Below are 144,179 nucleotides of genomic sequence, written 5' to 3'. Positions count from 1 at the left end.
AACTAACATAAATAACTGAAGAGGGTTCCTGAGAGTCCAACCATTTTAGACAGCTTGTTTCTGCAGTCCACATGCTTGCAGAGATATCAGATATTGTATCATTTCCAGATTCTGTAAATAAACCTAATGGGCCTATCGTATACAAGGGGGGAAGTCTAGCCCTGAGTTCATCAATTACAAGACGGTCGAGGTCCTCAAAGGTATTAAGTAATATCAAATCAGCTTCCAGAGCAGCCTGCCCCTGACTCCTCGCAAAATCCGCCATGTTCGCGCGTAGCAAAGAAAAGGGCAGATCTTTGATGCGCAAATGGGGCATTCCAGGGATACGGGGGATTATTTGTTCCATGTATCCATTTGTTAAACTCATCTCAGCTGCATCACAGTACAATGCCATACCATATAGACCAAGTAAGCTAGTTAATGTATAGGGAATTGGTACCAGAAAACTGCGCAGTGCTAAGACCATAGAAGAAATTCCAATGATTTTTTACCTTTGAGAGGAATGTAACCTTTCTCAATTGGAAGTGGCGCGAAGAAATAAGTAGAGAAGCCACGAGCACTGTGTGTCCAGAATGATACTCTCGGAACTCCGAGCTTTCTCGCTGTTTTCTGTGGAAATGAAACTTGCCCATCGGAGACAATACATGTTACTGGAGGAACACCGTCTGGTTGTGAATGTTTCAACTCCTCAGCTCAGCAGCAATGCTTGTCTCCCCCGATGCAGCTAACGAATCTTCCAGTGGAGTAAATACACAGAGAAAAAATAAGAAGACCGCCAAGAACAGCGAGCCTGAAACCAAATCCAGAGCGAGGGCAAGCGTTGCTCTGCCAGGGCAAGCGTTTGATCTGAGGTACAAACCCTGCTGGCCGGATGAAACTATTCGATCAAACGCCCAAACCGTTTGGGCAACCCCGATCAACGGCTAAAATGGTTGCAATCGTCTAACATATAATCCTGTGGCTTACAAGATGACAGGTAGGCAGAGAGGGGAGTTGATCTCAGAGGGAAACGCCTTACGGCGTAATTAAGAAAATTTGAAGTGTTAAAAATATAGACCAAAAAAAATGTATATTCTGAATCAACACTTTTCAAAATAAGATGGTTATTTGTTACCTCTAAAAAGTGAGAACTTGATCAAGTTTCCATTTGATTAATAACTTTGTTCTATTCAACATATGTGAAAATATCAATTTCTTTGTTGTGAAAATATCAATTTTACAAAGAAATAAGCTCTATAGCATAGACTACATCTGGTTTACACTAAAAACATATATTATTAAATGAGAAATGGCAAAATAACTAACCGATATATGTAATAGATTAAAAAAAGAATGTTGATTTTTGGAGGAATGCAATGATATCGTCTTCCCTTTCCTTTGTATGTGGAGATTTGTTAGCTTTAGACACACATGGAATGAATGATCCTAACTTTATCCTCTTCTTGTATAGATCATATAAGATCTATATTGTCACCAAACAATTATTCATTGTAATCAAATTCTTTAAACATTTAGTTAAAATAATTTTCATTCATTCGAACTTCAAGTTTCATATATATGTTTATGAAAAAAAGGAAATTTATGTCTTTCTTAAGAAAAGACTATTTGTTTTTAAGATTTCTATGGTGAAAATCTCGAAAATGAGAATTCGAAATATTAATCACAATAGTCATTGTCATTTTTATGTTGACTATTCGTTTTTCAAGAAATTAAAATATATTTTTTTGTGTGTTGTATATGTGATTATATTGGCAACAATGAAATGTGTTTGGAATATTATTCTTGCCATAATATCATGATGTTAAATTATAATATACATTATTAACAAAACAACATCTTAGATTGTATATCAAGTGATTACCTTTATAGTGATTCAACAACGAGATTTAGATATTAGACTTTCATGAAACCCTCAACAATTATAGACTTTCAATGCTGAAAGAAAAAACATTTTCTCACACGCTCGTAAGTAATAGAAAGATAAAGTTTATTAAGGAATTTGTAACCAAATAAGGATGAATATACAATATATAATGATAGGATGGATTAGGTGAAATATATATGACACGGAAGAACAAGACAAATAAATTATTACAAGCATTTTTCTGACAGTAGTTACAAGTTACAAACACATAATTCATCCCATTACTTCAAGTTGGAATCACTCGAAATCGCTTATGGTTCTTTCTTTTCTAGCATCCACACCAAATGCTCGAATAACACCATCACGCAAGCCACTGAGAAGTTGTCTTTGAAACTCTCAACAATCAATACCCTCAATAATGGGTGATTCACACAATGGGCACTTAGGATAAACTATCTTACATCCCTTGCGCACTTCATCCAATTTGTGATTATCTATGTTGATGAGGCGAAATGACCTTCTTTCTGCAAATGTTGGTGCAATAACTTTAACCCAGTCATGAGCATCATCACAAAGTAGATCATAAATGGAAGTGAGATGACTATGTGAACGTCCCACCCTCGAGATTTTGATGTTGTAAATGCAAATGGCAGACTCAGCAAGGAAGGCGCTACTATGGATGTAGTCAAATGGTAATCAATTAACTATAATTAGATAATGGAAAATTTGTTAACTGTCAGGTTAATAACATATGGGTGATGATTTAATTAAACCAATTATAAGAAAGAATAATAAATTTCTTGTAGATTTTGAAAGACGCTGCTCTGTAACCTGAGGGCCTCGGCTCCTTCCGCGAGATCCGCACTCTGCGGGCTCTGAAGCCTGCGGCCCTGCCCGCGCTTGGCGGCACCTCTTCACTGCGGGCCTGTCTGTAGAAGAACAGATCCAGATCTGAGACAGCCAGCAGACTCTCTGGCTAGGGTTTGGCCGTTGCTGCGTGGCTGCCCCTGTGGCGGCCGGCATCTGATCAGATCTCATGGAGTCGCTGGGCCACCACATGGATCCGCCCCCTGATCCTGCCTTCGATGCTTTCAATCAACTCCTGGCCGGCTTGCCTCCGAAGAAAAGAAGTGATGCATCAAAATTTGTTAAGAAGCTCGATGAAATTCCAGAGATCTCTTTGCCTCCTGAGACCTCCATTCAAGTAGCACTGTCTCTGGCGGATCGTGGACTCATTGGCCAATTCACGGGACCTCTCCAAAAACCACTGAGCAATGGGTTAATAAGAACTGGACGCCTCTAATTAATCAAAGTGTGACCTCATACTTTCTAGGGCGAGGGTATTTTCTCTTTAAGTTTACCTCCAAAGAAGACAAAGACCCGATCTTCCGAAATGGGTCGTATTTCATGGGGCCTCAGGGACTCTATTTGAACAAATGGACCCCAGACTTTGATTTGGTTGTCGATGTTCCCAAAGTTGTTCCAGTATGGGTTCGTCTCCCAAATCTGCCAGTTCATTGCTGGAATTGGGATTCCTTGAAGCACATTGGCAATTCCCTCGGAAAATTCCTAGATCGGGCAAGCAACAAGGATCAGTACGATTGTGCCAGGATTTGTGTAGAGGTAGATCTAGAGGTGGGACTACCAGAGGCAACCAAAATCAAAGTCGGCAGCTGGTCCATGTGCAGATCTTGGATTATGAACAGCTGCCATTCAAATGCAGGAAATGTCATGTTTATGGGCATTTTGCCAGAAATTGTCCCATAAATGCAGAGCCAGAGAAAGGGAACGAAGAGGGTTGGAACCCAGTCAAGCGAGCAAGAGCCAATCACAAGGGGCAGAAACAGGGTGGATCCTCTGGCAAAGGCAATCCCCAGGTTAATGTCCAGCGTCCCCCTCCCAAAAAGATGCAAGAAAATAAATTTGACCTTCTAAGTCAGCCGGTAGAAGACACACTAGAGGTAGAAACCCAAAAACCAATCTCTCCAAATAAAGGCACTCCATCAACTTCCCCCAAAGAAGCTGAAAACCCCAAAGGCATGGCCTTAGAGGATGAGGAAGATGAGCAGGAAACTGATGAGTCAGAAGAAGAAGGAGAAATAGGAGAGTCCCAAACCTCGGTAAGAAGATCTACAAGAGGCCGTAAAACAGACAAAGAAAAAAGAGAGCAGCAGACCTACAAAGACAAGCTTCAGGGCAGCGAGCCAACTTTGGAAAAATTGCTAGCCTCAAAGCCCAAGATGTTGAAAAATCAGCCCCAAGGCTCCAAGGGAGCCCACCAGAAATATAAATAATGAAGGTCATCTCTTGGAATTGCAGAGGTATGGGGAGTAAAGTTAAGGAAGAAGCAATAAGAAGCTTAATAAGAACAGAAGCTCCAGACATACTTCTAGTCTAGGAGACCAAGCTGGAAGACAAAATCTTCCTGCAAGCAAGCAAAAATCTGTGATCCAAAAGTGAAGCAAGAGCAATCTCTGCTAGGGGTGCCTCGGGAGGGATTGGTACACTATGGAACTCCAATAAATATGCAGTCATCTTTGAAGCGAGCAACATTCACTGGTTGCTGCTAAAAATGCAGAATCTGGACACAAAGGAAACCTTCAACCTTTTCAATGTTTACTCTCTAGTTAATATCTGGGAGAAAAAGGATTGTTGGGACACTATAAGACAACAGGCAGACTTGACAAACCTGGAAAATACAATCATTGCTGGAGATCTCAACCTCACTCTTCATTCGACTGAAAAAAGGGGAGGAAGTGCAGTCTGAGATCCGGCAAGAGAATGGGCGGAGGATCTTTTGCAAGATTGGGACTTACTGGACATCAAGCCCTCATCCGGTAAGTTTTCTTGGTCTAATAAAAGAGTAGGTCCTGGACATATTGCTGCCAGGCTAGATAGATTTTTCATTCAAAGCTCTTTCCTGTTACTTGGATTAGAACCCAGAATGCACATCCTCACTAGCAGCGTCTCGGATCATAAGCCTGTAAAGTTAGAGCTCCTTGCCCATCTAGATCTGGGACCTATCCCCTTTCGGTTTAGTCCCCTTTGGGTTAAGGAGCCTCTTTTCATGCAAACAGTCAAAGATTGTTGGAGCCAGCCTGTCAAAGGTTCACCCTTCTTCATCTGGGAGGAAAAGCTCAGAAGGGTAAAAAGAGTTCTGAAACGCTGGGCCAAAACCCTGTCCAATCCTACAACAGAAAGGAAAGCCATCAAAGACTCTCTTGCCTCTCATCAAACCCACATGGAGAGCGCTATTGTTACAGAGGAGATGATAGATCAAGAAACTCAGCTACAACAGAGATATCATAAGGCCTGCTTAGCTGAAGAAGAATATTGGAGATTAAAGTCACAAAACCTTTGGCTCAAAGCAGGGGACAGGAACACGGGTTTCTTTCACAAGCAGGCCCAGGCCAGGAAATGCTTCAACACCATTTCTGAGATCAAGGAAGATAACGACATGCACAAGGAATTCGCAAACATTAAGAAAGCAGCCTTCTCTCATTTCCAAAACTTGTACAGTGATGATCAGGGGTCACTTCATCACCAAGAACTGCTAGACATCATCCCTCAAGCTATCTCTCCTTGTATGAACGGGATTCTAGAGGCCAAAATTACTAAAGAGGAAGTTAAAAAGGCTCTCTTTGACATGGACCCGGACAAGGCCCCGGGGCCAAATGGCTTCTCTGCCCGGTTCCTCCAAATCTGTTGGCCGATTGTTGAAAAGGACCCTCTTAAAATGATACAGAAGTCAAAAAATACTCAGAAAATAGGAGGCAGCACAAATTCCGCCTTCTTAGCCCTCATACCAAAGGAAAAAGGCGCCAATAACTCTAGCAGATTCCGCCCGATTTCATTATGCAACACTGGGTACAAATTAATCACCAAAGTCATTGCAAATAGACTGAAGCCCATACTGCCCAGAATAATTCCGAAAAATCAAGGAGGCTTCATCCAGGGAAGGCAGATCGTGGACAACTTCACACTCGTCCAAGAGGCAATACATTCAAGTCTTCTCCGAAAGGAACAAGGTATGGTGATCAAACTCGATTTAGCAAATGCATTTGATCGAGTAAATCATAGTTTTCTTTTAAAATTCATGTGCAAATTTGGTTTTGGAGCAAACTTCAAAAAATGGATCAGGGCATGCATCTTAGAGCCATGGATTGCCCCCCTTGTAAATGGAAGAGCCACTAAATTTTTCAAAGCCTCGAGAGGACTTAGGCAGGGGTGTCCCCTCTCCCCCCTGCTATTTGTCATCCAAGCCTCAGTACTCAGCTTCCTGCTAGATAAAAAGATGCAAGACCAAGAAATTAATGGGCTGTGTATAGCTAGAAGGATTAAAAACATAAACCATGCCTTATTCGCAGATGATACCCTTCTATTAGGCACTGCCTCTCTTTCCTCTGCCTCCAAATTTAAAGTTGTGCTGGACAAATTCAGTGAGGCCTCAGGCAGCATGGTAAATAAGAATAAATGTCATATCTTCAGTTGGAACACCACACCCAGAACTCTTTCTGCTATTTCAAGATGCTTGGGCTTTGCAGCCTCCTCTTCATGGACCTCATTCAAATATTTGGGCCTTCTTGTTTTCCATAAGAGACACTCAATCAAAGATTTGCTTCCTCAGCTTGAGAAATTCAAATCCAAAATTCAAGCATGGGGCTTTTCCTGGCTCAACGCTGTTGGCAAAGCGATCCTAATAAAATTCGTGCTCTTCAGTCTTCCACTGTTTCAATTTACTGGGCTTCTTGCTCCGGCATTTATATTAAAAAAGATCGAAGAATTCATGCGCAGATTCTTCTGGAAGGGCGGAAAACAGAATGAAATAAAATTCCCCTTATCAGCTGGGGAACCATTTCCAAGACTCTGCGAGAGGGTGGTCTAAACTTCAAGAATCTCAGTCAGCAAAATGTGGCTATGGCAGCCAAGATCGTCTGGAGGATCATCGCGCCCAAGCCAGGCTGGGCCCAACTGGCTCTCTGGAAAAAGTACTTCAGAGGCCCATGCACTCACTGCTTAGAAAACGTGACTCAGCTGCCAAATTCGTCCTTCCTTAAATTGTATGCTAAAGCGGCTTCCTTGATCAATGAGCGCTCCTTTTGGATCCCAAGAAATGGGAAAAAAATCAACATATGGGCTGATAGAATTATGAACAAGGATCCAATTAAAGACAGAGCCTCCTTAAAAGATTTGCGCTGCTGGATGAACAGAGAAGGATTGAGCTCGTTGTGGGACATTTCCCAATGGAGCGACTTCATATGGGCAGGTTGGAAAAGAATCGAAATTCCGGCTCAGTTGATAACCGTCCACCACCACCGCCTTTTAACAAAGCAAAATGTGTTACTACTAAGTGAGGATTTTGTCTTAATTCATACCTTAATTTTAAATATTTTGAAGGAGAGAGTGAGCATAATATATTTTAACATTGGTATAATGAGTTTCACATAAACATTAATAAAACAAAAAAAGCTCATAAAATATTATTATTATTTTCAAATGTTTAAATTATAATTATAAAATTATTATTCAAAATAAATAGATGTGTTTTAATGTTTATATTATTATTTAAAATGTAAAAATTAGAAAAAAAAGAAAAATGACTTAACCTTATATCTCTTTAATTATAATTAAAATGAAGTTTTAGAATAATGTAAGATTTAATTATAATGAAACTGAAGTTTTAGAATATGGCTTACATTAATAGTAAATATTGTATAGATGGAGAATAAATAATAAATTTAAATATTGTTTTTTTAATAAAATATGAAAAAGGATTTTAAAATAGATATGTTAAAAATATTTTGATATATATAGAAAATGATATTTTTAATATAATATAATTATATGAATATATTATTAATAAAATTTTGTATTAATAATCAATATAATATTTATATATAATATTAAAAAGCATATTATTGATACAATTACATTTTGGATATATTTAGTGATTAAGTTTATTTTTGATATATTTAGTGATTAAGTTTATATATATGTGAAATATTTCAATCATGTTTTAAATTTTTTTATACGCTGTGATATTATGCTTGAGGTTATGGTTTCAATTTTTTGTTATGTCAACATGGAAATATTGAAATATAATGTTATGATGAGATTTCATGATATGATAGTATGAGGATAATGATGCACATGTGGTTCTTATTTATTTAGTTGTTATGATAATGGTGTATGCTCATGATGGATCTAATATGCATAGGGATTATGATATTATGATATGAGGTCTTATTGACATGTGGTTAATTTATTATGTAATGTCTGATATATCTTTGATGATGATATGTTGATGTTATAACTTATGAGGGTATTTTATGATGTGAAGCATGTGGAAATTGCATGCAAAATTTATGACATGCATGAGCATGCAATTTGTTATGTTCAATATATATGTGAAATGTTTCAATCATGTTTTAAATTTTTTAATACGCTGTAGGAATGCTCTGCAACCTGCGAGATCCGCATTTCGCGTGATCTGAAGCCTGCGTGCGCGTCCGCTTTCCGCGCGTTCTGAACCTGCGAGAACATCCGTCGAGGACTCTGCTGCAGGCTGCGGCCGGCCTGGCTGGATCTGCTGGCTCTTCATGGAGGAGCTGACTCCCCCATAGGGGTCTCCCTCTCCTCCTTCGCCTTCCGCCGCTGAGGCCTTCAAAACCTTGCTGGCCTCTCTGCCCAAGAAGAAATGCATGGAAGCAGCAAAGTTTGTGAAAAAACTTGAAGATATCCCTGAGATCGCCCTTCCGCCAGAAGGACCAATCCAAGTAGCCTTGTCTCTGGCAGATCGTGCATTGGTTGGTCAGTTTATAGGACTTTGGCCTTCCCCGAAATCAATTGAGAATTGGGTCACCAGGAACTGGGCACCTTTGATTAAAAAAACAAGGTAACCTCTTACTTCCTCGGGAGAGGATATTTTCTTTTTGAATTTTCTACAAAAGAGGACAAAGATCTCATTTTCAGGAATGGCCCCTACTTCATGGGCCCTCAAGGTCTGTATTTAAATAAATGGATGCCAGACTTCGATTCGGCGATGGATGTGCCTACAGCGGTCGCAGTGTGGGTGAGACTCCCCAATCTTCTAGTTCACTGCTGGAACTGGGACTCTTTGAAGCACATAGGAAATACCCTTGGAAAATTTATAGACAAGGCCAACAGCAAAGATCAGTATGACTGTGCCAGAATCTGTGTGGAGGTAGATCTGGAGGTCGGACTACCGGAGGCCATCAAAATAGTTGTAGGTCCCTGGACTCATGTACAGAAACTGGATTATGAGCAGCTGTCGTTCAAATGCCGGAAGTGTCACGTCTACGGACACTTTACCAGAGACTGTCTGTCCAAAGCGGTGGAAGAAAAAGGGAAGGAAGATGGATGGAACCAGGCAAAGCACTCCAAAACTTCTCACAAGAAGAATGCAAATGTAAATGCTAAAGCTCCTCAAGCGGGTCCTGCTCAGAAACCATCCATGGAAAGCCAAGGGAATAAATTTGAGATCCTTGGATCTGAAATCATGACCACCTAGGAGACAGAAATCCCAAAGGAGGCATCTCCATCTAAAGCCTCCCCCTCCACCAAAAGTGTACCAAAGAGATCCAAAGGGAGGATATCAGAAGAGGAGGAGGAAACCCAAGAGTTCGAGGAATCGGAGGAAGAAGGGGAAATAGGTGAATCCCAGTCTTCTCCTAGAAGATCTACAAGAGGACACAAGTCTGCAAAGGAAAAAAGAGAACAAGAAACTTATAAGGACAAGCTTCAGGGCAGCCAGCCCATGTTGGAGAAACTCCTATCAAAAACCCCAAAGATGACGAGGATTCAATCCCAAGGCTCCAAGGGAGCTCATCAAGGCAAAAATAAATGATGAAGATAGTCTCCTGGAATTGTAGGGGAATGGGCACCACAGCGAAGGAAGAAGCAATGAGTAGTTTAATAAGATTGGAAGCCCCGGATATCCTTCTCATCCAGGAGACTAAATTGGAGGACACGGCTTTCCTCCAAGCAAGCAGAAAATTTTGGAATAAAAGTGGAGCGCATGCAATTTCTGCCCGTGGAGCATCAGGAGGACTTGGGTCGCTCTGGAACACAAATAAGTTTTCATTAATCTCTGAGTCCCTGAATACCCATTGGATTTTTTTTTAAATGCAGCATTTAGAATCCAAGGAGATTATTTGTCTATTCAATGTGTATGCTCCTAACAATGCAGGTGAGAAAAAAACTGCTGGGACTCCATCAAAAGTCTGGCAGATCTAGAGAATCTGGAAAACATAATCATCGCTGGAGATCTAAATCTCACCCTCCTCTCAACAGAAAAAAGAGGAGGTAGCATAGTCAGAGATCCGGCAAGAGAATGGGCGGAAGATCTCATGCAAGACTCGGACCTGCTAGATATAAAGCCGGTTACTGGCACATTCACATGGTCAAATACGAGAGTTGGATTGGGTCACATAGCGACAAGACTTGATAGATTTTTTGTTCAAAGTTCCTTCCTGCTTCTTGGGTTAAAGACTAGAATGCGTATTCTCCATAGTAGTGTATCATATCACAAGCCCATTAGCTTAGAGCTGTTGACTGCTAAGGATCTGGGGCCTATCCCTTTCAAATTTAGCTCTCTATGGACTAAAGAGACAAACTTCATGCAAAAGGTTAGAGATTGTTGGAAAGATCCAGTCAAGGGTTCCCCTTTTTTTGTTTGGGAGGAAAAACTTCGAAGAGTAAAATCTATTCTGAAAGGCTGGGTTAAGACCTTGCCCAATCCCGTTGTTGACAAAAAAAAAAAAAATCCAAAGCGAACTAGAAAAGCAGCTCCTCCACCTAGAAGCTGCCAAAATCACCAAAGAAGAGTTGGACAAGGAATCTCAGTTACAGCAAAAATTCCATAAGGCTTGTCTGGCAGAAGAAGAATTCTTGAGGCTCAAGTCAAGGAATCTATGGCTCAAAGTTTGCGATCGAAACTCTTCATTTTTCCACAAGCAAGCTCAAGCCAGGAAATGCTGTAATTCTATCTCTGAAATTAAAAAAGAAAACTGCACCTTAAAGGACTTTGCCAGCTCCAAAAAGGCAGCTTCAAATCACTTTGAGAAGATGTATAGTGAAGACATGGAGACTAGCCAAAACGACAATCTGCTAGATGTTGTTCCCAACCTCATCACATCTAAAATGAACTAGGCCCTTGAAGGAAAAATCACCATAAATGAAGTTAGGGAAGCCCTCTTTGCAATGGAACCCGACAAAGCCCCGGGACCGGATGGTTTCACGCCCAGATTTCTTCAGACCTGTTGGCAGATAGTTGAGAAGGAGCTCTTTAAAATGATCCAGAAGTCTCAAGAGTGTCAGGAAATTGGAGGCTGCAGAAACTCAACTTTTCTGGCTCTCATCCCTAAATAAAAAGGTGCAAACTCATTTAATAGATTCCGCCCTATATCCTTATGTAACATTGGATATAAAGTGATTACCAAGGTAATAGCAAACAGGTTGAAGAAAATTCTCCCCAAAATCATCCCAGAGAATCAAGGTGGATTTATACATGGCAGACAGCTAGTAGATAATTTCATCCTGGTCCAAGAGGCGATTCATTCCAGCCTTCATCGAAAAGAAAAAGGTATGGTCATTAAACTAGATCTAGCTAATGCATTTGACCGTGTAAGACATAGATTTTTGTTTGTTGTTTTGCACAAGCTTGGATTTGGTCAAAATTTTATCAAGTGGATCAGAGCCTGTATTTCGGAACCCTGGATTGCGCCTTTAGTGAATGGCAGGGCTGCTGACTTCTTCAAAGCTTCTAGAGGGCCGAGGCAGGGGTGCCCCCTCTCACCCCTCCTCTTTGTGCTGCAGGCCTCTGTCCTCAGCTTCTATTTAAACAAGAAGCAACAAGACCAAGATATAGCTGGCCTGTGCATAGCAAGAGGGGTTAAGAGCATCAACCATGCCCTCTTCGCAAATGATACCTTGTTGCTGGGGGCTGCAACTCAACACTCTGCAATCAAATTTAAAGAAGTGCTGGAAGACTACTGTAAAGTATCGGGTAGTGAACTAAACAAGGGTAAATGTCATATATACTGCTGGAATATCTCAGCTGCTTCTGCAAGTTCCATAGCCAGATGTCTAGGCTTTGCAGCTTCAGCATCTTGGACCTCCTTTAAATACCTTGGGCTGCCCATCTTTCATAAGAGGGCTTTGAGCAAGGATTGGCATCCCCAGATAGAAAAATTCAAAACAAAAATGCAGGCCTGGGGATCCTCCTGGCTCAACATTGCTGGAAAATCAGTGCTCATCAAATCCGTGCTTAGCAGCCTACCACTATTTCAATTCTCTGTTCTTTTGGCGCCTGTGGGAATCATTAAGAAGATGGAGGAGCTAATCAGGAAATTTCTCTGGAAAGGAGGCAAACATAATGAGAAGAGAATTTCTCTGGTTAATTGGGAAATAGTCTCCAGACCGCTACAGGAGGGAGGATTAAACTTCAAAAATCTAAGTATACAAAATTTAGCAATGGGAGCCAAACTGATTTGGAAAATCATAGCTCCAAATCCAGGATGGGTTCAACTAGCGCTGTGGAGGAAATATTTCAGAGGACAGAGACTTCGGCGCCTAGAGCAGCCAAAAAACCAAAACAGAACCCCCTTCAGCGCTCTAATTATTAAAACTGGCCCGCTAATAAGAAACAACGCCTACTGGATACCAGGAAATGGCAAAAACATCAGGTTATGGGAGGATAGCATCATGAACAGGCCTCCGCTGGTGGACTCGAATCTCAGGATCGAGCTTAAGGCATGGATGGATGAAATAAATATAAAAACGCTCTGGGACATATCGAATTGGTGTGGAGACAACTGGTCTGGCTGGAAACAGATCACAGTCCCACCTGCGTTGCAATCAGATTATGCTACGCTGTTAAAGATGCTGCATGGGATGGCTCCGTTGCACGCAAGAAGAAAAGACACGAGAGGCTGGGGACCGAAGTAGATCAGCTATATGGTGGCTCAGGGCTATGCCAAATACATGGAGAGACCCCACGTGCCTCCTAATCTGGCGCCCTGGGTTGGTATTTGGAACTTCCCTACCATTCCAAAAATTGATCACTTCTGCTGGCTGCTATGCCATCAAAAAATTCTAACAGATGACAGGCTAGAGAAAAGGGGCATTCTAGGACCATCAAGATGCACATTATGCAAGGAAAGTTCGGAATCCGCTCTTCATCTCTCGCTGGAGTGCAAATACACAGGTCTAATCTGGCACGAGCTCCTTAGACCATCGAATTTTATGCCCACCTTCCCCCACTCTGTCCTGGACCTATTTGCTGGGTGGATGGCCAGGTATCCAGACCCAAGTCCAAAAAACAAGATAGTTAAAGCAGCATGGACTGCTCTTCCCAAATTCATTAGTTGGAAAATATGGTTGGAAAGGAACAGAAGGATTTTCAGAAATAAGGAACAGAACTTCATACTAGTAGCAAATACAGTGAAAGGTCAGTTAAATGAGTGGCTAAGAGACAAAAGCGATGACACAAATCTAAGCCAACAGGATATTGAGTTTGGAGCAGCCCTCAACCTCAATTCCAAAAATCGAAAACCTCACCTATATGTCTCAAAGATTGGAAAATCAGGAAAAACAAAGAAGAATTTCAATCTTGGTTGTCCAAACAAACACTCCCCTCTCTTTTCTTTGACGGGGCAGCCAAGGGAAATCCAAGAATGGTTGGAGCAGGAGGGCTCATTATAAATCCAGAAGAAGCATCTATACACAGTTTTGCATGGGGACTGGGCCACTCCTCAAGCATACAAGCTGAAGCCATGGCCCTGTTTCAAGGGATCAAACTGCTTAAAGAACTGGGACACATGGAAGCAGTTGTTTTCGGCGATTCCTAGGTCATCATCAAAGCAATGGTGGCCAACACAAATCCAGCAGATCTTCGACTTGCAAGGACAATTACAAGAATTAAAGGCATGACAAAGCTCCTAAACTTGAAATTCTTTCATATCCTGAGAAACAACAACAAAGAAGCAGACATAGAGGCAAATAAGGCAGTCCAGCTAGCTGCCGGAACTATTCTCAGAGATAATGAAATCTCTTGGGACCCAATTCCCTAAATTTTCTATGTTCTTCTGCCTTTTATTGAATCATTTTGTATGCATTCATAAGCTCGAGAAATCAGCAGCAAGAGTTCATTTGATAAATTGTAAAAAGAGGCGATTCATAAGCATATGCGCTATGTCCCGCTTGTTGGAGAGATGTCAAGAAACCAGCTTCACTTTTTGTAACTGGAATTATGGCTTTTTGCCAAATACTTAATCAAATCTCATAACCGTTTCTAAAAAAAAAAAAACAATGATGTTATGTTCTCATGATGACATGCAAGACTTGACATGTGGATCATTTTCTATGATAATATGATGTTATAGCTAATGCATTGGTTGCATGTTGAGATGTAGTGATTGACAGGGAATCCACGAATGGGTCGAGAGGGCATATTATTTGATGATCTCGTGGGAGCTCATACATGCGAGGGAGAATATGAAACACCATATGGGTTGGGGACATATTCAATCAACACTAAATATGTTAGTGGTTCATTTGTCTTGTATAACTCTTAGTGGATAGCTCTTGAGGGGCTATGGGACCATCTTGAGGAGGCCAAGTGCCTGATATTGGATTGGGATACCACAGTCTAGTGGGGGTGTAAGGACTTCGATACCTGGGGTTGTGCACCTTAGTGAGTGTGGAAGGAGTGGGCCAGCCTTTTGAGATGCCTGGAGTACTACTACTTGGATTACTGAGTCGATTCCCTCCCTTAGGGCAGATGAGGTTTGAGCCTTGGGGCTAGCCTTGGGCTGTGGTATGGATCAATGAGGCTTTATGCCTAGTTTTGAAGGTTAGGAAAACATACAAAGATTCCTTGGGATTTCCCTAGTGGTGTGAAAACTTTCGATGTCTGCTCGTTATACTAGTTCAACAAAGGGTGTAGGGCAAACGTGAAGTAATAAATAATTAAATAAAATAAAATGTTAAATGATTCAGCTTAATTTCGGGACAAAGTTCCTTAAAGAGGGGGAACATGTAATGCCCTCTAATAATAATAAAATAATAAAATAATATTAATATATTAATAAATAAATAAATAAATGAAAAATAATAATAATAATAATAAACAAATAAAACATTAAATAATAAATTGTAGTTCTAAATAATATATATAAGTAAACTATAAAAATAGCAAAAATAAGTAAAGTTAACAGAAAGTAAAAATAAATCAAATAAGTAAGTTAGTTAAATTAAGAGAAATATTGAATTAAGTAAAACCTAAAACAAAGAAATAAAAGTTTCATGTTGACACATTTATTGTGCGCATACAGATTCTTTTCCAATCTCTTTCCATTTTTGGAACCGTTTGTTCTATTTAATGAATTAGAGGGGATGACATTATTCATTCTTTTGGAGAAGAGTGTTGAGAGGCAAAGGAAACCTTGGCAGTAATAAGTTGATTGAGGACACGAGGGTGGCTAGTTGTAGAAAGATGATGTGCAACTAAGTCTATGGTTGGGTGGAGAGTCGTCCCCAAAACTTTTTTGTGGTTAGCGGGACTCAAATAGTGCTCAACTCGAAATCACAAGTAAGAGATATCATCGCTATAGGTAAGTTGCATTTGCTCATATTTTTTCGCAATTCTATGCTAATTAGTTGAATTGTTGTGTGTTGATTATTAATAGCATAAATTTATGTAATTAGTTGCATATCAAATTCTAGGTCGTCACACTTTGAAAAAAAAAAAAAAAAATCATTACAAAAAGGCATTGTAAGGAAAAATAAAAAGCACAAACTCGAAAAACCCTTAAAAAACAAACATCTTAGGAAGAAAAAAGAAGAAGAAGAAGACAACTTGAAAAATGGTTAAATAACCAACATCTAAAAAAATTGTGCATACTCAAGATATAAAAAATTTAAAGCATAAAAAATATGCCACAAAAAAAAGGTTTATGGTGCATCAACGCTTTTCAAAATCCGCATGAAAATCACCAACATTTAAAAAAAATATCCTTATTTAATATATCAGAAAATTTAAAATGTCAAAAATAAGCTCAAAAAAAAGGTTGATGTTGTATCATCGCTTTTCAAAATCAACATGAAAAGCACTAACATTTAAAAAAAAATCATTAAGAAAATTTGAAGTGTTAAAAATATAGACAAAAAAATGTGTACTCTGATTCAACACTTTTCAAAATCAGATGATTTTTTGTTACCTCTAAAAAATGACAACTCAGTCAAGTTTCCATTTGATTGGTAACTTTGTTTTATTAATATATGTGAAGATGTGTAAATACTGAAACTTTGTTCTATTCAACATGTGTGAAGATATCAATTTTACAAGGAAATAAGCTCTATATCATAGACTACATCTGGGTTACCGTAAAAACATATATTATTAAATTAGAAATTGCAAAATAACTAACCGATATATGTAATAGACTAAAGAAGAATGTTGATTTTTTGAGGAATGCAATGATATCTTCTTCCCTTTCCTTTGTATGTGGAGATTTGTTAACTTTGGACACGCATGGAATGAATGATCCTAACTTTATCCTCGTCTTGTATAGATCATATAAGATCTATATTGTTACCAAACAATTATTCATTGTAATCAAATTCTTTAAACATTTAGTTAAAATAATTCTCATTCAGTGGAACTTCAAGTTTCATATATATGTTTATGAAAAAAAGGAAATTTATGTCTTTCTTAATCAAAGACTATTTGTTTTTTAAGATTTCTGTGGTGAAAAACTATTTGTTTTTTAAGATTTCTGTGGTGAAAATCGCGAAAATGAGAATTCAAAATATTAATGACAATAGTCATTGTCATTTTTATGTTGACTATTTGTTTTTCAGGAAATTAAAATATATTTTTGTCCTGAAATTATTGTGTTGCATATGTGACTATATTGGCAACAACGAAATGTGTTTGGAATATTACTCTTGCCATAATATCATGATGTTAAATTATAATATACATGATTAACAAAACAACATCTTAGATTGTACATCAAGTGATTTCCCTATATTGATTTAATAACGAGATCTAGATATCAGACTTTCATGAAACTCTTAACAATTATAAACTTTCAATGCCGAAAGAAAAAATATTTTCTCACACGCTCATAAGTAATAGAAAGATAAAGTTTGTTCAGGAATTTGTAACCAAATAAGGATAATATACAATATATAATGATAGGATGGATTATGTGAAATATATATGACACGGAAGAACAAGACAAATAAATTATTACAACCATTTTTCTGACAATAATTACAAGTTACAAAAACATAATTCATCCAATCACTTCAAGTTGGAATTATAATTACAAGTTACAAAAATATAATTCATCCAATCACTTCAAGTTGGAATTATTCGAAATCGCTTATGGTTCTTTCTTTTCTAGCATCCACACCAAATGCTCGAATAACACCATCACGCACGCAACTGAGAAGTTGTCTTTGAAACTCTCAACAATCAATACCCTCAACAATGGGTGATTCACACAATGGGCACTTAAGAAATACCATTTCCAGGACTTCTTAGGATAAACTATCTTACATCCCTCGTGCATTTCATCCAATTTGTGATTATCTATGTTGATGAGGCGAAATGACCTGCTTTTTGCAAATGTTGATGCAATAACTTTAACCTAGTCATGAGCATCATCACAAAGTAGATCATAAATGGAAGTGAGATGACTATGTGAATGTCCCACTCTCGAGATTTTGATATTGTAAATGTAAATGGAAGATTCTGAGGGTTTTTGTTCTTGCAAGATGGTTTCAGTATTTCTGGATCTCTGTTCCAAGGCTGGGCCGACTGCTCCTATTTTCTTATGTGCTAATTGTATGTAATCTTTTAATAAGGTTGTTTCTTCAAATGATCGTATAATCTGTTAGCATCTTTGGTCAAGCGGGCTTTGTAGATGGGATGTATATGTTTTCCCTTTTTAGATATGGAAGATTCGGACTATCTGTATCCAATTTTTGCAAAGGTTGCTGGGCATTTGGCTCAATCCAACAGCTTATGTATTGAAGATCTTTATATTTTCTTAATATAAATCTATGATGGTTTTTTTCTCTGAAAAAATGCAAATGACAGACTCAGCAAGGAAGGCGCGCTACTATGGATGTAGTCAAATGGTAATCAATGTGTAACCAATTAACTATAATCATATAATGGAAAAATTGTAACTGTCCGGTTAATAACATATGGGTGATGATTTCGCATCCAAAAAACGCGTACATGTATTAATTTTTAGAAATTTGTTTAATCAAGTTACAAGATCCAAGCATAATCCTTGTGAAAAATGGCGAGGTTGCAGGGTCAGCGAATTTCATGGGTGACATGGAACAGATGTAAGGAACCCTGAAATACAACATACAAATTTCTTAGCCAATGAAATGCTAACAATTTTTTTTAATTAAAATAAAAAATACTTTAATTATTTATAAAGTTAAACATTAGAACTTGTATGGGTCAATGCTAAACTAATTGTGGTCAACGGGTAAATATGTTGCTAGAGTCTTGACTAGGCAAGGACTAATAAGATAATTTTATATCAACTTTTAAAATTATTTTAAAGTAATTAAAACAAAAAACAAATAAAGTTGATATTATTTATATTTACAAATTTCGATTGAATACGGAGATAAACCAATTTAATATCCATGTTAATTAAATTTTGTCAAGAGACACTTTCTAACGTAGTATGGAAGAGATGTTGGAGTGTCCTATCTTGTCCATTAAACATTTTGACTCAGTCAAATTACATAAAAATAAAAATAAAAATGTTGTAATTTTTAACATTTTAACTCGATCAAATTACATAAAAACAAAATTAAATTAAAATTTAATAAACAAAACAAAATTAAATTAAATTAAAAAATAATGATTATAATTATTAATAAAACATTTTGACTCAGTATAATTACATAAAAATAAAATAATAAAACAATAAATAATAATATAAAAAAATAAAATAGAATAAAAAATTATATTTTTTTGCAATTAAAATAAAATAGTCAATTTACTCTTATGAATCATTTTGACTCATGATTATATTCTTCTCTAATTTAACCTATATTAAAAAAAAATAGTGAGTTTATTGTTATGTAAACATTTTCATTCACAATTTTCACAATTCATGGTTTTTTCCATGGTATTCTTCTCTAATGTAGCCTATTTAAATGCATTAAATTCTAATTAATTCTCCACACATAAAAATAACCAATTGTCAATTTGTTGTGCCAAATTTGAATATTTTTGTGTGAGAGTTATGCATAGACACAAAAAATTCAAGGACCTTAAGTTGTCAATATCACATGTGACTAATATTGGTAAAGATAAGTCTTCCCTGCAAATTAAAAAAAAATGGACAGTTTTGATAAAAAAAAAATCATTGTAATTTCTTAATTTAAAAGCAAAATAAAAAAGAATGAGTTATTTTCTCTTTGTTTTTATTTTTTTTAATTATATTTTAATTTTTTTGCCAATGATTTTGTGTAGATAAAAGAAAATTCTTAGACCAAATATACCTTTACTTTTGTATCAAAGTGTCTTATAGGGAAAGTTTTAATTTTTTTTTAGGAAATCTCATTTCAATGATTTTGTTTATGTATCTATGCTCATTATGTTTAAAAAGTTAGGCTTTACTTTTGTATAATTATTGTTGTCCTCTCTCGCATGAGAGTGTCTTATAGGCAAGTTTTTCAATGATTTTGATTCATGTATCTATAGTCTATGTGTCTCAAAAATTAAGCTATATTTTTGTATCAGAGTGTATTATAGACAAAGTTAAAAATAAAAATAAAAAGGGAATCTTGTTTCGAGAATTTTGATTTATGTATTATATTCCCTATGTCTGGAAATTTAGGCTTTACTTTTGTATAATTATTGTTTTCCTCTAGCATGAGAGTGTTTTATAGGAAACCAAGCGTTAATTTGTTGTGTCAAATTTGAGGTTTGAATCCTTTTGTGTGAGAGCTATATATAAACACAGAAGATTCATGAAGTGATTCTGGAATTATGGCCTTGAGTTGTCAATCTCACAGGTGACTATCACTGGTAAAGGTAAGCCTTCCATTGCAAGACACCAAATTAAGCTTTATTTTTGTATCAAAGTTTGTGTAAATAAAATAAAATTCTTGGACAAAAAATGACAATATTTATCATTGTCTTCTTGCATGAGGGTGTTTTTATGATAGTGTATTAACTTATTCCTTTAAAGCTTTTGTGAATGGTCGTTATGTTTGAAAATTTAACTTTATTTTTGTATGTCATATAGACAAAGTTTTCAAATAAAATTAGGGAATCTCATTTTAATGATTTTGATTCATGTATTTATAGTCTTTATGTTTGAACATTTAGGTTTTATTTTTGTATAATTATCTAATATGTAAACCAATGTAGATCCATTTTAACTTCGGATCTTTCAAGTGCCAAGAGGGATCAAATATCTCGAGGTGCAAACCTTTCCTCAAGTTCAACTTTAAACCTCTCAAGTTTTAGTGCAAAACTTGAAGAAATGTATGCAGCTCGAACGATTTGATCCCTCTTGGCACTTGATAGATCCAGAGTTAAGATGGAAATATGTTGGTAGTTTGGCTTTATTTTTGTAAGTAATATAGACAAAGTTTAAAACAAAAATTAGCGAATTCCATTTTAATGATTTTGATTCTTGTATTTATAGTCCATGTTTGAAAATTTATGCTTTATTTTTGTATAATTATCTATTATGTAAACCAATGTAGATCCATCTTAACTTTGGATCTATCAAGTGGCGAGAGGGATCAAATCTCTGGAGGTGCAAACCCTTCCTCAAATTCAATCTTTAAACCTTTCTCTTTGAGAGCAAAACTTGAGGAAATGTTTGCACCTCGAGAGATTTGATCCCTCTCAGTGTTTGATAAATCTAAAATTAAAATGTATCTACGTTGGTTTACTTTAATACCAACTTTAGAAAAATACAAACATATATGTATATATATGAATTGCAATAAAATATTTCAATGTGCAATAGAAGAAGTAATTGAAAGTAAAAAGATCCAATTCTTTCCTTATAACAATAATAAGAGAGAGATATGTAATTAGTTTAATTCTTAATATAAAAATAATATATGACATTTAAAAAATATTAATAGTAATTAAACAATTCAATGTGAATCATAAATAAAATATTTCAATATTTAAAATCAAATACTATTGAAATGTGTTTAAAAATATATTAATGGAAAAGAGCTTTAAGGTGGACAAACGCATAAATAAAATATCTTAATGCTCATATTAATTAAATTATTTCAATGTCAACAATTTACATATTATGTGTGGTTTAAAATAATAATAATATAATATAAATAATTGATTTTTTTTTATTGTTATAGCATTTCAAGTATCATTATTTTACATTTTGACCCTTTTATAAAGGGTTCATTTTGAATCGAGCAAATATTTGTTGGAATTGCATGTTTAAGCTATTTTATTCCATGTATTAGATGCATTTTCAAGGGGTTGAATTCATTTATGCATTCAAAAATGAAATTTAAAAAAGAAAAATAAAATTATATATATATATATATATTGATTGTTAGAAAAATATATATTACAGAGCAATGGAACACATAAAATATTGCAGAAATATAAACACAGAAAACACATAAAACAAGAGAGACACAAATATACGTGGTTCACCCAGTTTGGGCTACGTCCACGAAGAAACAGTCAGTCCTTCTTTTATTATATTATCTAGCAAACTGAAAAGATACAACATACAACAGATTTGTTGTAACTCCCTCTTTGCTCTCATTCTCTTCTCTCTTCCTCACTCAGAATACATATGTCCTCTAGACGCAATACAATTCCCTCATATATAGTGAGGGGTTGCCTTCTAGGGCAAAAAACCCTAAATTAAACATAACTTCTACCATAAGATCTCTGCCTAATGAACGGTCCAGATTGACTACGAAATTACAACATTTTACAAAGCAATTTTACATCTATTCTTAGCTTCGGGGGCGCTGCCCCAGAAACCCCCCGCTAGGGGGGCTCCCAAAAGGTCGTAGTCGCCCTCCCCCCTAGACCCCCCCTGCAGTGAATATTTGATGGGCGGCGTTGCTGCCCCATTTCGAACTAGGGTCCAATGCGGCAATACCTTTGAATACAAAAGATAATCAGGCTCCACACCCAACATATATATATATATATATATATATATATATATATATATATATATATATATATAATATATATATATATATATATATATATATAGAGAGAGAGAGAGAGAGAGAGAGAGAGAGAGAGAGAGAGAGAGAGAGAGAGAGAGAGATCTTAACCATCTTCTATTAAGTCCCTAGAGGGATGCAATCTTTGGAGGTGCAAGGGATATAAACACTAAGTTTTTCCAAATGTAGTCAAAAGATAGACTACAAAGAAACCAAGTTAGGAAATTACTAAGGAAAATGGTTTGGTTCTAATGTTCTTCATTGAGATAAATGTAGTGATGCTCTCACATTTTGCAAATCTATATAAAGAGAAGGATAGAGTTGATTAAAAAAAACAACTCTTATGGTCGAAAACATTTCGTCTCTCATTTTTCAAAGTGAGAATGAATGCATTATGCAAAAAATCTCAAATGAAGAGGTTATGAATGCAATTTAGGATCTGGCTCTTAGCAAAGTCCCCAACTTGGATGGATATACATTCCACTTTTATAGGGAGTGTTGGAATATAATCAAGTTTGAATTCATTTGGTTGCTACAATATGTAGATATATCCAATCAAATTGGGAGAGGAATGGATTTGTCCTTTTTGGTCGTCATTCTCAAGGAAGATAATCCCTCCTCCTTTTCTAGATTTAGGCCAATTTCACTGTCTAACGCCTCTTACAAAGTTATGACCAAAATTTATTGCCAACAAGTTGAAAAGATCCTTACAAAACTTACATTAGAACACCAAGGAAGTTTCATGGAGAAAAGACAAATTGTAGACAATATTGTAATGGTTCACGAAGTAATCCATTTGAGTTGCACCAATGGAGATAAATATATGATTATTAAAATTTATATGGTCAAAGCTTTTTTGAAGGCAAATTTTCTAATACCAAGGCTTTAACGAAAAAAATTAAATCTCTTATCATTATGACTTTAGTAGCTAAATGTCCTTGCAATAGTTTCAATTCTTGATAAACATTGAAAGATTTTGCCTCATTATGGATAACGCAACCTAAACTTTTGATAAATTTCCATTATTTTTTGTCTTTCAAAATCAAAGATGATACTATCATCCCCTCTAGTAATTATAAAAATAGAAATCTAATATATAGTTGTGTTTTACCCTAAATTTTTTAGTGTATACATTTGTTGGGAAAAAATTTAGTATAAACAAGTAAGGGAAATGCAACCTGTATACATTCTTAATCCTTTAATTTATTGGGAAAATAAAACCTATAAATGAGTGCAACTCTTTCTAAAACATCATCATAAGAAACACCATGATTTTTTTTTTAAATAGAACGGGTATCATTTGCTTTTATGTAACATTCTAGAGTGCAGGGCAAAACTTGTTACATATTCTATCCATGCTTCATCTACTAATTTCAAAAAGTTTTTTCTAATAGCTATTACATCTTAAACCCATTCCTAATACATGTGTTCTATATAATTTATGCTCATACCATTTCCAAAAAACACCTAAAATCTCTACGTACTTGCAACACATTCTATACTATTGTTTTTATGAAAACACTACATATTCCCAATGTCATCATTGACTTGGGCTTCTTTTTCTTCATTTTCTAGTTGAGGCAGGGGTGGCTCTTCCACATTAATGCTCCCAATGGGAGGGACCACGTTATGCGCTCCTAAGTTCTAAAGGTTCTGCACATTCTCGTTTGTCCTGGTGGTCTGATCATCCGCAATTGGTCCTAGAGTTACCACTACTGCTCTTTCCACATGGGATGTCAACTTGCCGACTGTCAATTGAAGTCTGTCAATCTTTGTTTCCATAAGTTCGATTTTCTGATTGATTAGAGTATTGTGAGCGCACATTTCCTCCAGTATCAACCTTGCCAGACGAACTGAAAGGTTCACTACATAGTCCGTTGTAAGTTTTTGTTGAGTTTCTACACCATCTACCTCCATGGAGCCTTCATTGTTTCTCATTGCAGTCGCCTTCGACTATGTTGTTCCTACTCTGTAAATATGTTGGGTCCCTATAATACTAGTGACTACCCCAAAACTATTATAGTTGTATCCCTTACTAATATTGGTGTGCCCCTATTGTCCCCATATTGTTATTACTGTGCCCCATAGAATCCCTCTATTGTTATTTTTGTGGCTTTATATTATTATTGTTAGGTCGGCTGGGTTATATTATGACTCCTCAGACTCCTATATATAGAAAGGAAGTTTTGTCATTTGAATCATCCAAGAATTGTTCATTTATGTAATGTAAAGGAGGTTGCCCCCTCAAAGAGGCTGAATTCTAAGGCGTTGATCTATCTTTTCTTGAGCTGGTTTCATAACATTTGGTATCACAGCTTTGGATTCTAGGGTTTCGCTGCTCTAAATAAGTCATCGTGGAATTTTCGCTATAACTTTTTTTCTGTGACATTTCAGAAGATAAAAAAAACCCATTTGAGAAGAAATCGCGTTGAATCTCGAGTCCTAATTTCAAAGCTTTTCGCGCTATATTTGCGGAGATATGATCTGAGGAAGTTGGTCTTTTTGCAGACTCCTGAATTACATTCCAAACAGGTGACCTGGGAAAAATCGTCATAACTTTCTCTCTGAGCATCGGATTGAAATTTCGTAAGAAGGTACAGAAAGAGGACAGACTGTAGTTTCTTATGTATATTTTTCAGAGCCAAAGGTTGAAACAGTGACTCGTGGCACGTCGTACAAGTTCGCTCTATTAAACTAGTCTATAATCAGGTCATCTTGAGAGATTGTGCATAACTCTTCCTTGGAGAATCCAATTTGGATCAGACTGGTGGCATTGGAAAGAGGACACAGAGGGCTACTATAGGTCGCAATTTCAGAACTGGATGACCCGAAATTGCAGAGATACAACAGATTCAATATCAAGCTTCTACAAAGTGAAAAAAGGTGTGTAGTTTTTTTTAAAATTTTTGCATAAGCTTGGTTTGAAAAATTAGTTTGAATCGATAATTGATGCCCCGAGGAAAAAAAATGCAAACACCTAGTAAGCAACCTGAAAGCTCTAGCATGACTCATGAAGAAGAGGAAGAGATGCAACATGATATATCAAAATTAAAAGACCAAATGCAACAAGTGTCACTTGCACAAGATGCAACAGAATCTAAGATGGATGGTTTAAGGAAAGATGTAGAAACTAAGATGGATGGTTTAAAGAAAGGTGTAGAAGCTAAGATGGATTGTTTAAAGAGAGGCGTAGAAGTTAAGATGGATGGCATGGAAGCTAAGATGAATGGCATGGACGCTAAAATTGATGGCATGGCTGATAAGATGGAAGAATTGAAGATAAATATGAATAAGTTGCTACAAGAAATGGTCACTAATGGTGAAAGGGTAGTAAAGGAAACTCATGATGAGAACAAAAGAAATGTTAATCATGATTCCATAGACTCTAATGTGGGATCAAAGACCCACCATATTCCAAAAATCGATATGAGGAAGTTTGATGGCAAGGATCCTGCAACATGGATATTACAGATGGAGCAATTTTTCGATCTCAATAATGTGCAAAACACACGAAAGATACGTATTGCAACTTTATATTTGGAACCAAATCAGTTTGTATGGTATCAATGGCTTTGATCTCGTAAACAAATTATCACTTGGGCAATTTTTACGGAAGAATTGACAGCACATTATGAGGATACAAAATGCAACACTTTTTTTTAGCCAATTGATAAGTCTCAAACAAAAGGGTTCAATAATGGAGCACATTGAGGAGTTCCAAAAATTGAACATAAGGGTAAAAAATATTCCAAAGGAGCATAGGATTGATGTGTTCATAGGGACTTTAAAGGATGATACCCAATATGATGTTCGCCTTTGGGAACCTGATTCATTAGAGAAGGCATTTAGGTTAGCAAGAAAAATGGAAAGCAAAATTATGGCAACCAGGAAGCATACCACTCACAACTATAAAGATGGAAGTGTTGTTGCCCCTAGTCTTCCACAACCTATAAGGTTGACACCACAACAATTGAAAGAAAAAAGAGCAAAAGGTCTTTGTTACAGTTGTGATAGCAAATACACTGAAGGTCATAAGTGTGCTGAGAAGAAATTATTCTACATAGATTGTGAAGAGGAAGAAGAAAAGGAGCAAGAAAGGTCAAAAGAAGAGGATATACTCAAGGAACAAAGCCTAGATAAAGAAGAAATGAATCCGGCCATATGTTGTAATGCATTGGCGGGAATTACCAATCCTCAAACCATCAAGATAGAAGGACAAATCAAGAAGAAAAAGGTAATAGTGTTGATTGATTCAGGAAGTACCCACAATTTTATTCATTGTAAGGTAGCAAAGAATTGAATTGCTTCTTATATCCAACACCAGAGTGTCAAGTGATGGTTGCAAATGGAGGAACAATAAATTGCTCTGGAAAGTGCCATAATATCAAGCTATCCATGGGAGAATATGTATTGACTAGCCCAATGCTTTCCATTCCAATGGGAGGTGCTGATGTTGTACTAGGAGTCCAATGGCTACAATAGCTTTTAATTTTCAAGAACTTTTCATGAAATTTTCTATGGAAGGAAAGGAAGTTGAATTAAGGGGTATTGCAGGGAAACCAGGAAATATAATCAGCTCTAACGGTATGGCAAAGCTTCTAAAAAAGGAACAAAGACGTGTAATTACACAATTATGTTCGCTAGATGTTTCCATATTGGAATCATCTATTTCTCCAGATCTCCAAAAAGTCTTGGACAATCATTCCAAGGTATTTGAGACTCCCAAAGGTCTCCCACCTATTCGTGATCATGATCATGCTATTCATCTGATTCCAGGAAGTGTTCCTCCAAACATCAGGCCGTACAGATATCCCTATGCCCAAAAGAGTGAAATTGAACGTATGGTTGCAGAAATGCTAGAGGCTAGTATAATTCAACCGAGTCAAAGTTCTTTCTCTGCTCTAGTAGTATTGGTGCACAAGAAGGATGGATCATGGCGCATGTGTCTGGATTATAGGGAGCTCAACAAGTTCACTATTAAAGATAAGTTTCCCATTCCTGTCATTGATGAACTACTGGATGAATTGCATGGCTCAATTTACTTCACCAAGTTGGATCTTCGTTCATGATATCATCAAATCAGAATGAAGACTGAAGACATTCCGAAAACAACATTTACAACTCATGAGGGTCATTATGAATTTTTGGTCATGCCTTTTGGCCTTACCAATGCACCTTCAACATTTCAAGGTTTGATGAATTCCATTTTCAAACCATTCCTTAGAAAATTTGTGTTAGTATTTTTTGATGATATACTAATCTACAACAAGTCTTGGAAGGATCATGTTGACAGGGTGCTACAACTATTGGAGGAGAAACAATTATATGCAAAAAGATCCAAATGTTTCTTTGGAGTACAAGAGGTGGAATATCTAGGTCATATTGTATCTCATGAAGGAGTTAAGGTAGACCCTAGCAAAATTAAAGCCATTAAGGAATGGAAAATCCCCACATCCATAAAGCATCTGCGAGGATTTCTCGGGTTGACAGGGTATTATCGCAATTTTGTTAAGAATTATGGGAGAATAGTAGCACCTCTAACAACATTATTGAAGAAAGATGCATTTTCATGGACTCCAGAAGCAACAAAGGCCTTCGAGCATCTTAAAGAGGCAATGTGCCAAGCATCGGTCTTAGCTACACTAGACTTCACAAAAACCTTTATTGTGGAATGTGATGCTTCAGGAAATGGAATTGGTGTTGTTTTAATGCAAGATGAAAGACCCATTGCTTTTGAAAGTCGTCCAATCAAGGGAAAGTTTTTACACAAAGCTATTTATGAGAAGGAAATGTTAGCAATACTCCATGCACTTAAGAAATGGCGACCCTACCTAATGGGAAGATACTTCAAGGTAAAAACCGATCATGATAGCCTTAAATACTTTTTAGAACAAAGATTATCCTCTGAAGAGCATCAAAAATGGGTCAAAAAGATGTTGGGTTATGACTTTGAAATCATCTACAAAAAAGGGAAGCAAAATGTGGTGGCAGATGCACTCTCAAGAAAGGATGAGGATGTGGAAGCATTGTTGTGCGTCATTTCTATTATCCAACTAGATTAGATAAACGAAGCAAGGGAGGAATGGAAGAATGACGAAGAAGTGTGGGCACTTATTCGAAAGTTACAACAAGACTCCAGTACGTCTGATACATTTAGCTGGAAAAATGATTCGTTATGGTACAAAGATCGTTTATACCTCTGTAAGAATTCCCAGCTAAAACAAAAGATTCTTATGGAATTGCACACTTCTCCCTTAGGAGGGCACTCAGGATTTTTAAAAACTTACCACAGGGTTAAGAAGGAATTTTTTTGGGAGGGCCTTAAATCAGATATTCAAAATTTTGTGGCAGAATGTTTGGTTTGCCAACAAAATAAAGTTGAAACAATTAAGACACCGGTCTATTACAACCTTTATCCATTCCAAGCCAACGTTGGGAGGAGGTTTCAATGGATTTTATCACAGGTTTACCCAAGTCTGAGGGAAAGAGTGTCATCATGGTGGTAGTTGACAGACTTACCAAGTATGCACACTTTTGTGCATTATCACATCCATTTAAAGCTAGTACAGTTTCTACTGCATTTATGGAAACAATTCAAAAGCTACATGGAAACCCAAAGATTATTGTAAGTGACAGAGATCCCATTTTCACTGGAAATTTTTGGACATAATTATTTTCTTGTCTTGGTACTCAGTTAGCTCATAGCTCATCTTATCATCCTCAATCTGATGGGCAAACTGAGATAGTAAACAAATGTTTGGAAGGATATCTTCGTTGCTTTGTATCTGATAAACATACACAATGGGTCAAATGGTTGCCTCTGGCTGAATGGTGGTATAACACTTCCTTCCATACAACAAAAAAAATGACCCCATTTATGGCACTTTATGGATATCAGCCACCATCCATCACACCATATTTAAGAGAAAATTCTAAGGTTCAAGTAGTGGAACATCACATCGAACATCAACAACAAGTCCTCCAACTCTTAAAGGATAACCTTGTGTTGGCACAGAATAGAATGAAACAACAGGCAAATCAACATCGCAGCGAAAGAAGTTTTGATGTAGGTGATTGGGTATTCCTACAGCTACAACCATATAAGCAAATGTCCCTCAAGCAAGCTAAAAAGGATAATAAATTATCACCAAAGTATTATGGTCCGTACAAGGTGTTGCAAAAGATTGGTACTATGGCATACAAATTGGAGCTTCTTGCAGCTTCTCGATTGCACCCAGTTTTCCATGTTTCATGTTTAAAGAAGGTTATAGGCAACAAGCTCCTAGTTCAAACAATATTGCCAGAACTTGACGAGGAAGGAAAAATTATATTGGAACCAGAAGCAGTCACAGAAACAAGAACTCGACAGTTACGAAATCGATCAATTTCGGAGTATCTTATCAAGTGGAAGAACTTATCCGCTGAAGATTCCACATGGGAGGATGAGAATTTTATACAGAAGCATCCAGAACTACTCAAGCATTGAGGACAACACTTTTTTGAAGGAGAGGGGCATGTTGGGTCCCTATAATACTAGTGATTACCCCATTACTATTGTAGTTGTATCCCTTATTAATACTGTTGTGCCCCTATTGTCCCCATATTGTTATTATTGTGCCCCATAGAATCTATTTTTGTGGCTTTTTTTATTATTGTTAGGTCGGATGGGTTATATTGTGACTCCATAGACTCCTATATATAGAAAGGAGGTTCCCCCCTCGAAGAGGCTGAATTCTAAGGCGTTGATCTATCTTTTCTATCTTTTCTTGAGTTGTTTTCATAACAAAATAGAAATCCCACTATTGCCCAATTTTGTAATCCTCAACTTGTTGGCTCTCTCTCTATATTTTCCATTGCCTCCTTTGGCTTGCCTCAACTCTCTGATTTCCCTTTATTGTTGCAAGGCTTCCCAGGCTGGAGGCAAGTGGGAAGATCCATTGTGTAGAAATTCCTTGTAGATTCAAACTGCAGATTGTAATATGCTAGAACAATTGACTTGAATCTACTCTACTCATCAGCGGAAATAATAAACAATCGATGAAATCATGAAGCATATAAGAGAAATAATTCAAGCACACATAACATAACGATTTTCTGGGGAAAACCACAGCTAAAAACCCCTACTATCTGCCTATTGAATTAATTAGAAAAATATGAGAATATTACAATGCTTTGCTTAATCCCAAGCAACCTCTGCACTATCTCTATCTGTCTCACTGCTTCCTGGACAAGCTCAAGCCAATGCTTAGCCAAATTCTTGCTTGCCCAAGTCCCTATTTCCTTGCGCTATTTAATGAGGAATTATGCCCCCCTTTTATGGTAATTTTCCTCCATTGGATTGTGCAATTCCTTTAGGCTCTTCCTCTGACTGCATGCACCATTTGTACAACTCTGAAAATTATACAACTGATAGTACATTGTCCCTGAACTCGAATCTCAACTGGACTCGAATCTCAACTGGTCTTTCTCAGATTTGACATGCATGATTTATTATGAGAGAATCATCAGTTTACTGGTTGATCACTTCAGGCAGCACCACACTACACTTTAGGCAACACCACACTACACTTCAGGCAACACCACACTGCACTTTCGGTTGCACCACACTCAACTGCAGACAACTCCAAGCTACTAGACCTCCCACTAGTTCCTCCATCAATTGGAACTAGTTTAACTTAGTTAGACAGATAATTAATTACAAGTCAAAATAAACTCAACCTAGGCTCCTAAAATTTAGGATACACTCTACATGAATATAGTTAGATCCTCAACTCAGATTAATTGAACTAACTAAGTCAAATAACTTAGTTAACTAATACAAGTTGTCATGAGATGTGGAATTACAATTTTATTCCCAATTTAATTCAAGGACAAATTAAATCAGGATCTTTCTTGATGTTATTTTTAACATTTCTTGTTGTTATTTTCAACACTCCCTCTCAACAAGAAAGATATTCACATCTACCCCAATGAGGTTCTTTGGAATGTTCTGCATGCAACTCTTGTCACTGTTGTTGTTGCTACTGCACCATCTGCAATTAAAAAGCATCCAAACAAAATAAACTGAATCAACTGTGTCTCCAACTGTCTACTGGCAAAAACTGTGTTGCTGCTGTCTCTGCTACTGGCCTCCTGCTCTGCTGTCAACACTGCTCTGCACTCCTTAGTATCTATCTGACATTGATCCTGATGGAAATGAGATTTTGGGGTTAATCAGAATCCCTTTCCCTTAACAAATCAATCTTGAGGCCTGTGGGTTATGACCCACAAAGCCTTATCGAAAGCGTTCTAGGCTTTAAGCCTTTAACCGTGGACTTATACTTCATTGGAGCTATTAGACTATCGGGTCTTTTCCCCATCGGAGGTATTATACATAGGCACTCAAACCTTAACTCTGCAACCATACAACCATCGGAAATACACATGAATCATATAAAAGCCCCGCTGCTGAACACATACCAAACTTCAAACATTATAGACCCGCTTTAATAACTATCGGCGGGTCCATAACTTATTCGATTGCAAGTCCACAATGCCAACCCATCTTTCGATCTCTAATCGCCGATCACCATAACCCCGATCACCAATTGGCCGATCAGTGATATCGCTTATCGGTCGTTGCAAGGGTCATATATTGGCACTATTCCCGGTCCGATGCGATATCGGTTCTATTGCTCCTTTGTGATTTCATCCGGGCCGTTGATCCATGTGATCAAACAGTCCCTGTGTATCAATTTTCAGCCTCCTCTTGGACTTGGGTTTGCTTGCCTTTGATGGATTTATGCCTTTCTCAAGCTTCTTCTGCCACACTTCGCCAACACATGACAGTACAATACATATATAACAGTATTTCACTAAATTGCCATCAATCCTTCTCGTGGTTGATGGTCGATCACATACATGCAACCAAGATTTAAACCGTTCACGTGCACATATGAGACAAAGTTGGAAAAACCATTAATGCATATATATATATATATATATAACACAGACAGGTGCACAATTCAACATAAACACACATATATTCTATTATATATAGAGCATGGTTACAATTCTAAGGCATTTCAACCTTAGTACGGGTTCTCCCCTCAACTACATTGCAACACTCTGAATTCACACAACACATATAACTCTGTCTCTCCTCTCTCTACTACTTTGAACGCGCAGGTTCATATATATAAGAACATTGTTGGATCAGATCACGGAAGGATCCGATCACATCCCCACCTTGATTTGCTCCAACAAAAGCCCTAAAGCTCTATAATGCATGCATATGTCTAACACATGGCAGATTACTTTGATAACAAGTCTTCGAGAGACTTTTATCCATCTTTGAATCTATCTTTTAAATATGTTTTGAATCTGTTTTAAAACAGATTTTTCCCTGTTTTGCTCCCCTTGTCCACGCGCTCCTCTTCACTCCGCTTTGGATTCCTCCCTTTGTCTAAGGGTGCTAGATGCTCCTGCATTAGACTCCCGAGGCACAAAAATTTATGACCTCTTGGTCATATGCTTCTCCTTGTCTTTAGCAATTCTACCCACTGCATTCTTCAATGGAATTGCCTTCATGGTCTTCTGTGAGCTGCAACCAAACCTCTGTAGTAACTGTCTCCTTTTGCTACACGATACCTCACCAAGCCCTCCTCATTCAGTCTTTTGGCATCCTTCAGGTTCTCTCCTCTGGAACCATATGAGCACTCCATGCTCTAGGTTTGCTGCAATCTTCTCACCTTCTGCTGTCGTTCTCTGCATGACAGTAAGACCATAACTCTCGAGCTTTATCAATTGTACCTCCTGCTTCTTCTTCTTTCTCTCTGGAATCCTTCTCCTCGCAGGAAAACTTTCCTTGCTCTGATACCAAATGATGGAAATGAGATTTTGGGGTTAATCAAAATCCCTTTCCCTTAACAAATCAATCTTGAGGCTTGTGGGTTATGGCCCACAAAGCCTTATGAGAAGGGTTCTAGGCTTTAAGCCTTTAACCGTGGACTTATACTTCATTGGAGCTATTATACTGTCGGGTCTTTTCCCCATTGGAGGCATTATACATAGGCGCTCAAACCTTAACTCTGCAGCCATACAACCATCGGAAATACACAGGAATCATATAAAAACCCCGCTCCTGAACACATACCAAACTTCAAACATTATAGACCCGCTTTAATAACTATCGACGGGTCCATAACTTATTCTATCGCAAGTCCGCAATGCCAACCCATCCTCTGATATCCAATAGCGATTGCTCTGATTGCCGATCACCATAACCCCTGATCGCCGATTGGCTAATCGGCGATATCGCTTATCGGCCGTCGCAAGGGTCATATATCAGCACTATTCCCCAGTTCGATGCGATATCAGTTCTGTCGCTCCTCTGCGATTTCATCCGGGCCATTGATCCATGTGATCAAACGGTCCCTGTGTATCAATTTTCAGCCTCCTCTTGGACTTGGGTTTGCTTGCCTTTGATGGATTTACGCCTTTCTCAGGCTTCTTCTGCCACACTCTACCAACACACGACAGTACAATACATATATAACAATATTTCACTAAATCGCCATCGATCCTTCTCATGGTCGATGGTCGATCACATGCATGCAACCGAGATTTAAACCATTCGCGCGCACATATGAGACAGAGTTGGAAAAACCATTAATGCATATATATATATATATATATATATTATATATATATATATATATATATATATATATAACACAGACAGGTGCACAGTTCAACATAAACACACATATATTCTATTATATACAGAGCATGGTTACAATTCTAAGGTATTTTAGCCTTAGTACGGGTTCTCCCCTCAACTACATTGCAACACTCTAAATTCACACAACACATATAACTCTGTCTCTCCTCTCTCTACTACTTTGAACGCGCAAGTTCATATATATAAGAACATTGTTGGATCAGATCACGAAAGGATCTGATCACATCCCCACCTTGATTTGCTCCAAAAAAAGCCCTAAAGCTCTATAATGCATGCATATGTCTAACACATGGCAGATTACATTGATAACAAGTCTTCGAGAGACTTTTATCCATCTTTAAATCTATCTTTTAAATCTGTTTTAAAACAGATTTTTCCCTGTTTTGCTCCCCTGGTCCACACGCTCCTCTTCGCTTTGCTTTGGATTCCTCCCTTTGTCTAAGGGTGCTGGATGCTCCTACATCAGATCCCCCTGTGACTGAATACTTTGGGCCACTGTAGCAAGGGTAATGATCCATGAGAAAAAATCACCTCAATGGACCCTGCCCAAATTTTTGCTACTCTTAGGACTATTGCTTCACATCGCTCCACCTCTCACTTGGAGGTATGGCTGCATGTGCTTCCTTTGCCCACTTGGCTTGAAATTCCCCCCTATTGGAGGTCTCTACTTGAGTGGATGTCTCCACTTGGCCTCCTCTCTGCTTCTCCATCTATGGTTGCTCCACAACTTGTTGAGGCTTCTTTCGAGGGTCCATTTTGAGAGGTAAATTATGTTCCCTCTCAACCACCAAGTCTCTAACCTTTGCCTTGCTCCTCAAGGCTTTGCATGCATGAGCTAAATCTGATCTATTTATACTGTTGTTGCTATTGCTCTATTGTTGCTTCTGCACTGCTGCTACAACTACTGCAATAATGAGTCTGATCTCCCTGTGGGAAATCTCCCTGCTCCTCAATCTACCAATATCAATGATCACAACTCCTTTTTGTGCCACTAGACACTGGCTCATTGATCGCCCACTAGTAGCCTTCTACTCCATTAAGAAGTGTGCACATAGGGTCTTTCGGATCTGCCTTGAACTAGAGCTCCATCAATGTGCAAGGACAACTTCAAATTCTTCTCTTCTATCTTGATTTCAACTCCGATACCATGTAGAAATTCCTTGTAGATTCAAACTACAGATTGTAATATGCTAAAACAATTGACATGAATCTACTCTACTCATCAATAAAAACAATAAACGATTGATGAAATCACAAAGCATGCAAGAGACAGAATTCAAGCACACATAACAAAATAATTTTCTAGGGAAAGCCACAACTAAAAACCCCTGCTATTTGTATATTGCATTAATCAGAAAATATGAGAAGATTCCAATGCTTTGCTCAAGCTCGAGCAACCTTTGCACTATCTTTATCTATCTCACTGCTTTACGGACAAGCTCAAGCCAATACTTAGCCAAATTCTTGCTTGCCCAAGTCCCTATTTCCTTGCGCTGTTTAATGAGGAATTAGGCCCCTATTTAATGGGAATTTTCCTCCAATGGATTGTGCAGTCCCTTTAGGATTTTCCTATGACTTCATGCACCATATGTACAACTCGGAAAACTATACAACTGATAGTACATTATCCCTGAAGTCCAATCTCAACTGAGCCTTTATCAGATCTGACATGTATGAGTTATTTATGAGTGAATCATCAGTTTATTGGTTGATCACTTCAGGCAACACCACAATGCACTTTAGACAACACCACATTACACTTCAGGCAACACCACACTCGACTGCAAACAACACCACACTACTAGGCCTCCTACTAGTCCCTCCATTAGTTGGAACTAGTTTAACTGACTTTAACTCTATTAGACTGAATTAATTAATTACAACTTAAAATAAACTCAACCTAGGCTCCTAAAATTTAGGAGACACTCTACATGACTCTAGTTAGACCCTCAATTCGAATTAACTGAGCCAACTAAGTCAGATTAACTTAGTTAACTAATACAAGTTGTCATGAGATGTGGAACTACAATTTTATTCCTAATTTAATTCAAGGACAAAATAAATCAGGATCTTTCTTGATGCTATTTTTAACATTTCTTCTTGTTATCTTCAACACATTGACAACGTACCCATGATAATTTCTATAACTGCTTGAGATCTCCAAGAAGGAAACACACTTGGATTAATTTCCTTCAACTTTACGATCACCCAGTTACATTTAAATCCCTTGTGTTTTGCTGAGGTATGCCTCCACTTGTCTTTTCTCCATGGTTGCATGATGAACAAGTTTTGCGAGGCATCACTGTTACAATCCTCGATGTATGCCATTCTCCTCCACTGCGCGAGGATGTTTGGTATAATATTCGTCATCTCAATGACTATTCCATGAGTTCTAAATAAATGCGCTTGCCTTCGCTCTTGGAGTTGTCCTTTTATGGATGCCTTACAACTATATTGTGAATAATTTCCTGTCACAGGATTGGTTGAAAGGTGATGGTCCCCTTGCGTATTCTCAACTGACCTTGCTCAAGATGCAATCCTTAGTTTGCCAAGGAGTCCGCCTCCGAGTTGAGATCTTGTTTAATATGATAAAGTTCAACCCTTTCAAATTTGTCCAGGAGAAGTTTTATCTGATGCAACATTGGGGATATGCTTTGCTCAGAGCTGCCTTTAGCTTTACTTGTTTGACTTATAACTATCATTCAATGTTCGTAAACCTAGACGTGACAGATTCCTGATATGTGAGCCAAATCCAATTCTTGCTATAATGCTAAATATTCCACCTGATTGTTGGATGCCTCCCCTAGGCCCCAAACAAATTTAATCTTCCTTGCTTCCTTGAGGCAAAAAGAGAACCCCTCCCGCTCCTTCTTCCACAAGAAACACTATAATTAATTATAAACATATAAATCTAAAATATAATTGCCTTCTACCCTAAATCTTTTATTCTCTAAATTTGCTCGGAAACATAGTATTATTATTATTATCCAATTTTTAGGTCATGGCCAAGCCAGACACCAAATTGGTGTATGAGACCCCCTTGTTTATGAGACAAGGGACCTACCTTCGTGCACGATTTGACTGCTAAATCTACAAAAACATGCATACTCTACCTCTCTGGTTTTAAACCTGTAACCTCTTAGTATAAACAAGTAAGGGAAAAACGAGCTATACTTTTAATTCTTTAATTTATTAGGAAAATACTACCTATAAACGAGTGTAATTCTTTATTTAACACCATTATGTAAACAACATGATTAATTAAGAATTTAGCTTAAAGAAAACAATCACGCTCAAATGATCAATATTCTCTTTGACTTTTGTTGAAAAATGAAAGAATCTTGTGTGAACACAAGTCCTTCCGACCTACAAGAGTTTATGAGTTGAACCAAAGTCCCTTATGATCGGGCTGGTGTATTTCAATGTAATTTTCGCAAACGAAGAAAATGCAATTATCATATTGTCAAATTTGTAGTATTTTGAAATCTATGGACCGCATTGATAGGCGATCTTCGATATATTTCATTTTAGAAGGCAGCCTTTCCATTGTGTAGACTGGGCTGGAAATGGCGACTATTGGCAGACAGGCTCCTTCAATAATCCTTATTGCCCAATGCAAAACCAGACTCAATCAAGTAGTCAACTCTTTCTCTTCAACTTCGCCTCCCGTCTTTCATTCTCGAAGTTTCTCCATTTTTCAGGTCAAAAGGGCAGGCACTCGCAGGGCTGCGACTGTGGGTTTAGGGTTTAATAGATGGGTTTCTACCGTGCCAGTTTCTTCAAGAAAGACCCGCAGAAAGACTGGAGAAATCGTGTCGACTTTACTTGAAGTGGGTGGTGTCAAGATTAGCAAAGATGGTAATTTTCTGCCTTCAGATTTTTTCCTTTTTTTTCTGCCTTCAGATGGTAACAGCATAAAAGATGGTAATTTTCTGCCTTAGCAAAGATGGTAACAGCATAAAATAAACAAGAGATATTATTGCTGTCATCTGGATCAGTAGACTGAAACTTGACCACCACACTGGGATTAGAATTGGCCTTTCGAGCACTGGCAGCACATGGTTGTCATCTGCTTCCTCTGTTCTGAAAATTTCAGATTGAAGAGTTAAAGCTTGCTTTAATAATTCATCAGCCTTGCTGTTTATTCTACTTAAATATGCCGAAAAGAAATATGTTTGAAAGTTCTTCGTAACTCTGAATTCTTAACACCATTGGGACTAAAATTAAGTTTCGCATATTGTTTTTCTCGTTTTCTTAATTGATCACTAACTTGGAATCACTGTCATCTGAAATTGAGTCATACCTTTTTCTGTAGCTTATCTCATTAGCTGCTAGATAGCATACATCTCAGGCTTGTCGTTTGTACTTTCTCCCAAAGCAGCTTTGAAAGGGATGCTGGGATTTTCATTTAAAAATAAAATACCACCAGCTCCACAGATTCCCGCTGTACCTGGACATGCCTTGTCCAAAAATCCCCATGTATATGTTTTTTCAATTTCTAAAATTTCTTATAATTCCAGGTGATTTTAACTTGCGAGGGTTTACATAATTTACTACTGTATCCTCATTATAGCTACCTTTTCTGCCTTTTATTTTTCAACTGTTAGAATTTCAAGCCTTAGGTGACTAATATCCTTGTGATCTCGATCAAGCAAGTAGATTATTGAATCTAATTAAAGCTGAAATTAAATTTCAGACAATAACACAAATTACACATAGCTAGAAATTAAACAGTGAGCATAAAAATTAAATTTTTACACATAGGTAATTAATCCTTCAAATCAGCTTTTCATTCTTTCAAAAAACTTACAAGGGAACCTCCACTTGCTGCCCAATAAAAAGCAGCATGGACATATGCCACAAACGTTCTGAACTGAGCTTGTATGGACTGCTGAAGAACCTAGAAAAAGTAGAGAACCGTTGTATGACATGCAGGACAGCTTGTATGGTCTGTCTGTACAACTGCATGTACTTCTGTACGACTGTACCAAACTACATGGACAACTGTCTTGTACTATGTGCTGCTTGATAATGCCTCTTCCCTGGCTGGCTGCTCTCTCTCTCTCTCTCTCTCTCTCTCTCTCTCGTGCGCGTACGCTCAACTGCTCAAGTGTGTCTAAAAGCTCTATCACAATGGCCACCCTTAGCAGTGAGAACGATAGAGAAAGACAGATATGCCTCTAATGTCCCCCAGGTGCAGTGGGTGAGACACCTCGTAAGTGAGTAAAGTACACTTGAGAGTATGATGCCTGCACCCTTTCTCTGCAATGACAATGCCTGATCTGCAGACACCTTGGCAAATGCCTTGAAATTTCTTGATCTTTTTTAGTCTTACTGCGAACCAGAGTGGCCAAGTTTTTCATTGCTGTTGCAATATGTACTAGTGTGCATTTCAAATAAAAAGGATCCCTTTCAAAAAACGATGTTGTTAATTCAAAACACTTTTGATACTTCCCGCACTGATGATAATATACTGTTTTGCAGGTTATCATATGTATTTTGGGAGTTGAAATCACTAGGCAACCTTTTACGCTTTGCATCCTCGGAGCACAATGAGTATTTGCCAATTTTTCGAACACAACTAAGGCTGCATTGATATGATTTTCTTCATAGAGATCCACAATAAGCATTTCAAAAGCATATCTTCTGAGAGAAATCTCCAGCTGCTCCAACGTTTCCATTACTTTATTCATCATATCTAGATCATCGTGCCACGTAGTGGTGAAAGAAAATGTTTTGGCAGAATAATTGCAATAATTAGGTGACATCATTGACAAAACCCTTCGTAGGGTTTCAAAGTCCTTTGAGCGGTCAAGAATATTGACAAGCTTGTCAGAAGTTGAAGTGTCGACTTTGAACCTTGGTTTTCGTTGGGCCCATTCGAAAAACCTCAGAGCCAAACTTGGGGAACATATTTTATCCAATACCATATGTACTAGTTGTGGAGTTACTTGAATCCCTAATTGAGTTAGGGTTCTTTCCATTTCTTCATCACCATTTTCAAGGACATGACATATTTCTCTTGCAACATCCACCACCTCCCATCTCTTTATTTTTTGGGCTTTCATAAGTTTCAGGCAAGGTGTCTTTCTCTTCTTTGCCCCCACTTAGGGCTGCATTCGTTGAGTAAAATTCATGGTCCAAAATGAGTTCTTGAGAACAAGGAAAGCTCTTACTGTTGTGGAAAGTTTTAGGGGCTGTAGAATCTAGAATTTGGAGACATTTCATTGATGCAGAGATCCATTTTTGAGGGATCAATTGAATTGTTGAAAATGCTCCCTTGATAGAGGCCAATGTTGCACGATGCACGCAAGCGATAGCATGCATCTGCAAGAGTTGTTTGTGGCGTGCTTGGAGTCCAGGGGTACAGGTATATAAGGCCTCATGGATTTGCAGATTGTAGCGTGTAGATAGTTCATTCTCTGTAGCTCCTCATAGGAAAAGACAAGCACGACAAATGACTCAATATTTCTCGCCTTCTGATCTTGCAGCACGAGATCGATCATTTCTTTGTATATCGCTTCCTCTACATGTGGATGAGAAGACAAACCAAAAGAACCACGTTAATGCCGCGGACGTGCTCTCTTTGCCCGCCAAGAGAAAACTGAATCATGTCTTGAAGAAATTTGTTTGAACAACAACCCTCCTTGCCTTCAACATGGATGTCGTCCAGATTGTTGGTGTCGGTGAGTGACATGAATCTTGAAAGCAGATCCTCCTCATGCTCCTTCCGCTTTGAATTACATGCCATCTCACCGACATTGCTAATCTCAAATCTCCGACTCCCGATGAACTTGTGCACCACTCAAACAACCTCCGGAAGCCATTTATCTCCACGATCACATGAAGCGTATCCATTTGAAAATCTTCCACCCTACTTGCTTCCACAGACAACAAATTCAACATAGATCACATTGGATCTCTCGTCAAGTTGAATGGTCTAGTCTTTTATCTCAAATGAAATGTTGACGAAAATGTTATCTTGTGCCATATAGTCTTCTTGATGAATGGTTTCCCCTGCAATACAACATAGTCACTTTTCTCCAAAATTGACATGGCTATATTTTGATATTGCTTGAACATCGTGGCAGAGGGTACTCTAGCATTCCAAAAGCTATTGTGGCCATTGAAAGAGGCGAGGATAATGGCAGGTTTGTTTTCCTTTTCGTCGATACTGCCGCCAGGACGACAGGCCAAATATTAAACAAGGTGCTGCCTCTTTGGGGGCAGAGATGCTACAACAATTTGTTGCAAGGGTTTGGCGTTCACAACAAAAGTGTAATTGTAATTGTAATTGCGATTGTGGTTGTAATTGCTGGTATTATTATGATGGTGCGTGCGGGCTTCATTGTTGGAATTAGCGTAAATGGTGAGTGCGTGCGGTGCATGATGCGACGAGGGTCCTTGGATAACTTTGCCACCGTTTTATTCTTCATTAACATGGTACTCCAGTTGCTGAGGAGAAGGATGAGGAAGAAGAAGGGCATTGTGCTTTGGAAGTCTTTAGTGGCTCTTATGTTTGCGTAAATGGTCAGTGTGTGCGGTGCATGATGCGACGAGGGTCCTTGGATAACTTTGCCACCGTTTTATTCTTCATTAACATGGTACTCCAGTTGCTGAGGAAAAGGATGAGGAAGAAGAAGGGCATTGTGCTTTGGAAGTCTTTAGTGGCTCTTATGTCCTTGTTTTTGGTCGGGTGTGACCTTTGAGGTGTGTTGAGCCAGAAGAACAAGCGAGGATGTTGGAACTTGGAAGTTCCCTTACGGTCAGTGTTGCCCCAAACTTGCTTGAATTTGTTTTATGGTTCTGTGGTGAGGAAGATGGTTTGCGCGATTTTTCCTTCTTAGCTGAGTGGGCAGCGACCGAATCGATTACGACCCACAAGTCAACATTGTTGAAATCGTTGCTGTCATTGAAGATACCCTTTCCCAATAGATCTTGGAGAATGGAAGTGAAAGGTTCACCCTTTGGGCAAAAAGTAGGGGAATCCTAGATCAAACCCTTGACGCCTAAGAGACATGCCACGTCCTTCTGATCCGTGTGAACAAAACCCTCCAACAACACCATTAAAAACAAAAACAAAAAGATCCATAGAACCCCCTTGATGTTCACCATCGCGGTATTCGAACTCGAGACATGGTAATGGTGTTGAATCTCTTTGGCATTAGGCATCTTGATTTCCAGCGTTAGAACACAGTAATCGTGAGGAGGAGAGCAAGGGGCACAATAAAACCTTATTTGTCATGGAGTCGTAACTTGGCTTTGATACCACTGATTTGGATCTTAGAGGGGCCAAGATCTAGAAGACTTGAATACCAAGAGGGAAAGAGAAACACACAATATCGACTATTCTCAACAGAACATTGATAAAAAGATATTCACTGAATACATCCCAACATGGGAAAGGAAAGATAACCATTCAAGATGACTATTTATTAAATGTGAGAAACTTTTTACTGCTGTAAAGTGGTTGTCATTGATGTCAACTCAAGCAACAACCAAAAGAAGCCTCACATTTGTTGAGGCAGATGAATGGGAAGATCAGTGAATTTGCAAGCGAGATCATCATTAGTTGATTGTACTCGTCATGCCATTTCTAGCAATAGGTGACATGCCTCATAACTCCTCATGGTTGAGGAGATATTCCTTCTCAAAGATGAAGCCCCGAATGTGTGGTTACAATGCCCAAATGAATGATATAAGGCAACCTTATTATTGGTCAAATTTTGGGATTAATGTTTAGGAAATCTTGGATTAATTATGTTAACTAATCAACCCTCAAAATGAGAGATATTCTTTGTCATATCGACCTCCAAAAAGGATTAAAGTCAACTCTTTAAAATGGAATATTATTTTTGAAAATAATCCACAAATAGAGATCAGGTTGGCCCCATTAAAAATTCGAATTTATGGTTTTAATTTATGCCTAATAAGAAATTAAACTCCTTGCTTTAAGGCCAAGTCGACCCTCTTTCATGCCCCTTAATTTTGTATATATAAGGCGTTCGACTGCCCTCCAAAATCACAATTGATCAAATATTATCCTATGATTTTGTCTGATATTTCTGAGCGCTGTGTAGTCACGCAAATTGGAGGAGTAGGTTGAGTTTCAGAGGGTTTCTGGGCTTAGATGATTTATCATTCTGTGATGTTTTTTTATCAAACAGATAGCACTATTTTGAGGTTATTGCAGAGCTATCTGTGGCATGATTGAAGGCTTGGCCTGAGGCCTATTTTGGCCCTCCTGAGGCACATTCGAAGGATCATTTTGGACAAATTCTGAGGCCTATTTTCAGCCTATCCTGAGGCAACATCTGAACTTATTTTGATCGAATTTGAGGGTACATCTATGGCACAACGCCAAGTTATTTGAGGATTTTTTTGAGATTACTTTGTTTATTTTTAAAGGCGATTTGGTGGACTATTTTGATGACACGTCTGTTGATCAAGCCGAGTTCGTGAAATCTGCTTCTAAGGCGAATTTTTGCCCCCCCTCTTGAGGCCAATTTTTGAGGTAATTTGATGTATATTTCGGCCTTTCTAAGGCAACATTAAGGCCAAACTTGAGGCAGTTTTAAGGTTTGATCAGAGGTTTGCTTAAAGGTTTGGTTAAGGGCAAGTTTGAGGTCTACTTCGAGCCTCCTGAAGGCTAATTCCAGGTTGTTTCATGGGCATTTCTTGAGGCAAATTTAGAGTTTATTTCTAGGGCATTTTTGAGGCAAATCAAATCACTGTTTTAAGGACTGATTTGAGGCTAAGTTGAGTGGTAGATTAAAGCACTGATTTGGAACCGAGCTAGGGATTGGAGGCTATTCAGATATTTTAAAATGGACATATAAGGGATGATTGAAGGCAAAAAGGGGGGATGCTTGCTACAATGGTTGAATGACTGATTCGAGGGTAAATATCCAAGGGGCAGACTTAGGCGTGCTTTAGTGTACGTTCAAGGACAACTTTTGAGTGAAATTAGAGGTCAAGTATGGAGCAAATAAACTGGAGCAAAAGGCACAATTAGTGACATCAAATTTGTGGCTTTTCATGTTCTTTGGTATGATCTTTCAAATCTTCTAAGGTATGAGCTAGATTCTTTCTTTTGCTGTTGGATTGTGTATCATTAAGGATCTCTATGTATTGCAAGTTAAAACGTCAAATCTATAGTTGGATCATACATATCATAATTCAATAGGCAGACCTGAAGGTTATTTGTTCATGTTTGAGCCCAGGTTTGAGCACCATTGCATATAATCTATGATCTGAGCATTGTATTGACATAGACAATAGTAAAGGTTTATTTGCATATCATTGTAAGTGGGTCATTGTCCTTGGTATGGGGGCCCACATTTTATTCTTCTATCTTTTATTTCAGGGTGGCAAGGTGGTGCTAGGGCAAGTTGGAGTTTGCAGGGTGTTGGAGCATCCTTCTAGTTGGAGGTGGTAAATCTAGGATGTTGGAGGCTGGAGCTGCCTGATAAATTGGAGCATCCTTCCAGTTGGAGGTGGTAAATCTAGGATGTTGGAGCTTCTTGATAAAACAAAATGCTTTTCTAATTGAGTACTAGGGAGTTGGAGCTTCCCTTCAGTTGGAGCTAATAAATTATTGTACTCATCAATCATATTAGAAAGTATTCGATGGTTTTTCTCCCATAAGGCTTTCCACCTAAAAATTTCTTGCGTACTGTTCATGTGATGTGATGCTGATTTATGATTTGATCTGATGCTAATGATATTTAATGCTTTGTAAGTTCAAAATTAATTAATTGAAGCGAAATATTGATTCACCCCCCTTTTAGTATTTCCAACATTTACCACTACATTATGGCGGACCAATCTGTCCTTTTACAAGGTAAGGCCTGTTCTCTACAGTATTTCGATGCCTTCTTGAGTCAATACCATGGGTGGATGCCACTTTCCATTCAGATCATTCTCCTAGTCTAAGTCATGCATGAAATGAAATTTTAGATTCAACTGTTAACTATAAGACTTCAATTTTTACTAAAGTGAATTACAAAATAGAAATATTTTTTCCAAAAGTAGAATAAATTTTTGAAAATATCTTGAACCACTTCTTGCATGTTCACATCGAACGTGTGCGGAAGTTCCTGTCCAAGCTATAATTCTCAAAACCCCCTCTTATGAAGGAAGGAATTCTTTGGCAATCCACATTTGTCTCCGAAAACCTCAATCTTCTCTTTTGCCAAGGGCTTGGTCATAAATCAACTACTTGTTGATCTGTGGCAATATGTTGGAACTTCAAGTTTTTCATTTGAATAATGTCTCATTTGAACTGAACTTTGTGTTCCACCGAGCTAAATGCCACGAAAGCTTGCTTTTGATTGAATTAGGATACCATTATTGATCCCAAGCTAAAGCAATGCCTTGAGGTGCTCTTCCTATCTGTTGGACTGCCTGCCACTCCACCATCTCCAAAATCTCTTAGGCCATACTCCTTAGTGCCCTTCAATGTCTAATTTAACCATCGAGGTATCGTTACAATATTAGAAGAGGTTTTTGTTTCCCCCTTCGCTTGAAGGTTGCTCTACTGTCTTGGAAATCACTAGTGATCTCGACTCAACGTTCAAATCTTAGACCTATGTATGTCACTATGTCTAGAATCTCCGTACACCTATCCTTGATGCTTGTGAAAGCAACTTTGGCATGCTTGTCAAACGCGCACCCTCTGCATACACCACGTTGCTCAATTCTAAATTCTAAAAGACTATCACTATCTCCCTTAGAGTAGAAAATGCCTTGTGATGCAGGTGCCCTATCCTCTTGTGCCACAACTTGCAAGCTGCCACTGTTATGCATCAAGGCTCAAATAGGTTCACCCTACAAATTACCTTGCCTAACCCATATTCCCTGAGCTGTATTTGGGCTAGAATCCTTTGTCCAAACTCTCAATGAAGACTTTTTGGTTCTTGATCTCCACTACAAGGCTCCTAACCTCCATGATTCAAACTGAAAACAAATTCTTCTTGAGATCTAGAATAAACACGACATTGTCAAAATCTAAAGAATTACGAGACTCGAGCTAGAAGGGAATAATACTAACGCCTTCTATGTACTTGGCGTCATCATTGAGTTTAATCTATGGTCCTATACACTTGAGTCTTTCTTCTTTAGACTAGAAAACAGCGGTCAGGTTGATGCTGTATGTCCAAATGCCCCACTATCCACATACCACACATTTGTCGGAGTTGTGTTGGTAGAAATGCAAGATACCAATGAGAAATCCTTCTTGATCCTGGCAACATACTCATTCATTTGAGTTCTTGCAGAGAATGCTACCTGTTTTTGCTACTTCCTTTTACCCTTCTTCTTCTTTGGAAATTGTGATGGATAATGATTGTGCTTATGACAAACAAAATACTTGATTTTACTCAAGTCCTTCTTCCCTCACTGTGAGGTTGACTCGTCACTCTTTCCCTTAACCTTGCCAGTTCCTTTATCTCTGCTCTTATTTAACGAACCAAATAGAGCTAGGTTCTCATTAACACCGTCCTTGTCGACCGTTGACTCCATTCAAGTCTTCTCCTAGATACAGTCATCCCAAAGCCTCTCAAAGTTAGGAAGGTTTTCCCAAGTGCAAATACTTTTGACAAATGGTTTTGATGAAGTTGGCAAACCATTTAGTGCCATGCTCACTAGCTCTACATATGCATCCTTCTCCCCAACTGCTGCAAGTTGATCACGAATTTGTTTGATCCTCATAAAGTAGCTGGTCACTGTGTTTGAACTAGGCATTTCCATGGATCTGAGTTTGTTCTGCAATATCATCTTCTTGTTTATGTTTTGACTCTGGAAATGACTAACCTGGGCATCAAACATCTTTTTTGCTGTATTCTTCTTGGATACACGAGGGATCAAATGGTCCTTTATGGCATCCAAGATCATCTGTTTGGTTTTCACTTCCTGTTTGTTGTGAGCTGTGGAGTCCCATGGATTTGTATGCAGAGTCACAGCATCCTTGACAATATCCTAGAGTTCATTATCTTTTCGTAAGAGTGTAACTCTCACTCTTCATGTTATGAATTTCGAGGCACCATCCAATTTGTTCTCGAATCAAAGTCCCACTGCTACCATCTTTGAGATCTATTGCACAATCTCCTAAATAAAAAATATGACTTGGAAATTCTCTTACTGCTGGTCTCTCTTCCTTGCAATAGATATACTGCTGCAAATCCTTGAGAATTTCAATTAGAGATCAATCTTTGATACCACGTTGGAAATTCAAGCTCTAGGTGACTAATGTTCTTATGATCTCTATCAAACAAGTAGATCACCGAATTCAATGCTGAAATTAAATTTTAGATCATAGCATCAATCACACATAGCTAGAAATTAAACAGCGGAATAGCACTGTATTATCTCTTCCTCTGCATCCCCATGTCTAATAGCACTCTGTTTCAGCCCAAGAATATGATTATTCCATTTCTCTACTACCTCTCCTTGTAGATTCAATCTGCCAACACTTCTTCAACCTTGGTTCCAGATAGTTGTAGATTCAAGGTCTGCTGCTTTTCCTAAACTAAAGATATTTTTTTTGTTCAGGGATTTGATGAGAGGCTCAGATCGCCTACATGGTTTTGTGCAACCCACCCAAGGGTACTTCCTTAATCTTATTTTGTCTCCCTTACCTACTCTCTACCTCAGTTTTTCTGCAAGCTACAACATGCAAGGAAGCTCCAACTCCCATTAGTTTTCTGCAGGCTACAACCCACAGGAGGCTTCTACCTCAATTTTTCTGCAAGCTACGACATGCAAGGAAGCTCTTACTCCCATTAGTTTTCTGCAGGCTACAATCCACATGAGGCTCCTACCTCAACAGACTCTAACCTATCATTTATGAAGCTGCAACTTGAAAGGAGACTACAATCCCCTGATACATAAAGAAAACAATGTGTTGGTTACCTGGTCTATAAATTTGCATATCTCCATTTTCTTCTTTGTTTATCCTCCTCCTTAAATCTGCTTCACATCAACTCTTCTATGTGCTAGGTAATTAATGAACAACATTTGAATCAACTCGCACACATTCTCTAACTATCTAACCTCTCATTGCCTTCCAAAATCACATTTTTTGTAAAAATAGTTTTCTAGTTGTTCGTATCCCACATTAGAATATGAAGTGAATGGACTTGACTCTTTGACTTCCACTCATTCGTTTCCAAACTCTTCATATTTTGATTATTAGAACACAAAAATAATTGCTCCACCCAATATTATTTCAGCCATCTATAATACTTAAGTACCCCAATATCAACATAATGCCAAAAACAACAAATTATAATATCACAACACATGCACATAGTGTAAACATTCTCCAATGCAAACAATATTCACTCTCCCAAGCCATATATATGATCAAAGTCATCTTTTCTTCATGCCATGGCCTCAACAACCTTGAGTCTTGTCTTGTTTTTGTTGTCATGGAGTTTTGCCTTTGCCTTGCATCACAACAATTCAACTCAACAATTATATGCATACATCTATCATCAACATATGTTTTGCGCACATTTGTCTCACCAACAAGTATTACATCCGCTCCTTTACCTTTGCTAAGTATTACATCTTCTCCTTTGCATCCCTTAGCTGATCATGTTGCTGATCCTTTGCTGTCATGGAGTTTTGCCTTTGCCCAAGCTGCTCCTTTGCCATCACATCTTTGCTGCTTCTTTGCCTTGCTGTTGCTCCTTTGCCATCAATGACAATAATGCCATCAATCTCGCCCTTTGGCATTGATGGCAACACAATTATCCTCCCCCTTTCATTATGAGAAGTATCTTCCTTACCTTTGCTTACCTCCCCCTTTGACATTAATGGCATGGGGGTGTACAAAATCTAATGCACACCAACTATTGCATCATAAAGTTTATTAGAGGGACATTACAATGATAATTTTTCTTTTTTCAAATGAACCCCACTGCCACTACTCATTTTTTTTAATCGTTCTTCTTCTCAAGGGTCACATGTACATTGCCACGAAACAACTCCATGAATTAGTGGAACAAATACAAGGAACCATCAAATCATCTTGTTCCAGCTTCTAGGTGGAATCATATCCAATATAGTTGAAAATTTGGCCGGAAATAACCCTCGCCACTCTTCGAGCTACAAAATCCAAGCCGATCTAAATTGGCCAGAAAGAAACCATGGCACCACAACAATATCATACAAAGCAAAAAAATGCCCCTCTCTAGTACGCCTCTGTCTTGTCATAGAGTCCTCAAGACAGACTGGAGTGAAATGAAAGCATACACGTTCAATTCAATCCATTCAATACATTCAATTCTGTTTTAATCCATGAGATACAAATGTTCTTAGCTTGCGCTCCCTTCTTGCTGAGGAGGAAGAACTCCACATGTCCATCGCTGGAGTATGATAATTCAATCTTGCTTGATGTGCTAAAATAACCATTGCATATGCACACTACGTATTTACAAACATCGACTGCAAAAGTGTCATACCATGGATTTATACTAGTCAAAAGAGGATTTGTACTAATTGTTGGAAATACATTCATTGCAGCCAGGATCGCAACCATTTCTGCATTTGGGACAGACCCATGTATTCCCTTCACCCATTTCAATCAATATGTCCTCTCCATGCATGTTATTGAAGCACAAACCACAGAACTTGATGGGGTAGTGACTACACTGAACATGACCCTCCACAACCTTCTGATGACACCAGTGATAGGCTTTGGCCATTCACAAAATCATAGAGATGGCTCCCACATACCTCATTCTTCGATTTCTATTCCTTTTGATCGAAGGTTTTCTGTTGCTATGTGTTACCATTCTTATTGCAAGACAACTAACATCATGTTGTGTGCAGCCTGTTGTTCGATGGTAGGTGTTTGTTGTGACATTGGCATTGTGCATTCTATGTTTATTTTGCATAGAATAACCTTCACAATCCATTCATAGGCTATTTGCTACAATGAATCAATATCCCTGCATCAGATCACGTTTGAAAGGACAAAAAGTTGCCTGCATGCCATCAGAGCTCCATCCATAGGTGATCGCATAACATCTTTGTTGCGTCATTACTCCATCTTTCAATTCCCAGGGTTGGAATTATATATCTCCTAACAGGGTTAACTGATATGGGGTTCCTTTTCTTTTCTGTAATGTGTCAAGTGCACCCACGTTAACCCAAGGCACTATTTAAAAAAAAACACATATTTCACCTTTGGCATTGAATAGTTGGTGCAAAACGAAAATTAGTGAGGGAATGGGTGGAATAGCTGTTATTATTGTCATTAATATGAAAGATGGCTCATCACATGTTGGGGATTGTGGTAAAGTTGCATACAAGTTTAGTCACCGCTGCAACAAATCCATCAATCCCGACCACTCTAATTAGGGCACAAAACCCTAATATTCATGCGTGTAATGAATGATATTAATATTCAACGAACAAACCATGCAACGACAATCCCAAAAATGATAATAGAGATCGCTGGCTGAAGTAAGCCAAATGTATAAACCGCTAGCTAAATATATAGAGTCGATTATATAAAGCCTGCAAGTTGACTTAAAAGCATCTCCAATAATGATAATAAATTAACGCCATAATATAACACATGCTGAGTACTTGATGTGTGCTCGCATATCGTTAGATCTTTCCATTTTGTGCTTTCACGAAGTCGGTTGAAAAAGGTTTTAGTATCATGCTGTGTAGTGCTTTATACAGGGATTGATTTGGACAACCTCGAGGTGCAGTTAGGCGTTCATCATTTGTGTTTACATAACCTTAATAGTTGCACTCTTGACAAGTTCTTTTCTTCTCGGACTGACTACGTTTTGTTAACAATTCCACAACTTTTGCTAGATAATGGATAAATAATCGAATTTCTCACTATAACCCAATTTTTGATTTGACAACAATTGATTTGAGTGATCCACAATTCCCAGAAAACTCGCTTTTAACTTCTTGGGTCTTGGTTCATAGTGGATAACGCATAACGATAACAACATTTATGCGCCATAATATACAATTTCATATATTAAAAAAAATCTAGATCCACGTAATAATGCTTGGTGGGAGTTATTTGACCAATAAATTCAACGTCAATAAATCAATGCAGCAATAACTATTTTAGTTGCCAATCAAATCGAGCAAGATCCCAGTCTCTAATATGCGCGTCACTTAGCAAAATGACTCCAGAATAGTGGTTTCGTATACCATTATTTTTGCAAAGTTTCCATTTCCAAAGTTCATGTTCCTCCATTAAAAAAAACAAAATTGAGTCCTAGTGGCACCACTGCACGGATAATACGATACATTAATTCCTTTTCACATTGTTGATTTCCAAGAGCCAACAACACTCGAATAGTATGAACAACTAACTCCCTCTTGCTAAAACAATTGAGATATCATCATCTCTAGATATAATCTCTGTGCATCTCTCTCGTGGTGCGATTACTGTCCAAAGTCCGTTTGTAATAATAGCAAAGTGCATTAATAATGTTGATATAAAAAATAACACTGTGCCAAATGTTGTAATGATACCCCTCATCTCCACCATATTAATGTTGATACCTCATTAACCCTGAGTTTGAACTTTGAACTAAGGCTGAGTTGGAATTAACGCTTGAATGCTGTTCGAAAACCATGTAATGCTGTCCTCTATAATATATTAACATTGCCATCTGCCAACAATAATATAACGCTCCCTTCCACAATATAATACTGCCAACCATGATATAATGCTGCCTCATGGAAAACCATGTAATGCTGCCAGAATCTATGCCAAAAGTTGTGCCAGACGCTGTGCCAAAAAATAATAATGATGCTATGCCAGAAAATAATAATGACGCTGCCAGAAGCTGTGCCAAACGTTATGCCAGACGTTGTGCCAGAAAATAATAATGACATTGCCAGACGCTGTGCCAAACATTGTGCCATGCCAGTGGAGATATGCCATTGTCTGCTAGAGTATAATAATAAATAGGATTATTAAATGAAATAACGTTGGAGTATTGATACATATCCGAGCACCAATGCAAAATCAATGCCAACTTCGTCCATGAATATGCCAATAATATAATTCAATCAACAATATGTTGTAATGCTGCTAATGTATATAACATAACGTCTACTGCCAATAATTGACCATATTGACCTGCCATTATATCGACCATATCTACCATAATGCATACGTGCCACATACCTCTCTTCTGATGCGATTTCTAATTGATCAAGTGCCTTTGGCATATAATAGTTAATTAACTCTCTTTTTTCAATTGTTACATAGTATCGACCCTAATTTTCTTTTTTCAGATCCTTTGTTGAGGCAACATCTTTATGGTTGGTTTGGCCATTTTTTGTGTGCACGGTGCATTCAGAGCACTGAAGGATCTTTCCTTGGAGGAGTAGTCTACAATAGACAATTTCATATCTTTCACCGCTGATGTCTTTGTTCAGCCGATCGTTGCTACCTATGCCCAACTTGAAGATCGAAGCATTTGTTTTATTTTGTAGTTGGAGCTTCATGCCATATGTACCAATTCATAAACTTAGTAATTCAATCCTCAGGATTCATGTGTTGTTGGACAAAAGATCTTGGGTTGGGGGGGAGGGGGGTTCCCAAACAACTCCCTTTTGGGGAAACATGTACCTTATTGTGAGGAAATGTTTCCTCATGCATTTCCCTCAGTTTACCCCAAAGGGGCGAAGTGGAGAAACATTGCCCTAGGTGCCCCTCATCCGTAAAGCACGAGAAATGTGGGTGGTGTGCTGGCCACCTTGGAGGATGTGTCTCCCTGGATCACTATTTATAATGGAGAAAGATTTCCCTAGTTCATTCAACCATAATTTCGTTTGGATCCCTACATTGTAAGAGGTTAAAAGAGGTATTCCAACCTGTTATAAGACCTTCTGACACCCTTAAATTTTAGGGAAATTTAGGGGGGACTAGGAGACGTCAAGGTCCTTAGCATAGGGGTTCCCATCACTAAAATTAAAAAAATAAAAAATAATAATGATAAAATCCCAACAATAACAATTCATCCCATGCAAATTCATCGTTGCAATCTAATGGAAACACTATAATCTTGCCAATCTTAAAATCTTGAAAACTGTTAAGTTTTTTGAATTTACAATGGAATATGAAATTCTACTTTTCCATATGAAGTCCGATGAGGTTGGAACCACTCTCAAACATGTTGAAACAATTAATAGTAATGTTAGAAATTTAAATAAAAGTGATGTTCTCCTTTATCATACCTTTATCTTAAAGTAAATGGATAGAAAGGGTAGGATAAAGGAGAATGTCATCCTTTTTTAAGAATATAATACTTAATAGTACCATTGATTACCAAGGTCACAAACATCTCAAAATTTATCCGCTTTATTTGTTCTATATTCATGTGTTGTTGGACAAAAGATCTTGGGGGAGGGGGGGAGTGCCTAGACAACTCCCTTTTAGGGAAGCATGTACCTTATTGTGAGGATATGTTTCCCCATGCATTTCCCTCAGTGTTTACCCCAAAGGGGCGAAGTGGAGAAACATTTCCCAGCTGCCCCTCATCCCTAAAGAAGGAGAAATGTGGGTGGTGTGCTGGCCACCTTGGGGGACGCGTCTCCCTGGAACACTGTTTATAATGGAGAAATATTTCCCTAGTTCATTCAACCATAATTTCATTTGGATCCCTACAATTATAAAAAAAGATTGTAAGAGGTTAAAAGAGGTATTCCAACTTGTTATAAGACCTTCTGACACCCCCAAATTTTAGGGAAATTCATGGGGGGACTAGGAGACATCAGGGTCCTTAGCATAGGGGTTCCCATCACTAAAATTATAAAAATAAAAATACTAATGATAAAATCTTAACAATAACAATTCGTCCCATGCAAATTCATCATTGCAATCTAATGGAAACGCTATAATCTTGCCAATCTTAAAACCCTAAAAACTGTTAAGTTTTTCGAATTTAGAGTGGAATATGAAATTCTACTTTTCCATATGAAGTCCAATGAGTTTGAAACCACTCTCAAACATCTTGAAACAATTAGTGGTAATGTTAAAAATTTAAATAAAATTGACATTCTCCTTTATCATACCTTTATCTTAAAGTAAATGGATATAAAAGGTAAGATAAAGGAGAATGTCACTCTTTCTTTAAGAATATAATACTTAATAGCAGTGATGATAATATCACCAAGATATCGACGATTTTCAGAAATATCGCGATATTTTCGGCGAGTCGAAATATTGATGGGAAAAATCGCGATATTTTCGGCGAGCCGAAATATCGATGAGAAAATATCGCGATATTTCCTCTGATATTTCCTCTCTCGAAAATATCGCGCTATTTCTAAGAAATCATCGATATCTCAGCAAAAAATCACGCAACGATATAAAATATCATCGGGCCGTGGCTAGAAAAGGGAAATTTGTTTTTTTTTTTTTTCTCATTTCGGTTTCTGAGTGTTGGAGAAGGAAGGGGAAGAGCTTTGTGGTGGTTGTCGAGGGATTGAGGATAAACAACCATTATCACCACCAAATAAGAATTTTTTGTGGATCAAAGATTGAAGAACAGTGAGACAAACTTCATTTCTTCCATTAACAAGTATGTTCTTAAAAACCCCTATGTTAATTATTTTTTTCATAGATTTATGGTTATTCTTGCTTGTCTCTTTGCCTACCAACATTTTGCTTTTTTTTTTTTTTTTTTTCCACTTGCTATGATTTTCATGCCCATGAGCCAATGCAAGGGTTTTCTCCATATTTGGACAACAAACTCCATTTTTTTTAACTTTCAAATGCACCCCCTTATTGCCATTTTTCATTGGATTCACATTGCAAATAATGTAGCCAAAAATTTATTTTTTAAAATGAGGTGGTTATTCTTATTGTTTTTTGTGTATGGGTGTTTCTTTAATCATTAGTTCCAATTTTTTGTGTGTTTGGTGCCCTAGGTTTGAGTTAACTCTCTACAAATATGCCAAAAGACTTGGACCCATTTTGGGAATATGGTGAGCCTGGTGGTGGGACAAATCGGGCATATCTATCATGCAAATTGCGTGGGACCAGGATGATAGGAGGGGTTACGTGATTGAAATACCATCTGGCTAGACTCCTTGGACATGATGTTGGGCTTTGTACAGTTTCTAGTGCGTAGCTTATACAAAAGGCTCTTGAAGCAATTGATGAAAAAAACAGAAAGAAGGAAGAGGCAGAATGAAACAAGGCTGAATGTGAAGGTAGATCTTTCGGGATATCTTCTTCTGATTTTGAGGTTGAGGGTAGTGGGAGGGGCTCCACAACATCACCTGCTACTGCTAGTGCTAATGTTGTTGGAGTGCGAGGTCATCATTTTTTGTTCCACGAACAGGACATGGAGCACAACCTTCCATAAAATCAATTGTTAAAAAGGTAGAAGCAAGAAGCATATAGAGTTATGGGGAGGTGTCTTTTCTGTAGTGACTTACCTCTCCGCATCACCAAAACCAATCCATTTTCGCAGCCAATGTGTGATGCTATTGCTGTTGTGGGTCCAGGGTACAAAAGTGGTACACATGAGGAGTTGCGGGGGCCAATTCTTCAAGCAGAAAAGCAGGACATCAACTTTAGATTGGCGGCGTTGAAACAGACATGGGAAGTGTTTGGATGCACAATGATGTCTGATGGTTGGACAGATAGGAAGGGTAGGATCCTTCTAAATTTCTTGGTACATTTTCCTAAAGGTACCATGTTTATTAAATCAGTGGATGCACCAACACATATAAAAGATGCAACAATGATATGTGAGTAGTTAGATGGGTTCATTCGGGAGATTGGTGTACAGAATGTGGTGCAAGTCATAACAGACAATGCAACTAATTATGTGTCTGCCCAGTGCCGGTAGGATGCTTATGGAGAGGCATCGCACATTGTTCTAGACTCCGTGTGCAACACATTGTATCGATTTGCTGCTTGAGGATATGGGGAAACTCTCCTTCATCAAGGAGGTGATTGATATGGCTAGGAGCGTCCCCAAGTTTATTTATAACCATGCTTTTGTTCTTAGCCTCATGAGGATATACAATAGAAACAAGGAGTTGCGACGTCCTGCAATCACAGACAGGATTAAAATATCCGACTTCGAGTGAAGAAAATAGAAGCACCAATGGATCCAGATGCCATTTCCTTAGACAATATTGATGTATTGTCTCAGTGGAGGGTGGAGTTTGAGGTGCCCATCTTGGAGGAGTCATGTTCATGGTTAGAGCCAGAGGATCCATTAGAACAGGGGCAACAAGAGGAGGAGAACTCGGGGGAGGAGCAGCACGAGGAGGAGCAGGAGGAAGAGGAGGAGGAGGAGGAGGAGACTGTGGGAGCATCAACATCAACACCATATGCTATAGATATAGGACAACACAACTCCATACCTAGTACTCATCATTTGACATTAGGTGCAGGGGCAGGGCCTTCTACTGCTAGGAGCAGGCCTGTCAAACAACCCATCATGTTTTCCTGTAAAAGGAGGAGATAGCACACATTTCAGATAGATAACTGCTAGTTTTATTTGTTTTGCTACATATAACTCATGATGATGAGATACTTTTATATATGTGATGTTATTTTGTATTGGTTCTCCACATTTGAGTCCTTGATTGGACAATTATCAGGGATCAGCAGGGTTTGGTATCGCCTTTGATGTATCATTTTTATTTTACATCATATATATTAGTGCTTTCTTCATATTTATGTGCCAATGTGTTTATTTCATGTTGTTATTGCTTTATATGTTTAAAAATCTGAAAAAATGAATATATTATGCATTTTTTATGCTTGCCGATATTTTCGCCGATATTGCCGATAAGATGTTTTATGGACCCTTTCCGATACTTTACGGATACTGATATTTTCAACACTGCTTAATGGTACCATTGATTACCAAGGTCACAAAATCCTCAAAGTTTATCTGCTTTATTTGTTCTGTATTCATGTGTTGTTGGACAAAAGATCTTGGCGGGGGGGGGGGGGGGTGCCTAGGTGTCCCCTTTTTGGGGGAGGGGGGTGCCAGACAACTCCCTTTTGGGGAAACACGTACCTTATTGTGAGGAAATGTTTCCCCATGCATTTCCCTCAGTTTATCCCAAAGGGGTGAAGTGGAGAAACATTTCCCCAGGTGCCCCTCATCCCTAAAGCAGGAGAAATGTGGGTGGTGTGCTGGCCACCTTGGGGGACGCTTCTCCTTGGAACACTGTTTATAATGGAGAAATATTTCCCTAGTTCATTCAACCATAATTTCGTTTGGATCCCTACAATAATAAAAAAAGATTGTAAGAGGTTAAAAGAGGTATTCCAACCTGTTATAAGACCTTCTGACTTTCCACTGAATTCAAAGAGATAAGATTCCACTCATTTTGAACAATAGACATCACCACTATATTTTTACTTTCGTCACACATTGTCACTTGAATTAGAACAACTTCAGGCTTGTAAATGAAAAACAATCTCTTTAAGGCTATCTTTTTATGGGCGCCCACTACCCTTCTAGCATTTAGGGAAAGAACAACTTTTGGGCCTTCCCTACTTTAAGGCCCCCCTAATGGTCATATATCATTCCTTCCATAACATTCTTTTCTACTTTCTTCTTTGCAATTAACATAAATGATTTTCTGCTTGTCTAAGGCCAAAGCCCCCACTATACCTTGCTCCTCGAGTTGAGAGGTTTCTTTCTTGTGCTAAAGTTTGTATTTAGATGATTTCTCCCCTACAGAGTTGGCTTCTAAAAGGAACGCTGGGCTAGAAGAGAAACTGGCTCAGCATGATCCTTACGCTTTTGAGACTTCTAAGATCTCACAAATTCTTCTATTAAATGTTTATGGTTTTGAACTTTTGAGTGTGAGCTAGGGTGACTCTGCACAACCATAAATTGGTTTAGATTTGGGGATACTAGTAGGTCTTTCTCCCTTGAGCCCTTTCTAACCTTATCGTTATTAGATATGGACAAGGAAGTTAAGGGAAGAATCATCATACATTTTTCTTGATCATGCTAGGAGCTTACAAGTTTTGTTTAGGTTGCAGCTAGAAGCTTCCTTTTGAGAAGGACTTGGTTTTGAACTTCCTCCTTCAGCTTCCACCCTTGAATTGTTTTGAGACGTGTTTGCTTCTTTAGTCAAGATATATTTTGGACTTATTAATCTAAAGATTTCTTCCATTCCCATCTCCTCTTTGCTTTTTGACAATCCTTGAAAATATGCCCTTGTGCATGGCAATTTTGGCATCTGAAGGGCATCTTCCAATAATCCAAAAATTGTAATAATCTTCTGTTATCCCACTCAATCTCAATCTCAATCTCATTTAGAAGGCCTTGTTATAAATCAATCTCCACTAAGATTTTGACAATTTTCCTATCAATTATGGTAAGCATATTCGCCTCTCGGTGTATGAAATGTCTTAAGCCATTTCAAATTGCCTTCAAGTCTCACACATTCAGCAATTCTACAAGGCCTAAGAGTTTGACCCAAATGGGTTGAGAAGTCTTTATCTTCTTTTATGGGATCGAAGATTCGAAATTGGTTACAATTCTATTGGAAGGCCTCCACCTCATTAGAGCTTAAGATTGAGGGACCCAATACTATTTTCTAGCTAAAATTTTCCCAACATCCACTTTTGAGTGAAATTTGAAAGCTAGACATCCTTGCGTGAGTATGTGAAAGTTGAAACTTTGGCATATATCGAACTTGTTCCAACCATACCTTTTCTTTCTAGTTTCATAAGGGTGATTTTGTGACTAACTTGCCAGTGAAACACCTAAGGGCATTCTTAGCACTAGGACCTCATCCAGGGCTATGTCTTCTTTGAAGACTAGCTTGATCTTTTTTTTTTTGCTTGAATACACTTTTGCCTTATTTTCTCTGCGTTGTCACTACTGTTCTCTCTTCTCTCTTCTATGCTTTATCTTCTCAACGTTCCCCTAATAACTCTTCCGAAGTTAGGGCACTGAACCTTCTACCATCTCCTGTTTTTCCCTTTGAAATCCTCAATTATGGACATGGAGCAATGACCATAAACTCTCATCTTTCAAACTTTTGTAAAACTTTCTCCTTGTTCTCTGATGAAATGAATAATTCCTACGAGCTTTTAATGTTGATGTTCATCATTTGGCCTTCCATTCTCCCAACATTACTGCTCCCAACTAGCTCTTTTAAGGAATGAACTTCAGGATCCTCATCCATCTTGTGCTGATTCTGACATTGTACCCAGGTACTTTTGGGGAATCTTAATGCTGATGTGATCTCTATGCTTGAACCCTCTGCCCCCTTCTTACAACTACTTTCTAATGTTGAAGTTTTGTAAGGAATTTGCTTCCTCTTCTTCCATGAAACCTAGGTTATGAAAAATCCTAGGTCTTACCCATGGGACCTTGGCCAGATCTTGCCCCTTCCCATTGTTCGTTGAGCTCATCTCTCGATCTAAAAACAGAATTGAGAAGCTCCCCCTCACCTTCATCCAAGTAGTCTACAAGCTCCTCCTTTCTTCCCATGCTCTCAAAGGGTATTTTCTCCTCAAAATCATGTTAAGAGGTTTTCACGATTACAGTAGAAAATAATTACTTGGCTGATTATACACACAAAACTCTGGATCTATGAAGTGCAGAGTGGTTGCCACCTCAAGTTTTTTAATCCCTCTTGGCACAAAATAGATCCAGGATTAGGATGGATGTATGCTATTGATATATATAATTATGAAAATAATTGAAGGCGCATTAAATGCATTTGGAATTAAAAGACACAGTTTTTGTAAGTTGTATTGATTGTCTATTGGCTGATTGTATCATTGTGAACAGATGTAGTAAGGGAGAATGATCCAACAAACAATGTGCCGGATTCAATTTTTTCGAAAATAGGTGTGCAGCTTCACAGAAGGGACAATCACCCACTTGGGATCTTGAAGCGGGAGATCTACAATTACTTTGATAACAATTTTCCAGGCTTATTCAACAAGTTTGATAATCTTTGTCCCATTGTATCTGTTAAAATGGTAAATGAAACTAAACAAGCTAGATTATCTGAACATCTTAAGGCAACATTTTGGTTTATTAGTATGGATTTTTTTGCAAAGATACATTATTATTTCTTTTCTCAGGCAGTGATAAACCAGAAAAATTGGTTTATGTTTACTCAGACTTTTATATGGTGTGATTATCTGTAACTGTTTTTCTTTGCTTTTTTATTATCCTTATAAAGATGCTGGGATTCTTTCTTCTTAGGTTATTTAGATGGTTATATTATATAAGATAAAAAAATAGAACTAAACAAGCTCTCCCATAATTGAGACTTCGGTTTTCTAACCACTTGGAAATTAGATGCTCATAAGAGAATTAGCTTGATGCACTCTGTAATTTATTTGTCAACATTCCAAACTGTCATTGGAAGAATAGTATTACAAAGTATATGCCTTAGAAAGATAGCATGAAAGAAAAGTAAGTTATTTGGATGTCCATAGATGAGGAAGAGTAGTTATTTGAATGTCCATAGATGAGGAAGAGCAATTGATGGGACCAGAAAATACATTAGGTACATAATAAACTAAATCTATAGATAGCACAGATGTAATAAATAGCATCATTGTGTCCTGCCTATGTTTGACGAGACCACTTATTGGATTGTCATTGTCTCCGTTCTTAGCTTTTCAATAATGCTCTACGATCTAACTTGATTGAAGGGTTTTTGCTAGTGCCGGAGTTCATATGTAAAAATGGATATTTTAGTTCGAGAACTAGCTTGTCATTTTGTATCTGTCAAAGGGGAAGCTTGTTATAACCCAAAAGCTTGGAAATTGCTGTCAATTTCTTTGATTATTGATGATACATGGCAGGGGATATGCAAATTTTATTTTGACCTGAAATTCCATATCTTTTGAAATCTGGTTTGCCCTAGTCTTTGGCTCGATCAAGAAAACTTAACCTTTATTTAGTTATTTATTTGTAACATTTGGTCATTTAGGGTATTGAGTTTTCACAATACTGTGACATAATGTCTAGATACCTTCTTTGGCCCTATCCATGGCCTATGCAGGATGCCCATGGCAGGTTTGTTGCCATCTGGCATCAACCAATCAAAGAACCTTCTCCAAAGGTTCTCCTCATAACACAAATTTCCTGTATTGAATTCCAAGAGGATTTTCTGTAAATAAATGAAGCAATAGTGTGCCCTTCCACTTTCTTGCTGAATAAATTAACACACTACTGAGTGGGAACAATCGTTAAACTCTCACTAACAACTGAGAATGGGTTGAAGAGTAATGAAGTTGGTAGCAAAATGAAGGATGGCAAGATGTATTCTCTTTCTCTCTCTTTTGTGAATATCCTCATGGGGCTAGGTACCTATTGAGTTCTTCTTGCAAGAGTTTAGTGGCCCACCTTGTTGGGGGATGCACAGGACTAGGTGCACAAGTGTGACATCTGCAAGTTCATGGTTTGACTGCAGAAGATAGAGTATTTTTCGCTCAAGCCAAGCTTACTCCAAGCTTCATTCTAGCGCTGGGTGATTGATTTCTTGGGTCCACTTCCAACAATCTACTCACATAAGAAATTCATCCTTATTACTATCCTGATTGGCACAAAGTGGCCAGAAATTATCGTGTCAATGAATAATGATACAAATATAATTGTATCATTGATTATGTCTGTGACTTTTGACCATTTAGCATATTGAGTTTTGACAGTACTGTGACAGAATGTTCAGATACCTTCTTTGGCCGTACCCATATGGCCTCATGGGAAGCATAATACACCAAAGATGGAAGGCATAAATCTTGCTGTGAATGTGTCTTCTGGTTATGATGTAACTCCTAAGAATTAATGTGCCCACCTAGAAAAGTGTGCCCCACCCCAATTGTAACCCCCGGAAGTAAATACGCCTTCATGCTCAAGTGTAACTCACCTAGAATCATACTTCCCACCTCTTTGCATTATCATATGTCCAATAACCTTGCTTGGAAACCACCTCTTCTTCTTAGCTTCTATCTTCGATGTCCATCATGTCAAGCTACAAATGCCTTAACAAGCTTCTCATTTTCATTCTGCTTGTGTCTTTGGTCCTCTTGCAAGAACATTGTAACCTAAGTCACCTGGTTGAAGGTTCGTGTTCGAGTTCGATGACCTCGAAGTTTGATAAAAGTTCGACAGTGAAAATTTTGGGGATAAAATTCGGCATTAAGTTTGACATATTACAAAATTTGAAAATTAAAAAAATTTGAAACTAATTTCGGAAGAAATCACATTTGTAAATTTAGGCCGACGCGTTTTGAACCAACCAGTGTGGTTCATCATCAGGACAAGATGATGAACCACACTGGTTGGTTCGAAACGCGTCGGCCTAAATTTACAAATGTGATTTCTTCCGAAATTAGTTTCAAATATTCCAAATATGGATCACGGAAGCTTGAATTTGAATTAAAAAAAATTATATAATAAAATTCAATACTCTCCTTAAACACATGATAAAAATATCACTTGTAATCTAAATCATCCTTTCTCAATAATAATTTTATGCAATTTTAAGGACTTCAAAATAAAGTAAGTTATTATAAAACTATGATAAAGATTTTCAGTATTATCCTAGTTATCTTAAAACTATGATAAAGATTTTCAGTATTATCCTAGTTGTTATAAAAGCATGATAATTTTTTTCAATATTATCCTTGTTTAGTAAAAGATTTAATTTAGTATTTTTTTTAATTCGTTTAATTTATGTAATTTAAATTAAGAATATTTAAAAATTAAAAATTAATTATTATTTAACTGTAAAGTTATATATCTATATTTATGTAAATCTTTGCTCACAATGAAATGCTTAAATTAAATTTGATCTATAGGTTGTACCGCTTTGCGTGGCATGGAGTTGGTGAAGGGCTAATGCTGAGGAAATGAAAATCGTAGTGTGTAGGTGATGCAATTTGCATAATATGGAGTTAGGCAAGCGCTGACGCTGAGGTCACTAAAATTGCACTGGAGGTGATGTGATTCGCGTGGTATGGAGTGGTCAAAGGCGTTCACCACTTTATTTTTTATTTTTTATTTTTTAAGATTAATCCGTGGGTCAAACCGTGTTGAACTTCAATGGAGTTTGATAGTTTTTTCAACGTTTAGATCCAATCGTTGTTGATTCACCACCTGTAGTTTCATGCCCGCTTTATTTAGATAGAGAGCTTGGGTGTAGTTCAAGTGTGTAGGTTCTAGTGCGGGTAAAACCTTTTGTTTGTGATATTTGAATTAAGATTTCGATAACAGGACGATACAGGGGGCCTGCAATAAATAGCTTCCATTTCAACTTGGAGAATAGATGGATTTCTGGCTGGGAAATAGGCTGCATTCCCCAAAGAGCCACATTACTACTCTGACTCTTGTGAAGTACTTTGGGCGGCAAGTATGGCTTTGAGTACGGATTAAAGTTTGCGGCGAACTCAATCGAATATATTCAAATTCAGATCAGGTTCAACGATATTCAAACTTGGAGGATAATATTCACCGAACCCAGTGAGTTAGATTCTAATCACCTCATCAAACTGTGTTACAATAGTCTTGGACAACACACACATAGAATTGAAAATAATATGTATTCCTTTAGCAAGCTGCTCAATGACATCTTCCCAAAATATATCTTGAATTGTTTACCAATCATTGACAGTTCATCCTATTGTTATCATCTTTGCTACATGTTCAATGACAATTTTTAGCAATCATCTTCAAACCTTTTCACAAGTTTCTAGGCAACAAAGTGCTTAATTCATTAGATGCCTCACATGGTGACTTGAGTTTATTCCATGCACCATGGACATTTTCTACAGTAGATGCCCCTCATATTTGGTAAAATCCCATTTGCCATCACAAATGTGATGATCACTAATGCTTCCTTGTTCTTTTGTTTATGTTTCCTTCTTATTGGAATTGGTTTCACCTCTTGAGTTGTTACAACCTGCAAAAACACCTTATAAGGCAATAGATACTGGATCTTGTGCTTCCATGTGTTAAAATTTGCGTACCAGAGGACAAGTGGTTCCCTAAGGCTTTGATCTTTGACCTAGGGAAAAGTGTCCAGATTTATTTTTCACTTTTCTCCTAAAGTGACTTTATAAGTGGTAAAGTCAATTTAATTTAAAAGTGACTTTATAAGTAGTAAAGTTACATTGTAATTTAAAAGTCACTTTATAAGTGGTAAAGTTACATTCTAATTTAGAAGTGACTTTATAAGTGTTAAAATTACATTCTAATTTAAAGATGACTTTATTAAAGTCAATGAAAAATTAGAAAGTGAAAAAGTGACTATGGAAATAAAATGCTAAGTGGGTCTTTATTTAAGCGAATGAGTTAAAAAATAAAAAGTGAGAATTAAATGCACATTTATTCTCATCCCTAGATCTAAATGAATCTCAACCATTAGATCTTAGGGTAACCCAAAAGGTCATTTAGAGAGTAAAGGGAGAAGAGGAGGAAAATATCAATTCATTCTTTCATGAGCATTTGAGAGAAAGAGAAGAGAGAGCAAGGAGAAAATTTCTGAGTAGTGAGGAAGTAAAGGAGAGCAGCAAGAAGACATTTCAGCAAATTTGGGCAACAACATTTATTGGCATGCATTCCAAGGCAAAACTGTACAACAGGAGAAAGGCACAAATATCGAGGAAGAGAGACCACATAAATCGAGGAAGAGGGACAACAGTTTGGGCACGAATTTCGAGGCAACGATATTGCTGAAATCCCTACGGTCTGTACAATCCATACAACAAGTTCTGGGCACGTTTTTCGAGGCTAGCATGCAACATTTAATGCTGTAAAAATTTATGTTTTGGCTGTTTGTTGATTGGCACGATTTTCAAGGTGGAGTTCAAGCATAGAAATCGAGTTAAGTTGTAATTTGTGGTTGCTGGAATTTTCACTGTGTATTTCAGTTTCTCTGTAAAAGCATTTTCAGAAATAAAGAAGAGCTCTCAAACTAGTTTTCCCCAAGAGTTGTAGGGGGTTTTTCTAGGGTCACATTGACCAAAAATCATTGTGTTATTTTTTGTGTGTGGCTGTCATAATTTCGACGTGTTTTATTTCTGCAATTTCAGCAGTTGTGAAATCTCTAAATTTTTGTTTTCAGAAAATTATTGTCATTTTCAGATTTTAGAATTTTTATCATGCTTGGATTTAAAACTAAATGCATGGAGTGATAAGGAAAACTGATAACCGGAGTGGGGGTTGAAATTTCTTCATGGTATCAGAGCTTGGTTGGTTGAAAAGTGCAGTTTGGGACAACAAAGTGAAAATTACAGCGAGTTGATTTTTACACAGAAAACAGAAACCTTTACCACGGATTTGAAATTTCAGTTTGGTAGGAGAGTGAAGCATGTCTTTGGGTTTGAGAGTTGAAGACAGGTTGGATGGGCAGAACAACTACAGTGCATGGAAGGAGAGAATCCAGAGCATCTTTGAGGAAGCAGAAGTCTGGGGCATTATGGTAAATACCACACAGAACCCAGTAGTAGTACTTGCTGACCCTGTACAATTGGCAGAGTTTAACAAAAAGAATGCTAAGGAAAAAAGATTGATTTTGGAAGGAATCAAAGATCATGTCATTCCTCATGTGAGACGAAAGACTTGCGCACATGAAATGTGGATAGCCTTGGCCAGTCTTTACCAGAGCTCAAATGAAAACAGAAAAATGGTCCTAAAGGAGAAACTGAAGGCCATTAAAATGGCTGAGACTGGCAGTGCTACAACATACCTCACAAAGATCACTTTACTGAGAGATGAGTTGGCAGCCGTAGGTGAGATCATTGCACCCACTGAGTTGGTGAGGATTGCTTTGAATGGTCTTCCCAAGACTTGGGAGAATTTTGTGGATGGCATTGTTGCACGGGAAAACCTTCCCAATTGGGAGAGGTTGTGGGATGATTGCATTCAGAATGAGATAAGAAAGAACCATCTTGGGGAAGCCAAACAAGTGGAGGAGGATAACAAAGTGGCATTGTTAGCAAGAGGTAAGAAGGGCTGAGTAAAGAAGCAAGCTTTCAACAGTGGAGGCAAAGGCAAAGGTAAAGGCAAGCAATAGAACAAGGAGAAGGACTATTCCAAAGTCAAATGTTGGAATTGTCAAAAGTTGGGACACTATACTGTTGTGTCTCCGGAGAAGAGAACAAGAAAGGGAAAGACAAACCCATGGCAGCTTCTGCAGAGATAGAGAGATTCTCAGAGAGCTTTGATCGGGAGTTTGGATTCATAGCTTGTGAGGCCACTAGTGCAGGATCACCTGCCATACAGGTTCAGAGGGAGTGTGCATTCCCCGCTACTAGCAAAGCATCTTCTAGCATTTGGTATGTTGACAGTGGCACTTCCCGCCACATGACAGGAGTCAGAGAGTACTTCTCAGAGCTTTCAGAGGGTGATACTGATATGGAGGTAGTACTTGGTGATGACAACATTGTTAGAGCAGTCGGTGTGGGGACATTGACATTTGATAGGGGACCCAAACCTCCCTTGAAAGTGTCAGATGTTCTATATGTGCCTGGAATGAAGAAGAACCTGATATCTGTCTCAGCACTTGAGGATAGAGGGTATGATGTGTTGTTCAGGAGAGGGCAGGTGCTTATATATCCTAGGGGAACTCCAGCTTCTTCAGCTAGAGAGATTGGTGTGTGCCATGCCAAGGTGTACAAGTTCTCATTCCAGCCCCTGATGGCATTGAGTAGCAGCACCCGAGACAGGACCAACAACAGATCTAGCAGTTCAGAGTTGTGTGAGATTTGGCACCGTAGGATGGGGCACATGTATCATGGGGCCTTGAGTACATTGCGAGAGATCACCACTGGTGTGCCAGATTTCAGTTCTGATCACCTTGATGTATGTAGAGGATGTGCTATGGGGAAGTTTGCCAGATCCCCTTTTCCCAACAGTGACAACAGAGTGACCGGGATCCTTGACTTGATACATACTGATGTGAGTGGTCGGATGTCTCATGTATCCTTGAGTGGCTATGAGTACTATGTTTTATTCATTGATGACCACTCCAGGAAGACCTGGATTTATTTCTTGAAGACCAAGAGTGAGGTCTTCAAGCAGTTTCAAGAGTTCAAAGTTCTTGTGGAGACCCAGACAGGTAGGAAGATCAAAGTCCTTAGGTCGGACAATGGAGGGGAGTATACCCTTGGTGAGTTTGTTGATTTTTGTGCTGAGGCAGGCATTAGAAGGGAGTTCCCAGTTCCTTACTACCCCAACAGAATGGGGTTGCAGAGAGGAAGAAGTTAAGAACAGATCCATTGCAGGGGCTGCCAAAGCAATGCTTCATGATCAGGGGTTACCTTTATTTTTGTGGGTAGAGGCCTGCAACACTGTTGTGTACTTGCAGAACAGGTTGCAGAGAGGAAGAAGTTAAGAACAGATCCATTGCAGGGGCTGCCAAAGCAATGCTTCATGATCAGGGGTTACCTTTATTTTTGTGGGCAGAGGCCTGCAACACTGTTGTGTACTTGCAGAACAGGAGTCCACATCATGCCTTCGGGAATGTGACTTAGGAGGAGGCTTTTTCTAGGAAGAATCCTGATGTTGGGCACTTTCGTATCTTTGGGTGCCTTACATATTCCTATGTCCCCAAGGAGAACAGGACCAAGCTGGAGCCCACTACAGACAAGGGCATCTTTGTGGGTTATAACGAGACCTCGAAAGCTTATCAGATTTATATTTTTGCGTAGAGGAAAGTGGTTGTCAGGCGGGATGTGAAGTTCGAGGAGGAGAGAGCTTTCAGGAGGTCACGGGAGTTAGAGTATCCAGAGTCACCGGACCCTCAAGAGCAGCTGAGTCAGTCACAGGGACCCAATGGTCAGGGATCAGGAGTTATGTCTATTACAGTGTTAGGTCCATCAGTGAGCAAGTGGCTCTCAGAGTCAGGTGGGTGGTTCTTCGGGCAGCATGTAGGGCAGTCCGAAGAGTAGTTCATAGGGTAGTCCATTAATGGACAGTTCGCACGGTACTTCAGCATCTATAGGCACAGATTCAGGCATGAGGTCAGTTGGCAGGCCTTCAAGAGTTTAGGCTTCTGATGATGATGAGGATTCTTTCACTCCGGTGGGAGAAGCATGCTCAGGGAAGAGGAAGCCCAAGTGGCTTCAAGATACCTTGTGCGAGGCCACATCAGTTGTTGGGCCAAAGAGACAGGTTAGAGAGAGTAAACCACCTGAGCGGTTCTGTAGTTACATGGCATTGGTAACAAGCATTGTTGACTCTGAGCCTTCTAGTTATGAGGAGGCAGCCTGCCAGCAGGTCTGGAGAGAGGCCATGATGGAGGAGTATTCTTCTATTATGAAGAACGATGTTTGGGAGGTAGTGCCGAGGCCTGAAGGTAAATCAATTGTTACTTCCAAATGGCTCTACAAGATAAAGCATGTTGCAGATGGCAACATCGAGAAGTTCAAGGCTCGATTTGTGGCGAGAGGGTTCTCACAGGTAGAGGGAGTTGACTATGAGGAGACCTTTGCTCCCGTAGCTCGGTATACATCTATTCGCTCCATTATATCGATTGCAGCAGAGATGGGTTGGAAGATCCACTAGATGGATGTGAAGACCGCATTTCTCAATGGCTTCATTCAGGAGGAGGTTTATATTGAGCAGCCGCAGGGCTTTGAGGTGCATGGGAAGGAGTCCCATGTATGTAGATTGAAAAAGGCACTCTATGGCCTGAAGCAAGCTCCTAGAGCTTGGTACTCTAGGATTGATACATACTTGCAACAGTTGGGTTTCACAAAGAGTGAGGCTGATTCGAACCTATACTTCATTGTGGTGGGTGAGGAGCCTCTCATTCTAGTGTTGTATGTTGATGACTTGATCATCACTGGTGCAGAGAGACTCATTGAGGGCTGCAAGAGAGATCTTGTTTCAGAGTTTGAGATGAAGGATATCGGCTTGATGAATTATTTTCTAGGATTGGAGGTGTGGCAGGAGGAGGGGCATTTCTTCCTGGAACAAGGGAAGTACATTGTGGATATTCTTAGCAGATTTCACATAGAGGATTGCAAACCCATGTCTACACCTATGATCACTAACTGGAAGAAGCTTCACGCTTCTGATTCCGAGTTGGTGGATCCTACTCTAAATAGATAGCTGATTGGTTGTTTGATGTATTTCGTCAACACTCGACTAGATATATGTTTTGCAGTTAACACTATGAGTCAGTTCATCTGTGAGCCCAAGAGAGTGCACTAGGTGGCTGCAAAACACATTCTTCGTTACTTGTAGGGGACAGTGGATTTTGGTTTGGATTATAGATAGGGTGATGGAGTGAGACTAGCAGGGTACACGGATTCAGATTGGGCAGGTTGTGCTTCAGATAGGAAGAGTACTTCCGGGTGCTGTTTTGGGTTGGGTTCGGCAGTTGTATTGTGGATCAGCCAGAAACAACAGTCCGTTGCATTGAGCTCTGCTGAGGCAGAGTATATGGTTACTAGTTTGGCTAGTTGTGAAGCCATATGGCTTCACAAGATGTTGTTTGGTCTATTTGGTCAGGCATTGAGACCTTTAGTAATTTACTGTGATAATTAGAGTTGCATAAAACTCACAGAGAATCCAGTTTTTCATGACAGGTCAAAGCATATTGAGATCAAGTATCACTTCATTAGAGACTATGTCCAAAAGGGAGTTGTCAAGCTTGAGTACATTTCCACAAATGAGCAGGTAGCAGACATTTTCACCAAAGCCTTACCACGGGGCAAGCATGTCTACTTCAGAGACAAGATGGGAGTGGTGAGGAACACTTTCCTCGGTAAGAGGGAGTGTTAAAATTTGGGTACCAGAGGACAAGTGGTTCCCTAAGGCTTTGATCTTTGGCCTAGGGAAAAGTGTCCAAATTTATTTTTTACTTTTTTCCTAAAGTGACTTTATAAGTGGTAAAGTCAATTTAATTTAAAAGTGACTTTATAAGTGGTAAAGTTACATTCTAATTTAAAAGTGACTTTATAAGTGGTAAAGTTACATTCTAATTTAAAAGTGACTTTATAAGTGGTAAAGTTACATTCTAAATAAAGGTAACTTTATTAAAGTCAATGAAGAATTAGAAAGTGAAAAAGTGACTATGGAAATAAAAGGCTAAGTGGGTCTTTATTTAAGTGGGTGAGTTAAAAAATAGAAAGTGAGAATTAAATGCATATTTATTCTCATCCCTAGATCTAAATGAATCTCAAGCATTAGATCTTAGGGTAACCCAAAAGGTCATTTAGAGAATAAAAGGAGAAGAGAAGAGGAAAAGATCAATTTATTCTTTTATGAGCATTTGAGAGAAAGAAAAGAGAGAGCAAGGAGAAAATTTTTGAGTAGTGAGGAAGTGAAGAAGAGCAGCAAGAAGACATTTCAGCAAATCTAGGCAGCAACATTTATTGGTACGCATCCCAAGGCAAAACTGTACAACAGGGGAAGGGCACAAATATCGAGGAAGAGGGACAACACAGAAATTGAGGAAGAGGGACAACAGTTTGGGCACAAATTTCGAGGCAACCATATTGCTGAAATTTGTACAGTCCTTACAGTCCATACATCAAGTTTTGGGCACGTTTTTCAAGGTGGTCGTGCAACATTTAATGTTGTTTTATTGCTGTAAAAATTTATGTTTTGGCTGTTTACTAATTGGCATGATTTTTGAGGTGGAGTTCAAGCACGTAAATCGAGTTAAGTTGTAATTTGTGGTTGCTGGAATTTTTACTGTGTATTTCAGTTTCTCTGTAAAAGCATTTTCAGAAATAAAGAAGAGCTCTCAAACTGGTTTTCCCCAAGAGTTGTAGGGGGTTTTTCTAGGGTCACATTGACCAAAAATCACTGTGTTATTTTCTGTGTGTGGCTGTCATAATTTTGCTGTGTTTTATTTCTGCAATTTCAGCAGTTGTGAAATCTCTAAATTTGTGTTTTCAGAAAATTATTGTCATTTCCAGATTTTAGAATTTTTATCATGCTTGGATTTAAAACTAAATGCATGGAGTGATAAGGAAAACTGATAACTGGAGTGGGGGTTGAAATTTCTTCACCATGTCTGATATTTTTTCCTTGTCTTGTTTGTGGGAATTTGGTAATTAAAACTATGTATACTCTTCAACCACAATGGGCAGTGATTCTTTCACCGCATTCTCCCCATGTTTAATTTTTGGTTGTCCATTTTTTCCTACCCATGTCTGCAATTAGAATTTAGGCACACGTTTTCTAGTCCATTCTCCCCACGATGACAACACTAAACTCCATTTCCTGTGATTGAGCCCTTTTAGTTTCTGTGGAACTCTTATATTTTTGAATTGGGTGCATGTTTCTGCCTGCCTGTGACAACTGTGTCTTACATGGGTTGATATGGAAGATGTGGATCCTAATTATATGTTTCTACTATCGGTGGGTGTGTTTCTCAATGTGCTACCTTTAGTCTGTAAATTTTTTAAGTTTAAATTCTACAAGTTGAACTTCTGATGACCTAGAATCATCATTTTTCCTCGGTGAAATTGTGGGCATGTCTTGGATTTTTGATTCACCAATTTGCTCCCATTGATGATTCTGGAAACAACCATTCATTGCTTTGCGTGCACTCAGCTTGGGTGCCTCCATGTGCATTGCTGTGAAACCTTTGACTTTTCTAAAGTCTAAACTTTATAAAGATTGAATTTTTAAGTATTTTTCTTAGTGTTGCATAAAATCCCTTCATGCTGCTTGAAACTTTTATCAACGTGGCTACTGCTTTTGAGATTCGACTCCTGTCATTTTGTTCTTGGTTACATGCCCTCTTTGGATTTGATTGCCTTGCTTTACTGGATCATCTGGTTCATCTCTAAATTGAAGGTTGGTTTCTCCATGGTTTAGGCTTCTATGTCATTTTTTCCAGATTCTCAGGCCTGAGTTTATACTTGCCAAGTTTTGTCCATTTTTGCCAAATTTTCCCCAAAATTGTGAGCCTTTGCCAATTTTTTTGCTAGTTTTACCTTCCTCAAACTTGCTTTTGGAAAGAATGTTAAACTTACCCAAAGAGTTGTTGATTGCTTCCATCGCATCTTCTTTCCAAAAATGCAAGGGAAGATTCGAGAATCTCACCTAGACAAGTGTAGTGGAGATTGTTCTGTGTGTTGGGTTAAATTTTGGAAACAGTGGTTTTAGGATAAAGCTGGCATTGACTCAAAACCATGGTCCATTTTCCTATATTCATTTCCTCTCTTCAGGCTTCTCAAACTAAATTATAAAGAAACCCTTTCCATAGAAACTTATGTTACACCCTCTGACCAATTTTTACTTACTCAAGTTATGAGCGTCGAATAACTTGGCCATAGGCCATTAAAAATGCAGCTCTCTCCTTCAATCTTTCTGATCCTACTTTGATTATTCTTGAAAGAAGTATACACCAAAGGCATATCTTGGGGACATACACCAAGTTCCTTCCCTTTCATCACATTTATGAATCTTTGTGGATTTGAAGAGGAAAAGATTGTCGTAGTAGGGATAGAGACTAGAGGAAAGACTAAGACTTATCACTTCTCCATGGGGGTTGGAAACACCTAATGGGATTATCTATCTAACCATCCCTAACATAAGGAGGTAACATGTTTATGGAACCTGATCTAGTTAGACATTTGAAGGTGAGCTTTGTGTGAAGTATTACTATGCCCCCAACATTAGGTACTGTCCACTATGATGCGTTTATGGTTATTGCACCTAATGATTGTTGAGTTCACTTGATCTTGAGAGGGTTTTGTCTAAACAACAAAGGCCTCTTGAGAGATGATTATCCTCCTCAACAACATTCCTAAGGTCGTTTTACCCATTCTAGGGAGAAGATATGACCTTGTTGATGCAACATTGCCCATCCAGAGCAGAGCATTAGGTTACTTGATGATTCCACATGGTACTTGACACTTTGAGGTATCCCTAGATGCTGAGATCTTAAACCCTTGAAGCTTAGAGTTGGAGATATTGATGATGTGCCTAGATGGGCCCAGGACGCTCCCAGGTTGGCCTTGACACTGTTTGATGGGCATTGCTTGTTCCAGAGCTTGGATGATGATGGTTATCCTTGAGATGATAGGGAGGACTTGCACATCACTATTTGACACCAATGCTTGAGTATATTGGTGCCACATCACCCCACTTGTCTTTTAGAGGGTGATGTAAGGCATTTTGGAGATGGCATCTTGGTATGGAGGCACTTTGGAGGCATGCCCATGGTCTTAGAGTTACTTCTTGGATTATGGGGCCCTCATTAGCCCATATGACACTTGTGGCATTTAGAGCTCCTTTGGAGAATGACGTCATGGTGGAGGAGGTCTTTCTCCCACACATGTGGGCATTTTTGGCATCTTTTGTTATGTTTTGAGCTATGAGGTTGGCTTGTAACCTCACACTTGTTGAACACTCAAAGTAAACTTGTAATTAGGGCTTTTACTTGTATTATTGTAAAACGAAGGTGTTAAGTCTCATATAAATAGAGACTCCCCAATCATTTCATTTCATGTTCACTCTCCTCTTCTAAGAGTGCGAATTGGTCTTTTTCGCTACATTGGGCAAGATGTGATATTCTATTGTGGGAAGCTCTTGTGGGGTTGATATTTTGCATGGAGATGTTTTTCTAGGATTGAAAGAAGTGCTTCATTGGAGGATTTTGTAATTTTATTGCTTTATTATTGATATTTTGCATATTAAATGCATGAAGTAGGGTTTCTATTTGTAGGTTTTAGCCCTGTATAGAAATTACCTGCGTACGAATTCTAAAAACATAAAATAAACAATGGCGAGAGCATAAAAGTTAAAACATAAAACAAATATACACAGATTTTCCCCTTGATCCCAAAATTGGGACTACCAGATTGATTTTTTATTATTTTCCTTTCAATGTTACAATATATGTCAAAGCATTCATAAAACCCAATCCATTAACCCTAGATTAGAACATAATTGTAGTTCCCATGACCGGATCTACAAAATAGCATGGGCAAAAAACCATCATGCCCAAAACCATGTGCAAAACCCATGCACAAAACCATAGGTAGGTTCGCCCACCTAATATAGGGTCCAATTTTTTTTTTTCCAGAGTCACTGCTCTAGACCCTCGTGCAGGGGGGCTACTGCCTCCCTGAACCCCACCAACAAGGGGGGCTGTGCCCCCCTGCTGCACGTGGCGCAACGAATAGGGGGGCTATTGCCACCCCTGTGATCCCCTCGCGCATGCGACTAATCATGGAAAGAATATAACACACACGTAACACTATTTTGTGTCATAACTAAATGCTGAATTTATGTTGAAATCTTGCTACATTATTGTATACAAAATTGTTTTCCATAAGGTCTATAGGGAAACTCACATTCCCTATATTTATTTTTCCATTCACAAGAAAATTAGTTAGGGTTTTGAAAGTGGATGCCCTAGCCATCCCCTATTACGCCATCAAAGTCTTTTCCATAAAATTTAGCCCTAGAAGACTATTAAACACTTGTAGGATAAGACACTAATCTTTGTTGTGTTGGGTTAGCCGCTAGGGTTTTTAGGGAAACATTTTGCATAAAAGTGAATTTTTGTTGGATGCTTTTGGCTTATAAATTAGGAATTGCATCTATAAATAATATAATGGCAAAATCTTGCATAGTGCATTGTTAATATTTGTCATTTAGGGCTGACTTCATCTCTCTTTTGTTGTTTATGCACATTTTTCAGCCATAAAAATCAATATATTACACTAACCCTAGTGCCTATTGGAAGGCCTTTGCCCCTTTATTGTTGATTATCCCTAGAAGGCTTTTTCTTGTGGTTGCTATATGACACTGTACTCCTTATCACTGCATACCAATCAAACCCTAACTTATAACAGCCTTATCTTTGGTCTAGGCATAGAGTATTTTGAACCTTGGTATAGAATATCTAGGCCTTTCTATGCATTGCCAGTACTTTGGGCCATATTATAGACCTCCTACGCATCACCTTAAGCCATACCATTAGAATATCCTTTAGGTGATTTAGGGAATCCTTCGTTGTAGTTCAATACCACTAAAGCGCAGGAGAAAGGTTGTTGAGGTGACAGTGGCAACCCTTTCTCTTATTGCCATAAGGTTTGGCCCCACCTAGTGAGGCTTTGCTCTGGGCTTGTTAGATTTTGTGGCAACAACACATTCACTAGATATATATAATAGATATATATATTATATTATATCAAAGAATAGATATATTATAAATAATGAACAGGTTATTAAAATAATATGCCCATATATATATATATATATATGGGCCTATTATTTTAATAACCTGTTCATTATTTATAAAATAATAGGCCCAAATAATGAACAGGTTATTAAAATAATAGGCCCATATATATATATATATGGTCCTATTATTTTAATAACCTGTTCATTATTTATAATATATCGATTCTTTGATAAGAGATTTGTCTATGTTTTTGTGCCATATTCATTGATATGCATTCATAGTTAGCATAACCACTCTTGGTTATGCCAAATCATCTTACAAAATTATCTCAACTCAGTGCTGATAGTTGTCATCTCCTATATTCGTTTTTTGTGTTGCTTTTGTTAATTCTTCTCTTTTATACTTACAATGAGAAGGATTTGCGATGATCGCCAATGTATTGAAACCCTTCATTGATGTATCTCTCATGGATATTTAGTTTTGGTGATTGGCTTCCACTTATCATGTTGTGGCTAGCACACCTTAGCACACCTTACCCCATTTAGGAGAGAGTGCAACCAACAACATTCAAATTGAATTCCTTTGTCTAAGAGGTCATGAGTGGGGTATATATTCTGCCAAAGATATCCAGGACTTGCACTTGAGCCCAACCATTATTGTGTGCACTAGCACATAAGCACAAATGTGTCATTGGTGAGACTTGAACCCTGGTGGGGGCAATATCTGTGAAGCATTAAAACTCAGAAATAGTTATAAATATATATTAAGTTTTAACAGTTATAAATAAAATTAAATAAGTATATAATTAGTAAGTAATTAGGCAAAGGGCATGATCCCATTCACCAAGAGGCACTGAGGGCCGTATTTAAGCTAGGGCCTCCCACAATTGTAAATATCATTCATTCATTCAATTAATATATATTTATAATTGTTTTTGAGTTTTAATGCTTCATTTGGTATCAGAGCTAGACGATCCTTCGTTGCTTTACTGTGCACAGGTAGAACCACAAGTGAATTGCCGCCTTCGATCCACTGCTCAGCCGTTCTTATGCTGCCATCTGCATCCATCCACAAACTACCGTTTTCCTTGCTGTAGTCCGCATCCTGTTCCAAGCCCTCCGCCTCGATAGCTCTGATCACCCTCTCGACTGGTTCCCCAACCATTGCCATCTCTCCCTGCCTTGTTCCCCTGTCCTCCGCCGTCCTCCTTCTTCCTTCTTTGCACACCATCGCTTTTTACATGAATAACTATATAGGTATATTATATAGTTATAAAACTTAATAAATAACTAATATATTATGTAATTATAAAACTTTATATAAAAAAATTAAAATAAAAACTAAAAAAAAAATAATTAGTTAAATTTTTTTATAATAATAATAATAATTATAATAATTAAAAAAAATTAGGTTCAAGTTAAGGAAGAGGGTTAAACTGGATAAGTATACTCCACCTCATACCGATCAATGTCGTCATCAATGTTGATGGCCGATTTTAGTAAAAATTTGATTGATCTTGAAAATAAGGTTACTGGATATTCCAATGAAATCAAGGAGACCTAGGATACAACAAAAAGAATAGAGAGTCAGTTCGAGCAGAACCATAGCGAATTTAAAAGGGATCATGCAATCCTTTCAACTAAGGTGGATCTAAATCATAATCAAGCAATGGTGATGTTCACCTGTATTTGTGACAAGTTGAAGATTACACCTGATCAAATTCCTCAGAATAATGAAGCTACTGAGCATCCAAACTCTGTAGATACATCAAACTCATCAGACTCACATCTGAACTCTGAGTCTCCAAAGGCATCTTCCATGCCTAATCAAGAAAATAGTAACACGAATTTTCAAAATAGGCAGCTCTGATACCAAATGAAGCATTAAAACTCAGAAACAATTATAAATATATATAAATTGATTGAATGATATTTACAATTGTGGGAGGCCCTAGCTTAAATATATAGCCCTGGGTGCCTCTTGGTGAATGGGCATAATCTTTGATCATGCCCTTTGCCTAATTACTTACTAATTACAGACTTATTTAATTTTATATAACAATCTGCTCCCTGCTTTAACTGACCCCTCAAGCTACTGTTGAGTCCTCTTGGCTTTCACATGGCTTCTTTAAATATTTAAGCATTGCCACCCCCTGATACAATATTATTGTGGCCATATTGTGTTTCACAATAGATGAAATGCTCTAGAAGGGGTTTGTCAACCCCTATTCTTGTTTGTTCAATTGGATATCCTCTATATTTTCATATGAGTTGCTATCACATGCAAAATATTTCTTGTTTCCGTTCATGTTTAACTGATATAAGCATTTACAGATTGCTTCATATGTATTATCTATCAGTTATAAATTAGAATTAATAAAATTTCCGATTTCTTTATTTTATGTTACATTCTTTATTCAAGTCTTTTCTTTGTTAAGCATTAAATGTCTGATTTTTTTTCACCTATGATTTTACAAATTGCAGAACTTTGATGATGTATTGGTGCCACATGACCATGTGAGTAGAACTTACAATGATACTTACTATATAAATTCTGAAACTGTGCTACGATGCCATACAAGTGCTCATCAAGCAGAGTTGTTGAGGGAAGGGTACTCTTACTTTCTTGTAACCGGAGATGTTTATCGCAGAGACTCTGTAGATTCTACACATTACCCAGTCTTCCACCAGGTATGATTTTGTATACTATGAGAATCACTATGTTATCCAAGTTGGCCATGACTTCAAATTGTCTTCTTTTGTATCCAAGTTGGCCATGGCTTCAAACTGTCTTCTTTGTGTGTACAGATGGAAGGTTTCCGTGTTTTTACTCCAGCTGACTGGGAAGCTTCTGGTGTAGATGGTACTACTTATGCAGCAACGGATCTAAAGAAGAATCTTGAGGGGTTAGCACAACATCTGTTTGGTATGTATATATGCTGCTTTTTCTAGTTATCTACTTTTTTTCTTTGTATCATCTAGGCATTCAATGCTAGTGAACTGGATTATGAAATAATTGATTCCTTAAAAGTTATTCTTTTAGAGAAATTCACTTTGCATTTTCTCAGGTGATGTTGAAATGCGGTGGGTGGATGCCTACTTTCCATTTACCAATCCATCCTTTGAGCTAGAAATCTATTTTCAGGTAAATGATTGTGTATTTGTAAACATAATTTTTTTGACAAATTAAGTTTAACCTCGAAAACTAATGCATTCCTGACAGTTATTATTCAGATTATTACTACCGCATCTTTTGTTTAATCAGAGAATTAGCAATCTATGATGATTTTCAGAAGTTAACTCTTCCTACTTTAGATTGTTCACTCAGGGGAATTGGATGGAGGTGTTGGGTTGTGGTGTAACTGAGCAGAAGATACTAATTGATAATGGAAGAACAGGAAGTACTGCATGGGCATTTGGACTTGGGCTTGAAAGACTTGCAATGGTCCTTTTTGATATTCCAGATATTCGTCTTTTCTGGTCCAGTGATTCACGCTTTACCTCTCAAGTAAATATTGAAGTTTGACGCTTTACTTATTTGCTTTGGTTTCATTAGCAATATGTATCATAAAGGAAGTTCGGTTTTTTATCTTTAGTAAAAGTTAATGCAAATTTCACATTTTTGGGTGTTGCTGATATGGTAGGCATTATTCTTGTCATGAACTTAATGTTTATCATTAACTGTTAGGGCTAAAAAGCCAGCAAACCTTTCTAGATCATCTACTTATATTATGGCGAGTCTCAACACCTTTTCACAAAGAACGCTTCTATGTCATGTGCAGTGAAAATTTTATCATATGAACTAAACATTGAGTCAGAGGCATTTCCTTATCCTCTACTTGGTACATACTTTCCTTCACTGCCATGGCATGGTTGTCATGCTGGGTTAGTTAGGAAAGAGTTTACTGCATTGTACATGCCACGTGCATGGCCTTTTTTCGTCTTCTGTTCTGATGTGCTGCTATCTTCTATGATTCTTCATTCTATTTTGATGTACTGCTATCTTCTATGATTCTTCATTCTATTTTGATGTACTGCTATTCTAATTTATTTTTGCTGCTTCATTCTGTTTTAATGTGCTGCTATTCTTTTTGCTGCTTCATTCTGTTTTGATGTGCTGCTATTCTCTACTTGGACATTCACTATGTTCATATATTTCGTGCATTCCTGGATTTAACAGATCCTGTGCAATGGTATTTTTCATCTCTAATAATATTTTTAGGGGCATTTACTAATCATCAGAATGTAAACCTGGATGACATTTGGTCCAAGAGTGATTTGAAGCACTGTTTTTTCCCCGAGGAAAAATCGTAATTTCCGGTAATGATGAAATGAAAATTAAATGTAGTAGATGCTATGAATATCATATCCAGATGATGCTATGAATAGCATATCCAGATGAACAATTAAACCATGTCTGTAGTTCAAAGAGCTATGAGATCCTATGACATAAAAAAACCCAAAAATAAATAAACAAAAAGTAGTGATGTCTGTGCCTATGCCAGCGTTGTCACTGATATTATATACATATATTCAAAAAACTGTGCATATGATGCATATTAGAAACCAGTGGTATCCAAAAATAACAGTGCTGATGTATCTAGTGGTCGCAGCTGTCAAAATCTGTCATCTGTTCCAGTTCTGTTGATAAAAGGGCAATGGTAATACTGAAAGTGATCTGTGCCATTGAGCTCATTGATTATCCATGAGGCCAGATCTTGCTGCGCACCTGCTTTGGAAAGCTGATCGGCACCGATGTTCCTCTTCCTGTAAATGTGGCAACATGTAATATGTTCAAAATGTGATTTGATCACAAGTGTCTCTTCAAGCAGATTTTTTAGAGTGTGTGTGTGACATAGAGCTGTTCGATTGAACCAGTCAATGACGATTTTGGAGTTTCCAAATACCTGAATCTGTCTGCAGTCTTTTTCCAGTGCAGATAAGAGAGTGAGCTTAAGGATATGTAGTTCAACAAAATTATTTGAACCAGGGCCGAATCCAAAACTCATTTTGAAATAATGGTTATCGTTAAGGCAGAGAATAGTGCCCCCCCCACTGTTATTTTGTGTTACACACGAATTAGCAATTGACAGCCATGATAAATATTTTATTAATAATTGAATAGATGATGTTTACATTTTGGGGGAGGCCCTAGCTATATACTGCCTTGGGTGCGTCTTGGTGAACGGGCATGATCAAAGTCTTGGTGAACGGGCATAATCTTTGATCATGCCCTTTGCCTAATAAATTATAAACTAACTAATTTTTATATAACATTGCCTTCCTCTCAAAAGAATGCTTTGTCCTCAAAGCATACGTAACGATGGATGTTGCTGACGAAACGCTTCAGTCTCCCAAGAAGCTTCTTCTTCTGGTAAGTCCTTCCACTTGATCAAGTATTCCTTGATTGCACGAGATCAAAGCTTCCTTTCTTTGGTAGATAAGATACCTTCTGGTTCTAAAATGACCCTTCCTTCATCATCTAGGGATGGAAGCGTTGTTTGCGCTGATTGATGGTCGCCTAGTGCCCTTTTAAGGCAAGAGACATGAAAGACGTTGTGAACACGACTTTTCTCTAGAAGGCTTAAACTATATGCAACTTGGCTGATCTTTTTATTGATCTGATATGGTCCATAGAACTTCGATGCCAATTTATTTTTTCTTTTTTTGTTTCAAAGACAACTGTTTGTATGGCTGGAGCTTGACAAATACCCATTCTCCGACTTCAAATTCTCTTTTGGTTCTGTTCCGGCCCGCTTGTTGCTTCATACGGTTCCTTGCATTATTCAAGTTTTCTTTTAGGGTTTGGACGATTTTTTGGGTTTCTTCTAGTTGGTTTTTAACAACAGGTAGATTTGTCTAGACGGTAGCTAGATCCTTCCATTTCGGAGGTTCGTATCCATACAAAGCTTGGAATGGAGTCATTTCGCTGACGTATGATAAGTAGAATTATACCACCATTCAGTGAGATGCAGCCACTGAGCCCACTTGTTTTGTTTTTCTGTAGCGTAACAACGTAGGTATGCTTCCAAACATTTATTGACAACCTCTGTTTGTCCATCTGTTTGAGGGTGATAAGCGGAACTCATATTTAGGTAGGTTCCTATGTGGTTGAACAATTCCTTCCAGAAATTACCCTTGAATTTGGCATCTCTATCACTCACAATGACTTTCGGAAAACCGTGTAATTTATATATATTTTGCAAAATATTTTAGCGATTTATTTAGCCGAGGCTGATTTCTTTATTGCCATAAAGTGAGCATATTTGGTGAGTCTGTCAACCACTACAAAAATCTTGTCCTTGCCTTCAGATATAGGTAATCCCTCAATAAAGTCCATTGATATTTCTTCCCATTTCTGATTTGGAATGTTTAAGGGGTGAAGTAATCCAGGTGTCATAATATTTTCACTTTTATTTCTTTGACATGTGTCACATTCTGCTACATACTTCTGAATATCATGACTCATCCCCTTCCAAAAGAATGATTGATGTGCATTGTAGTAAGTTTTAAAGAATCCTACATGTCCAGCTGACAGTGAATCATGTGACTCCTTGAGTATCTTGGATTTAAACTTGGAGTTTGCATTCAGATAGATTCTTCCTTTGTACCATAGAATATCATTCTTCCATTCAAATTTTGAGTTGTCTGGAAGGTTATTGATTATCGCAGTTATTTCTGGATCCTTGGCATACTCACTTCGAATCTCATTAAGCCATTCAGGAACAACAACCGAGACTGTAAGTAACGCTGGTTCTTCGTCCTTCCTAGATAGGGCATCTGCGACTGCTACTATATTGTCTTTTCCCCTTTTATGTAGTATTTCCATGTCAAAGGCGACAATTTTTTCAATCCATTTTTGTTGTTCTTCGAAAAGTGTTTTTTGTTGAAGGAGGTGCTGGAGACTGTTATGGTCTGTTTGAATGGAGAACTTACTTCCCAAAAGATATTGTCTCCACTTAGCCAGTGCGTGCATAATAGCGAGCATTTCCTTGTTGTATGTGGACTTGAGACATTCTCTTTTATTGAGCTTCCTACTTTCAAAAGCTATTGGATGCCCTTCTTGCATTAACACTACGCCTATATCGAATCTGGAAGCATCACACTCGATGATAAATGGTTTAGAGAAATTTGGAGTTGCCAATACCGGGGCATTAGACATAACTTCCTTCAGTTCTTCAAAACACCTTCCTGCTTCCTCATCCCATTGAAATGAATTCTTCTTTAAAAGGTTTGTCAGAGGTGCAGTTATATGTGCATAGTTTTTAATAAATCTTCGGTAATATCCAGTCAATCCTAAGAACCCTCTTAGCTTGGATATATTAACCGGTTTGGTCCATTCCTTTATAGCTTTGATTTTATTAGGGTCCACTTTTACGCCTTCATGGGATATAATGTGTCCGAGGTATTCTACTTTCTTTCCAAAGGTGCATTTGGATTTTTTTGCGTAGAACGGATGCTCTTTTAGTAGTGTAAGAACTTTATCCAGATGTTGTAAGTGCTCCTTCCAAGTTTCACTGTAAATTAATATATCATCAAAGAATACTAATACAAACTTCCTAAGATATGGACAAAATAATTCGTTCATAGTGGCTTGGAACGTTGCTAGTGCACTGGTTAACCCAAATGGAATTACTTTAAATTCATAGTGACCTTCATGTGTTTGGAATGCTATTTTTGGTATGTCTTCCAACCTGATTCTGATTTGGTAATAGCCTAACCTTAAGTCCAATTTTGAGAAGTATTTTGCGCCATGTAGTTCATCCAACATTTCGTCAATAAAGGGGATTGGGAATTTGTTTTTAATCGTTATTTTGTTTAATCCTCTATAGTCAATGCATAGCCGGAATGAACCATCCTTCTTCCTTACCAATACTACCGGAGTAGCATACGGACTTTTACTTTTCAAGATGATCCCACACTTTAAAAGGTCTTGGATTAATCTCTCAATTTCCGTCTTTTGGTGATGTGGATATCGATACGGCTTGATGTTGACGGGGTCTAACCCTGCTTTGACTTCTATTGTATGCTCAATTTCCCTGTTAGGAGGCATTTTCATAGGCAAGTCTTGAAATACCTTTTCATGCTTTTGAATTAGATCTTGTACCTCTGGTGACTCTTCGCTGATCATGTTTGCAGATAACATTTCTAATTGGTGACATTGTACTACATAAGCTGGTGCTCCTTTTCGAATCATCTTCATCATCTGAGATGACGATACGATTTGATTCTCTGGTGCTTGGAATCCGTATAACTTGTACCTCTGCCCTTCCCAGTTAAATCTTATGAACTGTACTTGATGGTTGGCAGCATAAGTGCCTAGAGTTTGTAGCCATTGGATCCCTAAGAAGGGGATTCTAAATTAAAGTCTTGTATCTGCAATTTAACCTTATGGCATTTCCCTACCTTTTCAATCTTCTTACTGTTAGCTACCATCACCTTCATGTTCGGTAAGGGAAATGAGAAAATGTTGAGTCTCTTTGCCACGGTTGCATCTAAAAAATTGTGGGTGCTACCAGAGTCAATGAGAACCACTACGTTGTTCTTCTTTATATGTCATTTCAATTTTAGAGTCTGAGGTTGTGATATACCTATCATAGCTGATAGTGAAACTTGCGAAATACTTCCGTCATCTAATTCTGGAGAGAATTTTGGGCATCTTTTGTTTCTTCTATGTCGGAATCATCACTGTTTGAATCATTAGTTGCTTCACAGTTATATAGGTTCTTTGATTCTTTTCCTTTAGCACACCTATGTTTAGGGTCCCACTTCTCGCCACAACGTTTGCATTTGCCTTCTTTTATCCTTTGTATTTCTACGTTAGATTTTTCGCCTTCACGATGATGTGGTGGAACATATCTTGTATTATTCGTATCCACAGACTGGGGCATTCTTCGTCTCGAATATACTTTTTCCGGTTTTGACCACAGTATCTGTTCAAATTTCTTTTCAGCAGTTTTTGCTTTTCGTCTTGCTACTTCTATTGACGTAATGTCATGAAGCTCAAGTTCTACTTGTAGATGAGTTTTAAGTACGGAGATGTATGATTGAAATAGACGAGATTTTGATAACCTTGGTACTCGTGTTGCTAATGTCTCCCATTCTCGAGTGTACTCATCCACACTTCCTTTTTGTCGTAATCTGATGAGTGTTGAAAAGAACTCTTCTTCCTTTACACCTTGGAATCTTTTAAAGAATGCATCCTTAAATTTTCTCCAACTGATGGCGATTGTCGTCTTCTTCCACCACATATACCAATTATATGCTTCTCCTTCCATTTTCATGGAAGTGTGCCTAATCTTTTCGTCATCATTGTCGATGTCGTAAATCTCGAAGTATTCTTCTGCTTTATTCAACCACGCAACGCTGCATTTTTCGTTCCCATCGAATTTGGGCAGCTCGATTTTTGCCTTTCGCTGATACGTTGCTAACGGTGGAGTGAAAAGAGGGTGTTGATTGGTGAATGTATCCCAGAGTTGCTTATTTGAAAATTCGCGTTACTATTTCCTTGATGGTGCGTGGATGATTTTTTTGGGGATTTTGCTTTTTTGTGAGAATCTGTTGAATCTGATGAATTGTGCTGTTGATTACCTCCATCATCTTGGAGTAGTTGTTTGGGTGTAACCTTCGTCCTTCCACACAAGGTGTTCAACAATGCTATTGTCTGATTATGATTCATTTCAGATTGGATATGGTTTTGCCCGAGTTGTAGTTCTATCCGATTTGTCGTATCCTGAAGCTTCTTGATATCTTTGGAATGCCCGATAACCTTACTCTCGAGATCGACTAATTTTTTGTTGAAATCATCGGAGTGGCTAGTAATCCTATTCTCCAAATCAATCAGTTTTTTGCTGAAATCGGCCATTGACATCAACGACATTAAACGGGTTTGTGGGCGTGTATATTTGTCCGCCAGCTTTTTATTTGCTTTTTATTAATAATTAAATTAATTAAATTTATTTATATAACATATAGTTTTTTTTCAAATTAAATTAAATTAAATTAACTATATAACATATATTTTTAAACTATATATATATATATATATATATATAAATTATATATCATATATAATATGTTATTATCGTGGGTTATTTAAATTAATATGCCGTGGAAAAAGATAGGTTCACGTCGGAGCGTTTGGGGTGGCATGGGCTGGGCGGAAAGGAAGACAACGAACGATGGAATTCGAGGGTAGAAGACGTCGGCGGGAGCACGATGGTGGGGAGATGACGTAGGGCACAATGGAAGAAGAAGGCATGATTTGCTGGGTTGAAGAACAAGGCGGTGGCTGGCAATGTCTGCAGAAAACAGTGGGGGAAGGAAATAACACGATCCGAACACAAACTTCTATGTATTTGCAGGTGGAGAAGCGAGAATCGACCCGCTCTGGTACCAGATGTTACACACGAATTAGCAATTGACAACTATGATAAATATTTTATTAATAATTGAATAGATGATGTTTACATTTTGGGGGAGGCCCAAGGCACCTCTTGGTGAACAACGATCATGCCCTTTGCCTAATAAATTATAAACTAACTAATTTTTTATATAACATTTTGGAGAGAAGATCCATCAAAATAAGCCCAGGGCTTTGAGTGATCAATTACTTCTGCAACTATTGTGCGAATAGGGACAGATTGATCTTCGTCTGGAATGTGTTCATATATAGCTAAGATCTGTGCCCCCATCTTTTCCGGAGGGAAATTTTGCTTTTCAAATATCTTTTTGTTCCTGCCAATCCAAATATCCCAGCAAACAAGTAGTGGGATGTTCCTTAGTTTATGTGGATTTGCTTCGTTGTACCATCCTTGCCAAGCCTCTGAAATTGTTGTGCCATGCCACAGTTGATATGTAAGCCTAATAGCCTGTAGATTAATTCCTAGATCAGATATGTGATTGGGCGTGCTAGGAAAAGATGATCCACTGATTCTTCTGAACAATTGCACAGTTCACACCATGATGGGCCTTGAAAAGCTCCTTTTTTAAAGATTTTCTCTGGTAGGAATTTTGTTTGATAATAAGCACCATAATAAGATTCTGGATCCATTAATCAACAAATTGAAAGTAGGAGAGGTGATGCAGCACATGATCCAGTTGATAAAGTTGTTATGAAAATCTAGATGTGTGAGAAACATTCTGATGTATAACCAATTGAATTTGTCAAAAGCTTTTGCTAGGTCTTTTTTTAAAATCATACCCTTCATCTTCTTCGTCTTGAGACAATGTAATTCCTATTGAGTAACTCCGATAGCTTCGTGAATTTGCTGATCTTCTAAAAAGGCGAATTATTCCTTGGATATATTCCTGGATAGAATCGACTTTAGCTTATTGGCAATGATTTTGCGATGATCTTGTAAATACAATTACATAAGGAGATGGGTCGGTAATCATTAAGGGAGTGAGGGTCATTTGACTTGGGAATAAGGGCTATGAAAGTGGAGTTGAAGGCGTCATACATTTTGCCCGATATACGACATGCTTCTATCACTTTTAAAATGTCGTTCCCAATCAGTTCATAGAATTCCAGGAAGAACTCAACAGGGCAACCATTTGGTCCCGAGGTTTTGTCCTTTTTAAACCAGTGTAATACAACTTCTAATTCTCCTATTGATGCAGGCTCCATCAAATCTTGATTCAATTCTTCATTAACAAAATTGGGAAATAATCAAGAAATCTGGATGATTTACAGAAGAGTAATCGATTGGGGATTCATGAAGAGAGTGCAGAAATGTCTGACTCCTATTGTCGCCAAATCTTTGAAGTTTGATGTTGATTCACCCCGATCATCTTGGAGAGACTAGATGGTGTTGATTGCTCTTCTGCCTTTTGCATATTGTTGAAATTTTTTTGTGTTGTCATTTCCGACATTTAACCATATCGCCCGACTTCTAAGTCTCGATTCTTCTTCCCTCTCTTTGAGTAATTTTGATTTCTCCATTTCAAGATGAATGAGTCTTATTTTTGATGCGTTTTATCATATCCACCTCCATCAGGGTGGTCCAACTGCCCTAATTCATCATCAATACTACGTAATTTCTCCGAATCTTGCTTTCTTTTGATCTTCACCCATCCAATCATTTTTTGTTTAAGAATATGTAGATTATCAGCGAAGCACCTTACTACAGAGCCCTGTCCATCTCCAGATATGTGTCTCCATGTGTTCGAGACCAGGGTTTTGAATTCTTCTTCCTGCATCCATGTGCTATTGAACTTGAATGGTGCTTTAGGTTTTCGAGAGGGTCCAATCATCTTTAGAAATATAGGGAAATGGTTAGATGAACCCCCACTTCCAATCCATTGTCTGAAGTTTGATATAGATTCAAGGAGAGAAGCACATATCAAGAATCTGTCCAGTCTGTTGGCTACCATTTGATCACCGACCCTTCGATTATGCCAGGTGGGCTTGAGTTCTTCGAGATCTATATCAACGAGGTTGCTAGCACCAATCATGTGAGCGAAAAAATCAGTTAGAGGATTTAGGCGCGCATGACTACCCCATATTTCAGCCATCCCCAAAGAAAAATTTAAATGCCCCCCCCAAAGATGATATTGGGGGAAAGCATGAACGATTTTGACATGAGCTTGTTCCAAAAAATCCATCCTATTCACACAGGAACCATAAATGTTAATCAGTCAAACCTCCACTCCATATTCTTCCGAAAATGTATCCGCACCAATCATCCCTTCTAGTCCCCAGATATAAGAAATCCTCATAGATTTCTTGTTGACACCCAGCACCAATCCTCCCGAGTGGCCTCGTGCGTCAATGGCATGGAATTCCTAATCTTTTAGCATTCCATTGAGGGAGTTTACAATATCTTGGCTAGAACCTAATGTCTCTTGTAGGAAAATGACATCCAATCTTTTTTCAGTGATCAGGTTTCACAGAGCTAGTTTTTTGGAGGCACTAGCAAAATCTCTACATTTGAAGGATAGGCACTTCATGGCGGAATAGAGGTAGGGGCGAGCTCTGCTCTAAGGACCCCATATAGAGATAACTGTCGGCTTGCCACAATGTCTTGATTGGCTTGTTGGATAAATTTTGAAATATGCGATTGCTTGCCTCTGGGGATGTGGGGGATTTTGGAGGGAGAGAGATGACCCAAACTGCGATCGGAGAAATATTGGGAGAGTCCCTGAACAGTAGGCTTGGAGAGTGATCTAAGATTATATCAAGGTTGACTACAATCAAAGGATGAGGATACCGATGTAGATCTAGAGGTGATCACTGGTTCAATTGAACAAGTGAGAGCCCCCAGATGCATACAAGAAATCCCTCCCGAGAGAATGGAACAAGCAGGTACAAAACATTGTACAAAAATAGATTTATAATTTTCAGGAAAAGAGAGGGGGAGTGTGAGAGGCACCCGACAACAAATGTGATGTCGCCGCAGGTTGAGGTCGTGCCGATTGCTCCAAGTCCATAGGCTGTGACAGACCGGTTCTGACAAAGGAGGCTTCTCGACTTGCAGGAGTACCATGAGCCCTCGGAAGATCTGCCAATCCATCCTTGGAAATATGAACAATGTTAACACTGTGCTTTGTTCTTCCACCCAATTTGGCTTCCTTTTCTTTGAAGACCAGGGGGCAGTCTTTGTAGATATGACCCACTTCATGACATTGCCTGCAGCGGAATGCACCCCTTCATAGTCTAGATCTGATTATGAGTTAAACCTCTGTAGTGCAGGATAAGGTTTTCCACCAGACCCTCTTTGGTATCTAGAAAAACCAGCACTCGGTGCATGTTCTAATCCCTGATTCCAGACAGGAGCAGTCATAATCTAGGAATTTGCCCAGGTCGTCTCCAATGTGCCGAAAGATATCTTTGGTCCATAGGTGCATGGAGAGGCCAAGAAGGCAGAGCCAAATCGGTCCAACCCCTAATTGCTCCCTTTCAGGGTCGAAGAGGGGAGACCACTGCTTGAAAAAGATAGGGGCATGTTCAATATTCCAATGACTTGCCAATACCTTGCATGTCTGCTCTGTGTTGTCGAACTTAAATGCGAACCAACCGCGAGGAAGAGACCAAATTTTCGGCATTGACGTTAGTTCTTTGTTCCAGGTCTCCTGAGGCCAGCGTCTGAGTTGAGTCGGGGAATATCTACGACCGTGAACTCGTTCGACCAACACCTTCTTTGCTGTATTGATGACCTCATCAAATTTGAGGCCTTCCCCGATAATAAGAGCCTTGTTCTTATATCTTAACTTAGTACACTTGGTTTTTTTCCCAGAGTTTTACAAAACCCCACCTTGTGGCCTGTTTGCATTCTGACACTGCAAACAATCTTCAGTGAGATTGGGAGAAACCCTTGCCTGAATATCCTTTACCCTTGAGTCTGTAGGAGATGGGATGGCAGGAAAAGAAGATGATTCCAAGGGTTAAGAAAGAAACCCTGATACCTTTACCTTGCCAGATCCAGAATTACTTGTGAAAACCCCTCTGTCAAATACAACAAAATCCGGCTGATGAAAACAACCCTCTGCGAAGTTAATGGCCTCCAAGGAAATGCCAACGACACTTATCTCTTCCCCAAGTGGGATTTTCCATGAAGGAACATCCCCGACTTGTTCCGACGAAAACCCTAATAGTCCTAGATGTCCAGAAACTGCTTCAAACCGACTAAATGGGAAACGTTGAGAAGGAGCGGCTACAGAGGAGATGCTAGGGCATGAAAAGTTTTCTTCCGATATGCAAGGCAGGGTTGAAAAAACCCCTGGAGATGGGAAGCCAAATGTCGGGCTTGGAGAGCTTCCAAGGTTTTGATGTGGAGATTCCGACCAAATTTGAGGAACTGTTTCTCATCATCAAATAAGAATTATGTATGGCTGTGAGATCTACAAAGAGTTGTCTAAAGTTAGGTATGATTCTTCAGGATTTCCATAATGACATATGATTAAGCTATCATAGCATCTAATTCATTGACCACCATTTCACTTGTAGTTTGATGCTTTATCAATATTTTCATTTATGGGTTCAATTATTTGTCATAGCCCTAACCTGGTACCTATGTGGAAAACATCTTGATTTGCATAGAACATGTTAGCAATCTAAACGATATTCTTGCATAGTCAGGATATACAATAGATGGAACAACAACGATTCCTTATATTAATCGTAGTTACAAAAGTTGGTCTACTGAGAGTTCATGTGTAAAAATAGGGCTGTTGTATGGATTAGTCCACACTTCCTGTGTAGTATGGAATCTTGGATATGATATGTCCCAAAAAAAATCTTTGATTTTCTTGCATTTGAATTTCGTCTACAAACTTACAAAGTAGCCTCCATGTATCTCAACCAGAAGAAGAATTTTAACACTGAAACTCTGCAAACAAACTCAGAGTTCTGCAATCTGTTTTGGTATATTGCCTTTGTTGTATGACAAGTATATTCCATTGTTGTTGTTGAGGACTTCAGGCAAGTCATTTTGTTGCTAAATGTTTGGGCGGGGATTGTTATTTCTCATTTGGCTTTCAATATTTATCAACTTTCATGTTAGGGCTTTACTACTGGGCTTTCTTGAATCTCTACTATTTAAGGATTCTCACTTCTTTACTGGGCTTTCAATATTTATGAACTGGCATGTTAGGGCTTCCTCTGTCAGATTTCTTGAATTGCTCTCTCCAAGTCGAAGAGTAACATACACCGTTTAAGGGAGTGTAACTCATGTGACATGCCATTAAGGAGAGAAACACATGCCTTAGTAACTTATGCCATTAAGGAGAGGTGCACATGCCTTAGTTAAGGACAGTGTAACATATGCATTAAAGAGAGCGTAAGAGGAATCTTTTATGACATGCCTTTAATGAGTGTATGAGGAATATGCCATGTCTTTAATGAGTGTGTAAGAGAGAGTGTAACGTATCATTAAGAGAGAGAGAGAGAGTTACGTAGTGCCATGTGAGTGAGCAAGGAGAGAAGTGATTGAGGTGATGAAGGTAAGGTGACTTGTAATTCTTTTTAATAATAATACCATAATGTCATAAAGGATAATAATAATAATATTAATAATATTGATGATTAAGTCGAGATTGAACTATTAGGATTGATTAATGATAAGTTAAGTGATTTTCCTTCAATTATACTTGATTACCAATTGATACAAGATGATTTACTATTTTTGGAAAGTGATACTTGAGATGCTAGACATGACTTTATATTTTTAGAAAGACTCTAGAATTGTTAGAAATGAGATTTTATTTAAGGAAATTCATCCTTGAGCTGCTAATTGTTGAAGGTTTCATGTGTCTTTACCTTGCTAAAAATCATTATTGGAAACCTTTTCTTAGCACCTTGACCTTGGGTCATCCCTGCTCTCAACATATCAATCAAACCCTAGGTCTTGTACTTCCCTATTTGGCCTCTCTAAGGAAAGCGAATTGCCTCCTCTTCATAGTTGGAGTGTTATACCTAAATTGTGTCTTTCCCTTGGAAGCCTTTTTGTCACCTTATACCTTTAAGCTTAGAATGCTTATTAGGTGCCCTATATACCGGGACTCCTTCCATTGATGAAAATCCATAAAATACAGGGGGTAGTATCTATGGTGACAATGAGATACTACCTTATTGTTGTCACTTCGTCTAGTAATAGCCTTGTAGGGTGCCCCTTTCCAAGGCCTACTAGATTTTGCAGCAACAGGTACTATGTCAGTGGTGTTGATCACATGGCTCAGTTACTTTGTGACCTTCATAGATGACCATTCCAGGAGGACATGGATATACTTACTGAAGACCAAGGATGAGTGCTTCGATCGGTTCCAGGAGTTTAAAGGTCTTGTGGAAAGCTAGTTTGGGAAGAAGATCAAGGTGCTTAGATTAGACAACGTGGTTGAGTATACCTCCAATGAGTTCAAGGGCTTCTATATGGAGGTCGAAATCAAGAGAGAACTCACAGTGCCTTACAACCCTCAACAAAATGGGATTGTGGAGAGGAAGAATAGGACCATAGTTGGAGCAACGAACGCAATGATCCATGATCAGGGCTTGCCTATGTTCTTGTGGGTGGAGGCTTGCAATACAACAATATACCTTCAAAATAGGAGTCCTCACAGGGCAATGGAGGATAAGATTCTTCAAGAGGCTTTTACAGGAGTGAAACCGAAGGTTAGCCACCTTCGTATATTTGGTAGTCTAGTTTATGTTCGTATTCCGTCATAGAAGAGGACTAAGTTGGAGCCCTCTTTTGGGAGAGGGATCTTTGAGGGCTACAATGAGGTCTTAAAGGCCTACAAGGTCTGAGTCATCATTGATAGGGATGTTAGATTCAAGGAGGGGAGGACATTTAGGAGGTTGCATGGTACTGAGCCTGTGGTGGTAGAGGAGCGAGAGCGAGAGGCTCTGAAGGTTGAGGAGGGAATAGTAGCACCAGTAGCAGGGACACAACCTTTAGTTTAGGAGGAGCAAGATGTTCCTTGATCCAGGTGGATGTTGGTGGCCACCCACCAACCCATTTGGACCCCACAACTGTCTCTTTCAGTCTTTTCAGTTTCCTAAATTACACCACAGTTTACTATTTTTAGCAGTTTTTTCGGGTCCCAAACTTCCGGAGCCGTTTTGAGGCCCTAAACGACGTTTTTTTGGGATTCTGGGGCAACATGGGTCATAGACCAATGTTGCCTCCCAAAGTGGTAGTACTCGGATAGATCTTTCTAACGAGCTATCGTGCGTGTCAAACGGAGATCGTATGCCAAAGTAACGACCCCGGGAAATTGATGTACCAATTTACCCAAACGGGGCCCACAATTTGGCGTTTCATCTTCTAGGGTTAAGTTTCGGGATGTGAAGGGTTTTCCATTGTTTCTCAACAATAAATAGGCCTTGGAGCCTCATTGTAACACGGTTCGGAACAGTTCAGAGGCATGTAGCCGCCACATCTCTTCTCAGAGATAAGCTACCATCGCCCTAGCTGGTTTCTCTCCATTTCTGTTTGTAAGCATATTTCAGTATTTTACAGTAATGAAATGAAGTATTATTTCCGCTGCATCTTTGTATTTATGGTTATCGCATCTCTATATTTATGGTTATCTCTGTAATCTATTGCGTTCCTGTTTAAATCCGGATCAGTGGTATCAGAGCGGTCTGCTTTTTCTCTGTTTTTCTTTGCATGTCCCCAACGAGGTCGGGATATAAGGAGTTAGGGCTTGAACTGGTCGAACCTTTGCAAGACCAGCTTCGAAAATCCCGACGGCCTCCCATGGCGGATGAGAAGAAAGACGAGGGGGCAGGAGATCCTATCAAAATCTTGCTCGAAGAAGCGCTCGAGCGGCAAAGGAACGCGATGATGGATAGCTTTGCGCAGATCCTTCAGCGGCTACCCAGAGGCGACGCATCGGCTTCCAAAAGCGACTCTGGAAACGCCACACCCTTCAAGGTACAAGTTAATTTTGAAATCCCCATCTTCGAGGGTCAAATAGACGCAGATGCCGTAGATAAATGGTTAAATCTGCTAGATGGGTATTTTTCTGTTCATGAATTTTCAAGTCGGGAAAAGATTGTTTTCGCTCTTCTCAAAGCAGCCCCCCACGTCAAGGACTGGTGGGAAACCTACTGCGAGCAGAAGGATGAAAGTACAGGCTCACTATTTTCAGCCGCACCCACTTGGAATGACTTCCGAGATGCCATCAAGGAGCAGTATTACCCTGTCGGAAGCTATGAGGACAAATACATCAAATGGACCACACTGCGGCAGGGACGAGACCAAGATGTGCCGGAGTTCACAAACATTTTTCATACCCTTCGCACACAGTTGGGTATCAAAGATTCTGAGCTGCATCTGGTACTCAAATACCGTGGCTGCCTACACAGATACATCCAGGAAGAGATGGGGTTCTTGAACATCCCCTCACTCGGCACAGCGTACCGATACGCTGTTAAAATCGAGCAAAAGTTCAAACAGAAGAAGCGAGACTTTGGATCTGCAAATCCGAAGCCCAAAGGACAAAGCCAAGGCGGGGTGACCCAAGATAACCCGTCGAAGCCACAAGAAAAGAACAACACCACAAAGCCGAAGAAGGACACAGGAAAGTGGTGTGAGTTCCACAAAAGTCCCACTCATAACACAAGTGAGTGTCGGACCAAGCAGTCGCTGGTGGCCGAGTTGAAGGCTTCCGAATCAGATGCATGTTCTGATCCTGAGCCAGAACCCGACAAGGGGAATAGCAAAGGGAAGCAGATCATTGATGCGGATCCCAGTGCCACTGTTGCCACCGCCAAGATCAAGAAAAATGAGCCCGAAGATCCAGAGGAGGGGGAGCGTCTTTTCCACTCACAGATGTGGGTGAAGAGTTCACCGCTGCGATTCATTGTCGACAGTGGTAGCCAAAAGAACCTGGTTTCAGCAGAGGTCGTGAAGCGGTTGGGCCTACCGACTACACCACACCCACAACCGTACAGTATCGGGTGGCTTCATGAAGGACGAGATCTCAAAGTTCGCCAGCAGTGCCGCCTTCCCTACAGCATCAAGCCCTTCACAGACGAGGTATTGTGTGATGTTACACCTCTGGATGTTTGTGATGTACTATTAGGCCAGCCATACTTATGGAGGCGACATGCTGTGTATGAGTCCAGGCCTCGTGCTGTCATTATTTCTTTGAATAATTCATTATACAGGATACCGGAGGTAGCCCCACCTACCGCCACATCTTTGATCACTACCAAGAAAGGCAGCAAGCTCATATCACAGACCAGGAAATTCATCTGTCTGGTTCACTCCCAAAGTAAGGGGAAGATCGTTGCTACATCCATGACCCCTGCAAAGGGTTCCTCCACGCAGCAGCAACAGCAAAGGGATACGGTCATGACAAAACACAGGAACAACTTCTCCTCACGGACATGGGTACCACACAAGTTTCAGGTGGGAAACAAAGTTTGGTTACATCTTCAGAAAGAACGCCTTACAAGAACCCATCAGAAGCTCAGACCACTCCGACATGGTCCTTACAGCAGTACCAAGGCTATGGGGAACAATGCTTTGGAGCACAACATTCCTCCATTCCTTCGCTTGCACCGAGTATTCAATGTGGACCATCATCGACCATGCTTCCCACCATCACTGGACACATCACAGACTGCAGGACAAGTTCAGCAGATGGAGGAACTCAACGCAATGGGGACCATTGCTTCCTAAGGGGGGAGGAATGATCCAGGTGGATGTTGGTGGCCACCCACCAACCCATTTGGACCCCCACAACTGTCTCTTTCAGTCTTTTCAGTTTCCTAAATTACACCACAGTTTACTATTTTTAGCAGTTTTTTCGGGTCCCAAACTTCCGGAGCCGTTTTTGAGGCCCTAAACGACGTTTTTTTGGGATTCTGGGGCAACATGGGTCATAGACCAATGTTGCCTCCCAAAGTGGTAGTACTCGGATAGATCTTTCTAACGAGCTATCGTGCGTGTCAAACGGAGATCGTATGCCAAAGTTACGACCCCGGGAAATTGATGTACCAATTTACCCAAACGGGGCCCACAATTTGGCGTTTCATCTTCTAGGGTTAAGTTTCGGGATGTGAAGGGTTTTCCATTGTTTCTCAACAATAAATAGGCCTTGGAGCCTCATTGTAACACGGTTCGGAACAGTTCAGAGGCATGTAGCCGCCACATCTCTTCTCAGAGATAAGCTACCATCGCCCTAGCTGGTTTCTCTCCATTTCTGTTTGTAAGCATATTTCAGTATTTTACAGTAATGAAATGAAGTATTATTTCCGCTGCATCTTTGTATTTATGGTTATCGCATCTCTATATTTATGGTTATCTCTGTAATCTATTGCGTTCCTGTTTAAATCCGGATCATTCCTTCTAGCTCTACCAGGAGGAGGCTGAGATGGATTGAGCAAACTTCTAGAGATGCAAAGGAGCATGTCGAAACTCCTAGCAGGATGTTCAGGCAGAGTAGACTACTACCTTGATTTTCCAACTACATAGCTTTGATGAGCAACATCAATGATCCTAAGACTTCTACTTTTGAGGAGGCAACAAATCAATAGGTTTGGAGGGATGCCATGGTGAGGAGTACAGTGCCATTAGGAGGAACAATGTGTGGGACATAATGTTGAGGCCCGAGAGGAAGTTAGTGGTCCCTTCTCGATGGATCTATAAGATTAAGCATGCAACAAATGGCAGTGTCGAGAAGTACAAGGCGAGGTTCGTGGTGAGAGGCTTCTCCTAAAAGGAGGGAGTGGACTATGAGGAGACCTTTGTATCTGTTGACAGACATGCATCTATCAGGGTGATCATATCTATTGCTTCAAAGATGGGGTGGATGATGCATCAAATTGATGTGAAGAATGCCTTCATCAATGGGGTGATTGAGGAAGAGGTGGATGTTGAGCAGTTGTAGGGATTTGAGGTGCAAGGAGGGAGTCCCATGTATGCAGATTGAAGAAATCCGTTTTTGGACTAAATTAGGCACCGTGCGCATGGTACTCTAGGATTGATGGGTACCTTCTTGGATTATTCTTCACCAATAGTGAGGTGGGCTCAAACTTGTACTATGTACTTGTTGACAGTTAGCCGCTCATTTTTGGTCCTATGTTAATGATCTCTTCTTGATGCCATCAAAGAAGCTCATTGGGTTGTGCAAGGAGGACCTTGCTTTGGAGTCTAGGTTGCAGGATATTAGGGCTCATGCATTACTTTTTGGAATTGGAAGAGTTGTAGTAGCCAGGAGAGATTGTCCTTAGGTAGGGCAAGTATGCAGTTGAGATTATGAGCAAATTTAGGATGAAGGATTTTAGGCCCATGTCTACACCCATGATCACCAATTTGAGGAAGATTGATGCTTCCAAGAGTGAGTTAGTGGATCCCACTTTGTACAAGCAACTTATTGGGTCCTTGATGTATTTGGTCAATATCAGGTTGGATCTATGCTTTGTAGTGAATACACTCAACCAGTTTATGGTGGAGCTGAGGCAGGTTCATGGGGTGGCGTCTAAGCATGTGTTGTACCTTCGTGGTACAATGGATTTTTGACTGAGGTATTTCAGAGTTGGTGGAATACAGCTGCAGGGCTATACAGATTTTGATTGAGTAGGGAGTGCAGTAGACAGGAAATCTACTTCTGGGTTTTGTTCCTGCTTGGGGTCAGTAGTGATCTCATGGTTCAACAAGAAGCAACATTCAATGGCACTTAGCTCAGCAAAGGCAGAGTATATCTGGCTTCACAAGATGCTCACGATTTTATTTGATCTCGAGATGGGACTTACCGTGATACACTGTGATAGCCAAAGCTGCATCAAGCTTTTGAAGAATCTAGTGTTTCATGATAAGTCCGAGCACATAGAGATCAAGTACCACTTCATCAGAGACATGGTCCAGAGAGGTGCTGTAAGATTGTAGTACATGCCTACAGGGGAGCAGATTGCATATATTCTCACTACACGTGTAGTGAAGGGGAAGTCTGTGTTTTAAAGGGACAAGTTGGGTTGGTGGAGAATCTGTTCCTAGCTAGGAGGAGTGTTGATTTCTGTAGCTATGGAAGGTCTTCTTCTGGCGTTGTGTCTTAGCATGGAGATATCTTGATTTGCGTCTTTGGGTGCTTGCATTCGAGGTGTCAGTGATTTTTGATTTCTTTCTTAAGTTTAACTTAGGAAATGTTCAATAATTAATTATTGAGAACTATTGGGCCTAATTCTAATGATAAGTAAGTTACTTTATTTATAATCTCAACCATTGATCTCAAGTGATATTAGGATTTAATCCTAGCCATTGATCACTTAGAAAATTAGGGTTAGGGATTTGGCCTAATGAAATCATTAAATAAGTCTAATGATGAGTTGAAAGACACATTATTATTGTTGAGCACTTGAGCAAGAGATTTTCTCAAGAGAGAGGCTCGACTTGATTGAGTAAGAAGAGAATAAATTTGCTGAGCAAACTTTGGGAAAAATTCAGAGGAGCCAAGTTGGAGAGAGAGAGGGCCAAGTAGCAACAAGAGAAGCAAGGTGGGTTTGCTGAGAGGAGGCCAGGTACAGCAGGCTGAGCCCACACAACCGTACAACAGATGGAAAATTCTTGCAGGCCGATTTCTTCTAGCTTACAATGAATTTCTGAGGTCGATTTCAAGAGGATGCTGAGTTACAGGTTTGCTTGCAGCGGTAAAATTTCTCTGTGGGTCTAACCCATATTTTCCAGATTTTAATAAAAGTGACAGAGAATTGTTTGGATGAAGTTTCTGCTGTTGCATGTCTGATTTCCACAATTATTTTCAGCTGCAAATTATTTTCTGAGTTGATATACTAGTGTATTTATTTTATCAGCAGTTTCAGAATTTATTTTCGATAGATATTTTGTGGGTTTTATTTAAATTGTTGAAATAAAATAGAACAGAGTTGGTATAAAGAATTTAACAGCCTAATCATAGTATGAAACACAAGATTCCGTGTGAGTTGGATAACACTGATTATCATAAAAAGGAGACATGGCTTGAGTTTCCAGTAGCTTAAAATTCATGAAGAGTCCTCTCAAGCTCTATTGCTTCACAAGATATAGACCTGTCTCTTTGTATGCTTCTGTTGTGGAGGACAATATAAATGTCGATTGCTTTTAGCTAGTGCATGAAAGTTTGAAACTACCTTTCTTTCCACACTGAGAATAATCTGTGGTTTATTTCACTATGCAACCTCTGCAGAATCTGAACTGGTATGATCAATCGTCTTAAAGTCATCATAGAGTATGTATTGAAGGCCTTACTGCAATGTTTTTTTCACATATATCAGCATTTTTTGCCATATTTCTGTCCAGTTAGTGGTAAAGCAGGACTTGCAAGATGCCTATATTGTTCCATTGGCTTTAACTTTCATTAGATGATAACTTCATTACTGTTTAAATAGGAGGTATTTACATCTAACTATATTAAACCTCTTTAGTCTTTCCCGTGCATACAGGGTCTGGGATGCAAAGGTAAAATCATTTTTCTGCCATATTTCCCATCCTAAACAATAATTTAGAAGTCCAGAGTTTGTCAAGCAAAGGGTTTCGTGCAGCTCAACTTGTGTTATTCCTTGTAATGATAAAAGTCATGAGTGGGTCTAATCGTTAAGAACATGTGTTTCCTTGGAGATCACAGATTCAAATCTGGAGGGGGTTAGGGTATGTACTATGTAATAATGTACGCTTTTGCAGTAAGTTGTTGAAATATGTAACTAGGTTCAGTTTTCATAATGACATATGTAATGTTGATTTTATGTATTCAATGAAAAGAGAAAAATAAATTTATTATTATTGTTCTTGAGGCATGGGTTTCATGCTCAAGGGAAATTTATTTTAGGTCAAGCTCCCATTGAGAGCTTCTACGATTTGTCACGGGTCATTGTCATGTATAAATAACCCTTCTTGGGCATGTTACATATTGTAAGAAAAATTATTTAAGTCGAAGTCAAGTCAAATAACCCTCCAAGACCTTGTCAAGTGCTTGTGATCAAGTTAGCCTACAAGGAGCAAGTCGGCCTCTCTAGAAGATGAAGTCGGCCTATTTGAGGGCTCATGAAGGGCTATATAAAGGAGAACTCGGCCTCACTAAAGCATCACTCACTCAAGCATCAAGAAGAGTTCGATCAAGGAAGAGTAAGGAGCCTAATACCCAACGAAGGAAGAAGGAAGAAGAGTGAAACATTTTCTAATCTGTTTTGGGCTAATTCTCCTCCACACGTGCGAAGGTTAGGGCATCATTGCAGCAGTCAAAGCCAAAAATTGCAGCCACCTAAAGGGAGCCGAAGTTGGGTCAAAGAAGGTCAAATTAGCAAGCCGAATAGTTAAGGAAAGGAGTCTAGGTCAAGCGAAGTCAAAAGGAGGATAATTTGTCCATATTCTAGCCACACGTGTGACCTAGGGTTTTGTAGAAGAGGCCGAAATTGCAGGTCTGCAACAACTAGCCGAAATTCTGAGTTAGGGCTGAAATTTGATGCTGTGGTACAAGTTTGATTAGCATTGACTTGGAGAAGGAGAAGTTCATCAAGAAGAAGCATTGACTTGGTCTTGGAGTGGTTCTTAGGTCAAGGGTCTAGGTCTTGAAATTCGTCAATTGAAAATTCTATAAGAAGAAGAATTCAGTGGGTTTTCCTCTCAAGCTTGGAGAGCTTTTGGCCTTGTTGGCTAATAGCTTACATCTTGTGTCCTCTGTCTCATTGTTCTTTATGTTTTGGTAATTGCTTGATGAAGAGAACAAAATAATAATCAAGCTAAAGAAGAACCTAATAAGCAAAGATTAAAAAGTATTCATAAGCAGTTATCATAAGCTAGAGAAATCCTCTGTACTCGTTGCCCTAGATTTCTCAACATGGCATCATAGCTAAGGTGACAAGTCAAGGCAGGGCAACCCATCAAAGGACAATCAAGGACCAAAGTACTAATAGATCATCAAAGGCTTTTTTTGAAAACAAGGACTACATCATCATCTTGAAAGAAGTATCGAAACCCTAGCACGCTCAAGGAAAAAGTCTACACTTGAAGCATTCTTAGGAATCTCGCTCAAATCATCATCTCAAGGAAGAACTCAAAACCCTTTCTCCAAGAAAGTACTACCATCCAAAGCATCATGAAGTCTTCTCATCCAAGGGAAACAAAGATAAAAGGCATTGTCATCATCATCAAAAGATTCGAGGTGATCTCCCTCTCCTTGGGTCAAGGATCACTTTTGAAGAAACTTCATCAAGAAGAAGTTTTCTATTACCTATATCATCATCAAATTCAAGAAGGCAATAGGTTGAAGGATCATCTAAACAAGTAAGTATATTTATGTCTACATCTGAATCTGTCAAAATGTCTTTTTGCAAAGAAAGCAACAAGTTGGTTGGGGCTTCAAACTTTCTTGCATGGAAGAAAAGGGTAGATCTGAACCTCATAGGGTATGTACTATGTAGTAATGTACACTTTTGCAGACTAAGTTGTTGAAATATGTAACTAGGTTCGGTCTTCATAATGACATATGTAATGTTGATTTTATGTATTCAATGAAAAGAGAAAAATAAATTTATTATTATTGTTCTTGAGGCATGGGTTTCATGCTCAAGGGAATATTTATTTTAGGTCAAGCTCCCATTGAGAGCTTCTACGATTTGTCATGTATAAATAACCCTTCTTGGGCATGTTACATATTGTAAGAAAAATTATTTAAGTCGAAGTCAAGTCAAATAACCCTCTAAGACCTTGCCAAGTACTTATGGTCAAGTCGGCCTACAAAGGAGTAAGTCGGCCTCTCTAGAAGATGAAGTCAGCCTATTTGAGGGCTCATGAAGGGCGATATAAAGGAGAACTTGGTGTCATTAAAGCATCACTCACTCAAGCATCAAGAAGAGTTCGATCAAGGAAGAGTAAGGAGTCTGATACCCAACGAAGGAAGAAGGAAGAAGAGTGAAACATTTTCTGATATGTTTTGGGCTAATTCCCCTCCACATGTGCGAAGGTTAGGGCATCATTTGCAGCAGTGAAAGCCAAAAATTGCAGCCACTTAAAGGGAGCCAAAGTTGGGTCAAAGAAGGTCAAATTAGCAAGCCGAATAGTCAAGGAAAGGAGTCCAGGTCAAGCCAAGTCAAAAGGAGGATAATCTGTCCATATTCCAGCCACATGTGTGACCTAGGGTTTCTGCAGAAGAGGCCGAAATTGCAGGTCTGCAACAACTAGCCAAAATTCTGAGTTAGGGCTGAAATTTGAAGTTGTGGTACAAGTTTGACTAGCGTTGACTTGGAGAAGGAGAAGTTCATTAAGAAGAAGCATTGAATTGGTCTTGAAGTGGTTATTAGGTCAAGGGTCTAAGTCTTGAATTTCGTCAATTGAAGATTCTATAAGAAGAAGAATTCAATGGGTTTTCCTCTCAAGCTTGGAGAGCTTTTGGCCCTGGCTAATAGCCTACATCTTGTGTCCTTTGTATCATTGTTCTTTATGTTTTGGTAATTGCTTGATGAAGATAACAAAATAATAATCAAGCTAAAGAAGAACCTAATAAGCAAAGATTAAAAAGTATTCACAAGCAGTTATCATAAGCTAGAGAAATCATCTATACTCGCTGCCCTAGATTTCTCAACATGGTATCATAGCTAAGGTGACAAGTCAAGGCAGGGCAACCCATCAAAGGACAATCAAGGACCGAAGTTCTAATAGATCATCAAAGGCAACTTTTGAAAACAAGGACTACATCATCATCTTGAAGGAAGTATCGAAACCCTAGCTCGCTCAAGGAAAAAGTCTACACTTGAAGCATTCTTAGGAATCTCGCTCAAATCATCATCTCAAGGAAGAAGAACTCAAAGACCCTAACTCCAAGAAAGTACTACTATCCGAAGCATCATGAAGTCTTCTCATCCAAGGGAAACAAAGATAAAAGGCATTGTCATCATCATCAAAAGATTCGAGGTGATCTCCCTCTCCTTGGGTCAAGGATCACTTTTGAAGAAACTTCATCAAGAAGAAGTTTTCTATTACCTATATCATCATCAAACTCAAGAAGGCAAGGAAGAAAAGGACAGATCTGAACCTCATAGGGTATGTACTATGTAGTAATGTACACTTTTGCAGACTAAGTTGTTGAAATATGTAACTAGGTTCGGTCTTCATAATGACATATGTAATGTTGATTTTATGTATTCAATGAAAAGAGAAAAATAAATTTATTATTATTGTTCTTGAGGCATGGGTTTCATGCTCAAGGGAAATTTATTTTAGGTCAAGCTCCCATTGGGAGCTTCTACGATTTGTCATGTATAAATAACCCTTCTTGGGCATGTTACATATTGTAAGAAAAATTATTTAAGTCGAAGTCAAGTCAAATAACCCTCCAAGACCTTGCCAAGTGCTTATGATCAAGTCGACCTACAAAGGAGCAAGTCGACCTCTCTAGAAGATGAAGTCGGCCTATTTGAGGGCTCATGAAGGGGGATATAAAGGAGAACTTGGCCTCACTAAAGCATCACTCACTCAAGCATCAAGAAGAGTTCGATCAAGGAAGAGTAAGGCGTCTAATAACCAATGAAGGAAGAAAGAAGAAGAGTGAAACATTTTCTGATCTGTTTTGGGCGAATTCGCCTCCACACGTGCGAAGGTTAGGGCATCATTTGCAGGAGTGAAAGCCAAAAATTGCAGCCACTTAAAGGGAGCCGAAGTTGGGTCAAAGAAGGTCAAATTAGCAAGCCGAATAGTCAAGGAAAGGAGTCCAGGTCAAGCGAAGTCAAAAGGAGGATAATCTTTCCATATTCCACCCACACGTGTGACCTAGGGTTTTTGCAGAAGAGGCCGAAATTGCAGGTCTGCAACAACTAGCCAAAATTCTGAGTTAGGGCTGAAATTTGATACTGTGGTACAAGTTTGACTAGCGTTGACTTGGAGAAGGAGTTCATCAAGAAGAAGCATTGACTTGGTCTTGGAGTGGTTATTAGGTCAAGGGTCTAGGTCTTGAAATTCGTCAATTGAAGATTCTATAGGAAGTAGAATTCGGTGGGTTTTCCTCTCAAGCTTGGAGAGTTTTTGGCCCTAGCTAATAGCCTACATCTTGCGTACTTTGTCTCATTGTTCTTTATGTTTTGGTAATTGCTTGATGAAGAAAACACAATAATTATCGAGGTAAAGCCTAATAAGCAAAGATTAAAAAGTATTCACAAGCAATTATCATAAGTTAGAGAAATCATCTATACTCGTTGCCCTAGGTTTCTCAACATGGTATCATAGCTAAGGTGACAAATCAAGGCAGGGCAACCCATCAAAGGACAATCAAGGATCGAAGTACTAATAGATCATCAAAGACATTTTTTGAAAACAAGGACTACATCATCATCTTGAAGGAAGAAGAACTCAAAGACCCTATCTCCAAGAAAGTACTACTATCCGAAGCATCAGGAAGTCTTCTCATTCAAGGGAAACAAAGATAAAAGGCATTGTCATCATCGTCATCAAAAGATTCGAGGTGATCTCCCTCTCCTTGGGTCAAGGATCAATTTTGAAGATACTTCATCAAGAAGTTTTCTATTACGTATATCATCATCAAATTCAAGAAGGCAACAGGTTGAAGGAGCATCTTCACAAGTAAGTATATTTATGTCTACATCTAAATCTGTCAAAATGTCTTTTTGCAAGGAAAGCAACAAGTTGGTTTGGGCTTCAAACTTTCTTGCATGGAAGAAAAGGACAGATCTGAGCCTCATAGGGTATGTACTATGTAGTAATGTACACTTTTGTAGACTAATTTGTTGAAATATGTAACTAGGTTCGGTCTTCATAATGACATATGTAATGTTGATTTTATGTATTTAATGAAAAGAGAACAATAAATTTATTATTATTGTTCTTGAGGCATGGGTTTCATGCTCAAGGGAAATTTATTTTAGGTCAAGCTCCCATTGAGAGCTTCTACGATTTGTCACGAGTCATTGTCATGTATAAATAACCCTTCTTGGGCATGTTACATATTGTAAGAAAAATTATTTAAGTCGAAGTCAAGTCAAATAACCCTCCAAGACCTTGTCAAGTGCTTATGATCAAGTCAGCCTACAAAGGAGCAAGTCGGCCTCTCTAGAAAATGAAGTCGGCGTATTTGAGGGCTCATGAAGGGCGATATAAAGGAGAACTTGGCCTCACTAAAGCATCACTCACTCAAGCATTAAGAAGAGTTCAATCAAGGAAGAGTAAGGAGTGTAATACTCAACGAAGGTAGAAGGAAGAAGAGTGAAACATTTTCTGATCTGTTTTGGGCTAATTCTCCTCCACATGTGCGAAGGTTAGGACATCATTTGTAGCAGTGAAAGCCAAAAATTGCAGCCACTTAAAGGGAGCCAAAGTTGGGTCAAAGAAGGTCAAATTAGGAAGCCGAATAGTCAAGGAAAGGAGTCCAGGTCAAGCGAAATCAAAAGGAGGATAATCTATCCATATTCCAGCCACATGTGTGACCTAGGGTTTTTGCAGAAGAGGCCGAAATTGCAGGTCTGCAACAACTAGTTGAAATTCTGAGTTAAGGCTGAAATTTGATGTTGTGGTACAAGTTTGGCTAGCGTTGACTTGGAGAAGGAGAAGTTCATCAAGAAGAAGCATTGACTTGGTCTTGGAGTGGTTATTAGGTCAAGGGTCTAGGTCTTGAAATTCGTCAATTGAAGATTCTATAAGAAGAAGAATTCGATGGGTTTTCCTCTCAAGCTTGGAGATTTTGGCCTTGGCTAATGGCCTGCATCTTGTGTCCTTTGTCTCATTGTTGTTTATGTTTTGGTAATTGCTTGATGAAGAGAACACAATAATAATCAAGCTAAAGAAGAACCTAATAAGCAAAGATTAAAAAGTATTCATAAGCAGTTATCATAAGCTAGAGAAATCATCTATACTCGCTGCCCTAGATTTCTCAACATGGTATCATAGCTAAGGTGACAAGTCAAGGCAGGGAAACCCATCAAAGGACAATCAAGGATCGAAGTACTAATAGATCATCAAAGGCATTTTTTGAAAACAAGGACTACATCATCATCTTGAAGGAAGTATCGAAACCCTAGCTCGCTCAAGGAAAAAGTCTACACTTGAAGCATTCTTAGGAATCTCACTCAAATCATCATCTCAAGGAAGAAGAACTCAAAGACCCTATCTCCAAGAAAGAACTACTATCTGAAGCATCTTGAAGTCTTCTCATCCAAGGGAAACAAAGATAAAAGGCGTTGTCATCATCATCAAAAGATTCGAGGTGATCTCCCTCTCCTTGGGTCAAGGATCACTTTTGAAGAAAACCATCTTCATCAAGAAGAAGTTTTCTATTACCTATATCATCATCAAATTCAAGAAGGCAACAGGTTGAAGGAGCATCTTCACAAGTAAGTATATTTATGTCTACATCTGAATCTGTCAAAATGTCTTTTTGCAAGGAAAGCAACAAGTTGGTTGGGGCTTCAAACTTTCTTGCATGGAAGAAAAGGACAGATCTGAACCTCATAGAAAATGAGGTCATGGAACATGTTAAGGGCTCAATCACTAAACCTCCAAAGGAAGAAGCTCAAGCACTTACAAAATTCATGAAAGGGGAAGTAAGGGCTCAAAGGATTCTCATAGAATCTATTAAGGATCCCCTCATTCCCTATGTATCAAAATTAGAAACTTCAAAAGAAATATATGACAAATTTGTAGAATTGTTCTCCGTAAGCACTGTAGGTCTAGAAAGACAAGAACTAAGACAAGAAGAATATCGAATAGAATGAAGAAGGAGTCCTCATACTTTATGAGGGTGTCTAAAATAAGGGACCAACTGCAAGAGTTGGGAGAAATAATGTTTGACAAGGAAATGGCTACCATAGTGCTTAATGCACTATCGGAGGAATGGGGCAAATTCACATCCAACATCTATGGGAAGAAGGAAGCTACTTCAATGAATCAACGGTCACTATGGAAGATAGAAGAAACACTGAAGGCAAGAGAAAGATGGAAGGATCAAATGAGCAAAGCTCAAATTTTGCTGCATGGCTAGAAAGAGAATGAAGTTTGGGAAGCTTAAGAAAAAGAGAAGAAGATAAGTCAAAGAAGCTTGTCCTAGAGAACATGAAGTGACTTGTCAAGAGGTACAATGCATGGCTTCATGAATAGGCACTACAAGAAGATTATCCAAAGCTCAAGAAGGACAACATCAAAAGAGGAAGGGAAGAAGCTCATATCACTGAAGCAATGGAAGAAGCTAAAAAGAAGAAATCCAAGAAGGAGGAAGTAAAAGATCTCTACTATGATTGAGATAATCTTCCTCACCTAGTTCTTTTCAAGTTTATGTTTCAAGTTTTTTGTTGTAAAGTATAGCTATCATGGTAGGAATCATTAGAAGCATGATAGGACGCATCATGTTAGGAGGCGACATCATAGAAGCATACGATTGAAAGCAAGAGCTTGTGACATCAACATAAAGAAGCATGAAAGATACCTGAAATAGAAGTCTATGGCTTTTACCTATAGAAGGATGTAGCTCTTGGTAACCTCATTAGAAGCATAAGTAACACTTCTGGAAAAAAGAAAGTCATCTAGTATAAATCTCATCATACATCATTCAAAAGGAGCATATTTGTTGGATGAGGATGATCAAGATCCTTTGTTGGAATCTTCATTGGAAGGTTCACCTACTGGAAGAAGCAAGTGTCTCGCCGAGAATTCCACCTTGTATGGGATTCCTAGAATGATGGCATGATTTCAAAAGGAGTGAAGCAGGTCAAGGCGATTAAAGTTCTTTCAATCAAGGACGTTGTTGAAGGAAGTCTAGATGACCTAAAGGAAGAAGATGAGGTATGATAAAATTGATTCATGTCATATAGTTGCAGATAGCATGGATAAATGCTCCACATCATGAGCATGATCAAAATGAAAGGATCTCCTCCTTTGGAAGGATGCATGAAGGCATGGTTCACATATTGACTAAGATGAAATCAACATAATAAGTCCTCATATGGAATATGAGGTGGTTGACAAAAATAAAGGAACTATGGATGGAAGTTCCTAGGATGCAATATGTGAAGAAAGTAAGGAAAGATCGTGAAAGGTGTAACTATGGTCACATAGAAAAGGAAATCAACATCTAATGAACTAGAAGAATTGACCGTGACATCTCCAGGGAAAAGGTATGAAGACTTTGATGAAGTCTGGAAAAGAAGATGACCCTTGACATGTAATATCATTTTGGAGATGTGTGTTAAAATTGGCAACTAGGGCCAAACTCCATGTGGGTCATCTTATTTATGGCAACTGATATTTTTCTTGGATCCGTCTCATCGAGAGGTGTAGGATTGATCTAAAGATCATTCGATCCCGATAAGTATTCATGGAGAATTTATTTGCATTATAAGACAACTTCAAGGTCGGCTAGCAACCAAATAAAGCCCACATGTGCTCAACGTTATAGTATAAAAAGAGGTGGCGTTCAAGTCATTTCAACACACTTGTGATCTCTTCCTCTCTCTACTTGTCTTTGGGTTTTAGTAGGAGGAGAGATCCTAAGGAATAACGTTTCCCTCATCCAGAGGGCAGAAACCCTGAACTGCCGGAAAAGTCGGAACTACTGGAAAAGCCGGAAAAGTCGGAACTGTCGGAAAAGTCGGAACTGTCGGAAAAGTTGGAACTGTTGGAAATGCCGGAACTGCCAGAAAAGCCAGAAAAGCCGGAACTGTCGGAAAAGCCGGAACTGCTAGAAAAGCCGGAACTGTCGGAAAAGACGGAACTGCCGGAAAAGCCGGAAATGTCAGAACTGTCGGAACTGCCGGAAAAGTTGGAACTGCCGAGACTGTCGGGAACAACAGGAACTGCTGGGAACAGCCAGAACTGCCAGAACTGTCGGGAACTGCCGAAACAGCCGGAGCATCTGTCTTCGAAGGAGGGCAACATGCAAGGGACAACTAACTAACATTGGGACAATTATATGGTACTTAGCAGCAAATATGCCAAGCATGCAATGTTACAGCTAGCATGCAAGGGACAACTAGCATGCAACAACAAGCATGCTAAGGACAACAAGCATGCTAGGGACAACAAGCAAGCAAGGGACAACAAGCAAGCAAGGTGCAGCCAACACATAGGTCAGGATGGCAACATGGTGCAGCAATTGCACATAATGCAGTACAGTGATGGGTACAGTCATGATTAATGAAGCATGATGAGATGCAGCATAGTGATGATGGGTGCAGCATGGTGCAGCGCGGTGAGGTGCAACATGATGACGAAATGCAGCACAACGATAGGTGAAGGAGTCACCTTGGAGAATTAGTTGAAGCAACATGTCTTCAACTGATCTCATGTATCATCTTCTTAGAGATGATCTATGCTCTTATCTAGATAAGTCAAAGTGTTGACTTCTGTTGTAAACGTACTATCTCTCTCTCTCTCTCTGTTGAACTATTGAAGAACATATAAGAAGAATTGATCAAGGGTTCCCCACATTGGGGTTTGTCCCTGGCTAGCGCCACATCTTGTGTCCTCTTGTCTTGGCTTGTCTTCTGCGATTTATGTTTATGTTCTATCTGCAGTGTACTTTAATGCTGATGTGATTGCTAATCTGGAAAAGATATTGAGCTAACTGTGAAAATTGAAATAAATTGCTATAAGCATAGAACATACCTAAAATTAACATGGTATCAGAGCTGAGGTGAAGACAATGCCCAAGCAAGAGTGAAAGAGCAATCACCGAAGACAGTTGGGAAAGGAGAAAACGATCAATGAATTCCTCATCCCTTTTCAAATTCACTGAGGGTGAAGTCGAAGCAGAGAATATTATCAGAATGGTGCAGCGGAAGTTTCTGATGGCCTACCTAAAGATCACTTCATTAGGAAGTCCGGATGTAAGGGTGGAAGGAAAGGCAGATGCCTTGGTTGCAATAAGTTTGACCATTATGCGAAGGAGTGTCCGAATGGCAAAGACACATCTCTTGATGAAGATAACAATCATTCCAGGGACATCTTCAATGATCAAAGGAATGACAATGCAGGTCATCAAGGAAATGGTCGACTCTTCAAAGAAAGCAAGGAACCCCAGGTATGAAGAATCAAATGTTGTTTTTTGATAAGATAAAGAAGCGTTATCTTGTATTGTCCCTCTCCTTCAAATTCTTTGGGAATCTGGCTTATTGATTATAGTGCTTCAAGGCACCTCATCAGATAGAAGGGTGCTCTCTCGAATTTGGTAGAAACGGAAACAACCGTGGGATTATACTTGGAGTCGATGCCACCTATCCCGGAAAGGGTGTAGGGAATGTTACCCCTCAATTGAATGACGGTAACTCTTTTCATTTACAAGTATCTCTTTTATGTACTTGATCGCAAGAAGAACCTGGTGTCCATCTCGAAAATGGAAGTTAAAGGTTTTAGGGTGGCATTCATCGATGAAAAGGGATGTCTGAACTCAAGTAGAGCATGAAGGTACATGTCTGAGATGTACCGTAGGAAAATCTTATAAGGGGACCATTCCCCTCATGCAGCAGGTCCACAGGTTTGGAACAACCCGAGGAGTTTGAGATTCATGATCGGAATCTCATGTATACAGGTGGAAGAAAGCCCTATGGCTTGAAGCAAAACACCCCGGGCGTAGTATGAGAGGATTGATAGTTGTCTGATGAAGTTGAGATTCACTAGGAGTGAAACTGATCCAAACCATTACTCGAAGGTTGTGGATGATAGACCTCTCATATCGACACCTTATGAGGACGACCTATTTCTGACAGGTGCAGACCCTCTCATTTGCAGAAGTAAGAGGGAGTTGGATTCTGGATGTGGAATGATAAACTGCAAGCCTGTGACTACCTCGAGGATCTTAACTTTCAGAAGTTATATGGTAGTGATGTCGGACCAGATTTGGGAAATGCCTCTGAGTTTCATAAACTCATTCGCGTTGATGTTCTTGGTGAACTTCCGTCCGGACATATGTTTTGCAGTTAGCATGGTGAGCTCATATTTGGTTGAGCCTCACTGGATTGGTGCCAAGAATCTTCTGAGATATCTTCGGGGCACAATCTCTCATGGATTGAGATACACTGCTAGAAATATGAAACTGCATGATTATTTGAATGCTGATTGGGCAGGCAGTGTGGAGGATCACTAGAGCACTTTTCAGTGCTGGTTCTCTTTGGATTCTGCTTCGATATCATGGATGAGCAGGAAGCAGAAGTCGGTTGCTATAAGCACCACCGAGATCGAATACATAGCTATGAGTATGATCTCGTGTGAAGATGCATGGTTGCAGAAGCTCTTAAGTGAGCTGTTTGTACACATGATGAATACCACTGTGATTCTCTGTGACAACTAGAGGGGGGATTCGATTATTGAGAAAATCCCGTATTCGATGATTGCTCCAGCAGATAGACATCAAATACTGCCTTATATGCGATATGGTAAGTCGATGAGCGAGGAGGCTCCATCGCATTGAGATTGATGTATAGGTCGCAGACATTTTGTCAAAGCCCTAGGGAAAGGTCAAATCTATGACTTTCCCGAATGACTTGGAGTCGTTGAGAGACCTTCTTATAAGGGTCCTGCATGTTGCATGCATTGAGCTTTGGGAGCTTTGGGGGCTTGGGGTACTTATTGCAGCAACATACGACCACAGGGCGACTCACCCTCCCCTGGTGGTGCGCTATGAACAGGATGATTAGTTCTTTTGTGGGCTGGGATGATTAGTTTTCCCATGGAAATTGTGGAACAGGATGATTCGTTCTCCTGTGGGCCAGGATGATTAGTTCTCCCATGGCAACTGTGGAACAGGATGATTAGTTCTCTTGTGGGCTAGGATGATTTGTTCTCCGTGGCGACTGTGGAACAGGATGATTAGTTCTCCGTGGCATCCACTGACAGGATGATTCGTTCTCCTGTGGACAGGATGATTAGTTCTCTTGTCGAGGCATCCTACCCATGCAGTCTGGGACTCATGGGAAGTACCTCTCATATGATCAATGAGCAGGGAAATGAGGATAGGGACCATAGTAGTACTATCGATGGACGCATCACTGTATCTACTGTACTCCCTATGCTAGGATGACCTCCATTGATCTGGGATCAATGAAACTGATCTGGGATCAGTATGAGTGGTTTGAGACACTCTCTTGTGACATTGATATGGGATCAATGAAACTGATCTGGGATCAGTATGAGTGGTTTGAGACACTTTCTTGTGACATTGATCTGGGATCAGTATGAGTGGTTTGAGACACTCTCGTGACATTGATCTGGGATCAATATGGGTGGTTTGAGATACTCACTTGTGATATTTATCTGGGATCAATAACACTGACTTCGGGTCAGTAAGAGTGATGTGACACACTCTTTTCAGATGAAACTAACTTCGGGTCAGTAGAGAATGGTATGAGACATTCTCGATCAATTCTTCTTCTTCATGGTTCAGTAGAGCTCAGCAGATCAAAGCAGAGCAGATCAAAGCAGAGCAGAGCTCAACAGAGCAGAGCAGAGCAGAGCAGTGCAGGGCACTGATGGCAGAATAGTACAGTTGGACATATGGATCAACAGATGGAGTTCTCTCTAGTTGAGAGGGAGTGTTAAAATTGGCAACTAGGGCCAAACTCCATGCAGGTCATCTTATTTATGGCAGCTGATATTTTTCTTGGTTCTCTCTCATTGAGAGGTGTAGGATTGATCTAAAGATCATCCGATTCTGATAAGTATTCATGGAGTTATGAATTTAATTGTGTTATAAGACAATTCGTCAAGGTTGGCCAACAATCAAATAAACCCCACATGTGTTCAACGTTTTAGTATAAATAGAGGTGGCCTTCAAATCGTTTCAACACACTTGGGATCTCTTCCTCTCTCTATTTGTCTTTGGGTTTTAGTAGGAGGAGAGATCTTAAGGAATAACGTTGCCCTGATCTAGAGGGCAGAAAGCCGAAACTGTCGGAAAAGCCGGAACTACCGGAAAAGCTGGAACTGCCAGAAAATCCGGAACTGTCGGAAAAGCCGGAACTACCGGAAAAGCTGGAACTGCCAGAAAAGCAAGAAAAGCCGGAACTGTTGGAAAAGCCGGAACTGTTGGAAAATCCAGAAAAGCTGGAACTAACGGAAAAGCTGGAAAAACCGGAACTACCGGAAAAGCTGGAAAAGCCGGAACTGCCGGAAAAGTCGGAAATGTCAGAATTGTCAGAACTGTCGGAAAAGCCGGAAAATCCGGGACTGCCGGGAACAATCGGAACTGCTGGGAACAACCGAACTGTTAGAACTGCCGAAACAGTCGGAGCATTTGTCTCCGAAGGAGAGCAACATGCAAGGGACAACTAACTAACATTGGGACAGTTGTATGGTACTTAGCAACAAATACACCAAGCATGCAATGTTACAACTAGCATGTAAGGGACAACTAGCATGCAACAACAAGCATGCTAGGGACAACAAGCAAGCAAGGTGCAGCCAGCACATAGGTCAGGATGGCAACATGGTGCAGCAATGGCACATAGTGCAGTACAGTACTGGGTACAGTCGTGATTAATGAAGTGTGATGAGATGCAACATAGTGATGATGGGTGCAACATGGTGCAGCGTGGTGAGGTGCAACATGATGACGAAATGCAGCACAACGATAGGTGAAGGAGCCACCTTGGAGAATTAGTTGAAGCAGCATGTCTTCAACTGATCTCATGTATCATCTTCTTAGAGATGATCTATGCTCTTATCTAGATAAGTCAAAGTGTTGACTTCTGTTGTAAACGTACTATCTCTCTCTCTGTCTCTGCTGAACTATTGAAGAACATATAAGAAGAATTGATCAAGGGTTTCCCACATTGGGGTTTGTCCCTGGCTAGCGCCACATCTTGTGTCCTCTTGTCTTGGCTTGTCTTCTGCGATTTATGTTTATGTTCTATCTACAGTTTACTTTAATGCTTATGTGATTGCTAATTTGGAAAAGATATTGAGCTAACTGTGAAAATTGAAATAAATTGCTGTAAGCATAGAACATACCTTAAATTAACAATGTGTCAATAGGTATGCAAGATGTTGATGTTACAACAAGCAAATGTCACGATGAAAAGACCATCACAAAGGTAATTTTGACTTAATGTTCATTCTTGGTTTTTGAACAATATCTGGTTGGGCTAATGTAGGGCTACCACAGGAAGAGTTGTATATGTCATCTACAACTAATACTCATGTGGTAGGATAAAAGATGCTAAAGGAAACATGATGTGAAGAAGGTAGCAAGGTATGAAGGAAGGCTAGACATGGACTAATGAATCACTTTCCGATGAAAGGAAGGATGACATGACTAACATAATTCATAAATGAAAGTGATGGATGGTCTGAGCCCTACAAAGAAGTCCCAAAAGATGAAGGCTCCATATCAAAGAAGATGAAATTCATGACATCAAAAGAAGGAGCCCTTCAAGCAGCAGATTGTCCCATGATCTCCACCTAGAGAGCTGCTGGAAGCAAGTCCCTAGTTGAGAGGGAGCTTGGTCAAGTTCTTGGTTAAGAGGGAGCTTGGGTACATTCCTTTTATATGAATGGGTACATTCCTTCATTGAAATGGGTATATCCTCCCTAGTTGAGAGGGAGAGATAGACACACCATTCTTGTCTTCACCTGGGAAGAAAGAATGGAGGATTCAGTAAGCATATGGCATCCGATACTCTTTGAGGATGTGTTTGGGCATCCAAAATAAGAGTAGTCGTAAAGGACCGATATTCTTTAAGGGTTGGGAATCCAAGATTAGTCCTGGTGGAACATGTTGAGAAATATAGGGCATCAAGATTAGGTGGTTTCTCTATTATTGATAATTGCTTGTGAATGATTTTTACTTCAATCGATTAGGATCTTCTCTTTAGTTAGATTATTATAGTGTTCTTCTTCATCAAATAGCCACCAAAGCATAAACAATAAAGGGACAACAGGCACAGAATGTAGGCTATCAGGCCAAAAACATTTCCCACTTGAGAGGAAAACCCAAACAAATTCTTCTTCTTATAGAGACATCAATTGATGAATACCAAGACCAAGACCCTTGACCTATTTGCCTCTCCAAGACCAAGTCACAAACCTTCCTTGACGAGATCCTTCTTGAATCAAACTTATTGCTCTTTCCTTCTTCTTTGGTCAACGCAAGTCAAATTGTCTGCACTTTGAAATTTTGGTCTCTTTCCACAGATTTGTAGTTCGTACTTCTGCAATCTCACATGTGGGAGGAGTAGAAACAAGTTTGGAGGTGTTTCCCTTCTTCACTATCTTTGGAGACTCTTCTAAGTGAACTCGACTAGCAATAGAGCTGATTTGGAGATCCTTTAATTGCTTCCTCTTGGACTGTTATAACATCACTACAAAAACCCTAGTTTTCTTGTCACACGTGTGAAGATACTAGCCCAAAAACAGTGCCAAATGCTTCGATCTGATCCTCCTCCTCTTCACTGATTATTAGACTCCTTTCTTAGTGATTCTCACACTTCCTATTGTAGACTTCACCTTGACCGAAATTCTTGCTTCTGAAATGAGGCCGAGCTGCGTATTTATAGTGGCTACCCATTTAAAATAAGCCGACATGAGTTGTATGTGAGTCGACATGTCCTTTGATGTAGATTCTTTATTCCATCTTGAAGCCGACTTGAAGGAGATGCTTTAGCTTGGTCTTGGAGGGCCTTTTTAAACTTTTAATGACTCATACAAATATGTAACATGCCTAAGAAGGGCCCTTCATACATGACATTGACTCAATTTGACTTTATGATCAATCCTAAGGGCTCACAATGGGAGCCTTACCTAAAAACAAAATTTCTTGCTCATGAAACCCACGAGACAAGCATTACAATAATAATTTCATTTTTCTTCTTTGCATCAATTACATAAAATCAAAATTACACGTCATTATGGAGACCGAACCTAGTTACACTTTTCAACACTCCCTCTTAACTAGGGAGGTATTCTTAATGGTACTTGGTCATTCTCAATCTAAAGAATTCTCATAAGAAGAGTTAGATTTGTAACCCATTTGTTTAGCATCATATCAACCAGCATTGTCACATAGCAAGGCCTTGACGAACAACTCTATCTCTCCACAAGATCTGAGCTCAATGTTGGCGAGACCAATGATGTATAGACACCTTTATCATTATCTCTCTCGGAACATACCCCACCGGGTTCTCAAGTTGTGTTCCACCAGGACTATTCTTATCTTGGATTCCTAGTCCTCAAAGAATATCGGTCCTCTACGACTACTCTTATCTTGGATGCCCTAACTCATCCTTAAAGAGCATCGATGCTAAATGTTTAACCAATCCTCCATTCTGTCTTCCCAAGTGAAGACGATAATGATGTGTCTATCTCTCTCTCTTAATTAGGGAGGACATACCTATTCCAATGAAGGAATGTACTCATTCCTACGGAAGGAATCTACCTAAGCTCCCTCTTGGCTTAGGAATTTTGCTTCCAAGTTTCTACCAAGTAAGAAACTTGTTTCCAGGCTCCCTCTTAATTAGGGATCTATAACAACTCCTCAGGTGGAGATGATGGGACAATCAACTACTTGAAGAACCCCTCCTCACGATGTCATGAACTTTTCTTTATTCAAGAGTCTTCATGTTTTGGGACTTCTTCGTAGGGCACATACCATCCTCAAGAATATTATTGTTCTTGAGGCATGGGTTCCATGCTCAAGGGAAATTTATTTTAGGTCAAGCTCCCATTGATAGCTTCTAGGATTTGTCATTGAGTCTATAAAGTCAAAAGAGTCATTATCATGTATAAATAACCCTTCTTGGGCATGTTACATATTGTAAGAAAAATTATTCAAGTCAAAGTCAAGTCAAATAACCCTCCAAGACCTTGTCAAGTGCTTATGATCAAGTCAGCCTACAAAGGAGCTAGTCAACCTCTCTAGAAGATGAAGTCGGCCTATTTGAGGGCTCATGAAGGGCTATATAAAGGAGAACTCGGCCTCACTAAAGCATCACTCACTCAAGCATCAAGAAGAGTTCGATCAAGGAAGAGTAAGGAGCATAATACACAGTCAAGTAAGAAGGAAGAAAAGCGAAACTTTTTTTGATCTGTTTTGGGCTAATTCTCCTCCACATGTGTGAAGGTTAGGGCATCATTTACAGCGGTAAAAGCCAAAAATTGCAGCCACTTAAAGGGAGCCGAAGTTGGGTCATAGAAGGTCAAATTAACAAGCCGAATAGTCAAGGAAGGGAGTCCAGGTCAAGCGAAGTCAAAAGGAGGATAATCTGTCCATATTCCAGCTACACGTGTGACCTAGGGTTTCCACAAAAGAGGCCAAAAGTGCAGGGCTGTAATAGCTAGCCGAAATCCTGAGTTAGCGCTGAAATCTGAAGCTGTGGTACAAGCTTGACTAACGTTGACTTGGAGAAGGAGAAGTTCATCAAGAAGAAGCATTGACTTGGTCTTGGAGTGGTTATTAGGTCAAGGGTCTAGGTCTTGGAATTCATTAATTGAAGATTCTATAAGAAGAAAATTTCGATGGGTTTTCCTCTCAAGCTTGGAGAGGTTTTGGCCCTGGATGATAGCCTACATCTTGTGTCCTTTGTCTCATTGTTCTTTATGTTTCGGTAACTGTTTGATGAAGAGAACACAATAATAATCAAGCTAAAGAAGAACCTAATAAGCAAATATTAAAAAGTATTCGCAAGCAGTTATCATAAGTTAGAGAAATCATCTATACTTGCTACCCTAGATTTCTCAACATAAGCAGTCAAATCGCCTCACAAAGGGGGACCCTTTTCCCACAAACAAGGGTGTCCCAAAAATCAAATTTGGTGTCTAGCTAGCTGCGACCTTAAAGATGGATTACTATTGTTGTTATTATTTATAATAATCAGTATGTTATCCAACTCTTTGCTTTTGACATGTAAGTTGTATCTGATGGTATTTTTTAAAAACTATTGGTTTTGAAGTAATTCTCAATACTTGCATATGAGGATCTAGTAGTAAGTTTGTATCTGATGGCATTTTTTTAGAACTATTGGTTTTGAAGTAATTCTCAATACTTGCATATGAGGATCTAGTAGTCTGCTTCGCACCATATCGTGCCTTTTACAACTTACATATAAGATGTGCCCATGTATCTTTGAATAGAGCCTCGGGGCAGTTGCATATACACTTAAGTAAGCTGCAATGGCTAACAACAATCTAATTTGTTTCATCTTAAGTATAGGTGCAAAATTTTTTGACACCAGTTTGTGCAAAGCCTTTAGCCACTAATTATACATTATCTTTTAGATCCACAAGCAACATATAACATATTTTACTTCAATTATTTTGTCAAGTTCTTATATCTGTCATCTTTTTATTGTGTTATATTCCTCTTACATTACCTTTTCCTATTCTTTTTTCCATGTTCTTTTCCTGTGAATTCAAACTCGTGCCCATCACAACAACATTTACTTGATGTGAAGCTCTTTGTTAGTCCTCTTGACCTCTTTCCTCCTTTATTGATTCGAGGTAGTAGCTCTTATGGCTTTCAATCCATAATTGTTTGTATATGTTACTTTGGGAATTTCTTGATCTATGGAGATGATTTGTTACTGCTTGCCTTGTTGGTGCTAACCTCCTCATTATGACTTGGTACTGGATTGCTCTTATTGTCATCTTTTGGATTGCCCCCCCACGCCCCCTCCTCCCCTCCCCTCTTTTTCAACCTCTTAAGTATCATCTTTATCTTCTACAAGTCATGCTACAACAATTTGATTTGATTCTTCTTGCCCATGGCCTCCATTAAAGACAACATCTTTACAGACTATTTATGCCCTACAAAAATGTGTTTTCTGCTTTTGCTTTTAGTTTAGACTTTTTATCTTTTGGTATATGTGGATATTCTAAAAGAAATTGATTTGATTCTTCTTGCCTATAGTCTCCATTAAAGACAACATATTTATAGACTATTATATCTTTTGTTCTATATCAAAGAGCCTATATGCTTTGGACTCTTTATTGTACCTAACAAAACTGCGTTTTTTGCTTGTTTTTTAGCTCAGACTTTTTTCTTCTTTTCGTATATGTGCATATATATATACAAATCATAAGTTTTGAGACGATTTCCATGTGGCATCCTACTAGTTAATGCTTCTTTAGGTGTGATGTTCCTCAGTGTTATTTGGGCTCAAATCAATTAGGTATATTGTTGTATAGGCTGCAACAACCCAGATTGTTTGAGATTTTTTTGCCTTGAAAGTGTGATCCTTGCCATGTACACAATCATTCTATTTATTCGCTTTGCAATGCCATGTTGTTGTGGAGTACGCTGTTAGTTTTCAACTTTTCAGAACCCAACACCTGGCATTTAATTCCTAGCATATAACTTATTGAATAAACACATAGCTAGGTTCCTAACAAATATAGTGGAAGTTAAATAATGATCTCAATCACAATGACAAACATATTTCTACCCAATCAAATCAATTCATCATTAAGAATAATTCAGAACCTACTTGGGCTTCCGTACTGGGATAATGGCCCAACTGAGAAAATGTAGAATATAAAATAAACCTAGATTTGATCTAGCAAATCTGCTCTAGATTGGTGTTCAATATTCTCTGCAGATTTGGATCTCCAGCCTCTTTGCACTCCTTTGGACCCAACACTCTGGAGTATCACACTCCTCTTGCGGCTAGTGCAATTATATGGTGTATCTTCTCTCTCTCTCTAGCCTTGCTTTTATAACTCTACATTGAACTAAAACTCTAACCCTAACTTTAATTTTAAAGTGATTAGCAGCTGAGATTAGATCTCGTTTTACTTGAGATCAATGGTTAAGATTAAAACTTATCACTAAAGTAAAATACTTTACTTTTTCTAAGTTTCTATTAGCTCAATAAGCCAACATATTAATACGTTCTTTTCCGTAAGTTAGACTTAGGCTAAGTTACATTAGCAACTTGCTCAACCTAGAGCAAGTGTTCTAAGGAGAATGCAGGCGACTTCTGCACGCCTAGACACAAGGCTTGTGCAGAAGTACTTGCCCAAGCTATAAAAATTAATACTCCCTCTTAGCGAGGGAGGTACTTGAAACCCTTGGAATTGTCTTCGATCCTAGACTTGTATCCATTGCTTTGGTTGCTCCCTCTGAATTGGAAGCCTTCTCTGCCACCTGGTCTAGAAAGATCCTTGAAGTCCAACTTCCCATGGCATTGTTCCTAGAAGCCTCTTGCTCCTGAACAACCTTCTTGACAAACTTGGAGGAATCTATTGGTTGCTCCTCCCTACCTAAACCTGAAGGTTGCTTTCCTCTCAGTTTCCTCAACCTTTGGAGCCTCTTGCTCCTTGTTCTTTGTCACTACGATGCTTCTTGCCATTGCTCCTGTGCTAAGTCCTAACATTGTTGTGGGTTTATCTCGGTCCCTTGAGACACCCATGATCTCTGTTGCCAATCCCTCGATTGGTACGGTTTCCCTCTCTCCCTCTGAGGGTTGACCTCTGCCAATCATGTTGGTTGCACTACTAGTACTGTCCTTCGTACCATGCTTTGTTGATTAAACCCTGTCGACACTTCTACCCACACCTTGTCTCAGTAGATCCCTTGCCCATCGACTCCTTGCTGACCAAGGCATCTCGTAGTTACTCGATCATGCCCAACGTAACACCTTGCTCACGGCACGATCCTCAACAGACTGGCTTCTGCACCCACAAACTTGGGCACCAAATCCTCCCTCAACTTGGCCTCATGTGACGTTGTTGGCTATTTTCCTAGCTCGAACACCAACTGTTTGACCATCAAATCCCTTGTTGTTCGACCAACAACACCCTTGCTGGTGCTCCCCACCTCTGCAGCCTTTCGCTGCTGCTTCTCTACCTAGTGCCACCAACCTCTGTGCTATTGGTCCAATCCACTGCTGCCAACTATCGTCCTCTCTTTCAACTAGTGTGAACAACTCCTCAATAGCTCTTTTCCTTCTCTACCACCACCCATTACGCTGTTGGTCCAATCCACTATTGCGAACTAGCGTCCACTCTTTCAACCAGTGCACATAACTCCTCAACAGTTCCTTTCCTCATGCTTCCGGTGACAATTATGGCTCGATTTGTTGCTCTGCTGGCGGCTCATATTGTGTCGGCCACTATGGTCGATTCCCTTATTCGCCACCAACTCTTTGCTGCACCTCAACACCTCCCTGCCACTTCCACTACAGGTCGGATCTGTTGTCCTTTCATCCTGTCAGTCTCTTGCTCTACTAGTCTCCACCCCAACTAGCTTTTGTCACGATGTTACTCATTGTCTAATCCAACATCTTTCATACCACCTCTACTTCCTCTATGTTGGTAGGACTGAGTGTGTTCCGGTGGCCCTACCGAGCTGCTACATTTTGACCCCTCGCAATCTGTTGAGATGGTTGATATGTGGCTGGCGGTTGCCCTAGCACATGCGCCTTTCTTGTCAAACTCTACAGAATGATTTATCCATCCGCTGGTAGCATTTTGCCACCCCCTCGATTCTTTGTTTCAGAACCTTGATTGTTTGTGGCTAACAATTACCAGTTGACTCTCGCGCTGTGTTTCTGCAAGTTATCGATCCTTTTCTACGCCCAACGATGAGTGGCCCTTGTAGTTGGTGTGTCTGATCTCCTTGTCGACAACCAGCGATTGCTTTGCCCGTCAACTACAACTGTTGTGGTGATTTGTGCCCCAAGCAGTTTGCTTCGTCTGACCACTCCTTTGTGCAAATGGTCTTCCTGCGGGTTGGTTGGCCTGGCAACTACTGATTGCCGCAACGGCTGGGTGGTACGTCAGGCCTGTTGGCCCCCCACATTTTTTTTTTCGAAATGTGAACTTTAAAAGAAATTCAACCCTTTTTAAAAAAAAATCTCTTTGGCTATTTGGCCAATTTATTGTGGCCCCCCTGAAGAATTTCACTCGTATGATTGTCACCAAACCTAGCCCCAACGATACAATATGAACTTGACACCTTTGATCTCGAGATCAATTTTTTTCAGAGTTCTAGCTTTGATACCATGTTAGTTTTTAGAATCTAGCACCTGACATTTAATTCCTAGCATAAAACTCACTGAATAAACACACAATAACTAGGTTCCTAACAAATACAATGGAAGCAAATCTAAATAAAGATCTCAATCACAATGACACAAACAAATTTCTACCCAATCAAATCAATTCATCATTAACAATGATTTAGAACCTACTTGGGCTTTCGTCCTGGGATAATGGCCCAACTGAAAAAATAGAGAATACAAAATAACCTTGGATCTGATCTAGCAGATCTGCCCTAGATTGGTGCTTGATCTTCTCTGTAGATCTAGATTTTCAGCCTCTCTGCACTCCCTCGTGTTGAAGTATGTAGCTATGGTTGGTCTTCATAATAGTAAAATCATTGATGTATTTAATAAGATTATTATTTATTAATCATGATCTTCATGCTTTTTATTTGTCAAAAGAAAAGCCTTGAAAGGCTTGTTTGTCATGGCCTTTGCAAGAGAACAAAATTGAATTTTTATAGTCTATTTATGTGTCCTCCAAATTGCCAAGTTGGCTCTCCAAGTATAAGGTCGGCTCAGCTTCATGTGGCACCCATTCGCATGACTAGAAGGCTATAAATAGCCCATACGTATCCTCCCAAAAGTGTACTTCGGATCAGCATACATATCTCTAAAATGCAAGGTCTATCTGAAGCTATTTATCTGTGGAAGGCGAAAATCTGAGGCTACATATCTCTGTGAAGGAAAGTGAAGTCTGAAGCAGTATCTTCTAAAAGAACAATGCAAAGTATCTCTATGGCATGACATATGTGTTTGAAGCATCTCATGCTGGAAATCTTGGAGGGCTGGCTTGGGATTTGGAGAATGGTTATCTAGTTACCACTGACTTGGATTTCTCTTGTTGAAGATGATTTTATAAGAAAGGATTTGCTGGGTTTTCCCCTTGTGGGTTTTTCCCTGGCCACTGGCCTAATCTCTGGTGTCTCTTGTGCACTATGATCTCTACTTTCTTTATGTTTTTGAATGTGTAATTGCTTGATGACATAACTGAATAATGTAAATGCTAAAAGGAAGCATATATATCAGTCACAAATAATTATCATGATTAGAAATTCAATTTGCAATCGAATTTCAACACCTCGAACCCAACACTTTGGAGTATCACACTCCTCATGAGGCTAGTGCCATTGTATGGTGTAGATCCTCCTTCTCCCTACCCTTGCTTTTATAACTTTACATTGAGCTAAAACACTAACCCTAATCTCAGAGTGATTAATGGCCGAGATTAGGTCTCACCTCTCTTGAGATCAATGGCTAAGATTAAAACTTACTAAAGTAAATCACTTTACTTTTCCTTAGTTTCTATTAGTTCAATAAGCGAGCATATTAATATGTGTTTTTTCCTAAGTTAGACTTGGGCAGAGTTATATTAGCAACTTGCTCAACATAGAGCAAGGGTTCTTAGGAGAATGTGGGCGACTTCTGCATGCCTAGACACAAGACACAAGGCCTGTGCAAAAGTACCTACCCGAGCTACAAAAATTAACATAAGATGCCTGCAAATGCTGTGAGCTTTGCACTACTTGTGAAGGTCATTAAGTTTATATTCCCCTTCATTATCTGCTCTGAGAACATTAATCTTCTTCCACTTTGCTTCTCAACAATGGCTCTTAACTCCAAGAATATTTCAAAGACATTTGACTTGTACTTGATTAAGTACACCCAAATATTTCATAAAAGGTCATCATTGAATATTATAAAGTACTTTGCACTTGTCAAAATTGGAGTTTTCTTGTGACCACAAATATCTCTATCCACCTATTCTAATTGCAAGCCTGCTCTGTTTGGATTCGTATTTTCTTGTCAATTGTATCCCTATATTACTTAAACAAAATGCAAGATTCACAAACACTTTTCTTCTGGTGATGCAGAGGTAAATGTTGTACCATATCAAGTTTCCTTGAAAGTGCAAGACTTTGGTAGACAAGATATTCTCATATCCAGACCTTTGGTGCTAGAGTTGCCCTTTGGTGTTATTCAGAATTCTCAACCTTGCTTCCTGCTGTTATATCAGTAAGTCTCTAGAGACCAAACAACTTCAACAACCACTCTATAGTGGTTTCGCTTTTACTTTTAAGAGACTCTTATCTTCATTAGATTCAATCATGAAATGTTACTTCACAATATGACTCACAGGTACCAGGTTATTCTTCAAGCCTTGTACGTGTAACACACTGTACATCTTTGACACCTCCATTAGGCATTCTCACGAGGATTGTTCCTCGGCCCTTTACTTGTGTGCCCTGTCATCCCGTAAAGCAATTGTCTCTTCTTGATTTTTATTATGATGCACATGAAGTAAACCACCCTTTTTATGTATCATATGCCTTGTGGCACAAGTCTATATGCTATGCCTGTTTAGATGTATAAGTTTTGGACGCCAATGAACTAGTAAGGAATCTTTAGTCTCTTTCTGCTTTTTTATTATCACTATTGCTCTCATGCTTTTTTTTGTGACATAACTACTGAATGCCTCTTAGGCCGTGAATGAGAAAAATCGTACTTTTTTCTGCAGTCCTCACAATGACCGAGTTTTCCACAGTGATAGCACTTGCCTCTGGTTGGTGGGTTGATGTTGCTATGTCTTCAAATTTTTCTCATCTGTCTGCTGGCCAAAACTTTGCCTTCCTTTGCTTTTCTGCTTTGTTGCTTATGTGTATCCTGAACTGCCTTCAGGCTTCATCATAGGGATTTTTCGTTAAAACATGCAAGAACAGTCCTTAGAGCTGTCTTTGATCAGAAAATGTTTTGGTGAAATGTTCCAAAAAAAAAGAATGCTTTGCAGCCTTATTGATTTTGTTTAGATGATGAGTCATTTATGTTCTTTATAATCTCCTTTTATTTCTTCCCTCTACTTCACAGCTATGGTTTGCCAAGGTTTTAACTTTCAACATTGCTCATGTTTATGTAGGTTTGGAGAATTTTCAGTTTTAAGAATTTGTTATATAGGACTGTGTTGGATCTTCGAACTTCTGGATCTTATATCTTTTCTTTTGCATGTTTTTTCTCATTTTTGGAAATAAATTTCATGGTTGCTTAATCTGTAATAAGCACTAATTAGTATTGCTAAGAGTTCAAATACATCTAGAAAATATTGATTTCTTTTCAAGCAACTTCAAAACAATGACGTGAAACCATAGCTGATTTAAAGGTTTCCATATTTGCAGTTTTCCAGTGGACAGCTTGGTGTCAAGTTTAAGCCTTTTTCAAAGGTACATTGATTAATAATTTTTAACAAATTGTGTGTTCTTTCTGAGTTATTCAAATCAAAGAAAACGTACATACTTATTCTAATCTGGACTGCATTTGGTTTTGGCAGTTCCCTCCTTGTTACAAGGATATAAGTTTTTGGATCAGTGAATCATTTACTGAAAACAATTTCTGTGAAGTTGTACGTGGCGTTGCTGGGGATCTTGCAGAGCAGGTAAAACACATTGTACGCGACGAGTCTTCTGTGGTATTCCGAACAAACAACGGATTTTTATAATCTAGAAAAATGTCTTCTTAGAAATGATAACATGAAAAAAAAGGAATTTAAGTAGATAAAAGTCTGAGCCTTTTCGATGATAATTTGAAAAAGTGGCAGGAAATCTGAAATTAAATTTTAATTTATAAGTTGGTGATCCATGGCAGGTATCTTTGATTGATAATTTTACAAATAAGAAAGGAATGACCAGTCACTGTTACAGAATTACGTATCGTTCCATGGAGCGTTCTCTTACTGATGAAGAGATTAACCAATTACAGGTATTGCATGCATATTCTTGTTGTTTTTTTTCAACAGTAATGACCTAATGACTAAGCAAGAGCTGAGATGTCCCGTATTGACCACGGATGGAGTGAAAACTCCCTGGGGCTGCCTACTCCTTGAGCCTAATCAATACAGGTTAAGCATGTCATTTCAGGGAATCGACTCTGAATGGTGAGGGAGTTAACATCCCACCTCAGCCACTCAGTCTACCCTTACTTGAGATGCATATTCTAATCTACCCTTACTTGACATGCATATTCTTGTTAAAATATAAGAAAGTGATTGGACAATGGAAATATTGGAATATGTGACACTTTCCTGGTGCTTTGTGGAGTGCAGGGTCGTGTCAGAGACGAAGTGGAAAACAAGTTGAATGTGACCATTAGATAATTGTGGTTTTTTGTTTTTTTAATCTGTTTTGAGATTGTCTGCTATCCCATTTGCACATTTTCGTACATTCTTTGTGACAAACAAATTCTATTGGGATCATTTGATGTTTAATTAAAGGAGCTTAAACAGGAGATTATTCTCCCCGTGAAGTAGCAGCATTCTTTCAGCCAGGCAATAAGATTACAAATGCATTAAATTTACTTCAATGTTACTTAGGGTGAAAGGAGACCTGAATTCATGTTTTCGAGTTAGAAGCAAAGACCTTAGTGCTGCGGTATCTGAAGCATGGAATTTGTATGACAGAAGGATTCTATCATATGTAGTGGAATGCCTGCTTCAATCGATGGTTACTGTAATTTTCGTGAAAATAAAGTATCATTCGACTTTCGATTTCTGATGAATCATTCGACTTTCTTATGCTAAAATATTTCCCAACATGTACGTACTGGCATTAAATAGAACTTTTAACGGTTTTGAATACGTTGATTTGAAAATGTAAAGGTGATTAATCACTGTTGCACCATCAATGAGATGGACGTAACAGCTGCATTAAGTAATTTAATTTGCAAGTTAGATTAATTGAGATCGAATTTGACAGAAGCTACACATAAGGCCTAAATGAATACGGCCAATGTTTATCTTCAGGGAAATCTGTATGGACTTTTATTATGTACCGATCCCTGTAAATGCTAATTGATCTGCTATGCTTATTCTTTCCATTATACACCTTAATGATTGTACCTTAGTGCTCAGTGCTCAATTCTCAGTGAGATTTGGATGTTGTCTACAAAGTCTGTAGGGTTTCCTAGAAGTATTAACTGCGATGTTTTATGAATGATATCAATTATAACGAACGGTTCAGATAGAATAGTGTAATTTCTGACACTTGCATTCTGTTGAACTAGTCATATAGTATGAAAAGCATTTGCACTTTCTAAGACGGCCCAACAAGAATAAATTGCATTATTGCGTTAATGTGGTAAGGAATTATCGAGACTTGTATGGTCATGTGGCTTGTAAGGTTTGATCTACTTTGTTTTAGAGGTTGTTTGTGGTGATAATTGCAACAAGCTATTGCCAAGCTTTGCAAATGTTCAAAGTGCTATTGGTTTGTTTGTCTATTGTATTAGGCCATTGAGATTTGAGAGCTTACTTTTGAGAAATACAAGAAAGTGGTAATAGATAGAGTACTCAAATGTTCAAAGTGCTATTGGTTTGTTTGTCTATTGTATTAGGCCATTGAGATTTGAGAGCTTACTTTTGAGAAATACATGAAAGTGGTAATAGATAGAGTACTCCAGGATTTGCTATCTACTATGTTCCTTTTAATTTGTTAGGAGTAAATTCACAAAGCAATAAAATAAAAATGAATGCAATGTAAAATATAAAATGAAGCAATAGAGAGGAAATATTAATATACGTGGTTCACTTAAGTTTGGCTACATTTACGGAGAAATAGTCAATCGCCCCTTTTATTTCGTCCAGCAAAATGAAGAGATTACAACCTCTTCTTTCTCTCACAATCTCTTCCCTCTTAATTACAATGCTATCTCGATAATACATGGTCCCAATACAATTTCCTCGTAATAAAGGGTTGCCTTCTAGGAAAAAAAACCTTAACTTAACATGTATTGTCAAATCTATGACCTAATGATGAACAATCCATATTGAAAATGGAATTACAATATTTTACAAGGCAAATATTCAAATAAATTCTCTTCAGCGGTGCTATCTCTAAAATCTCGCCAATGTGGTCTCCAAAGAATTATCATTGTTGCCTCTGTACCCCATGGTCCCTCAACAGTCCATCAAGAACTAGGGTCCAAACACAGTTAGAAACAAGACCTTTGAATATGGGAGATAAGCAAACTCCACAATCATTAATCTCCCACTTGGACATTGATTACAACAACATTGCTACTCCATTTGCTAGGAAATGTTTCAACTTTAGACTTGGCTAATTTCTCATCTTCATCATCATGCTTGAAAACTAACTGAAATTGAGCAAAAACTCAATTTCTCTTTGGTCACTGCCTTTGTTAACATGTTTGCAAGATTCTAGCATGTATCGTTTCCAACTTCAACCTCCGCAATGGTGTATCACCAGCATTCAGGTAAGAACAGGTATTATGAAACCCCCCTCCCATGAAACCTTATTGGGGTGGTTGGTTACTATATCGACCCTTGAGAGCTTCCGCAATGGGCAGTTTGACAGTTTGAATAAAGCCCTGTCTTTTAGGAGACCTTTGTGGGGAGAGCCTGGAGCTTTTTAGGTGCCGACACCTATAACCTCCCGCTTCAAGAAATGTATGTCATCTTTGACTTTGCATGTGATACTAGTTTATTTGTCTATTTCACACCTCACCATCTTCAAAAATTGATCCTATGAAATGGTACCTAAGCTGTATATACTTGGTCTTTAAAAAGAAAGGTTAAGTTCTTTGCAAGATGAATGGCACTCATGCTATCACAATACAACATGTTATTTTTCTACTTCTTTCTCGTCTCCTCCATGAATCTATGTAACCAAATCATCTATTTATTAGCCTTTGTAGCAACAACATACTCTACTTTTGTTGTTGAAAGTGCAACATCCTTCTGCAATTTTGAAATTCAATTTGTTGTTCCATCTATAGTAAACACATGCTTCATGGTGCCCTTCTCCCTATCTCTACCACTTGCCATATCTGAGTCGACATATCCCTGTAGAATAGTATTTGAACCTCCAAAGCATAATTCTTTAGTAGTACCACTCTCAAATACCCAAGAACCCACTTCATTGTTTTTCAATGCTTTTTACCTAGATTGTTCATACCTACTCACAACTTCCACTGCGTGTGTAATATTTAGCCTTATTCAAATCATTACGTACATCAAATTGCAAATTGCTAATGAATATGATACCTTGCACATATAATCTATCTTTTATGTATTGGGGCACATCTTCTTGGTTAATTTGAAATGGCTAGCCAAAGGTGTATTGATTGGTTTTGCATCTTTTATTTTATATCTTTAATGTACTCACTTCAATGTTAATTTATGATATATCCTACTCTTATTGTTCTCATACCAATCTCTACCACTTGCCATATCTGAGTCGACATATCCCTGTAGAATAGTATTTGAACCTCCAAAGCATAATTCTTTAGTAGTACCACTCTCAAATACCCAAGAACCCACTTCATTGTTTTTCAATGCTTTTTACCTAGATTGTTCATACCTACTCACAACTTCCACTGCGTGTGTAATATTTAGCCTTATGCAAATCATTACGTACATCAAATTGCAAATTGCTAATGAATATGATACCTTGCACATATAATCTATCTTTTATGTATTGGGGCACATCTTCTTGGTTAATTTGAAATGGCTAGCCAAAGGTGTATTGATTGGTTTTGCATCTTTTATTTTATATCTTTAATGTACTCACTTCAATGTTAATTTATGATATATCCTACTCTTATTGTTCTCATACCAAGGATTTGCTTTGCAACATCAAAATTCTTCATAGCAAATGAATTAGCTAATTTTCTTTTGATCAATTTTATATCTTGCATGTTAAACCCGACAACAAGCATGTTATCTATATACAATAACAAGATGATATAGTTGTCATTATGTAGTCTCTTTAAATAAACATAATGGTTGAATTGATATCTATAATAACTTTGTTCTATCATAAACCTATCAAACTTCAAATACCACTATCTTGGAGCTTTCTTTAAACTATACAAGCTCTTTTTCAATCTGCATACTAAGTTTTCCTTCCCTTTTACCTCATATCCCTATGGTTGTTGCATATAAATTTTTTTCCTCCAAGTCACCATGGAAAAAAATTATGTTTTTACATCTAGATACTCAAGATGTTAGTCTTCTATTCTCACTAAGCATAAAATAATTTTAATTGAAGTCATTTTGACAATAGGAGAATATTTTATCAAGATATATACCTTTTTTTGTACAAACCTCTTTACGGTGAGTCTAGCCTTGTACTTATTTTTGCCTCCATCTTATTCCTTCATGTAAATCCATTTATTTTGCAATGTTCTTTTGCTTGTAGGCAACAAGACCAAGTCTCAAGTATGATTATGTACCCAAGAGTCCATTTCTTCTTTCATGCCTTGCTTCCATTTTATTATAGTTTTTTACTTTTGTTGCTTCCTCATATGTTTCTAGTCCTCTAGAATCAATCAATAATACATAATACAATGAAAGAGAGTATTTTTCACGAGGTCTACTTAACTTGGTTCATATTCTGATAACACTTGTAGGAGCTTGAGGTATATTTTGTTATCACTGTTGTTGAACATTTTGATTTTCTGATACCTTTGGAATTATTATTTTTTTGTTTGTTTGTTTGTGATTTCATCAAACATTGTATGTTCTGCCTTTTTCTTTTCCCGTTTCCTTCTATGGAACTGATATTTGTATATGACCTTCTCATTGAATACTGCATCTTTACTCTTAATGATTTTGTGATTTTCATAAAACCATAAGCGATAGCCAAATTCATTAACTCCAATATTAAATAAGAATATTTTTGAATTTTACTTCAAGCTTTGTTCTATTTTAACTATCAATATGCACAAATGCTTCACAACCAAAAGTTTTCAGAAATGAACAATTTGCCTTTTTACTTGTGCATGCCTCCTTTGAAATGCCATTCAAGAAAATGAAGGCTGTCAATTTATTAAGCAAATAGCATATCAACGTTTCCGCCCAAAGCTGTAAGGTCAATCCTGCATGCAATCTCATACTCCTTGTGTGCTCCATGATTGTCTTCTTCATCCTTTCTGACACACCATTTTCTTGTGGTGTCCCTGAAATCGTCTTCTGTCTATATATCCCATAGTATGAACAATAACTATCAAACTCCTTACTACTATATTTGCCTCCATTATTTGATCTGAGACACATCAACTTATTTCTTGTCTCATTCTCAACCAAATCTTTCCATTTCCTAAAAGTATCAAATATACTAGATGTATTTTTAATGCAATAAACCCAAGTATTCCTAGTTACATAATCAATAAAAGTAATATAATAATAAGAACCACCGAGAGATGATACTTGACCCAATCCCCATACATCTATATGCACAAACTCTAACTTTTACTACCAACTTTGAAAAATCTCTCTTTTATGTTTTCCATAAACACAATGCTCACGTAAGTCTAAGTCAACCTTCTTTAAAGATAACTATATTTTTTACGTGAAAAATCTTTATTCCTTTCTCACTCATGTCCTTGAACCTATGATGCTACAATGTTGTATATGCTCCTATAAAGGCTAAAGCAATAAAAAGGTCAACAATACCATTGCATAAATACAATGTACATACCTTATCTTATTTTGTTATTATCAGAGATCCTCTAGTGACCTTCCATATACTTCTTACAAATGTGATTGTACAACCTTCACTTCCTAAAAAGCTTGTTCAAATTAGATTTATTCTTAAACCAAGAACATTTCTTACCTCTTTTAACAACCATTGGTTTCCATTCTGTGTTTTTATCTATATCTTACCCTTTCAAACAATTTTACATGGTTCATCATCACCCAAATAACATTGTCCAAAATCACCTTTAACATAATCTTGAAAATATTTCCTATGGGGTGTGGCATGAAATGAAACCCTTGAGTCTATAACCCAAGAATAAAAAATGTTGTCTATTGAAAACATTAAATCATTTTGTAATACATCATTGCTAAATTTATTTCTTATTATTCCTTGTTGTCAATCTCTTTTTTTTTTCTTTTTCTTTTTCTTGTAGAGACCAACAATAATTTTTCTCATGTCCCTTCTTCCCACAATGTTAGCATTCCAACCTCACTCTAAATTTGGAGCTGCGCTTGCTAGATCACTCATAATTTTTGGGCTCTTTCCTCTCTGACTTTGCCTTGTCTCATTCTCTATAGCGAAAGCATTACCTGGCGTCTCACTTCTGCTTTTCTAATCTCATTTTTTCACTAAGGATAACATCATCAAATAGTAAGGTATTTGAACCAGAGACATAATTAGCCACAACCATTACCAAGCCATTCCATCTTTCTAGCAATGAGAACAAAATCAAAAGCGCCATAATCTCATCATCAAAGTTTACTCCTACAGAACTTAATTGATTGGTGACCATGTTAAGTTCATTTAAACTATTAACATACACCAACCTTCTTACATCTTCTTATTAAATAAACACTTAATAGGAAATGCCTTATTGGACACTAAGGTTTTTTCTTATAGTTTATCCAACGTCGTCATCAATTCATCTATTGTTTTTTCTTTCAAAATGTTGAAAGTCACTGATGTTGCAAGGCATAATAATATTGTTTTTAGTGCCTTTCTATCAAGAATATCTCATTCTTTGTCTTTCATAGTTGTTCGCTTCTTTGCTATTCTGCCCAATGGCAGAAAATTATTTTTTTGATAGATAATATTCCATTTGCACAGAGCTCGTAGTTTTGGCCATTATACTTTTCGGTCCCAAAACCTTCTGCTGCCGTTTCTCTCACTCATACCATGAAACCTCCCTTCTTGTGAGTTTTATCGACCAAAAAAACCTTTGACTTTAATCCCAATTGTTAGAAAAAATCATAGAGAAATAAAATCAAAATCAATGCAGAAATAAAACATAGAATGAAACAATGCAGAGGAGCCACCAACATAAATGACTCACCTGATTTGAGATACATCCACAAATAAATAGTCATTCTTTCCTTTTATTTTGTCTAACAAAATGAAGGGATTATAACCTGCAACACATATACTGGAACCTCCTCTTTTTTTTTCCCATAATATCCCCTCTCCATTACAATGCAATCTCGATAATACACAGTCACAATACAATTCCTTCATAAATGATCATTTCCTTCTAGGGAAAAAAACATTGATGTAACATCTATTGTCAGATCTGTGACCTAATGATGAACGATCTAGATTGACTATTAAATTATAATATTTTACAAGGCAATTTTTCCAAAAAAGGTCTCCTTTGGGGTGCTTTCCTTGAACCGTTGTGAGGGGCTCCAAAAGATTGTTTCCACCCCCTGGATCCCTCGACAACACTAGTAGGGGCCAAGCCCCCCTACAATTTCCATTAGGAACTAGAGTCCAAACATGGCTAAAACAAAACCTTTAAATCAGATAAATAATCAAATTCCACAACCAACATAACTTATCTTAAATCTAATAGAAGAATCTTCTATCCATAAATGCATAAACTAATGCATAACAATGAAAAATTCGTTGTATAAGCTTTTATTTAAAACTTAGTTAACTAAATACTTTATTATAAAATATATAACCAACTCAATCTCTTTTTAACTTATGTTCATTGATAATGATTTTTTCATATAATCTATAATTTAATCAAGCAAACCACATGATTGTTTGAATTCATTGAGAGGAAATATTGTTGAATTGGTTGATGAGAAAATTTCCTTCTTAAAAAGGCATTTAGTACTAAAAAGCATGAGTATTTTTAAAATAATTGTGCACTTATAATGGAACGCCAATAACTTATAAAGTTAAATACAAGAATTTGAGCTAAAATATTAGAGATAATATTTTTTTTTTGGGCACATATCTTTGTACTAAAACTTAATTAAGACACACTCCAAGGCTTTGGGATCAAGGTGTCAATTTTAATGCACACCCTATAATTTCTTTGGCCACTATACTCTACTTTGGTAGGTTTTCTTTTAAATACCTTTGAAAATTTATTAGTTGAATAACAAGTACCAAATAAGTTCTTAATGAAAAATGGATAAAAATCAAGTTGGAGACAAATAATCTCTTAAAAGACATAATCTCTTAAATTAAACTTTGTTGTTTTTATCTAAAAAAAGGGGGAAAAATGTTTATAGACATAAAACAAATGATTACAAGCTAAGGAATAAAATGGAATTATGCATACAAATTTAATGAATTCTATTTGTGCTAAGTTTTTATTTAACAAAGACAAGTGGATGTGCAAATGCATTTGATTTAATGATATAAATAACACTCGAACTTGATTTCATGAATTAAAGAAGGAATAGGGAATTATAATATCGAAGTACAAAGCCAATAATCCATTTTGAAGGTCACATTGACCTTTTTATGCCTTAAAAACACACATAAGCACTAAACCAAAAATCATGATACATAGTGATCAAACCAAATATTAAAATATTATAACTAATTACAAGGGTGCTCCATCCACCCTTATATATTTTTTGAGCTTAAAGTAATTGGGAGACTTACGTTGAAAATTAGGAGTCCATTGGCTTGAAACAATTACAAAGTATAAATATTAGTTAAAAATTGTCAAGAACAAAAAAACTTATTAAAATTGACAACAACAAAAAATAGGTACATAATGATCAAAATTAGCAATTGTAATGTTCAATTCTATACTTGGCTTTGAATATGCCCAAAAGCTCAAAATTATGTCATCTTAAAGGGTTTTCATTAGAGAAAATCCATCTCATTCATATAATGAGTTATTGTCTTTGAAATATAATAAATTATTGTCATTCAAATAAAATTAAAATATTTTTTATTTGAAAATACAATTAAAAGAAAAAACATTTCCCCATATTCTCTTTTACTTAAAAAAAAAAGCATAACTATATCACATTCCATATCGTAAAAAATAACATTATTTCAATAAACACTATATCTAAATTTTATATCATAAAATATCAATACAAAAGCAATATGGCCATTGCACTACATACAAAGTGAAAACAATTGTGGGTAAACCTGGCTAGATAGCTAACAAAAATAGATAAATATTGTTTAATGATGCATAAACAACATAACATTTAAGTGGAGTACTGTAGGCGTGATCACAGAGAGTTGGAATGCCACATGATAGATATCAAAACTTTTTTTAATGATTATGGTTATACAATTTAGTCTTGATTACAAATCATTTTCATATGCTTTCAATTTTGTTTTGCCCTGTCATCTTGTAATGTCATCTATGAATTGTGGAGGTTGTCATCTTGTAATGTCATTTGTGAATTGGTAATATCATTTGTGAATTGGGTAATGTCATTTGTAAATTGGTAATGTCATCTGTGAATTGAGGACACATGGATTTAGTAGCTTATCCATTTTCATAAGTTATATTTTTTTAGATGAATGGATTTAGTACTTTTTTTAGTAGTAGCCTATCCATCCTCATAAACTATGACCCATGGATAACTATACCATCCTCATAAACTATACCCTATGGGTAACTGTACTAAAAACTATACCTTTTTAATAGTAACGTATCCATCCTCCTAAATTATAACCCAAAATACCTATGGTTAGACAAGGAGATAAACCCAAAATACCCCTAATTGGGCGAGTAAAAAGATAAACCCAAAATACCCATAGTTGGGCAAGTTTTGGGTCCGTTGGGTTTTGAGTAAGATACACTCAACCAATTAAAAGGATAAAATCCCTCATAGAAGTCTAGAAATGAAGGAAGATTGAATTCATTTGCATCATCAAATGTGAATCATTAATTTTCAATCTGTTTTGGGCATTAGTTCAAGGTTTTAAGACCCCTCCTACTTAGGCGGTGAAAGATTTAAGACCCTTCTTGTTGCATATTTCTTATTCTGTTCTCGGCACAGGAAAGCAATATGGGAGATAGCATTGACAAATCTTGCATATTTCTTATCGCACAGGAAAGCAATTTGGGAGATATTATTTGTGGTTTTTCAATCTGGGAGATACCATATCATTTGTGGTTTTTTTGGGTATAGCACAGTTTTGTTTTCTCTCTAAGGCAGCGAGGGTTTGATTTTAAGCATCGAAGACCGTAAATCGTTCGCTGTATAAGGTAATTAGTGAATCTGGGCACAGAATACGTCAAGGAGAGCGAGTTTGTCCATCCTAACAAAGGCCATCAACTCCCGTCCACAACAACGCGAGGTTTCCGGAACGTCAACTCCGGAAGAAGTGAAACATTCCCAGGATCTCCGCTAGCCGTTCTGAAGCAGTCAAATTCGTCTGTGGGAAATCCTGATAGATGCGAAGAACAACTAAGATAAGGATCCCTTTGGTATGCGAACCATTCTGTATCAACAAATTCGTCAGCGGAAATTTTAGGGTTTCCTGGTATGAACTGAAATTTGGACGGATAGTGAAGTAAGGTCCGCTAGTTATCCTTATAAAGAACGTAGTCTGTTAATGGTTATAAAAGCAAGCCGTCTTCTGACCTAGGATTCCTGCAAAACTGAGGAACGAAGGTCCTGCTTTGAGCTTTTCCGAGGGAACGCCGATTTTGAAGGAAAATTAACATCTTCATAACGTTTTCGTAACACAAGAAGAGCGGAAATCTCGTGGCTAAGGAGGAACCCCGAAACTCTAAAAGTTCATTCGAATCGTTGCTGCAGTCGCAATATTTAAAGGTAAACACTGCGGATTCTGTTAAGTTTTCTGCAATAAAGACGTCTGGAATCCTAGGGAATTTAATTTTGATAGCTAAAATCTAAATATCTCAAAAGTATGTATGATGAAAATTTAAAAAGCCAAAATGAAAATGCAATGGGCTTATACAATTGTTATTATGATAGATACACCATGAAAAAGGTGACAAAGACAAGCTCAGTTACAATTAATCGTGATTGTGAAAATGATTTTTATTTCATATATAAAATTGGTTTTGTAAATGGAAAGAAAATTGGCTTATACAATTGTTATTATTATAGATACACCATGAAAAAGGTGACAAAGGCAAGCTCAGTTACAATTAATTGTGATTGTGAAAATGATATTGTATTTCATATATAAAATGGGTTTTTGTAAATGGACATAACCGTAGAAGCTATTGACACAAGTGCGCCTACTAAAATGACAAATGATATCAATACATAAAACTAGCAATGGTTCCAAAAAGGCACAAAGGTAAGTTGATAAGGTTATTATATTGGAAAAAGTTGTACATCAAAAGAACTATATGCATAGTTGATGCTTTCGAATACAAAAAGTGCAAGTTGTAGCAACATCTGGTAGCGCTCCACGTATGTGAAGCTCTCTTTGAGGACATTCCATACATGAAGGAGCTTAACGCTATCAATCATTGATCAATTTTTCATCTTTTTTCACTCAGTTAAAGTTCCAATTCCGCCGTTGTTTTGGCGACAAAGGAATGAGTGAAGAGCACAAGCAGGGGTCAACTACTTATTGTCAAAACACTCTAAAAAAATAAATTACTCTCATAACGGTGCTCTAGATTATGTGAAAACAACATCCAACTTATATTTATAAATACAATAAAAATAAATTACAATATGCAAATGAAACAATCCACTATACAACTTAATTTTCCATAATTAAATATATTTAAAATAATATCTTAATACACAATCAATCAATAGTCACCAAAAACATATATGTCAAATCAATACAATATGCAAAGCAAACAATCCATTTTACAATTTAAACTCCCATAATTAAGTACATCTAAAATAATAACTTAATACCCAATCAATCAATGATCACCAAAAACATACATCAAGTTATTTCAAAACAAACGACCATGAAACTTAATCTCGCATAATTATCCCTTACACAGATTGGAGAAATTAATTACATTTAAAATATTTTCTGGTACAAAATCTTGATTGAAACTTACCTTGTGTTATGGGAAATTGATTACATTAAAAATGCTTATAGGAAATTGATAATAGGAAATTTTAAAACCCAATATTGTACTAGGAAAATGAAAAGTGGGGCATATCATCTAGTTTCTTAATTTTCCACTCATTTTTCTGCAATAATTTAAACATTGTATGCGTTTGTTATTAATAATGCCTTCAACTTGTTGGCCACATGAAGCCAAACATTGTTGCTATCTTAAATTCATCTATGATTGAGACCTAATGACCATACTAACTTCTTGTGTATTAAGAAAAGTCATTCGGTAAAATCACATAAGAGAAATTTTTCTTGTATATTCTCAATTATAGCAATAAACAAATGCATATGCTCATGAGGAGTTCCATGCCTTACCCCATTATGACAAATTTCATTTCAAAAACATGGATCTCAATTATCTATTAATCTTTTATGATGTTTGGATCTCAAAAATGTGTTAAAAATTACAATGGAAAATGATAATGAAGTGGATAGAGAGCATTATGTGTATCAAACAATAAATAGTTTAAGTGATGTGTAAATAACAATGAAACTAATCAAAACCCTTCACTTGTATCCAAGACAAATTTAAAACAAATTGAAAAAACTTGAATCACTAATTTTAACACAAATCAAAGCCTAAATGGTATTTGGGACCTCAAGTTGTGGTAAATTATTAATTCCAATATTATGTTGAGCAACAACAACAAACCCAACAATGTTTAAAAATTGAAACATTAAGATATACCAAAACTCCTAAATATATGGCAATAATTTAATCTATTCCAAAGCTTATGCCATTCTTTCCATCCAGCAAAGTAAATCTGTGTTGTGAGAGCTAAGATCAGTGAAAGCCAAGGTAAGCATGTTCCCAACAATGTTTAAAGATTGAAGCAATGAAATCCACCAAAACTCTTAAATATATGGCAATAATTTAATCCATTCCAAAGCTCATGTCATTCTTTCCATGCAGCAAAGTAAACCTGTTTTGTGAGCGCTAAAATTAACACGTGCTCTAACAACCAAGATAAACATGTCCTATACAAAGTATACAACTATTAAGGCTATTCATAAATCACTATAAAACTATACATTTATAATTCAATTCCATTTCATGTAATTAATTTCAAACAATATATATATCTATAATTTAAGTTAATTAAAATTATATTTCTAATTCGATTAAAATTAAAATTAAAATTAAAAATAAATAATCTAATTTACTTCATTTATCTATATTATTTAAAATAAATATATAATAATATGAAGCAATAAATTAGAGTATTTAAATAAAACAATATCATTATCTTGTCCTAGAAGGAAAAATCAATTTAGTAAACATGAAACAATAGACTTACAAGCAAAAATCAATAAAAATATTAAAAGTAACAATCAATTTAATAATCTAAAGCGATGGTTGAAGAGCATTATAATGAAGAACAACCTTGAAGGAGGGGAATGCCCTCCAACTTGAAAGGAGAGGAGATCCCTAGTAAACAATGAGAAATATTTCTTTTACTTTGCTAACTTTAGAACACACGAGATTGGAAACCAAATCAAATATATATTAATCAATCTCAAAGAATTATGTACATGTTGTACATGTAAATACATATAGGAAACATTTGAATTAGTTATCTGGAGTTCTTGGATTCCAATAACTACCCAAACTGACCCAAGGTTAATCCTGAGGATTAGCTATCTAACAGTTTCCCCTTAATCCGAAGGGATATATCAAAGTCCAAGAACGAGAGCTCAAAATGCAAAAATGCATCTTAGCCAAGAACTGAATGTCTCTCAAAAATGGTTTTTAAGGATAACCACAAACCAATATGGGAGAACTCAAGGTCTCAACCAACACCAACTCTGGAACCTTCATAGTGGTTCTTAGAACAACAAAAAATGTGGTTTTAAGGTGACCAAAAACTCTGGAACTATCACAACAGTTCCTCGAACAATTCCAAACATGGAAGTTCTCAATCAACTTGATCAACTCAACTCTGACTCAGGCTCGCTTGACATCTCGAACTCAAACCTGTAGCAGACCATCAACTATTCCCCCCTTGTCGGATACAAGGTGAGAAGTACTCTTCATCACTGCAAGGCTAGTCATCACTTTGGAACATATTCTTCGATATGCCCTGTAAATCTTCTTGCCTATTTTGGTCCAATCCCAAGAAGAAATCCATCCGAAATTTACCTTCTCTCTTACAGTAGACTTCTTTCTGGAACATCTATTTGTATGATGACTTCGCTTTTTGCAATGCTCACATGGGTGAAGATTAAAACACCGATCTTTCATATGTCCAACTCTGTTACACTGTTGGCATCTATCAACTTGTTCTGGAACAACAGAGCCCAAAAATCCAACGCTTTGGAATTGTATCGGTCTAGCAAAATCTGGTATGTGAAAAGATACATCCAAAATATCATCTTTGTAACCCAAACTAGTGATGGGTTTATTGTGTCTAATCTCTTCCCATGACCTTATGAAAGTTTTGGGAATATCAGACTTCTCATAAGAACTTTCAGTTGCATTTCCTTTTGAAACCATTGCATTACTCTGATTATTTTCTGACTGATGATCGGGCTCAAACAAACTATTATTCTGAACAAGAATAGGTTCATAATTCTTCTTTTGCAGTTCTTCTCGCTAAAACTAGGATTCTAGCTCCAAAAATTCAATTTTGCTTTTCGCATTTTGCAAATAGGAGTGGATGTGAGAAAGTGTCCTTGTTGACTTGGACACTGTTATGAACTGTGGATGACATTAAACTACGTAATAACTGCAACAAATCATCAACTTTGGCCATTTTCTCCAACAATCAACTTTGAAAAAAAGGGGTGTTGGCTACCACCGAAAATGCACCCAATATAAACAAATTTACGATGAATTAACCGGGTGTCGGGTTCAACTGAAAATGCACCCGTTTACAAAGAAGATTCAAGAATAAAGATATTATATAGTTGCAACTACACAATTAGAAACTTTTATCTTTGCTCCATACAATAAATACCATGAAAACTCAAGTTTGTTGTAAGTTATATCCAATATTCATGAATTGCAAATTTATCAAAATAGTGACATGCTTAGGGTTGCCAACCAATGAAACCGAAATCATGTTCACAACCTCCAAAATACCGAAATCATGTTCACAACCTCCAAAAATATCTCCCAAAATTAGCTTTAAAAAAATATCTTTCAAAATTGTCTCTATAAAAATTTGAACTTGAGACCTTCAATAGCTATAAAAACTTCACCAACCACAATGTCATTTTCCCTTCTTGATTTTATATCCATAAACTCTACCTCCAAAAATATCTCCCAAAATTAGCTTTAAAAAAAAATATCTTTCAAAATTGTCTCTATAAAGATTTGAACTTGAGACCTTCAATAGACCAAATAACTATATAATCTTCACTAACCACAATGTCATTTTCCCTTCTTGATTTTATATCCATAAACTCTGTTATTTAAACTTCAACAAAAACAAAATCAAAACTTGATGTCATTCCCCAGAAGCTCCTTTTCTCCACTTGCCACCAATCAAAATTACTCCATTTAATGAAAATAAGAGAAGGAAGGAGCAAGCCTTACCACTTCTTTTATCTTGGCTCCTTTTACGTAAAGTTTTTTGTTTTTTGTTTTTTTTTTCTACTTCACATAAAAATTAATTTTTATCTTGGCTCATTTTACGTAAAGTTTGTTGGTTGACTTTAATATTAGTTTGTTAGTTGACTTTAATATTTTTAATAGTGAATTTTACATGTGAACATTATGGCAGCATCTTGAGAGTTACTCCTTACTCCTGGGTATTTTTTATTCCTTTCTCAATTTAAAGAAAACTTTCACAACTTTCTCAAAAATTAGCATTCACATTAGAAATTATTATTTAAATAATTTTCAAATTTCACCACAATTTAATGTGAATGCCATTTCTTCCATGCTTACCGACTTCTTCTATGTTATACCTCTCTCTTCTATTTGCTGCAAGCTTCTCATAGTCAGTTACTCACTACAAAATTCTCACAATCCCTTCACACTCAGCGGGAATCTTTGTCCACCCAATATATAAACTCACAAAATCTCCTTTTTAAATCCAGGACAACCAAAAAATTGACCACTCTTCAATTAAAAATTTAATTCAAACCATAAAAAAATACATAATTTTCATTTTAGGGATCCTTCAGAAATCCTTCAGTAAAAACTTTGTATCCTTCAAAAATCTTTCAGTAAAAACTCTGGTTTGCAGTATGTAAATACTATCATTCAGAAACTTTACTTAATGTGATTAAAGTTTTAAACTCCTGTTCACTGTCGTAAATGCAAATACTATCCTTCAAACATTTCACTGTGATTAAACTCTTGTTTACTGTAATAAATGCAAATAGTATCCTTCAAAATTTGTACTATGAATACATATATGATCTTTCAGAAATTTCACTGTAAGTAAACTCCCATTTGACGCAGTAAATGCAAATAAAGCCTCCCAAAATTAAAATAACAAGCGGCCCTTGGATGCATGGAACTGAGACTTTTACCAAACAATCCAATTATTCGTATTCGACTCAGTATTGGCAATTTTTATTGAGAACAACAAGCATTCAAAACTCCAACATGCATTCTAACTTCCAAGGATATGTTAAAAAAAAAAATTGTGCCACTGAATTTTTCCAATCATCTTTCATTATGACAGAAAGTTATAAAACCTACAAAGAGTCAATATTTTGGGTGTCCCATTGGGCTAACATTATGTTGCATTCAACTATCCTCACAGCCTTCATGCTTCGCGTCTCCTTTATGCCATAGACTTCAAATACATGGAGTTTAGAAACAACTCAACTATGGCTTTGATAATGTTCAAATTAACCTTTGAAGTCTCAGATTCATTATATTTGATAGAGCAAATTAACCATGCCCTCATTCAACATACAATCTCACCCGCTCTGATACCACTGTAGAACACACAAGACTGGAAACCAAATCAAATGTATATTAGTCAATCTTAAAGAATTATGTACATGTTGTACATATAAATACATATAGGAAACAATTGAATTAGTTTTTGGGAGTTCTTGGACTCCAATAACTACCCAAACTGACCGAAGATTAATCCTAAGGATTAGCTAGATAACACTAACTTATTATGAAAATTCTTAAACATAAGCCACTCAGTCCTATTACTTTTATCAGCGAATTCTGAAACATCAACTACCTACTCCTCTTAAGAGACACATCTAAGAAAAATAATATGAATCTGCTCAAAAAAGTAATCTCATGGTCAAATCTACTATTCTACTACAATAGGACTACAATAAACAAAAGATACAAATCTACTATTCTACTGTAGGGGGCCTGCAATAGGACTACAATAAACAAAAGATACAAAGCATTGTGAAAGAAATCTCTAAAAATGTTGCAGTCTAAATACCTCCAAAAAGTGGCGAGGACCAGATAGAAATTATAAATCCCTATTGAACTTTATTAACTACATCAGATAGCCCCTTAACGACATTAGACAGTTCATGTATTTTCTACTTGTTGGAAGAATTATTTGAATGGTTGAGAATTTTGCATTTCAGCAAATGCTGAAGTTTGTTGAGAAACTTTCTCACTACTAATCCCTGCAAATAATTGTTTTCTAACTATTTCGTGCAACTGCCCTACAAACTGTTTCTTTAAAGCATCGAAAGCCATTTCCAATCTCTCCTACTATTATGTTGCATTGTTATTATACATAAATAAACCATAATAAAGATCAAAGCTATTTCCACAAGTGTTGTCAACAATTTTGAGCGATGTTTCATAACTTTTAATATAAGTGTTGTCAACAATTTTGAGCGATGTTTCCTAACTTTTAATATTAATTGGAGTAGATTCTAAGTTTAACTTGGCTAACATCCTTCCCAAAGTGTGGGTTTTAAATTGACTTTAAGCAGCATGGCGATCATGTTCAACACATGACATCTCAACCATCCTGCATCCTTATTTTGCAAATATATCCAAAAACTTATAACAACGTTCTACTCTTTCTCCTTGGCCAACTCTAACCTTGTCATAAACAAAAGGAAGGCCACTCCACCCAACTTTCCCGCTCTCGAGCCCAAACATAGGATGGATGCACAATATACGAAATTCTGGAGGTAATACCTGTAGTTTTTAAATTGACTTTCAGCAGCATGGCGATCATGTTCAACACGACATCTCAACCATCCTGCAACCTTATTTTTCAAATATATCCAAAAACTTATAACAACATTCTACTCTCTCCTTGGCCAAGTCTAACCTTGTCATAAACAAGGAAGGCCACTCCACCCAACTTTCCCGCTCTCGAGCCCAAACATAGGATGGATGCACAATATACAAAATTCTGGAGGTAATACCTGTAAAAATAGATTGCGGGGAAACTCTTTGACAGAAAGGACATCTGCAAATAATGTGTTTCTCTTCGGTCTTTGAGTTGGAAACGACCTCAACACAGACTGTGTCGCTAGAATAGATGAACATAGATATATCACCTCAGGAACACTGCAAATCCTCTGGGAAGGTTCATGTAATGATAATTATGTCTGAGATGAAAATGATGGACTACGTTTATCAGGCTTTGGTTCAATGCAGATAAGAGAACGCTAGATTTATGCCTCTCCGTTCTCTTCAACCTGCAGGTGTAACCTGCTATCAGACCTTCATCTAGGTATTTCTTCAATCTAGATGGGCCAAAGCTATGAAAATCAACTTTGATTTATCCTATTCTGAATAAGCCTGAATATGCAGATGTTGAATTATTGATTGGAACTAAAGATAGGGACACAACTGGAACTGCTTTACCTTGTTATAGATATTTCTATAAACAGGGATAGTGACCAAATAACAGCACTTCTGGAGATTGTGCATCCTTATAGAAACTGTATATCCTTCACTGGGGAGGATCCCTCTTGGGCACCAAGACAAAGATGAGGCTATAGCTAAAGAAAAAAAAGAAATGAGTTCCAGGTCATGATGAAGAGGACTTGACATAGGAGCTTTCCAGTGTTCTTTGCAAAAAATCTCCTAATG

The 144,179-nt window shown here is 38.0% G+C and overlaps 1 protein-coding gene and 3 pseudogenes across 2 annotated transcripts in view; 1 reads left to right on the top strand and 3 right to left on the bottom strand.

Annotated features, from left to right (window-relative positions):
- Window positions 1-1,014, bottom strand: part of LOC149240098 (7-deoxyloganetin glucosyltransferase pseudogene) — a 1,567-nt pseudogene extending 553 nt beyond the window's left edge. The window contains exons 1-2 of the transcript XR_016246480.1: window positions 492-1,014; window positions 1-372 (exon numbers count right to left, since the gene is read on the bottom strand). The exon at window positions 1-372 is cut by the window's left edge and continues 553 nt beyond it. The product of XR_016246480.1 is annotated as a 7-deoxyloganetin glucosyltransferase pseudogene (transcript). The remainder of the gene's footprint in view (window positions 373-491) is intronic.
- A 36,219-nt stretch (window positions 1,015-37,233) lies between these two features.
- Window positions 37,234-125,906, top strand: LOC149240096 (phenylalanyl-tRNA synthetase class IIc family protein). The gene is made up of 10 exons (XM_089373631.1): window positions 37,234-37,697; window positions 59,630-59,823; window positions 77,447-77,653; window positions 77,771-77,888; window positions 78,031-78,107; window positions 78,291-78,470; window positions 124,532-124,576; window positions 124,684-124,788; window positions 124,998-125,111; window positions 125,455-125,906. Exons 1-10 carry the CDS (start codon window positions 37,406-37,408, stop codon window positions 125,503-125,505), a joined length of 1,383 nt encoding a protein of 460 aa, XP_089229757.1. The 5' UTR covers window positions 37,234-37,405; the 3' UTR covers window positions 125,506-125,906.
- On the bottom strand, window positions 40,645-41,954 carry LOC149240097 (uncharacterized; annotated as a pseudogene).
- Window positions 125,907-142,594: 16,688 nt separating the features above from the next.
- LOC149240095 (arogenate dehydrogenase 2, chloroplastic pseudogene) overlaps window positions 142,595-144,179 on the bottom strand; it is a 4,860-nt pseudogene continuing 3,275 nt past the window's right edge.

This window comes from Pinus tabuliformis, chromosome 8 (genome assembly GCF_031772625.1).
Source record: "Pinus tabuliformis cultivar Carrire ecotype Pingquan chromosome 8, CPIR1, whole genome shotgun sequence".
Classification (NCBI taxonomy): Eukaryota; Viridiplantae; Streptophyta; class Pinopsida; order Pinales; family Pinaceae; genus Pinus; species Pinus tabuliformis.
The sequence above is the reverse complement of the archived record's forward strand: the minus strand, read 5'-3'. Positions and strand labels throughout refer to the sequence as shown.

Bases quoted from the DNA above. Each gene is read 5' to 3' on its own strand.
- LOC149240096 (XM_089373631.1), top strand. From the start codon at position 37,406: ATGGCGACTATTGGCAGACAGGCTCCTTCAATAATCCTTATTGCCCAA. The intron at 59,824-77,446 runs GTAAATGAAACT...TACAAATTGCAG, and splicing joins CCATTGTATCTGTTAAAATG to AACTTTGATGATGTATTGGT. The intron at 124,577-124,683 runs GTACATTGATTA...TGGTTTTGGCAG, and splicing joins AGTTTAAGCCTTTTTCAAAG to TTCCCTCCTTGTTACAAGGA.